Below are 144,179 nucleotides of genomic sequence, written 5' to 3' on the forward strand. Positions count from 1 at the left end.
ACACGCAAGCAGCTCTGCAGCGGCAGTGTCTACAGCCACGAGTGTGGCGGAGCGACACGCAAGCAGCTCTGCAGCGGCAGTGTCTACAGCCACGAGTGTGGCGGAGCGACACGCAAGCAGCTCTGCAGCGGCAGTGTCTACAGCCACGAGTGTGGCGGAGCAACACGCAAGCAGCGGCAGTGTCTACAGCCACGAGTGTGGCGGAGCGACACGCAAGCAGCTCTGCAGCGGCAGTGTGTACAGCCACGAGTGTGGCGGAGCGACACGCAAGCAGCTCTGCAGCGGCAGTGTCTACAGCCACGAGTGTGGCGGAGCAACACGCAAGCAGCGGCAGTGTCTACAGCCACGAGTGTGGCGGAGCGACATGCAAATGCGGAGGGCGTTGGAGTGAAGCATGGGGCGGGTTTCTGACCACGTGGGGTGAGCAGGCGCCACCCCCACCAGACAGTTTGCCACAAGGATGTAATACTGGTTGTTTAAGCAGATGAATATTAAACGCAATGTTATAAGGAGCCGGGTGTAAGTCTGGGGGCGGGCACACATGCGGTGCTCTGGGAGGGTGAGGGAGGGTGGATATGCCCTGGAGACGCGGGTACGAGCGCGCCTCGCACAGTGCAGATGGCATCCCCGGGGAATTGCAAGGGTCGCGTTAGTAGACCCCAGGGATGGAGAAACGAACGCATTGGCTCGTGAAATTGGGTTTGGGACTCTGTGATGTGGTATGAGCTGTGGGGGAGGGGAGAGGCGCGGAGGGCGCTTGGAAGCTGCCGGCTCAGACAAAAAAAAAATGACAAAGAAACTTTAAGAGAGTTGCTTCTAAACGGAAGAGTGCGCTTAGGCAAAAATTTTCGGACTTTTAATTAATAACATATTTCACCGCAAAGAGAATCTCTGTTCGTAAACAGGTTTTTAAACCCATATTTAATGCGACAAATGTGATTTTGTTCTAAACAACACCGGAAGAAAATATTCATATTTTTATGATGCATTTACAAACACGTCGTTGTTGAAATAAAAACGTATTTTTATGTAAGAGCCATTCGTGCAAATGTATCCGTGCTTGTCAAATTTTTATTAGCTAAGCGGACTCTGTGAGCAAGTGATTACAAAGTAGAATTCCTTCCCGGATATTTAACTGTTGTAAATAATATTAAGAAAAAAAAGTTAAAAATTATCGGGGTATATTCGTAACATTCTACGGAAACAAATTCTATGATCTTTGTGTATTAATAAAACCTGGTAAAACTTGAAAACATTAAAACTTGATTACCCTGATGAAAGCAAAACATAATACTTGGAAGTCGGAATAAAGCGTTTTCTACGGATATTTATTTATCTGGATCAACAAAAAAGTTAATGTTTACTGTGATGCATTGTTTGTTGATGTATCCGTACATTTAAAGTTATCTCTTAACGGCCACTCCGGCCGTTCTTTGGTTCTTTGGGCGATGGAGTTCCGCAACGGAGTTCCGCGCGATGTGCCATGAGGAGTGCGGCCCAGTGAGGAGTGCGGCCCAGTGAGGAGTGCGGCCCAGTGACGAGTGCGGCCCAGTGACGAGTGCGGCCCAGTGAGGAGTGCGGCCCAGTGACGAGTGCGGCCCAGTGACGAGTGCGGCCCAGTGACGAGTGCGGCCCAGTGACGAGTGCGGCCCAGTGAGGAGTGCGGCCCAGTGACGAGTGCGGCCCAGTGACGAGTGCGGCCCAGTGACGAGTGCGGCCCAGTGATGAGTGCGGCCCAGTGACGAGTGCGGCCCAGTGACGAGTGCGGCCCAGTGACGAGTGCGGCCCAGTGACGAGTGCGGCCCAGTGAGGAGTGCGGCCCAGTGAGGAGTGCGGCCCAGTGAGGAGTGCGGCCCAGTGACGAGTGCGGCCCAGTGACGAGTGCGGCCCAGTGACGAGTGCGGCCCAGTGACGAGTGCGGCCCAGTGATGAGTGCGGCCCAGTGATGAGTGCGGCCCAGTCAGGAGTGCGGCCCAGTGACGAGTGCGGCCCAGTGACGAGTGCGGCCCAGTGAGGAGTGCGGCCCAGTGAGGAGTGCGGCCCAGTGAGGAGTGCGGCCCAGTGACGAGTGCGGCCCAGTGACGAGTGCGGCCCAGTGACGAGTGCGGCCCAGTGACGAGTGCGGCCCAGTGACGAGTGCGGCCCAGTGACGAGTGCGGCCCAGTGAGGAGTGCGGCCCAGTGAGGAGTGCGGCCCAGTGAGGAGTGCGGCCCAGTGACGAGTGCGGCCCAGTGACGAGTGCGGCCCAGTGAGGAGTGCGGCCCAGTGACGAGTGCGGCCCAGTGACGAGTGCGGCCCAGTGAGGAGTGCGGCCCAGTGACGAGTGCGGCCCAGTGACGAGTGCGGCCCAGTGACGAGTGCGGCCCAGTGACGAGTGCGGCCCAGTGAGGAGTGCGGCCCAGTGAGGAGTGCGGCCCAGTGAGGAGTGCGGCCCAGTGAGGAGTGCGGCCCAGTGAGGAGTGCGGCCCAGTGAGGAGTGCGGCCCAGTGACGAGTGCGGCCCAGTGAGGAGTGCGGCCCAGTGACGAGTGCGGCCCAGTGAGGAGTGCGGCCCAGTGACGAGTGCGGCCCAGTGACGAGTGCGGCCCAGTGACGAGTGCGGCCCAGTGAGGAGTGCGGCCCAGTGACGAGTGCGGCCCAGTGAGGAGTGCGGCCCAGTGACGAGTGCGGCCCAGTGAGGAGTGCGGCCCAGTGACGAGTGCGGCCCAGTGAGGAGTGCGGCCCAGTGACGAGTGCGGCCCAGTGAGGAGTGCGGCCCAGTGACGAGTGCGGCCCATCGAGGAGTGCGGCCCAGTGACGAGTGCGGCCCAGTGAGGAGTGCGGCCCAGTGACGAGTGCGGCCCAGTGAGGAGTGCGGCCCAGTGAGGAGTGCGGCCCAGTGAGGAGTGCGGCCCAGTGAGGAGTGCGGCCCAGTGAGGAGTGCGGCCCAGTGACGAGTGCGGCCCAGTGACGAGTGCGGCCCAGTGACGAGTGCGGCCCAGTGAGGAGTGCGGCCCAGTGAGGAGTGCGGCCCAGTGAGGAGTGCGGCCCAGTGAGGAGTGCGGCCCAGTGACGAGTGCGGCCCAGTGAGGAGTGCGGCCCAGTGAGGAGTGCGGCCCAGTGACGAGTGCGGCCCAGTGAGGAGTGCGGCCCAGTGAGGAGTGCGGCCCAGTGATGAGTGCGGCCCAGTGAGGAGTGCGGCCCAGTGAGGAGTGCGGCCCAGTGACGAGTGCGGCCCAGTGAGGAGTGCGGCCCAGTGAGGAGTGCGGCCCAGTGACGAGTGCGGCCCAGTGAGGAGTGCGGCCCAGTGATGAGTGCGGCCCAGTGAGGAGTGCGGCCCAGTGAGGAGTGCGGGCCAGTGAGGAGTGCGGCCCAGCGAGAAGTGCGGACTGTTGAACGTGAAATTGGGTGATTTGAGAAAAAATTTTTTTGGGTGCGAGTAATTGGTGATTAGGAATTTTTTTAAGATAAATTATATTTTGGTGATGTAAATATATGTAATCATAAAACTGTACTAAAACTTAATTGCTGTATCCATTACCTACTCAGTTCTCCCCACATTATTAATCGTAACAATATTTTGCATTTATGTTATTATTTAATTCATTGCCGAATTTGGACATAAAAATATAAATCAAAGAATTGTAAAATCTCATTCAAAATAGGATTACTAGGTATTAAGCAGTATATCATAGGCATAAATAATATCTCCGAAACTAATCAAGCATAAGAAATTTTAAGTAGCTTATCAATATAATCATACCAAAATTACCATCACATTTTTTTTTACTCTTCGGCAAAATCCTCCTCATTTATTGGGTAAAAGGAAGGAGTGTCTTAAACAACAAAAAAAAATGCATACTGCTGAATCTACTATAAAAAGGGGTAAGAAACTAACCCTGACTAATATTCATGCGTGTGTGTGTTTATGTATATATATTTATATATAAGATAATTAAGAATTTTTTTTTCGTTAGTCGACATTTAAACATTGTAGGCGGTAAAATTGGATAAGTTTTGTTTTATTAAAACCAAGTTGAAGTTAATAAACTGAGTACGAATTGTGTGTGGTAAGTTACCTTGCATGATTTTATATTCTCTCGAGGTTCAACTGCAATTGATGTGAAGAAGTAATACTTCGGTTTTACATTGAAAATTTTTATCTCCATAGAAAACGAAGAAAGGGTTAAGAAACTAAGCATGCATAATATTTGAGGTAAGAGACCTGTTTTATATTTTCTCGATATTCGATTTCGAATGGTAAAATAAAGGTTTTTTAGGTTTAACAGTTAAAAATCATACCTCCAAAAAAACTGTCTTGGAGCATGTTTGATAATTTTTTTCGAAATTGTACTACAAAGGATGATGATTAATTTTTTCATGTAGGGAAAAAAAATTATAATCTTTGAAGAAAAACAAATGGAGGTAAAATAAAATGAGCACGAGGATTATACATAATGCGTGACGTAGTGTGTTTTTAATTTTTTTAAACTCGACTAAAAGGAAGGTTTAAAGTGTGTAGGTAAAGCTTCACGTTAAAAAAAAATCACGTATTTGAAACAGAACCAGTCGTGGGTGAGAAGCCGAGCACGACTGGCATAATTAATAACGAAGCGTATTTTTACCTTTTGTTATGGAAATTCGACTGAAAAGGAAGTGGAAATGTTATAAATAAGATTTTAGAGTAAGAAAAAAGTATCTTCAATCATATCAAGCAGGCGATATCAAACTGAGAAAGAATAACCTTGATTATGAGTTGCCTATAGTGCTCTTTAAACGTTTTGTGCAGTTGTAATGCAAAGTGTCCCTAAATTAAGTATGCGATATGAAACTGAGCGAGAATAACCTTGATTATGAGTTGCCTATAGTGATTTTTAAACGTTTTGTGCAATTGTAATGCAAAGTATACCTAAATCAAGTATGCGATATGAAACTGAGCGAGAATAAATTACAGTTAAAGTTTCATAGCATGTTTTTACTATGATTGGTTATTTTACCACAATGGGGTTGAAGAGTAGTGAGGTTTGTTATACTTAAAAATCATATAAACATATCCAATCAAGCGGGATGTTTTTTTGAAGTTTTTTTTCCATTAGTACTTATAATTATGTATCTAATAACAAGTACGTTATAAATTATGATACCTGTTTTATAAATTTTAAGTAAAATTGCGATTGTTTCAAAAATCTAAAATTTATGTATTTATCTGTAATAAAGTGAGGCAGGAGGACGTTTCATTTTAATAATTCTGTGTATACCACTAAATTAAATCAAAAAGGAAATGTAAAACATTAAAAATTCTTTACAAAATTATTTAGTTAAGTGTTCCACAAAATTAAAATTATGCTTCTTTATAAAATGTAAATATGTAATTGTGATTCCGTTATGGCATAATATATATTTCTAAATATACTAAAACAGGAGTTTTAAAATCGGCGTACTTATTCGGTATTAAAAATTAAACAGACTTTCTCAGTACAACATTCCAAAATTTCAATCTTATCTGGGGGTTTTTTATGAAAGAAATCTTATGCATTTTTGATATTAAATTTGGCCTTTCATTTATTAAACATTTGAAATTATTTGCATAAATTTACTACAATGGTAGTACTCTATCGGCAATATCCTGAAGTTGCCAGAAGCTAAGCCACGTGTTATGAGCTATTAAGTAAAATGGAGACGAAACATTGGCAAATATAAAAAATATCAACAATCGTTGTCAAAGCTTTTGAAAAAAAAATACCAACTGGTAAACTGCACAAAGTAAAACGTAAACACAAAATACGTATAAATGGTAAGCAAAGAACTGAAAAAAATTGAGAAAACCACACAAGACCTTACAATATGTAGTGCCTCTTCTTCTAGTAAGTATAACTCGCTGCTACGTCTATGACTGCTTCTTTCTATAAAAGCAGAAAACCAAACATTTTACTGTTGTGTCAACTTAATGTTGGTTTAGGATACGATTTCAATATTATTTAATCCATTTTTTATAACTAGTGATATTAAATATTATGGTCAACGTTTATTTATTAATAATATTTTGGCCCACATCAGTTTGTTTACTATATGATATTCGCATTAAAGTCACGTGTCTTGCCGGAATTACAAGACTGTGTTTCTCGAGTGACCAAAGCTACTAATTACTTTCTATTGAGAAAATTCTCAACCTAAAGCGGCATTTCAAAATTAATTCCCAATGCTAGGCTAACACATCACTCGTTGCCGTTTAGTTTTAAAATCACTGCTGATTTTTATGATATATTAACACACGAAACCATAAAATTAGACATTACTTGACACAGATGAAAAAATTGGTTGTCTGTAAAGTCGGTTTACGGACGATAGTTTAACGTGACAACGTCATAACAAAACATTGATGAAATTATTTCATACTTTTATGAATAAAATTGAATAATTTTTATTGAATTATCACTATTTTGTATGGATACAAAGAAGGAGTGAAATAAAAACTACAATTTAATTGATAAATTTACTTTTATTTGCACTCATTAATTCAAATATGTTTATTACTTTAACGAACAGATTATTTTAACTATAACTGTTATACATATTTGCTATTTAACTTCTTCCAATCTGAGTTATTCTGTTAAGGATAGGACGCTGATAGGAAAAGTAGGAAACGAATGGGAGTGTTTCAAGTTTAATGTGCCTCGAAAAAGTCAAATCGATGGTTGGTCCAATCGAGTGGAAGAGAGATAGATGCGGCGCAAGCGTACAATGAGCGTAACGGGACACAGCGTAACGGGACAATGTGCGTAACGGGACACTTTTTCGTGCGTACAGCCGGCGTTCATCGATTTATTAGACGTTGTCACGTCAAAAATAATTATAAAAAACCAAAATTACTTTTCCGAAATTGTGCGTGTTATAATTGTTTAGCTAACGAAGAAAAAAAAATACACATTTGCTTTATTTTTAAATTAAATAAATACTTTGTTCATACTTTGGCGCGAGTTCGTGTTGCAATGCAATGAGCACGGCAGGACATGAGCAGTTGTGCAGTTGTTTCGCAATGAGCCAGTGCCGGCCCTCCGCATGTGGAAAACAACTGCTCACTATCTCATCATTAATCACCAGGAAGGTCCACTCGAGACGCAAGCCGCAGCTGAGGCCGACCCTCGCCGGAGCTGGAAGCACTCACACCCGTCTGGCGCCGGACCCGACACCAACACAATAACATCCCCCCACCCCCTCTCGCTTTGTCTTTCCCCGCCCGGTACCAGTCTATTCCTCTGCATTCCATTAATAACGGAGCCGCATTCTCCTCCGGGCCAATCAGTAGCAGCTCCGACAAATAAAAACACGCAATTTGTGTATTGTGTGCAACTAATCTAAAATATCAAACAGGGATGGACATGCCGATTCCTCGATGCTTCGATTCCACGGATTCTACCTGGAGTCTGAACCGTGCCTTGCAAGAAATAACTTGGGTATAAAATGGATTCACATAAATTATGTGATTCTTGCCACAATTCCTGTATTTTTCCGTCCAGTAAGCTAACAATGTTTTCACAACCTTCCTAGCACTAATATTCTAAAGACGTGCTACATTATTCGAAGGTTGCATCACAACCGCAATCATCTATAATCTGTTAAACAAACTACTAAAAGAAGTTATATTGCTGTACGTGTGAAGAAAACGCTGTAAACTTATTACAAAATGATAACTTTATTTCATAAATACAACATTAACGTATAACTTTTCTGTTCAATCGTAAACAGAATATCTTTCGCTTCCAACGTTGGCAAGCAATCATGACGCCATTTTGAAGTAAACAATTGAAAGCAGGCTGGCCAAACGTATTGTTCATAAACATTTTGGTTTTATTTTTTCTAGTCTTTCGTATACTAAAGCTAATTTCTCGTTATATTTTCGATACATTTGCATAAATATTTTTCGCTTAAAAGAAGTTGTTTTAAAATTGGATTCATGCGTACCTAAACACATTAAATTATATGCCTAAGATTTATTGTTTGTCCATAACATGTTGTTCCTGTGTGTAAACATTTTTGTAAAAATGCACTGTTTTCACGTTGGAGTTTGTTCATTTGCCACTACCCCGATAGCTTACGTGAATTGTGAATCTGACGCACAATGAACAGAAAATATCTCATGATCACTGTTTCAATCTCACTGCAAACGTTCACGGACGTAAATCAAGTGGAACACAACAAACATGACTTTAAAAGCAAGGAAGGAGAGAGGAATTTCACAAGAACACAAAATCATGGATTGGTAAAATTGGTAACTAGAATCGGAATAGAACCTGGAATAAGGAAAATTGTAGAATATGTATCGTAATCCAAGTAATCTTTATTAGACTCATCACTTATAGAAAAAATTATTAAAAAGCGATTGTTTCTTTGCTTCTAATCCTCCAAATATTGAAAAGTGTCGTAACGCTAAATCCCCAGATTGATAATATTGTTTTTACAATCAGAATAGAGTTTTCTACTTTTTTTATTTATAAATGGTCAAAAACTGCCAATGTGTTTGGAAGCAGAGAAACATGAATTATTATAATTTTACTAGCGAATGAATAGCAGCTTCTCTCGCGCAGTTTCAGGGTATTGCTTACATTTTACTATTGTAAGAAAATTATGTGATTAATTCAAAACATTTTTTTAAAGAAATAGAAACAATAAATTTTCAGGTGTATAAAAGATTTAATTAAAAAAGTAAATTATCACATTTTCCAAATAAGTAATATGTAAGCTTTTTTTTATTCCTGGTATCGATCCAGTATCTGATTTTATAACTCCCGTTTTAGTGTGTTAGATGGTTTATTTTACCTTAACAAAAATTCACTTATTTGCTTTTCATTCTACGAGGTAGCAAATTCAAGAATTTTTAAAACATGCGCCTATTTTATTTTAATAACGAATATGACATCGTTTACACTAACACTTTCATTTAGTTTTCACTATATTTATGCTTAGAATAGTTAAATAGTCCTATTATACGATAACTACATTATATTAAGATTTTTAAACCATCGCATACTTATTTGAAATTTATTCGTTGACTCTTAGTTATACTTCGCATTTCTTAAATAAAATACCAAATTATTTTACCCCTCTTCACTTTTCCTACAAGGATGCCTATGTAAAAATTCAGAAATACAGACTTACTAAATATGGCAATATCCGTAAACCAAATAAAACCAAACACTTGCCATATTTACTGAAGATGTGATATCTAAAATATTAATAAAAAAACATTTATTATTTCATTTAATGTTATCTTTCTGATAGTTATTCAGTGGATTTAATGATTTTTTTAAAAAAAATATTCACCCGTTTTACAACTTAGGTGATATTACGAAGAACTTTGTTTAAGAGAAGGTAGTTTAAGGTATGTTTATTAATCATTGTCAATATCTTAAATGGAATTTTATTTGATCAGAAAATAGCATTTTTTAATGTTAACATATTTTCAACCTTTTACAACTTAAGAAATAGAATTTCAGCAAGAACCAAAAAATAATTGTTAAATTTTGCATGATTATATTCATACCACATAACATATACCCGTTTGATAAGATTCATATTTAAACTTTTATAATAAAATCAAACACTTTGAATTTACTCCACTTTTGCAGTTGAATATAGAAAATATTTAAGTTAAACATTATGCTATGAAATCATATAATAATGTACGTTATCATGTTCTGTTTCTTACATCCAGCTTCATTTGCTTGTTTTCATTATTCATTACTTTCAAACTTAACGTACTCTGTTTCACTGCGTGTGAGGTCGAATTACGAAAAATGATAAAAGCACCGTACATAAATATTGATAAGGTTATTTTGTTCATTTCCCTACACTTAGCTTTATTTGCTATGGAAATAAGTCCTTTTATGATTATAAAAAACTTTTTCACTTTCACTTTCTTTAAAGTCGACACCATAAAATTTATAAAATATTATTTGTAACTCCATATGCATCATGTTTATTCTTGATTTATTACCTTTAAATCTAGTAGATTTGAAAGTATCACTGGAATTAACAATAAATAAAGGTTTTTAATTATATATGTAGATTAAGCATATTTTTAATTTATTATTTGTAATCATAATATCTATTAATCGTTAAAATATAAAATACACATTCTTATTTAAATATTCAATGCACATTTACCAAAATCGATTCACAATTCAATGCATATTCACTATCATCGACTAATGTCTGGATTCACAGTTACCATCATTGACTAATAACTCTGCAACATTATTTCACCAACACACCATTCGACACACATTCATCATCCCTGATTCAACATGAAACAAAAAATACAAATATTAACGCAAATTCACAATCTTAGACTTATAATTCACCACACATTGACCACATCATCGATGCACGAGGCCTGGGATATAGGGCACCCGCAGCCCTCTCTAGGCCTGGGATATAGGGCACCCGCAGCACTCTCTAGGCCTGGGATATATGGCACCCGCAGCCCTCTCTAGGCCTGGGAGATAGGCCACCCGCAGCACTCTCTAGGCCTGGGAGATATGCCACCCGCAGCACTCTCTAGGCCTGGGAGATAGGCCACCCGCAGCACTCTCTAGGCCTGGGAGATAGGCCACCCGCAGCACTATCTAGGCCTGGGATATAGGGCACCCGCAGCACTCTCTAGGCCTGGAATATAGGGCACCCGCAGCCCTCTCTAAGCCTGGGAGATAGGCCACCCGCAGCACTCTCTAGGCCTGGGATATAGGGCACCCGCAGCACTCTCTAGGCCTGGGATATATGGCACCCGCAGCCCTCTCTAGGCCTGGGAGATAGGCCACCCGCAGCACTCTCTAGGCCTGGGAGATATGCCACCCGCAGCACTCTCTAGGCCTGGGAGATAGGCCACCCGCAGCACTCTCTAGGCCTGGGAGATAGGCCACCCGCAGCACTCTCTAGGCCTGGTATATAGGGCACCCGCAGCACTCTCTAGGCCTGGAATATAGGGCACCCGCAGCCCTCTCTAAGCCTGGGAGATAGGCCACCCGCAGCACTCTCTAGGCCTGGGAGATAGGCCACCCGCAGCACTCTCTAGGCCTGGGATATATGGCACCCGCAGCCCTCTCTAGGCCTGGGAGATAGGCCACCCGCAGCACTCTCTAGGCCTGGGAGATATGCCACCCGCAGCACTCTCTAGGCCTGGGAGATAGGCCACCCGCAGCACTCTCTAGGCCTGGGAGATAGGCCACCCGCAGCACTCTCTAGGCCTGGGATATAGGGCACCCGCAGCACTCTCTAGGCCTGGAATATAGGGCACCCGCAGCCCTCTCTAAGCCTGGGAGATAGGCCACCCGCAGCACTCTCTAGGCCTGGGAGATAGGCCACCCGCAGCACTCTCTAGGCCTGGGAGATAGGCCACCCGCAGCACTCTCTAGGCCTGGGAGATATGCCACCCGCAGCACTCTCTAGGCCTGGGAGATAGGCCACCCGCAGCACTCTCTAGGCCTGGGAGATAGGCCACCCGCAGCACTCTCTAGGCCTGGGAGATATGCCACCCGCAGCACTCTCTAGGCCTGGGATATAGGCCACCCTCAGCACTCTCTAGGCCTGGGAGATAGGCCACCCGCAGCACTCTCTAGGCCTGGGAGATATGCCACCCGCAGCACTCTCTAGGCCTGGGAGATAGGCCACCCGCAGCCCTCTCTAGGCCTGGGAGATAGGCCACCCGCAGCACTCTCTAGGCCTGGGATATAGGGCACCCGCAGCACTCTCTAGGCCTGGGATATAGGGCACCCGCAGCACTCTCTAGGCCTGGGATATAGGGCACCCGCAGCACTCTCTAGGCCTGGGAGATAGGCCACCCGCAGCACTCTCTAGGCCTGGGATATAGGGCACCCGCAGCACTCTCTAGGCCTGGGATATAGGGCACCCGCAGCACTCTCTAGGCCTTGGAGATAGGCCACCCGCAGCACTCTCTAGGCCTGGGATATAGGGCACCCGCAGCACTCTCTAGGCCTGGGATATAGGGCACCCGCAGCACTCTCTAGGCCTGGGATATAGGGCACCCGCAGCACTCTCTAGGCCTGGGATATAGGGCACCCGCAGCACTCTCTAGGCCTGGGATATAGGGCACCCGCAGCACTCTCTAGGCCTGGGAGATAGGCCACCCGCAGCACTCTCTAGGCCTGGGATATAGGGCACCCGCAGCACTTTCTAGGCCTGGGATATAGGGCACCCGCAGCACTCTCTAGGCCTGGGAGATAGGCCACCCGCAGCACTCTCTAGGCCTGGGATATAGGGCACCCGCAGCACTCTCTAGGCCTGGGATATAGGCCACCCGCAGCCCTCTCTAGGCCTGGGATATAGGGCACCCGCAGCCCTCTCTAGGCCTGGGAGATAGGCCACCCGCAGCACTCTCTAGGCCTGGGATATAGGGCACCCGCAGCCCTCTCTAGGCCTGGGAGATAGGCCACCCGCAGCCCTCTCTAGGCCTGGGATATAGGGCACCCGCAGCCCTCTCTAGGCCTGGGAAATAGGCCACCCACGATGCTCCGAAGAAAGACGTGGCCTAGTGTGAAAATAAAACCTTTCAATATCAACAACCGGGCGTGACGCAGTAGGCTGAGGACCACGGAAGATTGTTCCAGGCTTACGACGGCCGTAATGACGGCCGCACTCAGCCTTCGACGCTCCGACTCAGCACTCCGTTATGTCACCAGAACAGTCTCCGTATCGTGTGACGTTCATATTTAAACTTTAGTTTGGTGATAATAATATTACCCGAGAGGTTCAGTTGGTGACACATATATATGTATATTTGCTGTAGAGCTACAAGAAGTGATTGAAATATTTCCATGTTCAGTAGGGACTTTTATGTTTTTACGTGGGACGTAACATAAACGAATGGACGTATTGACATGTTTGACGCAACTACGGAGACAGTGGTTGTAGTTGAGCTTGTAGGTTAAGTCATAGACCGGCGTTGGTAACACGAATATATTTCACCAACACCTAACAGTACTAGCTACGGTAGTCTTACGTTGGCATACGTAAGAAATCTTACGCTTTTGTTAACTGACCATTCACTACCTGGATTTGAGTTTAGCACCCAGAGGCGTAACACAGGGCGATGGTTATAGTTTAAAGCCAAATGACTATGGTCCCCATTTAAACCTCTTTGTACGAGAGTGGTTGAACGTCGAATTCCCTAACTGTTGGATTGGTCGTAATGGTCGAGACGACAGAGCTCTTTATCGCTTGGCCTTTACGTTCATCTGATATAACGCCGTGCGATTTTTTCCTCAGGGACTTTACAAAAGATATTGTCTACGTACCGGCGCTTTAACCAAAGTGTCGGAAGAATTTGACTTCATGTTGGATGGGTGCCGTTTAACTAAAGGTGCACATTTCGAACATTTGTAAGAAAAACTAGGTTAGTTTACATTTAATTTGATGTATTATGTGTCGCAAATAGTCTAAATTAAACTGTTATGATATGCCACTGAAACTCGGACATTATTTTGCGGAGACCATGTGCTGGGGTTAAATCGCCGGTCTACCCTTGTGTGCGCCGCTAGACAAAGGAAGGAGTGCGGGAAAACATGTCGGCCACGTGTGGTAGAGTTGAAGAAAATGGTTTATGAAATTTACAAACTAAAATATTGAGATTGACACAATGGTATTACTTTCCTAACCGACTAATGAATTTTAAGAACCACAAAAAAAAGCAAGTCCAAAAGTTAACCAAGAGACTTCACTCATGTGGTTTTTGAAATGAGACGAAATTCATTTTGCTGTTTTCAAGACCACAAAACTTGTCTTCTCGGCGAGCGGTCCAATCACCTCCACTTCACTTAAAGCTCGTGGTTTTGATTTCAGATGGAGATTTAAAGAAACCATGCATTTGTGGCCACATAAGATTTAAATATTACGGGACACGGTGATACTTTTGGTATTGGATTTTTAAGTGTTTTATGTTAAACATTATTCTTTAATCAAAGAAACGTGTTTCTTATACACATTTTTATACTGTAAAATTGACCATAGTTAACAAAAACTACTGTTTCAGGTCTTAATAGCCTTTTATCATATAGTCATAAACATTGACGCCTCGTAAAAAATAAACGTTAAGTTTTATAAGAATGATTAGAAAAAGGAGGTTAACATTAAAAGTAATATTATTACCTAAAAAATTATGTTGAAACACTAAAACTCATTTCAATTTTGTTACACATAATTTAACAAAAATATTTTTAAAAATATAAACGGAAAATTTTATAAATTTTGACCTTTAAGATATTAATATTTCATATTTTCGTTACATTGTAAAATGTTTAATTATAATAAAAATAAATATTTATGAATATAAAAATATTAGATAATATTTTTCTTTTCGTCCCAGCATAAATAATGTATACCCATATAAGAGAAACTGTTAAAACAAAACATTACTTTATTTGTCAAACAATTAACAGCCATTTTACTTTATATTTTGCAATTTTACATGCCAAACAAGTCACACAAGTAAAGTTTAATCAATCATAGTCGTAAGAATAATTTATCTCTTAACACTTAAAATGCAATAACAATACTAAAATATTAAAAATCATTTCTTCAAATTAAGTATTTAATCGAAATAAAATTTTATATTGAACGTTTCTTAAAAATTATATTTTTTTATTTTAATGGGTAATGTATTTATTGAGTTATTTATTTTACTTTATAATTTTTCCTACGATCTCTTTCTTACAAAAAGCAATACAAAAGAAAATTTGTGTACAATTTTAAGAATTTTAAATACATTTATCTTTAATAATGTACATCAATCATAAAGTAGTAATTATAGTAATCAAAATAACATAAGAAAAATAAAATAAGTATAAATTTGTTTAAAATGGATAAGAAAATAAACTAATACTTTTTACATTCTTAAAATTAATATTCTCTAATGAAAAATAATGCTTGACAGATATTTATACAATTTTTACCTATGTTAAATTAAAGGAGGATTTATTTTGTATATTATCCGAAAGTAAATTTAGCTGTGTTTTTATATTTGTTTGACTACATGTATACATACATTTGTGTTATCCTAAAAAATGGTTGCTTCAACTTTCACGTTTATTTACAACGATTTTATTTTTACCCTTTTTTGTGTTATGAATTTTACTTTATTATATGACTTAATATTGGTCTGTAAATACTAAAGCACAAAGAAAGATAGCGCACTTCACCAAAGATTGCCAATCTTGGGTCCCAATAAATTCTCGAGACCACAAACTCAGCAAACGTCTGTATGTCAATTTCTGTGAAAGTTACACTTATGTTATCCAATTTCGAAGAAAAAAAATGTTTTGATAAACTTCATTCTTAGTGTACTGATACCAAAAATGTACTGGTACAGTGCTCAGTATAAGTGTTTAGTAACATGTACTTACAGTGTGGATAAATAATAAAGATATTATATTTATTTATTGCCTTATTTTAAGTGGCGAAGTTAAGGCGTTCCACCTTGTCTTACTTACACTCACCAGACGCAGCAGACCCACAAACCAAACATAAACAAACAAATACGAATGCTATGAAATAACTGTTTTCCAAGCCAAAAAAAATATTTGCCAATGTTACTGTCTCTTATAAACAGTTCATTTTTAAGATCACTATAGTTCATTGACTCTAATAGGGGGCTGGACAATTGGCTTGCAACAGAAGAACTGTAGCCATAGAGTCTGCGTAGGTCCATAGATGAGTATGCTTTATCACGTATAACAATTGTGTAGAAAATAGTTATTACAAAAAAGTGTCGATACGTATTTTAACATAAAATTTTGAATGATACAACTGTGCATGAGTCGACACATTATGGGTAGACAAATTTATATGATGTCTCTGAGACCACAATTTCTGATTTAACTTAGATACATAGTGAACTGGGTATACGTGCTATAAATTGTATAGCAATTTGTAGGTGAAATTAGTGTATTTATATAGTACAACAAGTAATAGTACTATTATTCTGTTAGAAGATCTCTATGTAAATAATTGAGACAATTATTTATCCTTCTTATATTGTTAACGAATTGGTGCCAAAAAATTTTTTTTCAATACTTTGAGTAAAGCAGATTATATGTTAAAGACCATAAATAAAGAAAAAAAAACACAGTTTTTAAATGTCACGAGAAAAAATCTAAGTAATTATAATGAAAACTTTTAAGTCAGTAAAATCTATTGTAATTTTAATAATTTTATATTAAGTTACCAAATTTCAAAGTAGTCAAAATATAAATGGAAATACTTTACTTCAGCTCTGCCATACGCTAATTATATCTGACTTTTAAGAATAAGAAATTAAAACAACACGTGTTTCCTTTGGGTGTTTAAAATTAAATATAAGCAACAAAAATGTCATCGTACACTTTTATTTCGTAAAAAAGTGCAGATATTATCCATCGTAATAATTAGACGTCACAATTGACACATTACACTTTAAATTATTAGACTCAAACTTCAAGTTTATGAAGCAACAGTAAATTACTCTATGGTTTTTCTAACTTTCAAGTATAGAGCATGCGCGTTGCGCTGGAGTAGAAACTTTACGACATCAAACAAAAATGTCAATTACAATTACCTTAAAGCAATTTATAAGTATAGCAAAGCTGCCCCCCACCCCGAAAGAGGAAACAAGAAGAAGGGTTGATTAGAGCGAACACTAAAACAGTGTTGTGAGAAACACACGAAATGTTTATTGAGAATTTTACAAACACAAACAAACAACACTCATATAGGCTTGAGGATATTCACAGCATCGCACGTTTACAGGGAGTACTCCATACATCGGAACTAAAAACAAAGAAATGTCCAAGTTAACAAAAGAAAACATTAACACAAAAAGTTATCAAAGATGTATTCATGAACATGAACAATCATTAGGCAACAGCAAAGAGAACTTATTTTAATAACAATACTATTTACAAATTACAAATGACCACTGATGGTCTTACTTGAGCCTTAAGTGCCACTGGCTCTTCTGAAACAACAACGTATTTTACTATAAGAATATTCACAAATAATTACAACTATGGTGACTCTAAAACAGAAAGCTTTGAGAAACATTAAAAATATTGCAAATCGTGACATTTCGTGTCCATTCCTTATCAGACTGACTAATGAGCAAACTGTCGTATTAGGCGCGTCTGTGAAACTGAAGCTCAGCTAAGTGGTTGGTAGCGAGGGTCCACTCAAGGCCCGCTGCTCCCAGCGGCACTCAGCGCGGACTTGGCTGGCGACCACCGGGTGTAGAGCAACATCTGGTGCCGAAGACGACTTCAACAGCTGGGCGATAGAGCAGCCACACCTCGCTCTACAGACGGGAAGCCTTCTTTTCACTGACGAGAGAGCCAAACGCCCGATCGTGCATCTTCGGTTTTTTTTGTTCATTGTAAATAAATATGGTGGTGTTGATTAAATGATACTAATGGTCAATTAGGTTAGGTTAGCTACATTATAAATACTTTAAAACATTGTGGACGGTTGATTTGGTTAGGACAGCTACATTAAAGATACGGGAAAAAAAGCATGAACTTCGGGGAACTTGGGGTTTTGGCTCTCTCGTCTGTGAGAAGAAGGCTTCCCCTCTTCAGACTCGTCGGCTCCGTCCACCTGTCACACTCGTCGAGGAGAATTACTAACAAGCCAACTTCTCCACGACGTTCCCGTTGCTGACCTCGGCCAGTGACCTTGACTCGTCCCACTTCAGTGTTTCGTCCAATGTTTGTAAGTCAAAGCAGGGTTGCTGTTGTTCTGTCTTTACATGTCACCCACTGGACTAGTCACATTCACTAAGTCCTCTTTTAAGCCTCCGACGACATGTGCCCTTCTAGCAGCGATACTCTCTTCCACTCGTCCACTCGCACTCGCTCGACGAGTAAACAAAACAAAGTCGTCGTCGAGTATTTTTACACCTTGGTGGCGACTTGCCCTTACCCAAAGGTCGTAAATCAGCTGAGTTGTTTGTCCCAATTTTCTCGCTCGGCGAGTAGCCACTCGCTTCGTGAGAGGCGCTGGCGAGTAGCTGAGCGAGTTGACTCTTCTGCGGCTCTACCTCGGCGCTGATCGGCCAGGTCGTGGTGACGTGACGGCAGGGTGACGGCAGGGTGACGGCAGGGTGACGGCAGGGTGACGGCAGGGTGACGGCAGGGTGACGGCAGGGTGACGGCAGGGTGACGGCAGGGTGACGGAGACGATGGTGAAAGTCTCCTCCTCAGCTCTCCGAGAACTCTGACTCGCATGGAGGTACTTCCCCTCTCCAGGGTATGTCAGGTGACTAGTCACGTGGATCTCCCTCCACTTCCGCGCTCGGGAGCGCTTTGAAGTATGCTTGATGGGTAGGCAACCAGAAGTGCCTCACTGTTGTACCGGTGGTGTCCCTTCCAGGGGCTATCTCACAACACATGGTTACAATCGGTATGACGTTCCGGGGGGGGGGGGGGGGGGGGGAACCACCCGCAACAGCATAAATTATTTCAATGAATTAAAAAAATAACGTATCTTTAATTCTATCTGGGCATTTATACAGAGGATCTCTACATAGGAATTAAATAGTACAACACATACACTTAATTTGACTCAGCTACATACACAGGACATCATTAATACTCTCAAATATGATTTTTCCTTACGTTGGTCCTGGGATCAATCCAAATACTCCAAAAATCGTTTGAGATAACGGTATCAATATGGAGTTCCAGCCAGCAGTACACGCTGCAGGAAATTCTTCTTGAGTTAAGGGCGACTCTTGCCACCTCAACAGTTTGATTTGAAGTTTCGGTGCATAATTCCGAGCTCTTCTTGGTGACGTGTTGTTGCATTCTGCTAGACGCCAGCGAGAAGCTGACTATAGTTGCAACGCTGCAGTCGTGAAAGTTCAGTCGGAGATAAATCGCTTCAAAGTGCCAAATATTAATTATTAAAATAATTAATCTCGTGAAGACTTGTTAGAGCTTACCAAATATCAATTAATTCCTTAAGCGTCTCTGAATATGAGCAATAAACTTATAAATTGAGTTTATTTCAGACACATCCTTCTCCTGTGATGGTGGTTGACTGACTCATCTTCCAAATATATTTGCAGTTCATATTCGAGTTTACTCCTGAGATCCCGTCGACCATTCACAGCGAGGCTTTTATCACTCATTTCCGCTACCAAATGTTTATATTACATTAACAGTCTTACCTTTTTGATACAGACTAACTTTATAAGTGATTACTTTACAAGTAAATTATAATCATCAAAATTACAATCCCAAAATTATATTGGTTACCACGCCTAACTTTGAAACCATAGACAAAGCTTACAAAGCTTTATGTTTATACCCGTAAATGGAGGATTTAAACATAAATAAATATATAATATGGCCGTGTATTTGATGTAATACTGTTGATAAAAGATTCTCGCTTGTTCAGTAGCGAAACTACGTGGAGACTGGTTGTAACAGAACAATAACAATTGGCACTGACTGGCGAGCCAGTGCTAGGAGATGAGACTAGTTGGAGCGTCGTGGCAGGGCACTCGCGGATCAATAGTCGCGCCACGGGGTGAGATGCGTCGCTGCGTGTGATTGGTCAGCACTGACCCGTCTCTCAGCGCGACCGTACCACGGCCAGCAGCAGTACTCCTTGCTGCCGTGAAAACAATATAAACAAACTAGGCTAATATACATATTCTCTTCAGTAGTAAAAATGGTCAAAATTCAATTACCTTTCAAACGAATCTTTCAAACTATTTACACAATTTTTTTGGTTATTTAAATATAAAATATAAATATAATCCTATTAGTTACACGTACAATTATTTTTTAAAATTACACTGTAAGATCATATCCAAATATATAATATTTTTTCCGTCTGCAAACTTTATTTCACCAAAGTACTGAGAGCAACATATAATTAGACTAGTTAAATGAATGACTCCTAGTCTTCCGCCAAAACCCACGACTGCTCGACCAAAAGTGACGAATGTGGCACAGCAGTAAAATTTTGAACAGGTATTTTTGAAGTCCCGCGTTCGAATATCTGTCCATCCCAACTTATTCAAGTTTTCCGCACATTCAGGTGTCAGTTTAGGCAGATACTGGGATCGTTATTTATTATATATAAGCCTTAACCCATTTTTTGCCAAATTTCTTTCATATTTTCACTATATGTGTCTGTCTTGAGTGCCTTTTATGTTAAACAGACTTATTCTGTAATTATTTTATTTACTTTATTTTTTAAATATATTTACAAAAAATTTTAACTTTGTTTACACGGTTTGAGCGCTACAGGAAAATTTTCTTATTAGATTTGTCAAATATTTTTAACATGGCTGATATCTCACACATCCGTAATATAAAATTCGCAAAGCAACAATTAACAATTGAATGATCAACGCAAAGCCTAGAAGTCATCTATTCGGGTCGTTTAAAATCATGCAGCTAACTGAAACATACTCCTACTGGTGATGATTACACCATAGTTCCACGGACACAGCGCTATGTGGTTTTCTGTTTCGTTCCAAACAACCAAGATGGTGCTATTGAAACATGTTGGCTCCAATGATAGCCGTGGGCTAAAGTAACCAAATAAAATTAGTAAGCTTTGTATTACCTAATGGAGGCACTGAAAATAAATACCGTACCAACATTTTACTAAAAAAAATTAACGCAACATATTAAATTATTAAAAAAATCTGTAGTATAAATAACTAAAATTGGAACAAGTACTTTTTAAATTTAATTTTGTTTGTATGAAAAAGTTTGTATGTAAACAAAACTTTCATTTTAGCTTATGAAAACCTCATAGAAAAGTTTTAGGGAAACCAGAGATTTAATCCATTTAACTTTGAATTGTAAGAAAATGTAGAACAAACATTGCCACTAATAATTTATGTTGAAATATTAATAACAAGGGTAATATTTTTATTTAAATGTAAGTGGGTTCTTTTGTAATGCATCAACAGACGGGAGAAAAGGTATGTTAATTGGCGGGAAAAACGAACAGTACTCCTCTTCGCCAAAATTAAAATAAACACGTAAAACTTCAAAACATGTTTTCACGTGGCAAAAACTGTCAGTGGCAGTTTTAAATAACGTTATGTAAAATATCTGTCGATTATTTTCTGTATATGTAAACGTTCATAAAAAAATTCTGAACACACATTTTAAAAAAATGTAATTGCTTTCCACGTAATTTTAAGCAAAACATAGAGAACTAAATGGGATGAAAGGATTTCGGTACTACACTTTGGTGTTTAAGTAGTAGGCTGTTTAACAAATAAAATGCGTTTGTTTAAGTGTAATGATTTATTTTTAATAAAATTGTATTGCTCTCATACCTGTCATTAACATTATTTTCTTTGAGTGGGCCCTGCTTTGATTATTCTGAGAGAAAAAAGATTAAGTCAGACAAACGTATTTTAAAAAATTGGTTGTCTGTAAAGTCGGTTTACGGACGATAGTTTAACGTGACAACGTCATAACAAAACATTGATGAAATGATTGCATACTTTATGAATAAAATTGAATCATTTTTATTTTAATAATAAAAGAATAAATACTTGAAATTATACTAGTAATCAGATTTTTAAAATGCAAGAATAATTGACCTTTATTGCCGAAATTGTTGTAATAAGCAATGAAAACCACATTAACTTTTCACTTCACCTTATAAACAGTCGACGAAACAGTTCACGTGTAGATGACTTGTAATTAATGTTAAAAACTGGCGTTTAGCTATAAAGTTTAAATATAATTATGAACAAGTTTTCATATAAATAAACTGTAATCAAATATCTATCATCAATTATATGAATCACCATAATTTTTTAGTCAATTGTAACATAACCTATTATCACTGCATTCGCCGACAGCGTAACGGAACACATGAGCGTAACGGGACACAGCGTAACGGAACAATGAGCGTAACGGGACACGGCGTAACGGAACAATGTGCGTAACGGGACACTTTTTCGTGCGTGCATCCGGCGTTCATCGATTTATTAGACGTTGTCACGTCAAAAAATTCAAACGATTGACAGTTAAGGTAACCTAATATTTTGTTAAACTGAAGTAAATCTGACTAATAGTAAAAACCTCAATTGTTTTGGTATTATTCACATTTAGTACTGTCGACAAAATATTTGGCTATCTGAACGTACTTTCGTTTCACACTTTTTTAATGCATTTGTTTAACTTAAACAATAATTTTTCTCCGATTACGCAAGCCAGATACCACTCAGAGAAAATAATTTTTAAGGACTGGGAAAAGTGTAATAAAGAGAGCGTTAAATCAATGATAGAAAATGTAAAATTAATATTTACAATATTTATGGGGTTCTACCAACATTTTTCGGCAAAACAAATTATATTTTATTTAATATTTGTCGTTACATTTTTCTTTAGATACATAGACTTAAGAGACATATTGGATCCAGTTTCTTCCTCTTTAATTCAGCCTATAAAAATATTAAAGCAAAGTATGGCAGCCATATTTTGCTGAAACTTCAAAAGAAAAACTAGAAATATATGAATTCGTTTTTATAAATATTAAAATATTAATTACAGAATTTTTGGTTACGCTAAAAATGTGGAGTCTAATACACTAACACACTAAAACTATGCCACGCATTTTTATGAATTTATATTTAACACTACACTATTAGTTACGCTACTAATATTACACATTATTATCTACTCTATAATTATACCACGCATTTTGTAAATATTTATTTAACACTAAACTTTTGTACAAATTAAATTTACGATTTTGCCAAATAATGAATCATTAATGTTCAACAATTTTGCAGCCTACAGAAACTTGAAACTTGAATCTTAGACGGAACGCAATCGAGTTTTAAACATTTTAAATAAGTGAAAATCAACCAGTTCAATAATAACTGTTTACTCTATAATGACAAAATGTTCTTCAGGATTTGTCATACTCTTCATACTGTAGGTTCATTTCTATTTCCAACAATATTTGGAACTAAATATAGATCTTCTTTATATATTTAAAGAGTTAATAGTAAAAAGAAGGAAATATGCTTTCTGTTCAGTTTAAATTCTTATTGTGGGTTAGCTAGCTAATAATATTATTTTATTATGTTAAAAGTATTTAGTTAAACATGCATGTACTAAAAGTATGCGAAAATTTTCCATTTAGGGGCTTCAGGTTTGAATGTTGAGGTTACATTCATCTTACGAAAATGATTCAGATTCATTTTCAAATGGGTTCATACGTCAAACTGGGAATTGTTGTAAGTGGAAAACGTAGCAGACGTTGCTGCATAAAGGTGAGACGTAACATGCCTAAATGAAAACATTTTTATATCGCTTGGATAGTTGAAAACTTAAATGAATTTAAGTTATCAGATTAAAAAGCAAGTAATATATTTTAATTGAAAGCAATGGGGTCGGTTCCTGGCCACAGCTGACGAAGGCGCTCAGACAGAAGGTGATGTGTGATTGCACGCAGACGCCAGGAGTCGCGGAAAGCTAGAGCCACCGGCAGGCGAGGCGGGCTGCTATTGGCTGGCCACGGCGAGGGCATGCCAGTGCCTCCAGGTAATTGGAATTCTTTAATGACCGTCGAGGCGGGCCCGGTGCTCCATTCTTGTCAAGGCGAACTGTACCGCGGCGCTGTTTCAATCTCCCCAGCATCCACAGGTGTGGAGTCTCCCTGCCCGGGTCCTGTTTTCTTTTTTTCTGGGCGGGGAGGGTTGCGGCACAAGGAGCGGTGTGACTCCCTGCAGACAGTCTTTTGTTTTCGGCGTGTGTACAGCAGAGCGGCAAAAAATTATTACAAAAAATAAAGCAGCGGGAACAAGTTAGAAGAAATATATAACCATCGGAAACGTGAAAACGCGCACGGGGGAGGGGGCGCCCTGCGCTGCAGCCCCCCTGTGGAGAATCCTTCGCCGCAGCCAATATATTTACAGCACGGCTAGCTGGGTGGCGCAACAAGCGGCTAAGCGCCTGCAGACTTGGAGGCTGCAGCGCAGGCTGGCCGTCGCGTAGCTCGCTCTGCCCCCACTCCGGCCCGGACGCACTCGCTATTTATGTAGGAGGCGTCGCTGAAAGCCCGTTCTTCATTACCGCCGCGGCTGCACGCATCGTGCGACTAATTAGCTGTTTCTTCCCTAGAAATGGAATCTTCCTTCGATCAAGGTGTCAAAACATATACGTATCAGTACGCGCAAATAGCAGCAATGAACATTTTCGGACTAAAGGAAAACATTTTAATTATTGCAGTAGGCCTACTGTCGATTATTTTTATGGGAATATATCTAGGCTTTAGCAAAAAGAGCCAGTTGATAATAAAGGTATTTTAAAGATTTTTTTGCCAATATCAGTTTCATAAAAATTAATTATCGCTTGAACTTAGCAATACATTAATTAGTCAATTAGGAAAATGTTTAGTTTTATTTTAAAACAAAATTTTAAGACGACGTTAAACCATTCCAAACATTCCATTAATATCAAAGTTGTTTTAATAAATATTTCTTTTTATAAAGTGAAAATTCAAGGAATCAATAAATACAAATTTGGTCGTTATTTACGTTTCCTTAAAATAAGCGGTGAAATCTTCAAATTGTTTGTTTGTAAGTGTTTGTGAATTTTTTACGGTGATATAACTTAGGTAGTCTTCAGTTTTAGAAAGAAAAGTTTGTTATGATTTTAAGTTTATATTTTAAATGTAATATTTTTTTAGTAGGTAATTAAAATTACTTCATGAAAATATGATGTCAAATTATATTTGCTTAGAGAGTATTTACATTTTATGTAGCTCTAATTCACCAAAAAATTGACCATCGAAGCAAAAATAAACTATATATATATATATATATATATATATATATATATATATATATATATATATATAGTGTTATTCGTATAAATTCCAACTCCCTGCCAACGCAACATTTTGGTAAAGCCTATGTTGTTTTGACAGACGTAACCAAACTATTTTGTATAGAGTTTTTGTGTGTGTAAATTGAATTTCCGGCTATAACTAGTTATCTCAAGCACGTTATACTAACTAGAGAAATACATGTTTACAAAAGCCATGGTTGACTTTTTAACCACTCTTATTGCAAATAAAAATAATTTGCACTTCTAAGTAACCATTTTAATAATAAAATCAACAATATTTACTTGATTTTCGATGAAATTCATCAACTGCTACTAACGGCACTTGTAACATGTTAGATGCAAGGTGATTCTGAAGCTCGTGGCCGGGGCAGAATCCACGTGGACTCCGGAGACTGACGGGAACTATGCAAGAAAGGAAACACGTGCTTTAAAACTTCTGCGGGCTGAAGTTTCGCTGCAAGCACACACCAAAATTCAATTTGGTTCTCAGTTTGCTTAGTATTGTGTAAATAAAAACCCCAAATTTTTTACCCTTCTCCACTTTTCACACTCGGATGCCCATGTAAAAGTGTAGTTCTAAGTAAATATGGCAATATCCGATAACCAAACAAGAAACCAAACTCATCCCTTATTTTATTTTCTACCGCAGATGTGAATTCCAAAATATTTATAATAAACTTATATATTGATTTCAAATTTATCTTACCAATAATTATTTAATGGTTTCCATAACTTTTTATTATTTAAATAATATAAACCCCTGAATTGATGCAAGCTTTTGGACATACGCCATTGCTAAAGCTCGTGTATGTCTGTAAAAGAAAACTACAAGAAACACAAAAGACAAAAACACAAATTAAGCAAACAATTGCTGTTGGCAACAGGATATAAACACCACATAATATTCCATAACAGGAATATGGTCAACAAACAAAGAAAAATAAAGAAAAATGGACTAAAAGAACGAAAACACCCCCACAAATGATGACAGCACAAAAATATTGAACCCAAAAATATTCAGCACAACAGTTGAAACGAGACAAAAACACGACAAAACGAAAAGACGAAACAAACACAATAGTTTTCTAAAACAGAAACAAGCGACGTTTCGGGAACTGCTGTCTGCTCCCGTCCTCAGATATACATGTGCTTTATCAATGGCGTATGTCCAAAAGCTTACATCAAGTCATGCACTCCCATTGCACAAATCTTTCAAAGAAAATATTAACCCCTGCTACAACTTAAGAAGTTGAATAATGAAGGTAGCTGAAGCTATGTTTATCTATCATTTCCAATATCTTAAATTAAGTTTGATTTGATCAGATAATATGTTTTTAATGGTTAAAACCACAGTTTAAATATTTCACATTTAAAAAGTAGAACTTTAGCAAATTAACTTTCTCCGTTTTCACACCCTTAAAAGAAAAAATAATGAAAACTTAAAAAATTCATTTTACAACTATATATGCTTAATATTCAGTATTAATTTCTAACCTTTATTTATTTATTTATTTATTTATCGTCTTTAGATCTAGTATGAAGATTCAGACATATGCATTTTTTTCTTTAAACGAAACTTAACTCATTTACCACATTTAGTGGCAGAGTCTTAAAATTAAGTTAAATAATAACTTAATAATTTATTATTTTACTATTAATTTATAACTTAATTTGTTTCAGAGATCAGTTTTTTTTAATTAATGTTTATATACCCCGGTTGCACCCCTATTAAAATAATAATTTTAATAAACGCAATAAGTAAGCAATAAGTAACTCTATATGCAAGTTTTTATTTTAATTGATTATGAAGGATTAGTAATTTTTTATAACTCATAAAACCCGTTACGGTTTGAATTTTGCAAACTGGCAAAATTGTGGTTGGTACTTTTTGTATGTTTATTATTGCTACCCAAAATAATTTATTATGCTTATTTATTTCAAAGATATAATTAATAAACTTAAAACCATAGTTACATGTTTTCACAACTTAGGGGTTGCATTTAACAAAAGAAAAAATTGTGGTTGGTAGTTTCTATACTTTTATTATATTTACCCAATTATTTTGATTATGCTTGATTAAATACGAAGAAAAGTCTTTTTTAACTTACAACCCTTACTCGCCCCTTTTTCATCCCTTGGGGTTGGAATTTTACAAACTGGTAAAATTGTGTTTGGTAGTTTTTTGTGTTTTCATTGAACCATTGTATCTTTTGTTATGCTTGGTTAGCTTGGCAGATACAGTTAATTATTTTAAAACAATATTTACCAAGTGGATAAATTTCACAAAATTATAAAATGTTTTTTTTTGTTTCATTAAGTTTATTATTTGTACCTAAAATATTTATTATTCTCAGTTTTATTCGTAAATATATTTATTATTATTAAAACCATATTATTCTTTTTCACACCTTGAAGTTAAATTTCACAAATAATAAAAACTATGATAGGTAATTATCATATGTTTATTATTGCTACCCAATATAATTTATTATTTTGTATTTATTACAGAGACATAATTAATAATCTTAAAATTTTATTAATCCCTCTTTCACGTCTTGGGGTTAGAAATTCGGAAAATATAAATATTTTCATTTTTTTTTTCGTGTGTTTGCTGCGTTAAAGGGGCTCTAATGTCAGAAGTGGCAGTCACAGTTGACAAAACCAAAATATTCGCAAATGAACTAATATAATATAATCTATGTAAGGAAAGACTTGAAATATGATAGACCAAAATTTAATTACTGTGAGGCGAATTGATTCACAAATAACATCACCAGCATGTATTTAACTTGGGCCACTAAAGCTAAAAATTACAAAGTGCTGCAGCACATATACCACAATACAAATTAAAGAACAAACTGGTAAGCTAGGCTGATTAAAGCCGTACACTTTATGATATAAAGCGTTAGGCGCATACTAGGCAAACATAAAAATTAAAATTTACATGCAAGGCTAAAAGGCCCCAAAAAAAAGTAAATACAAATAAAAACTATGATAAAAGGCAAAGATAAACCAATGAAATGAAAGTCATTGATATCCCCATTACAAAGCAACTGTCCTTGCGTATATAAATTTAACCTTCACGTATAAGCAACAAGTTCTAAGATTTCTAAAAAATTAGAAAAATTAAAAAAAAGTTTTCTTCAGAGCTGAAAGACTCGTGAACAAGGAATAAGTTATTCGTGACGGGCGTCGATAATAATGACGAAGAGTTTTAAGTAATACTTAAGCCACAAGACTAATACTCGTAAAAGTAAGTCCATAGTCATTCACTTTTGACGTGCAATTAAAACACACTAACATTCATTTAGCACACCGATATATCCAATTGGAACTCGAGCGAACACCACCACACTCGTGTATTAATCCGTCACAGAACACAACTATTACGCGACCCAAATCTCTAACCCAGACCCAAAGTCAAATTAATGTTCTTAGAATGTTAGCAAACATAGCTGCTTAAAGCAAACTATATTAAATGCTATACTTTTCAAAACTTTAAAGAGTCGATATAAAGTTAAGGCAAAAAAAACTAGCTGATATGCAAAGAGATTCATGTGCAGGACGAGCTGGTGTGTGGAGGGAAGGTGAAGAGTACTACTGGTTCCACCCACATTCACCTGTGGATTCCGTCAACCATATTTACTCTACAAGACAATGTACATATTAAATGTAATTGTGTGTTTTATTTTTAAGTAATATCCCTGAAATGAAAAAAATATAGTGCAGTCTGTAAAACACATGAATGCATGTTTACTGAGAAAAGTTTAAAGATAAATTATTAAAAGAAAGTAAAATAGCCAATTTAAAATAGACATGGATAATAAATAACCAATAGTTAATACGGAGTGTGTAAACTGCTGACGCTAGCCAGTGAACTGGCGCGAACTGAAGATCCTAGGACCACAAATACGTTGTAATATTGCTTAATATGTGGAGAGGGGCGAGAACAACCAAGGAGAATTCAGCGATAAAAAAATAATCGAGTGGGACGGAGACATAGTTCAGAAAGATAGGGGAAGGGGGTAAAGCCAATAAACGAGCAGAGAGGGTGTTCGTAAATGGGGGTAACGGAAAGTGTGATATAAACAATTAAACTAGGAGAGAGGGAAGGGAGGGCGAAAGTGTTAATTGTTGCCATAAAGAAAAATTATAATTACTTGAATTGACCTTGCCAGGGTACGCCCTCAGCACCTCAAAAATAATTACTTTTGCTTTTATTAAATTTTAATTTCAATATTTTATTTTTGAACAACTAAGCCCTTTAAATTTTAAATATGTTTTATTAATATTGTTTCGTCTTGATCAAATCTCGATGCCATAAGAGCTTTAAAAAATCTTTTATTTTTTAATAAATGCTCTAATCTAAATTTGCGGCCTCAAAAGTCAAATAAGAGAGCAAAAGAAACTTAAATCTCAGTTTGAGAAATATTGAATTTTCCAGAATTCGAGATGGTTAAATTTTCTAGAATCCAAATGGCGATCTCTGTAATTTCAGAGAGTTTAATATGGCATTCAGTAATTTGTTTTGTTAGCTTTTTAGGTAAAAAAAAGTATTCAGGTAGCCAATTTTCACTTGAAGTAAGGTATTTCATATTAGGTTTCAAATTTCAAGGTCTTACGTGAGTCAAGTTCACATCCAATAGTGCGGCCGGCATCGACAATCCATCAGCACCGGCCACCGTACATACCAATGTACACTATCTACTAATACTCCTAGTGCTGCTACTACAACTATTATTACTCATGCTACTAATGCTGCTACTATGTCTGCTATACTACTATTACTGCTGCTACTGTTACTACAGACAGCCCTGCGTGTAAATACTGCCCAGCAAACACCGATATGCCTGCCACACCTTCTTCCACTGCGGCAGATGGGAGACAGAAAGAAACAATCGGAGCCAAATGGAGCCCAGGAAACATAAGCCCCTTATGAGCAGCTCTCCGCGGAACTGGGAGACAGTAATGAGCTACGCCGAAGCAGTGCTGAGAGCAAAGAAGCTTGAGAACTGACCAAGAAGAGCTCCTAGTCGCGTAACCTGGGCCAGGCTGACGGTTTCCGGTCTGGCCCCCTTCCTAAAAGAAGGGCAGAAAGAGAGGACTGTTTTTAGTCAGTAAAAATCTGACACTACCAACAATCCCACCTGTTGGTGTCTTTTGAAGATTTTTAAACCACCTCTCTCCCAAGAAAAAAAATCTGTTACTACTACTGCTGCTACTACTATTACTACTACTGTTGATACTACTACTAATAAAAGTATAATTTCTCACTATCCGATAAGACTGTCACTGTAACTGTAACAGTAAAACCAAATAGAATGGGAAATACTTAAGGTTACGCAGAATAAAGAATGGGGATTGTATGAGTCATAAATTAAGGAAAGCACTGGAAGTTCAACAGTTCTTTGGAGTTGGCTTTTTATATAGGGCATAGAGTGCAACTCATTCATACTGATAATCTCTTTAACCTCAAAGAAAATAAAACATTTAATTGAACCACCGGTATTCTGTTAACAAGTGTAGTTAGTTTATAGGAAGAGCTAACTTGCTTGATAACAACATTTACAAATACCGCATTTGCATTCGTGGGAATAAATTTTATAAGCCGTTTCTTTTTGGTTGTTTGAAATGTGTACGATTAATGCATAGATCCTTTACATAGCCAATGGTTGGATCAGCTTGTCTTTTGGTGGCATTGTGTTCAGGCCTTTTTGGGAATGTGTGGGTTGGCTGCTTTATTGTAGAGATCAACACGGCACTGTAACAGAGCATGTAGAACAGTACCAACATCCAGCGATGGTCCTACCGCTTTCACTGACAATCGTTACTGTATATGCGTAAACTGCAATAAAAAATACCATGGCATGCAAAATAGTATTGTACAATTTAGTAAACACTGTCTTCTAGATACATAAAATTTATATAAATAAATTTTGGGCAATTTTTGTGAAATTTTTTATGTTTCATGAATATAGAATAATCAGTTAATGTGACTATAATATTCAATTTTTAAACGTCTGAAAAAAACTACAGAATAACATTTGTCTTATAAAGCGTTATTATATATTTTTTGAATGAAATGCGCAAACGATTAATTAAAAAGGAAAATTTTGCAAATTTTCTTACCGCACTTTGTAAGTGCAAAGTTGGGATTTCAAATTATTTTTCAATCACTAATTATCCGAAAAAGCTTCAATATAGGTTTTTAAATCGAAATAAGAACATTCATTTTCAGACTTATGACTACTTCAGTCCCAAATGCCTACCTATTATTTAATAAACCTAAAATCATTTTACAAATATGACTTAAATTTGTGATTCTTTTTTTTGACGTGACGACGTCTAATAAATCGATGAACGCCGGCTGCACGCGCGAAAAAGTGTCCCGTTACGCACATAGTCCCGTTACGCTCATTGTACGCTTGCGCCGCATCTATCTCTCTTCCACTCGATTGGAACAACCATCGATTTGACTTTTTCGAGGCACATTAAACTTGAAACACTCCCATTCGTTTCCTACTTTTCCTATCATCGTCCTATCCTTAACGGAATAACACAGATTGTAAGAAGTTAAATAGCAAACATATATAAACGTTCTAGTTAAAATAATCTGTTCGTTCAAGTAATAAAGATATTTTAATTAATGAGTGCAAATAAAAGTAAATGTATAAATTAAATTGTAGATTTCATTTCACTCCTTCTTTGTATCCATACAAAATAGTGATAATTCAATAAAATGATCCAATTTTATTTATAAAAGTATGCAATCATTTCATCAATGTTTTGTTATGACATTGTCACGTTAAACTATCGTCCGTAAACCGACTTTACAGACAACCAATTTTCTTTTGTTAACATTGACACAAATTTTGTTAAAAAAAAGATTTTTAAAGTGTTAAATTTTATTGTATTTTTAGTTGTTTAAGTGATCCATGGAAAATTTCATGGGTTTTAATAGGTTACAAATGGTCAAGACTCCTAGTTTACATTAAATTACTAAATTTAATTCAATTCTTAAATATGACAGTGCAAAATTCTTTTGTCAGAATTCTGGAGAACGCAAAGTACATTAATTGAACAAGATTTTGTATAAATTAAAAATAATATTTTTACTAAACCAAATATTGAACCTATAAAAATGGCTTTTTATTGCAATACTTTATACCTTTTTGTTAATAAACATTGCATTTTATTTGCGCGGATATGACTGTTAAACAATAACAACTTACAACAAAAGAATTTTCGTGTTAAATATGTGCAGTCAGTAATTTAATATAGTTTTGTTAAAAATTGGGGGCTGGAAGAGGTTGTTTCGAGCTGAACCACCGGCATGATTTAACTAAAAAGCATCACGTAAGCTCTTTATTTGTTTGGAGCCCTTATAGGTTTATATATATATATATATATCATAAACCCCTATCATGACCGTGTAAAAGGTCCTAAAAAAATTATCTGGATTCGATTCCACAACTCCGAATATCCGAAAGTAGTAACGCAGTGGACTTTGCCATGAGTGCGTTGTTTTTTCCATGTTCTCCCATTTTCCTAACCAATGCATTCCGTCTCTAATCCATCCCATTGTTTCAAACCTTTTCCATGTATAATGCCATTTATTTAGACAATGTTTTCAAATTAATTCATTATTATGACCGGGTGGCATGCGACATTTCCGTGTCTCATTGTGAGTTTGAGAAAAAATTGTTTTTAATACGTAATAAAAAAAAAGCCTCCGATTGAAATGCACCTAAACCTTTGAATATATATACTGTATAGAAGTCGCCAGCCCAGGTTAAAATTTCTAATACGGTTTTGAGGTAGTTGGTTAATTCACCGCCGCAATCGCCACCATCTCTAGGGCATCGACTTGTGGTGGTCCCTAGCGGACAAGTGTCGAACTCTTCAAACACCCCTTCCCCCTCCCGTTGAACGAACTCACTCTAACGTGTAAATAACAACTAAGACGATACAGGGCGTTACGGCAGCGCACTGCAGCGGTGAAGTTCCCAAGCTGCTCATCATACGCTTTTGAAAAACGTAGAGTAAATCCTATCCACTCGCGACTTTTATACAGTATATATATTCAAAGCCTAAACTAAAAATTTAAACTAAAAAAAAATTCAAAGAAGTTTAACTTGTTCTTACGTGATATGAATCTCTCACACACACACACACACACACACACACACACATATATATATATATATATTCTTTGAATTATTTTTTAGTTTAAATTTTTAGTTTAGGTGCATTTCACTTGGAGGCTTTTTTATTACGTATTAAAAACAATACTCACAGTGAGACACGGAAATGTCGCATGCCACCCGGTCATAATAATGAATTAATTTGAAAACATTATCTAAATAACTGGAATTATACATGGAAAAGGTTTGAAACAATGGGATGGATTAGAGACGGAATGCATTGGTTAGGAAAATGGGAGAACATGGAAAAAACAACGCACTCATGGCAAAGTCCACTGCGTTACTACTTTCGGATATTCGGAGTTGTGGAATCGAATCCAGATAATTTTTTTAGGACCTTTTACACGGTCATGATAGGAGTTTATGATATATATATATATATATATAAACCTATAAGGGCTCCAAACAAATAAAGAGCTTACGCGATGCTTTATATATATATTTTATATATATATATATATATATATATATATATATATATATATTTTATATATATATATATATATATATATATATATATGGCATTTCAGAGCGTGAGTTTATTTTCTAGTGTTCAGTTGTTTTGTTTAATCACTATAACATCCATATATGTTACTTAACTAAAATTTATTTGGTATTTACTTAGTGTTTTAAAAATAATATTTATTTATTCAGGTTTTTGAAATTAATAACATGTTTATAATCTTAATTCGAACTAGATCTCCATTTATTGACCTTAAATTTTTTTAATGTTGCAAATCGTTTGTAGTTCAGAAAGGAGCATTTAATATCGTAAACCTAACCATTTATTACTTTTGCTGTACTAAGCAATTTTAGGTGCTTAGTATGAAAGTCAACAACACAACTTGTATGAGACTTTTGCTTTTGGATACATGCAAATTTCATGTACGCCCTGTTTTTAAAAACAAAACATAGGAAACGCGTAACTGAACTACCATCATCCAATTTACAGATGATATGGCATCACGCCTATTATACGAGCAATCAGTGTATGAACTTCTCTATCCGATAACCAAATTAAAACCCGGTCCACAATAGCGGATATGTTCAGAAAGTTGTAATTTATTTACTATGGTATTCACGTTGAAATATATTGTATATTATTTTTATTTTATTTTAAACTATATTTATTAACAAACACAAGGAATTTTTGCAATAAAAATCGAGACACAGTCTTTACCGAAATCGACTATCAAACGTCTCTGTAATATATTTCATTTTATTTTAGGGTAGTTCTGTTAGTAATGCCTTGCATTTACAATATATTCTTGGATACCACGTGTATCATGACATATTTAACATTCTGTATGTTCTTAACTGTCACGGTTGTTTTAAGGTGCAAAGAATATTTATATAAAACTTTTGTTCCGTCATAAGTACTATATACAGGATATAAGACAGAACATTATAACCATAATTTCACAAAAAAATTTAAGGATGTATAAAAACATAGAAATAATTAATACAGTATTACGTATAAAATAAAATAGTTATTTTATTTGTAATATTTTACGTTTTTTAAATATAAATTTCTTTTTTTAATCCCTCAGTTACTTCCGTGAAGTATTCATTATTAAGAACAAAGAGATATTGCATTCAAAGAACAGGACATGATTTAAAATTTTCAGAAATACTGTTTAGACTATTTGATTTTTTAATAAACAATCAATGTATATAAAAGAAAAGTTAAATTAAAACTATTTTTAAAATATCATGCATAAATGTATCTAATACTTTATCAAAATATTGATAAATATATAAGAGATCTGACTGTTGTACGATCATTGAAATGCCCAAAGTTTTAAATGTTTTCTAGTGTTACATATACACTACTTCTTAAATTTATTTTAAAAGTCATATATAATGAGTAACAAATAATCAAATTGAGAAAGCTAAGGTTAGTTGCACGTTGCGAGCCGCGAGAGGCGGAACGCAGTGGCCGAGCAGATCGGGATGCTGGGTCCAGCGAGGGCGGACACACCTGGGTTCCACCGCTCCCTCGCACACAGGCGCTAAGCCCCGGGATTACCGCGTCTTTCAGCGGCGGCGAGCGGCGTGATTTACCAGCGTCCCATCGCCTCACTGCGAGTAAGACCGCGCCTCGCATTAGTCTACACTACACGCGCTCGCTTGTCTCCTGACCACGCCTCGCATTCTTCTACACTACACGCGCTCGCTTGTCTCCTGACCGCGCCTCGCATTCGTCTACACTACACGCGCTCGCTTGTCTCCTGACCACGCCTCGCATTCTTCTACACTACACGCGCTCGCTTGTCTCCTGACCACGCCTCGCATTCTTCTACACTACACGCGCTCGCTTGTCTCCTGACCACGCCTCGCATTCTTCTACACTACACACGTTCGCTGGTCTTGTGGCCGCGCCTCGCATTCTTCTACACTACACACGTTCGCTGGTCTCCTGACCGCACCTCGCATTCTTATACACTACACGCGCTCGCATGTCACCTGACCGCGCCTCGCATTCGTCTACACTACACGCGCTCGCTTGTCTCCTGACCACGCCTCGCATTCTTCTACACTACACATGCTCGCTTGTCTCCTGACCGTGCCTCGCATTCTTCTACACTACACACGCTCGCTTGTCTCGTGGCCGCGCCTCGCATTCTTCTACACTACACACGTTCGCTGGTCTCCTGACCGCACCTCGCATTCTTATACACTACACGCGCTCGCATGTCTCCTGACCGCGCCTCGCATTCGTCTACACTACACGCGCTCGCTTGTCTCCTGACCACGCCTCGCATTCTTCTACACTACACGCGCTCGCATGTCTCCTGACCGCGCCTCGCATTCGTCTACACTACACGCGCTCGCTTGTCTCCTGACCACGCCTCGCATTCTTCTACACTACACGCGCTCGCATGTCTCCAGACCGCGCCTCGCATTCGTCTACACTACACGCGCTCGCTTGTCTCCTGACCACGCCTCGCATTCTTCTACACTACACGCGCACGCATGTCTCCTGACCGCGCCTCGCATTCGTCTACACTACACGCGCTCGCTTGTCTCCTGACCACGCCTCGCATTCTTCTACACTACACGCGCTCGCATGTCTCCTGACCGCGCCTCGCATTCGTCTACACTACACGCGCTCGCTTGTCTCCTGACCACGCCTCGCATTCTTCTACACTACACGCGCTCGCATGTCTCCTGACCGCGCCTCGCATTCGTCTACACTACACGCGCTCGCTTGTCTCCTGACCACGCCTCGCATTCTTTTACACTACACGCGCTCGCATGTCTCCTGACCGCGCCTCGCATTCGTCTACACTACACGCGCTCGCTTGTCTCCTGACCACGCCTCGCATTCTTCTACACTACACACGTTCGCTGGTCTCGTGGCCGCGCCTCGCATTCTTCTACACTACACGCGTTCGCTTGTCACGTGGCCGCGCCTCGCATTCTTCTACACTACACGCGCTCGCTTGTCTCCTGACCGCGCCTCGCATTCTTCTACACTACACGCGCTCGCTTGTCACCTGACCGCACCTCGCATTCGTCTACACTACACGCGCTCGCTTGTCTACTGACGACGCCTCGCATTCTTCTACACTACACACGTTCACTGGTCTCGTGGCCGCGCCTCGCATTCTTCTACACTACACGCGCTCGCTTGTCTCGTGGCCGCGCCTCGCATTCTCTACAATACACGCGCTCGCTTGTCTCATGACCGCGCCTCGCATTCTTCTACACTACACGCGCTCGCTTGTCTCCTGAACGCGCCTCGCATTCGTCTACACTACACGCGCTCGCTTGTCTCCTGACCACGCCTCGCATTCTTCTACACTACACACGTTCGCTGGTCTCCTGACCGCGCCTCGCATTCTTCCACACTACACGCGCTCGCTGGTCTCCTGACAGCGCCTCGCTTTCTTCTACACTACACACGTTCGCTGGTCTCGTAGCCGCACCTCGCATTCTTCTACACTACACGCGCTCGCTTGTCTCGTGGCCGCGCCTCGCATTCTTCTACACTACACGCGCTCGCTTGTCTCCTGGCCGCGCCTCGCATTCTTCTACACTACACGCGCTCGCTTGTCTCCTGACCGCGCCTCGCATTCAACCAACACTACACACGTTCGCTGGTCTCCTGACCACGCCTCGCATTCTTCTACACTAAACACGTTCGCTGGTCTCGTGGCCGCGCCTCGCATTCTTCTACACTACACGCGCTCGCTTGTCTCGTGGCCGCGCCTCGCATTGTTCTACACTACACGCGCTCGCTTGTCTCCTGACCGCGCCTCGCATTCTTCCACACTACACGCGCACGCTGGTCTCCTGACCGCGCCTCGCATTCTTCTACACTACACACGTTCGCTGGTCTCGTAGCCGCACCACGCATTCTTCTACACTACACACGCTCACAGGTATCCTGAACGCGCCTCGCATTCGTCTACAATACACACGCGCTCGCTTGTCTCCTGACCACGCCTAGCATTCTTCTACACTACACACGTTCGCTGGTCTCGTGGCCGCGCCTCGCATTCTTCTACACTACACGCGCTCGCTTGTCTCCTGAACGCGCCTCGCATTGTTCTACACTACACGCGCTCGTTTGTCTCGTGGCCGCGCCTCGCATTGTTCTACACTACACGCGCTCGCTTGTCTCCTGACCGCGCCTTGCATTCTTCCACACTACACGCGCTCGCTGGTCTCCAGACCGCGCCTCGCATTCTTCTACACTACACACGTTCGCTGGTCTCGTAGCCGCACCACGCATTCTTCTACACTACACACGCTCACAGGTCTCCTGAACGCGCTTCGCATTCGTCTACACTACACGCGCTCGCTTGTCTCCTGACCACGCCTCGCATTCTTCTACTCTACACATGTCCTGACCACGCCTCGCATTCTTCTACACTACACACGTTCGCTGGTCTCCTGACCGCGCCTCGCATTCTTCCACACTATACGCGCTCGCTGGTCTTCTGACCGCGCCTCGCATTCTTCTACACTACACACGTTCGCTGGTCTCGTAGCCGCGCCTCGCATTCTTCTACACTACACGCGCTCGCTTGTCACGTGGCCGCGCCTCGCATTCTTCCACACTACACGCGCTCGCTGGTCTCCTGACCGCGCTTCGCATTGTTCTACACTACACACGTTCGCTAGTCTCCTGACCATGCCTCGCATTCTTCTACACTACACACGTTCGCTAGTCACCTGACCGCGCCTCGCATTCTTCCACACTACACGCGCTCGCTGGTCTCCTGACCGCGCTTCGCATTGTTCTACACTACACACGTTCGCTGGTCTCATGGCCGCGCCTCGCATTCTTCTACACTACACGCGCTCGCTTGTCTCCTGAACGCGCCTCGCATTCTTCCACACTACACGCGCTCGCTTGTCTCCTGACCGCGCCTGGCATTCTTCTACACTACACATGCTCGCTTGTCTCGTGGCCGCGCCTCGCATTCTTCTACAATACACGCACTCACTGGTCTCTTGACCGCACCTCGCATTCTTCTACACTACAAGCGCTCGCTTGTCTCGTGGCCGCGCCTCGCTTTCTTCTACACTCCACGCGCACGCTAGTCTCCTGAAAGCGCCTCGCATTCTTCTACACTACACGCGCTCGCTTGTCTCCTGACCGCCCTTCGCATTCTTCTACACTACACGCACTAACTGGTCTCCTGACCGCGCCTCGCATTCTTCTACACTATACGCACTCACTGGTCTCCTGACCGCGCCTCGCATTCTTCCACACTACACGCACTCACTGGTCTCTTTTCCGCGCCTCGCATTCTTCTACACTACACGCACTCGCTTGTCTCGTGGCCGCGCCTCGCATTCTTCTACACTCCACGCGCTCGCTAGTCTCCTGACCGCGCCTCGCATTCTTCTACACTACACGCGCTCGCTTGTCTCGTGGCCGCGCCTCGCATTCTTCTACACTACACGCACTCACTGGTCTCCTTTCCGCGCCTCGCATTCTTCTACACTACACGCGCTCGCTTGTCTCGTGGCCGCGCCTCGCATTCTTCTACACTCCACGTGCTCGCTAGTCTCCTGACCGCGCCTCGCATTCTTCTACACTACACGCGCTCGCTTGTTTCGTGGCCGCGCCTCGCATTCTTCTACACTACACGCACTCACTGGTCTCCTGACCGCACCTCGCATTCTTCCACACTACACGCGCTCGCTTGTCTCCTGACCGCGCCTCGCATTCTTCCACACTACACGCGCTCGCTTGTCTCTTGGCCGCGCCTCGCATTCTTCTACACTCCACGCGCTCGCTAGTCTCCTGACCGCGCCTCGCATTCTTCTACACTACACGCGCTCGCTTGTCTCGTGGCCGCGCCTCGCATTCTTCTACACTACACACGCTCGCTTGTCTCGTGGCCGCGCCTCGCATTCTTCTACACTACACGCACTCACTGGTCTCCTGACCGCGCCTCGCATTTTTCTACACTACAAGCGCTCGCTTGCCTCGTGGCCGCGCCTCGCTTTCTTCTACACTCCACGCGCTCGCTAGTCTCCTGAAAGCGCCTCGCATTCTTCTACACTACACGCGCTCGTTTGTCTCCTGACCGCGCCTCGCATTCTTCTACACTACACGCACTCACTGGTCTCCTGACCGTGCCTCGCATTCTTATACACTTTACGCGCTCGGTTGTCTCGTGGCCGCGCCTCGCATTCTTATACACTACACGCGCTCGCTTGTCTCCTTTCCGCGCCCCGCATTATTCTACACTACACGCGCTCTCTGGTCTCGTGGCCGCGCCTTGCATTATTCTACACTACACGCGCTCGCTTGTCTCCTGACCGCGCCTCGCATTCTTCTACACTACACACGCTCGCTTGTCTCCTGACCGCGCCTCGCATTCTTCTACACTACACACGCTCGCTTGTCTCATGACCGCGCCTCGAATTATTCTACACTACACGCGCTCGCTTGTCTCCTGACCGCGCCTCGCATTCTTCTACACTACACGCGCTCGCTTGTCTCGTGGCCGCGCCTCGCATTGTTCTACACTACACGCGCTCGCTTGTCTCCTGACCGCGCCTCGTATTCTTCTACACTACACGCGCTCGCTTGTCTCCTGACCGCGCCTCGCATTCATCTACACTACACGCGCTCGCTTGTCTCCTGACCACGCCTCGCATTCTTCTACACTACACACGTTCGCTGTTCTCCTGACCGCGTCTGGCATTCTTCCACACTACACGTGCTCGCTGGTCTCCTGACCGCGCCTCGCATTCTTCTACACTACACACGCTCACTGGTCTCCTGAACGCGCATCGCATTCGTCTACACTACACGCGCTCGCTTGTCTCCTGACCACGCCTCGCATTCTTCTACACAACACATATCCTGACCACGCATCGCATTCTTCTACACTACACACGTTCGCTTGTCTCCTGACCGCACCTCGCATTCTTCTACACTACAGGCGCTCGGTTGTCTCGTGGCCGCGCCTCACATTCTTCTACACTACACACGTTTGCTGGTCTCGTGGCCGCGCCTCGCATTCTTCTACACTACACGCGCTCGCTTGTCTCGTGGCCGCGCCTCGTATTGTTCTACACTACACGCGCTCGCTTGTCTCCTGACCGCGCCTCGCATTCTTCCACACTACACGCGCTCGCTGGTCTCCTGACCGCGCCTCGCATTCTTCTACACTACACACGTTCGCTGGTCTCGTAGCCGCACCACGCATTCTTCTACACTACACACGCTCACAGGTCCCCTGAACGCGCCTCGCATTCGTCTACACTACACGCGCTCGCTTGTCTCCTGACCACGCCTCGCATTCTTCTACACTACACACGTTCGCTGGTCTCGTGGCCACGCCTCGCATTCTCCTACACTACACGCGCTCGCTTGTCTCCTGAACGCGCCTCGCATTCTTCTACACTACACGCGCTCGCTTGTCTCGTGGCCGCGCCTCGCATTGTTCTACACTACACGCGCTCGCTTGTCTCCTGACCGCGCCTCGCATTCTTCCACACTACACGCGCTCGCTGGTCTCCTGACCGCGCCTCGCATTCTTCTACACTACACACGTTCGCTGGTCTCGTAGCCGCACCACGCATTCTTCTACACTACACACGCTCACAGGTCTCCTGAACGCGCCTCGCTTTCGTCTACACTACACGCGCTCGCTTGTCTCCTGACCACGCCTCGCATTCTTCTACACTACACATGTCCTGACCACGCCTCGCATTCTTCTACACTACACACGTTCGCTGGTCTCCTTACCGCGCCTCGCATTCTTCCACACTATACGCGCTCGCTGGTCTCCTGACCGCGCCTCGCATTCTTCTACACTACACACGTTCGCTGGTCTCGTAGCCGCGCCTCGCATTCTTCTACACTACACGCGCTCGCTTGTCACGTGGCCTCGCCTCGCATTCTTCTACACTAGACACGCTCACTGGTCTCCTGAACGCGCCTCGCATTCTTCTACACTACACGCGCTCGCTTGTCTCCTGACCACGCCTCGCATTCTTCTACACAACACATGTCCTGACCACGCATCGCATTCTTCTACACTACACACGTTCGCTTGTCTCCTGACCGCACCTCGCATTCTTCTACACTACAGGCGCTCGCTTGTCACGTGGCCTCGCCTCGCATTCTTCTACACTAGACACGCTCACTGGTCTCCTGAACGCGCCTCGCATTCGTCTACACTACACGCGCTCGCTTGTCTCCTGACCACGCCTCGCATTCTTCTACACTACACACGTTCGCTAGTCTCCTGACCGCGCCTCGCATTCTTCCACACTACACGCGCTCGCTGGTCTCCTGACCGCGCTTCGCATTGTTCTACACTACACACTTTCGCTGGTCTCGTGGCCGCGCCTCGCATTCTTCTACACTACATGCGCTCGCTTGTCTCCTGACCGCGCCTCGCATTCTTCTACACTACACACGCTCGCTTGTCTCGTGGCCGCGCCTCGCATTCTTCTACACTAGACACGCTCACTGGTCTCCTGAACGCGCCTCGCATTCGTCTACACTACACGCGCTCGCTTGTCTCCTGACCACGCCTCGCATTCTTCTACACTACACGCGCTCGCTTGTCTCCGGACCACGCCTCGCAATCTTCTACACTACACGCACTCACTGGTCTCCTGACCGCGCCTCGCATTCTTCTACACTACACGCGCTCGCTTGTCTCCTGAACGCGCCTCGCATTCTTCCACACTACACGCGCTCGCTTGTCTCCTGACCGCGCCTCGCATTCTTCTACACTACACACGCTCGCTTGTCTCGTGGCCGCGCCTCGCATATTCTACAATACACGCACTCACTGGTCTCCTGACCGCGCCTCGCATTCTTCTACACTACAAGCGCTCGCTTGTCTCGTGGCCGCGCCTCGCTTTCTTCTACACTCCACGCGCACGCTAGTCTCCTGAAAGCGCCTCGCATTCTTCTACACTACACGCGCTCGCTTGTCTCCTGACCGCGCCTCGCATTCTTCTACACTACACGCACTCACTGGTCTCCTGACCGCGCCTCGCATTCTTCTACACTACACGCACTCACTGGTCTCCTTTCCGCGCCTCGCATTCTTCTACACTACACGCGCTTACTTGTCTCGTGGCCGCGCCTCGCATTCTTCTACACTCCACGCGCTCGCTAGTCTCCTGACCGCGCCTCGCATTCTTCTACACTACACGCGCTCGCTTGTGTTGTTACGCAGGTTGGTCTGCGTAACGAGGAAACTCGCCCCTGCGGGGTAGTGGGATAGCACCCGCCATACACTGCACGGACTCGGCGCGCGAATTTCAATTGATGCGCGTTGGATAGCAGATCCTCGGGTCCACTCGTGCCGAATCGCCTTTGATCGGAGCACGTGGACGTGGTCGGAAGTTTTCGAGCCGCGTTTCCGATTCAGGATGTCCAGAATATTCCTCGCTGTTTTAGTATGGAGCGCAGCGAGTATATAAGCAGGCTGCTAGCACGAGTTCCACAGAGTCTTCTCTTAACCGGCTGCGTGAATAATGCGGTGACCACGACCCGCACCTTCGATCATCGACGCCGAAAGGCTGCCCGCTGAGGTCTTCAAGCTGCGCACGGATCCCGAAAAAGGCGGTAAGAGAGGCCGCAAAGTATACAAGTCAGTTACGGACTTGGTAATAATTCAGTGGTAGCCCAGTAACAATTTGCAAGTTGGCACGGGACTTTGGAAGTAAAAAGTATGTGTCGGACTTTGCAGTAAAATGACCAAGGGGAACATAGAAAATTACGCCGAGGGTCATGAAGTGGTTTGCGACTAGGAGCATAACAGAGTTCTGCTCAGCAATACTTAAAAAAAAAATATATATATATATTTTCTCGTTCTATTAATACGGTGAAAATAAAAGGTGCTACTACTTGATTAAAACGTTAAGGGCATAGTGCAGTGGCATTAGCGGGACTATCAGTCGTGGCGTATAAGACTACCTATGAACATAAACAAGGAGGTAAATTTTTAATGAAAAACTGTTTTAAAATAATTTCAAGCAACAGCATGTTAGGTGATTTGTCTCCAATTCTTTGCACTAGTATAGTGTTCGTTTTATTACCAAATAGTGTGAGTTAAGAGCCGGCGAAAATGTGCAAGTATCAGGGAATCAGCACGGCGGCAGAGGTAGAATAAAGAAATTCGCTCCGTCGATGTTTCCGGTCCGACTGGGGTAATCAGGTCAAGGATCAACGGAAATAAAAAAAAACACTCGCCGCTATCACTTAAACGACACTGAAGATTTTAGCCAATTTTATTTGGGGAGAAGTGTTGAAATTTAAATTGTGTTAGAAATATCTCGTTCCTAAGTCTCTGGTACTGTTAAAACAATGTATAATTTTGATCTGTAAGTGAAGGTTTAAGTATTTTGTATTAAAAAGAATTTGTAATTATAACTAAAAGAAAAGGGTCCAGTTAGAATTATTTATTGAGGAATAATTCGTGTGGTTATGAGAAAATGTTTAAAAAGTAGTGAATGATACGTGATTTTTGTATAAGTTTATTTCAGGTGTTTTGTTGGTAATCGCTGGAACATGAATTGTAGCAGTAATGTGTAACAGCCAACATAATAAGAAAATTTATATTAATGTATGAGGATTATAGGTGTTTGTATAATGTGTGAATAAATCTCTGTACATGCCGTACTAAATATGTGTTATACATTGCTCTGTGTTTCCTTAAGCTCTTGTTGCCATTCTAATTTCCAACGACTAGGTAACAGTCTCGTGGCCGCGCCTCGCATTCTTCTACACTACACGCACTCACTGGTCTCCTGACCGCGCCTCGCATTCTTCTACACTACACACGCTCGCTTGTCTCGTGGCCGCGCCTCGCATATTCTACAATACACGCACTCACTGGTCTCCTGACCGCGCCTCGCATTCTTCTACACTACACATGCTCGCTTGTCTCCTGACCGCGCCTCGCATTCTTCGACACTACACACGCTCGCTTGTCTCATGACCGCGCCTCGCATTCTACTACACTACACACGCTCACTGGTCTCCTGACCACGCCTCGCATTTTTCTACACTACACGCGCTCGCTTGTCTCGTTGCCGCGCCTCGCATTATTCTACACTACACACGCTCGCTTGTCTCGTGGCCGCGCCTCGCATTCTTCTACACTACACATGCTCGCTTGTCTCGTGGCCGCGCCTCGCCTTCTTCTACACTACACATGCTCGCTTGTCTCGTGGCCGCGCCTCGCCTTCTTCTACACTACACACGCTCACTAGTACGTCTCTGCCTAAGGACGGGAGCAGATAGCAGTTCCCGAAACGTCGCTGGTTTCTGTTTTGGAAAAATATTGTTTTTTTTTTTTTTTTCGTCTTCTCGTTTTTGTTATGTTTTTGTCTCGTTTCAAGTGTTGTGCTGAATTTTTTTGGGGTACAATACATCATTTGTGGGTTGTTTTTTTTCGTTCTCTTAGTCCATTTTTCTTTGTTTTTCCTTTTTTTGTTGACCATATTCCTGTCATGAAATATTATGTGGTACATATATCCTGTTGACAACAGCAATTTTTGCTTAATTTGTTTTTTTTTTGTTTTTTGGTTTTTTTAGTTTTCTTTTACAGTCAGACATTTGCTTAGCAATGGCGTATGTACCTACAAAAGCTTACATAAGTCATGCATTCCTATTGCACAAATATTTCAAAGATAATATTATGGTTTTTTATTGTACCCCTGTGTGGCCGATACCGTTTTGTTGAGAGTGATGTTTTGAATTGCGATACATTTGAAGATATCGCAAACTACAAAACTTTTATATTTTCGTGTAAGAATAAATAATTGTATGAAAAACGTTATACTAAACTAGGTGCAGTGCCCGGCGTTGCCCGGGATGAACACAGAGATATATTGTCTGGGAGTTGAAGCAAATTGGACAAAGAGAAATTGCACACAACAGATGTTTGTATGTCTATGACCTTTGATTTTTTGTTTATCAAACGCAATTGGTTGAACTTTTTAGAAGTTGATGCGCTTCAGTACCATCTAGCGAGGAGTTACAAAAAATGGCTAGCATATAAACCTTCTCCATGAAAAAAACCCTTTAATGTGCCAATTATTATGACGATTGGTCAAACGGTGTCTGAGTTTATCAACGTCATACATACCAACATCAATTATATATATTTATATTTATATATATATAGTGTTTATTACAACGCCCACTGGTGAGTTAACACATATCTAAGAACCATGGACGATTAATCACAAAGCTTTTACAGAAATCCGTACTTAAATCGGTCAAACAGTTTTGGAGATAAATAACATTCGTTTTGTGCGCACACAACCTCTCTCCCTAAACGCATACACCTTTTTTTGTTCCGCCTGGGTAAAAAGATTGTTAGTAATATATAAATTCAATCAATAAAAGTTGAAATAACTACTCAGTATTCGATAGTATCATAAATGTATACAAATTGTAAGTAATATTGAAAATTTTAAAAATATGTACCGAATGTTTATCATAATTTATTAATTTAAATTATGTATTAAATAATATTGTAATAATTAATAATGCAAATGAATTATACGAACGGGAACATAACCTCACATGCATTCCCATGAAAAGGTCCAGGTGACTACTAAACCTTCCACAGACACTCCCTACCTGTGATAATGGCAGCTTACATCGTTATACATGCGGGAACATAACTCAATTATTATATAAATACACTTTAAAACTTTATAAACCCAATTTATATCAATAAAATTCACAATAAATAAATGTATTTAATTATATGAACCAGTATTCAAAATCAATCACTAAAGTATAAGATTTAAAACCACGTATATAATTATTATTTGTAAGTAGTCTTTTTCATGCTGTAATTTTTTTATTTTTAACATCTTAGCTCTCGGCATACGGAATTTAATAGTGTTTGAACGGAAATGTGACATCTGTAGCAGATGGCCAGGGTAAGTTTATAGGATTAACTGTTTAAGTTAATAAATTAATTTTAATAAAACTCATTGTCGATAGTCAGTTTCATAGCCGGGGTATATTCGATGTTGCTCCGGCAGCGAATCCTAGCGGCGGGTGTGGAAACTGCATGTTATTCGCGTTCAGAAATTTAGTTGAAAACACATTTTGCGTATGTATATCACACTCGGCATTATTTTAAAGAATTCTACGTTAAATTTTGTGTCCGAGTTTCGTATTATTAGTATATTTGCAACATGAGAACTTATGAATTTTCTGTTTACCGAAGTTTGATGTTACACATCACTGGCGAGTAATAAAACACGTGTTTTTTATATGTACATAGGCACATATTTACTTCCCAAATCAACTGCCAGAAATAAACACGTGTTGATATATAAATACGCTCCTGGAATAACATCACGTCAGTGTTAAGAAGACAGCAGGTCGCCGCTCTACCCTCTGGCTCTAGGGTAGTAGAGCGCCTGCCTTGTGACGTGTAGGACCCGGGTTCGCGCCCCGGCTCCTCCAAGGCGGATTGTCTCAGGCAGATGGCGACATTTGTCTGACAGGAACACAATCCCTTGCAACAAGTCAGGCTGCCAAAGAGACGGTGGGTGGCTTCCAAATGGGGAGCCCGTTTCTTCTCTAGGCTCCCCATGCGGAGGCCATCCGGGGTTTCTCCGGGGTCGCCGAGTTTTGCACAAATTCAACCATGTATACTTCCTTTTTTATTCCAGACACTTAACTAGATTTATTTTAACAAAACTGTTTTAATCAATAAATATGAGTGTTTATTTATTCATTAATTGATAAACTTTCTAATTGTAAACAAAAATATTCATATGAGAACCTCACTTACATAAATACGCTTTCATTATATTATAAACACTATTTCTATTATTATTATTATTTACAATAAATACACAATAGAACGATTAAGACTTGAAAATAATACATATATATTTTATATGTTATAGGAAGTATTAAAGAATAGTTGTACTTAAAGGACACTTTGTACGTTCCAGTAATCTGCAATGAAGTATACAGCTTACACACACCTGAGTTCAAACGGTTGTATTTTAGTTTACAGACAAAAATAAAAGAATTAAATTTATACACATTTTTGTTACAACGCCATATATTTTATACACGATTTTTATGGGTTATATTTATGTTTAAACATCCAAGAATCCAAAAATAATTGTGGCAATTGTAGCTCATTCAGATAAATTAACAATCAGGGTAGGCCTGCTGGTTTCTTGTCTCACTCCTATGCACTGACATGAACTATGACATAGTCCACTGGCGTAAATCGTCTGTCCAAGTTTTACAAACCTGATCCTGATCACCAAGCTTAACAGTCTTTCTGTTAACTTTTAATGTGTATTCTCTGCATGTGTAGCAAAATACATCAGGATAATTTACACAACTTCTTCTACTGGAACTCATATTTTATTAACTTCGAGCTATCCTTCATGGCTAAAACTCACAAACTAGCTTCAAATTTAGTTGAGGCGTTGAAATGAAGGAGGGTATTCCCATCCTGGGGTATCCCTGTGACGAAGTGGTGATTACCTGCCTGGGGTATCCCTGTGACGAAGTAGGGAGATCCTGCCTGGGGTATCCCTGTGACGAAGTAGGGAGATCCTGCCTGGGGTATCCCTGTGACGAAGTAGGGAGATCCTGCCTGGGGTATCCCTGTGACGAAGTAGGGAGATCCTGCCTGGGGTATCCCTGTGACGAAGTAGGGATTACCTGCCTGGGGTATCCCTGTGACGAAGTGGGGATTACCTGCCTGGGGTATCCCTGTGACGAAGTGGGGATTACCTGCCTGGGGTATCCCTGTGACGTAGTAGGGAGATACTGCCTGGGGTATCCCTGTGACGAAGTAGGGATTACCTGCCTGGGGTATCCCTGTGACGAAGTGGGGATTACCTGCCTGGGGTATCCCTGTGACGAAGTGGGGATTACCTGCCTGGGGTATCCCTGTGACGAAGTGGGAATTACCTGCCTGGGGTATCCCTGTGACGAAGTGGGGATTATCTGCCTGGGGTATCCCTGTGACGAAGTGGGGATTACCTGCCTGGGGAATCCCTGTGACGAAGTGGGGATTACCTGCCTGGGGTATCCCTGTGACGAAGTGGGGATTACCTGCCTGGGGTATCCCTGTGACGAAGTGGGGATTACCTGCCTGGGGTATCCCTGTGACGAAGTGGGAATTACCTGCCTGGGGTATCCCTGTGACGAAGTGGGAATTACCTGCCTGGGGAATCCCTGTGACGAAGTGGGGATTACCTGCCTGGGGTATCCCTGTGACGAAGTGGGGATTACCTGCCGGGGGTATCCCTGTGACGAAGTGGGGATTACCTGCCTGGGGTATCCCTGTGACGAAGTGGGGATTACCTGCCTGGGGTATCCCTGTGACGAAGTGGGAATTACCTGCCTGGGGTATCCCTGTGACGAAGTGGGGATTATCTGCCTGGGGTATCCCTGTGACGAAGTGGGGATTACCTGCCTGGGGTATCCCTGTGACGAAGTGGGGATTACCTGCCTGGGGTATCCCTGTGACGAAGTGGGGATTACCTGCCTGGGGTATCCCTGTGACGAAGTGGGGATTACCTGCCTGGGGTATCCCTGTGACGAAGTGGGGATTACCTGCCTGGGGTATCCCTGTGACGAAGTGAGGATTACCTGCCTGGGGTATCCCTGTGACGAAGTAGAGATTACCTGCCTGGGGTATCCCTGTGACGAAGTAGGGAGATCCTGCCTGGGGTATCCCTGTGACGAAGTAGGGATTACCTGCCTGGGGTATCCCTGTGACGAAGTAGGGATTACCTGCCTGGGGTATCCCTGTGACGAAGTAGGGATTACCTGCCTGGGGTATCCCTGTGACGAAGTAGGGATTACCTGCCTGGGGTATCCCTGTGACGAAGTAGGGATTACCTGCCTGGGGTATCCCTGTGACGAAGTAGGGGTTACCTGCCTGGGGTATCCCTGTGACGAAGTAGGGGTTACCTGCCTGGGGTATCCCTGTGACGAAGTAGGGATTACCTGCCTGGGGTATCCCTGTGACGAAGTAGGGATTACCTGCCTGGGGTATCCCTGTGACGAAGTAGGGATTACCTGCCTGGGGTATCCCTGTGACGAAGTAGGGATTACCTGCCTGGGGTATCCCTGTGACGAAGTAGGGATTACCTGCCTGGGGTATCCCTGTGACGAAGTAGGGATTACCTGCCTGGGGTATCCCTGTGACGAAGTAGGGATTACCTGCCTGGGGTATCCCTGTGACGAAGTAGGGATTACCTGCCTGGGGTATCCCTGTGACGAAGTAGGGATTACCTGCCTGGGGTATCCCTGTGACGAAGTGGCTTGAGTCAAGCAGGCGGTTTTACTTCTTTTTTCACACTTATATCAAAATGTAATTTCATATTTAGATTCAGCGTCACAAATATAGCTAAAATCAGTTCCAAAATCCTAGGCATCAAAAACGTAACTGTAGTCCTGTGTAATCAAAAAATTTAGAGCAGCACAATTTTATACAAACAAAATGTCTGTTGTTTTTTTTTACTACGTTACACATACGTGCTATGCATAGTAATATAGACTATGTATGTGAAATTTAGATTTTAATTAATAAAATTACTTTCCCAAACAGTGTAAAATTACACTTATATTGCATACGTGATTATTAATGCTAAATTTTTGAATTACCTGTAATCGATGAGTAAATGTACTCTTACTGTGTTGGTATTATTTTACAAACAAAACTATGTCTTTATACATACCCGTGTAGTTAAAAATACACTTACACATTTGGGGTAAAAACACGCCTACATCGGTGTAAAATGACACTTTTCGACAGTGTAGTTGGGGAGGGGAAGCAAGGGAAGTTATCACGCGGGAAGTAGAAGGGAGCGAACCAATTTCCCGATGTCGCGCCAGTCCTCGAGCAAGAACGACTCGCAGCTAGCGACCAGCTCACGGCGTAGCCTACTTCATTCCATTTTAAATTGCTATCTGTTTATTTTTCTTCGAAGCATATTCGTATTATTCAGGAAAAAAATAAAAAAATGGTAATAATAAAATATAAAAATATTGCTGGGGAAATAACAAAAACAAAAAATTCACCTATAGATACTAATAAAAAAAATAATTAAAAACAAATCATGTAATAAATGTGTTATTGTTTGATTATGTAACTTTATAAACAAAATAAAAGTAGAACAATTAATAAAAAATATCATTGGTATTAACTGATACTAAGAAATGTGAGCAAAAACTGTCTCCACTAAAGTAATTTGCAAGTTAATTGTCATTGTGTTTGCCATACTTATATCAATTGAGACCGTCTGGAGTATTAGTTTCTCCAGTTGTACATAATGTCTGCAAAATGGACCCACAACGGTAATTTAGAGGATTTACAATTAAATAATGTTCTGGCACAAATATTTTCTGACCTGAATGAAGTGTTTTTTATTGCTGAGTAAAAAACAATAAATAAACATTTGATCATAGTTCATGAAATATGAAAAAGAACTTCATAAGTATTTTAATGCATAATATAATGATTTTAATAAAATAATTTTCAATCAAATATTTATTCCATAAAAAAAATTTTGTACTATAACATTGAACAATTTCAGGCAAGAACCAATTATTTATCGTACGATATAAAACAATTTACTTGGGCTAGGTGGAAGCGGAATAAACGGTGAAATATTAGTATAAATATCAGCTAAGTATGTATTTTCCCGTTGGTATATGACATTATAGAAAAATAAACCAAATACAGAAACATACATCATAAATTTAGAAAAGAAATTACGGAAAAAATGGAATGTGAAGTGTAGAAGCGTATATCCAAGCAATCATACTCATGTATTGTTACGAGGCTGCTCGAGACGAGGTCTGGCCAACCAGGTGGCGCGCGAGCACAGTGATTCTTGGGCGGGTGCGACACAGTGTGCAACTACAGGGTCCTCCCATTAGTGGCCGCCCTCTGACAACCACAAACACCCACCACTCTCCCCCAGCGCCTTCATGTGGAGTCGGGGTACATCTCCGTCTCTCTGAAGGCTTCAGGAGGTTCCCAGAGCTCCGTCGTATAAAGGAACGTAACTAGGACGCCAGTGTTCTTGCTGCTTAGAGTGTTAGTAGGGTGGATTATATGACGCGATAGTTTGGAGGGCTACGAGACTTTTCTTTGGCGAGGCCTCAGAGGCGTAAAAGGCAGGACCAACCTGCGAGGGGGTGAAGTGACGAGGGTGAGTGACTTCCGTGGCAAGCGATAGTAGACGACTTAGTGCGCGAAGATAGGAGTATCTGAGACGGTGTTGTGGCACGGCGGACGAGTGAGAAGTGCCAAACTGTGTCTTGGGACCGAAGTGCGTGGCAAGAACGAACAGCAGAGAGAGACACTTCCAAGCCGAGCGCCAGTGGGGAAGTAAACAGTTGACTCATTAAAGTGTGCTCAGTTTGTAGACTTTTATTAAGATAGTTGCAATTTAGGAAATAGTCCATTAATTAGTTTTCCACTTGTGTATATATTTTAATATTTACCTAACAAACAATTATATTTGATTTTTATCTAATTTTCAGTTAAATTTGTAAACATCTGTTGGTCTAGCACCCACAGAACTTTTATGTAAACAGTGAATTCATCTGATTTCCACCCACAAAACCAATCATATTTTCTATTAGTTTTTCTGTAAATATTTATGTTGCTCATTTATGATAATTCAAATATCGTAGCAATCTAATTAGTTATAAAAATTAATCTCCTCTCATATACGATAGAAGGAATTAGGTTTTTAAGAAAATAAAATAATTTATTTCGGAGAAATATTGTTAGCTTATCAAGAGCTTACATCTTAACACTAAACAAAATACTTTGAAATCATGTGAACGATTGGTTGTGTTAGTAAAGGTAACCTTTAATATAGATAATTTAAAATAGATTGAACAATTATTTTGGTTATGTTAATATATATTCTCTAGAAATATAGTTAATTATTAAGAACTTCTCGTAAGTTCAGATAAGCAACATAAAAAATATTATTACTCAGAGTATATACCATTTATCAAATAATATATTAACAAAGTATGATATCTTTAGTACAACGTCACCCAAAATCTCTGGCTGGTTAAAGAAAATGTGGTTCTCAACAAAAACCAGTGGTTTTGTCACCTACATGTTTACTACTTTCTGTCTTAATATATGGAATATTAATATTGGTGGACTTTACATGGCTGTCTATTAAAATAATTTTAATAATGTAAAATAAACTGCCTCACTTTGTTAATTTAAGCGTAATTTTACAAAAGATTACATTTCTAAATAACTAAAAAATGCAAGCATAAGAATTTTATGGCCAAAGTTAAACTTATTCACAGACTCGTGGTACACAATAGCGACGGATAGTAGCGAAATGTTGCATAATTTTGTTGAGTGGTGCCTGTCTAACTTTATTTATTTATTGTCAACAATGTATTGTGTTATGGCGAATGTCAATGCGCATGTTATAAATACGATCACCCGACAGCCTATATTCCAACGTGGAACTAGACTCACCATCCAAGCACCGGCCTTTATTGTAGCATGCCACCATCCAAGCACCGGCCTTTATTGTAGCATGCCACCATCCAAGCACCGGCCTTTATTGTAGCATGCCACCATCCAAGCACCGGCCTTTATTGTAGCATGCCACCATCCAAGCACCGGCCATTATTGTAGCATGCCACCATCCAAGCACCGGCCTTTATTGTAGCATGCCACCATACAAGCACCTGCCTTTATTGTAGCATGCCACCATCCAAGCACCGGCCTTTATTGTAGCATGCCACCATCCAAGCACCGGCCTTTATTGTAGCATGCCACCATCCAAGCACCGGCCTTTATTGTAGCATGCCACCATCCAAGCACCGGCCTTTATTGAAGCATGCCACCATCCAAGCACCGGCCTTTATTGTAGCATGCCACCATCCAAGCTCCGGCCTTTATTGTAGCATGCCACCATCCAAGCACCGGCCTTTATTGTAGCATGCCACCATCCAAGCACCGGCCTTTATTGAAGCATGCCACCATCCAAGCACCGGCCTTTATTGTAGCATGCCACCATCCAAGCACCGGCCTTTATTGTAGCATGCCACCATCCAAGCACCGGCCTTTATTGTAGCATGCCACCATCCAAGCACCGGCCTTTATTGTAGCATGCCACCATCCAAGCACCGGCCTTTATTGTAGCATGCCACCATCCAAGCACCGGCCTTTATTGTAGCATGCCACCATCCAAGCACCGGCCTTTATTGTAGCATGCCACCATCCAAGCACCGGCCTTTATTGTAGCATGCCACCATCCAAGCACCGGCCTTTATTGTAGCATGCCACCATACAAGCACCGGCCTTTATTGTAGCATGCCACCATACAAGCACCGGCCTTTATTGTAGCATGCCACCATACAAGCACCGGCCTTTATTGTAGCATGCCACCATCCAAGCACCGGCCTTTATTGTAGCATGACACCATCCAAGCACCGGCCTTTATTGTAGCATGCCACCATCCAAGCACCGGCCTTTATTGTAGCATGCCACCATCCAAGCACCGGCCTTTATTGTAGCATGCCACCATCCAAGCACCGGCCCTTATTGAAGCATGCCACCATCCAAGCACCGGCCCTTATTGTAGCATGCCACCATCCAAGCACCGGCCCTTATTGTAGCATGCCACCATCCAAGCACCGGCCCTTATTGTAGCATGCCACCATCCAAGCACCGGCCTTTATTGTAGCATGCCACCATCCAAGCACCGGCCTTTATTGTAGCATGCCACCATCCAAGCACCGGCCTTTATTGTAGCATGCCACCATCCAAGCACCGGCCTTTACTGTAGCATGCCACCATCCAAGCACCGGCCTTTACTGTAGCATGCCACCATCCAAGCACCGGCCTTTACTGTAGCATGCCACCATCCAAGCACCGGCCTTTACTGTAGCATGCCACCATCCAAGCACCGGCCTTTATTGTAGCATGCCACCATCCAAGCACCGGCCTTTATTGTAGCATGCCACCATACAAGCACCTGCCTTTATTGTAGCATGCCACCATCCAAGCACCGGCCTTTATTGTAGCATGCCACCATCCAAGCACCGGCCTTTATTGTAGCATGCCACCATCCAAGCACCGGCCTTTATTGTAGCATGCCACCATCCAAGCACCGGCCTTTATTGTAGCATGCCACCATCCAAGCACCGGCCTTTACTGTAGCATGCCACCATCCAAGCACCGGCCTTTACTGTAGCATGCCACCATCCAAGCACCGGCCTTTACTGTAGCATGCCACCATCCAAGCACCGGCCTTTACTGTAGCATGCCACCATCCAAGCACCGGCCTTTACTGTAGCATGCCACCATCCAAGCACCGGCCTTTATTGTAGCATGCCACCATCCAAGCACCGGCCTTTATTGTAGCATGCCACCATCCAAGCACCGGCCTTTATTGTAGCATGCCACCATCCAAGCACCGGCCTTTATTGTAGCATGCCACCATCCAAGCACCGGCCTTTATTGTAGCATGCCACCATCCAAGCACCGGCCTTTATTGTAGCATGCCACCATCCAAGCACCGGCCTTTATTGTAGCATGCCACCATCCAAGCACCGGCCTTTATTGTAGCATGCCACCATCCAAGCACCGGCCTTTATTGTAGCATGCCACCATCCAAGCACCGGCCTTTATTGTAGCATGCCACCATCCAAGCACCGGCCTTTATTGTAGCATGCCACCATCCAAGCACCGGCCTTTATTGTAGCATGCCACCATCCAAGCACCGGCCTTTATTGTAGCATGCCACCATCCAAGCACCGGCCTTTATTGTAGCATGCCACCATCCAAGCACCGGCCTTTATTGTAGCATGCCACCATCCAAGCACCGGCCTTTATTGTAGCATGCCACCATCCAAGCACCGGCCTTTATTGTAGCATGCCACCATCCAAGCACCGGCCTTTATTGTAGCATGCCACCATCCAAGCACCGGCCTTTATTGAAGCATGCCACCATCCAAGCACCGGCCCTTATTGAAGCATGCCACCATCCAAGCACCGGCCCTTATTGTAGCATGCCACCATCCAAGCACCGGCCCTTATTGTAGCATGCCACCATCCAAGCACCGGCCCTTATTGTAGCATGCCACCATCCAAGCACCGGCCCTTATTGTAGCATGCCACCATCCAAGCACCGGCCTTTATTGTAGCATGCCACCATCCAAGCACCGGCCTTTACTGTAGCATGCCACCATCCAAGCACCGGCCTTTACTGTAGCATGCCACCATCCAAGCACCGGCCTTTACTGTAGCATGCCACCATCCAAGCACCGGCCTTTACTGTAGCATGCCACCATCCAAGCACCGGCCTTTACTGTAGCATGCCACCATACAAGCACCTGCCTTTATTGTAGCATGCCACCATCCAAGCACCTGCCTTTATTGTAGCATGCCACCATCCAAGCACCGGCCTTTATTGTAGCATGCCACCATCCAAGCACCGGCCTTTATTGAAGCATGCCACCATCCAAGCACCGGCCTTTATTGTAGCATGCCACCATCCAAGCACCGGCCTTTATTGTAGCATGCCACCATCCAAGCACCGGCCTTTATTGTAGCATGCCACCATCCAAGCACCGGCCTTTATTGTAGCATGCCACCATCCAAGCACCGGCCTTTATTGTAGCATGCCACCATCCAAGCACCGGCCTTTATTGTAGCATGCCACCATCCAAGCACCGGCCTTTATTGTAGCATGCCACCATCCAAGCACCGGCCTTTATTGTAGCATGCCACCATCCAAGCACCGGCCTTTATTGAAGCATGCCACCATCCAAGCACCGGCCTTTATTGTAGCATGCCACCATCCAAGCATCGGCCTTTATTGTAGCATGCCACCATCCAAGCACCGGCCTTTATTGTAGCATGCCACCATCCAAGCACCGGCCTTTATTGTAGCATGCACACTTGTAGACCAGCACCGCACCGGCCGTGCCAGGGGCTTATACGCTGTCACCGTTCTATTGTAGCAGAGCGTTTACTCTCTGCAATTAAGGTCAATTAGGCCTAAACCACTTATGTGAAAATAGTTTCCACCACGGCAATAAATAATTTATTTCAATGACCAAAACCTTTATGCAACATTAAGTTTAACAAGTATATGAAATACAGCGCCGCATTCGTAATTGTAACGAGAACTAATCAATTGTTGAATGTATTTGACCCCGTGTTTATTCCATCACAAATATCTTGGCTTATAAATTAAAGGGTTTGTAAAGTTTCGATTATGTTCTTGTTATGACTTTATAACATTTAAATGGGTATTCCAGAATAGTTTTAATATAATAAAGTTTCATGTGGCACTCTAATACGCTTCGTGCGTCCCTCGGTGTTCACGAAAGCGTATATATATACGGGTGAATGCCATAAGGGCCCTCTCTGTTAAGGACTTTGGCTCGTGGGTATATGCGTATTGGTTTGCAACCTGTTAAAAAAGTCGCATTATTCACTTACATTTTTGTGAACTTGCGTTGCATACTACTAAAATTCACCGTCACACGCCTAAATAAGTATAAATTTAAAACCTTAAGAGTATTCATTGAAATTAGTCTGGGAAAAACCACAATTATTTAACCATGATTTAACTCAGCTGAATGACGTTTTGATGTATCCAATATTTATCCTGTGCTCAGGGAAGAAAACATCACTAATAAACATAGCACACAATAATTAATAGAGCTACAATTAAATCACCTATAACTTGAAGTGCTTGGAAGGCTTTCTTAATTCCGCTTTTCATATATCTTGCTACGTGTAAATATTTATATTGCTGTGAGCCCAGTGTAAACACGTAAATTTACACATTTGATGTTAATGTATTTTTACACATTTTATTGTGAAATTCAGAAAAAACACATAGTGTTTAAGTATTTTCACATATTCATTTTGTAATATTATTAATAAATTGTGTACGTTTATACCAAATGTAGGCGAATATTCTTAAAACACAAAATTAGTGTAAAATATACAATTGACACGTAAATGAACTATTTTTATTGTATTTTTCCACAAATTAAATAAAAAATATCATTGTAAAATTACACTCACATGAAGTAAAATAACCGGCTGTGTTGTGATAATAAACAAACAGTATGCATTTTTTAACACTATTAGAAGTGTAAGTCAACTCAATTGTTTCATTTTGTGCCCTTAAGGCAACATTCCTTGTGTAAAACTACCATCGTGCCTTTTAATTTATAACAAATATAGGTAAATATTCTTAAAACTCATCATTCTCGGAAAAATACACAATAACTGTGTAAATCAAAATGTCTTTTGTTACTATTCCATCAATGATATCTTTGTGAATTTTCACCAACTTGAAGCATTGTGTTGTGATAATAATACAACAACGCGGTGTGTGTCATTTTACTCCAACAGAATGAATTTCAAACATAATAATAATTGTAAATTTACTGACGTATATTACTGTGTGCCTGTAATGCCACATTCTCCGTATAAAACAACCATTTTTTCATGTAATTTTACAACAAATATAGGTAAATTTTCTTAAAACTCAACAAGATTGTGGAAATATCTAGTTATCATGCAAATTAACAATTATTCTAGCAGTTTTTCACCAGCGACTTCCTGGTTAAAGTACATCAATGTGAAGTTAAATAACTTGTGGCGTTCTGTGTGTAATTTAACACAAACACTATGAATTTTGAAATCTTATTAGAAGTATTAATTATCTCATTCATATCCCTGTGTGCCTATCGGGCAACGTTCCTTAAGCAAAATAACCACTACGTCGTTTAAGTTTACATAAAATGAAGTTTGAGATTCTAATAATTCGTCATGGAACTGTATCGCCTATGAATGTAAGGCTATGGACTGGCGGGCAGTAATATCCTCGTTCATAAGGCATAAGGCGAATGTGAGACTGAAAGTTTCACAGAAAATGAATTTGTAATTGGATCTAAGAATTTTTTTATAGTTCAAATATTTGTAAAGTTGCCAAAAATTTTTTTCCAATCGGCTTCTTCTATTCAATTACAAGAAAAGTAACAGTAATATGACATAATTAATTGGTTTTAACACAAAACCTCTATAATGTTTGGTTTACCGCAGGATTTTGTCAAACTGCCGATAGATGGCCGTCGTAGTTATCAGCCTCGCAAATATTACTTTATAACACAGAGATTAAAAGATAAATGCAATAAATAATAGTGAGGGTTTATATTTTTGCAGCCTGTGTGTGTCATTGGAATAAGTAAAATTTTAAGGGTCATTTGCAACCCTGATATAAAAAGTATTACAAATAACTGTATCTGTTGAATTTTAAAGGCTATATAGTCTTTTAGTAAATTACTCTACCATAGCAGCCAAATTTACACACAGTTTGAGCTAAAACACAAAAAAGGAACACTGACAGTAATGTTGCAACTTTACACACAATGTTTTAAGATACATAAATGGAAGTTGATTTTACATACAATGCGTATTAAAACACAAAAACGGAAGATTTTCTACATAGAATGTGTGAACACACACATGGAATGTGTGTGTAGTTTTATATTAATAATTTTCAAAATAAGAGACGTAAAGCTATATTTACATCAAAAGGAATGGTGTAAACTTATACTACGTCGCGTCGGTATAATATTACACAGAATGTGTGTCAACATACACAGGCACATGTAAATGTAAAATAAAACTCAATTTAAGGAGATTTGTGCTGCCACCAACAGTCAGTGTAAAATTACACAGCTGTTTTTACACTGTAGTCCTCGTAGGTTGCGATCACGCTTTTTAAAAACGTTAGGAGCCTAAATATGTCCAATACGTGTAAAATGTTATTTCATACTATATGAAGATTCAAGCAATATATGTATTCACATTATTGTTTATCAGACATCAAATCATAAAAAAGAGCGTCCTGGTTATGATTTCATACCATATGTTTGTGTGCGATACAATATGTTTAATTAACATTACGTACAATCACGAAGACTCACACACATGTATGTACTAAAATTAATTTTAAAATTTAATTTAATTTTCTAAGTATTTACGCAGGTGTCAACTATTATTACAGTCTTGTGTTTGTTTACATTTTGTAGAAGCAAAGTTGGTCGGCGCTTGCAGCTGCCAGCGATGCTGTGGACTAGGAATGCGAGCCGCTGGAAATGTCCAGCCCTGCTGCGAGGTTGCCATGGCAACGAGACGAACACCCTCTCTGCCCTGAGAGTGACATCATCGAGGTTGCCTAGCAACTTCAACATCAAGACCTCCTTCCATCTTATTGGTGCCATCGATTCCGCGTGCACCTCTTCCTGCACGTTTTTTTATTTTTCAGGTTGCCATGTTTATCATAAGAAATTTAACTTTCTCTTTATACTGCAAACCCGAGTGAATCTCTTGGGACATGAAGTATAGTGCAATAAATAAAAATGAAATAATAACCAAAGTATAAATTATACTACTAACCATTTTAACATTATTTTTCCTTTAAAAGTATTTTTGATGCATTCCTACACATTAAGTACACAGTGTTCGTAACAATCTTAAAAATTCTTGCGTTTTTATTTCTTCATGGCCGACATATACAGGTTGAGTAAGAAATCGACCAACAGTTTTTGGCTGCATCTTCTCCACTTAAAAATAAAGTGAAAATACTAAATGTCATGAGGTCCAAAAAGCTTCCCAAGATTGGCGCATGATTTTTAATTTGCAGCTTAACCGGGAGTATTCTTAAATAATAAAGAAACTTTGTGTGATGAAACACCAAGCCTCTGGGTAATGTATTATTAATCAAAATTTTTCAAACACCGCAAATCTTGTTGAAGTAAAATTATTTAATGGAGAAATTTGGAGTAAACCTTCATTTCCCAAAACTTTTTGTAACGCAGAAAAATTATGTGGTTTTTAAAGGCTGTTTTGTTATATAAATGTCATTATTAACGAAAAATTATATTTTTTGTACCACTCTATACCCCACCGTTTTCACAAAAATCTAGTATAGAATTTAGAATGAAATACTTTGACGCCTGGTAGATGTGCAACACTTACAACACTCAGTTCGAAACAGCTGCCTGAAATCAGGGGCACAGTTTATTAAGTGATGTGCATGCAAATGAATATATTACGAAGAAAACATTGACCTAATAACTAAACAAAACAACTGCAGACGCAACTTTAAAAACGATAATGCTGAAAACCATACGTGTCATCAAATACCACAAGAGAAAAAAATGTGGTCGCACGTTTATTTGTGAGGAAATGTCTTGTTATTAAATATAACTTGTTAATTAAAGTATGTTTTACTTTAGGTACCACAGTTCAAAACTTTAAGCATCTAAAATCTGAAAATTACATTTTATAAATGGAAGTTTAGCAACACGTTTAACATCTGCCACACTTCCACAAACATAACAACTACTTAGTGGCCGACAATGCTATGTACATCGAATTCTCTCTTGTGGCGTAGTGACTTACACAATTGGAGTGAATTCGTTACGATTTACGTGCTTAATTGTGTGAACAGCGGTATACTAAGCAAAATTAATTTAATTAACTAGTTAGGTTTTATGATAAGATGTTTCCTTACAAATATGAATGCGACCTAATTTTCTTTCTCTTGTGGTGTTTGATGACGCGTATGGTTTGACCACCATTCACGTTTATGTGCTTCAATTTACGTCTGCAGTTGATTTAGTTTAATTTTTCCTGTTGTTTTAGTTTAATTATTAGTTCAATGTTTTATATGTAATATACTCATTTGCGCGTACATCACTCAACAATGAGCGCCCCTGTCAGGCAGCTGTTTCAAACCGAGAGTTGTGAGTGTTCACACCGGCCAGGTGCCGGACTACTTCGCTCTAAAGTTTATACTAGACTAGCTGTCCGACCCGGCTTCGCACGGCTATACTAATGGAAAACAATTAAGCCACATCTCCCATTTACAGTAATAGTAAATAAAAAAAAATCATTGAAAATTTATTACAATGCTGTATAATGTACCGGAGAGAAAATGAATAGCACCGATGGTTTCCCGACTCGTGCACGCAACGTACAACTGATGTACCCGTACTTCGCTACGGCAGTCTACAGGCAGATCACTCTTGCGCCGCTCATTATACATGCCCCTCCTTGTGGGTACGCCACTGCTGCGCGATGCCCGTTGCCATGGAGACGCAGAAGGCATGAACAATGCAAAATCCTGTTCTCATGCAGTCAAAGTACCCACTGTTGCCTGATTTTAACCACCCATGGGATCTAATTTTTGGAAAATGTCATCATGCGTAACATAAGGAACATTACTGTGAAGTTTCAAGTCTGTAAAATATATATACTTGAAAAAAGGGCAATTTTTTATATTTACAGTACCCGCAAAATTTCAACGGTGATGAGGACTGCACTAACAATGAAATAGTCGTTGCCATAGAGACGAATGAAGTATCAACAAAGCAACAGCCGTTTCCATGGTGATTTCCTACCAAAAACTGGACATTTTGATATATTACGCCCCCGAAACTCCCCTTGGGATCGTATTTCCGCAGAATCCGTTCTTAGTGAGCGTCTACATCACTAAATGAGTAACTATGCTAAATTTCAAGTCAATCGGGTGTATAGTTTTAGAGATCTCGTGATGAGTGAGTCAGTGAGTGGTATTTCGCTTATATATATAAGACTTCTAGCGCCTGCGGCATTGTCAACACACACTTCGTACGTGTACTGCATGTTGTATCTAACCCCCTCCAACGCATTTGATTCTAAATTGGACTTTTAGTAAGGATCCCTAATGTTATTGATAATATAATATAGCCTATAGCCTTCCTCGATAAATGTACTATCCAACACTGAAAGAATTTTTCAAATCGGACTAGTGGTTCCTGAGATTAAAGCGTTCAAACAAACAATAAAACAAACTCTTCAGCTTTATAATATTAGTATAGATGTATACTAGAGTTTATACTGCAGGGTATAGGGTAGAACAAAAAGGAGAAGTTTTGAGTTACTTTTGAAAGTTAGTTATATAAATAATTATGTTTTAAACATTATTCCTAAACGTCACAAAATGTATGGGAATTAATGGTGTCACTTTACATTATTTCCATTTTTTTTTTACTTCAGTGACATGATTTGCAGTGTTTGAAGGACTTTATTCAATTAGACATTACGCAGACGCTTGGAGTTTCATCGTAAATAGTTTCTTTATTATTTGAAAAAGGACAGGGTCAGCTGCAACTTCAAAGGCTTAATCCAGTCTTGGGATGTAATTCAGACCACAAGTCATTTATAAGTTTTTTGGTCGAATTCAGAATCATCCTGTATAGGTACATGTCTTCGTTGTTTCAATATTATCACCTGTTTCTAGATTTTGTAGACATCACTATAAAGGGACATTTGAAACAGCTATTGAACAAAAATCTACTCATTACATACATAATTCTTATATAAATAATTTTCTACTCTTGACACTCGAGCAATAGATGCTCTTTCTGTAGACAATATTCTTTAGTCAAGGTATATTCTTATTAATACGATTTATAAATTTTAAGGTTGATGCCGTCACTGACAATAAACTGATTGTTGACAATTTTTCAGATTTTTTAAAACTGATTCACATACATAATAACCGAGATGATTTGTTCCCAAATATTATATTAAATATGTAATTTTTGAGACAGCGTAAAATCTCCAACAAGTTATTCTAAAAATTCTTTTTCTTTTCAACTTGATTAGAAAGTACGTTCAATCGAGGCTTAAAAAAATATGCTATAAATATGCACTCCAATTGAAACTCAGGGATTTAAATTAGTGAAATATTATTAGTGGAAATTATCCCTTTCAAATAATTAATGACAGGTAAACCGGTTAGATTTAAAATAAATCTGTGTTCTAATAGTTTGAGTTACTGTAAAATTAGTCAAAGCCGTTAACTAATAGGATCAATGTTTGTACGAAGTGAACAGAACAGATCTACTGGTTCCAGTGGAGTAGTTTTAACACATTTCCGATCAAATATCCGCAACACAAAAATAAATTTTAAATTCTTATTGACCAAGATAATGTTATTATAATAAATGTGTAATAAATATATATACATCACTATTTATTACTGATTAACTTAATAAAAACAAAATTCCTGGAAGTAAAAATAAAGCGTTTTAGAGCGCATTAGAATTGTGTTAGAAGGTTTGTTCTAGAGTATTGAAAACTCTTCTATTTATCTGCATAAAATAATTTAAAAACTAAAATATAACTTTTTTAATACTTGTCATTCTCTTGTAAACCGATAAGCTTGTCTTGTTAAAAAGTAAAAAGTGACGTAATAATCAAAAATTACAGTAAATATTTTAATGACTATTTACTAGCGTACTACTTAGCCTTATTGGAATTGTTAGCTCAAACATTTGATTTGTGAAAAAAATTATGCACATTAAAGTGTTTTATTTATAACAAAAAACTATTCAAAATGTGGACAATTTATTTTTGTATTTTAGTAGGAACTAATTTTGGGATGGGAAAATAATAGAATCTAAAATTTTTACAATGTCGACATACATCGTGCAAGATAATACTATCACGCTGCAATTTAATATATATATATATATAGTTACATTTTGAGGGTTTTTTATATGAACTTAAACACATTTATTCATTATCAAATATATTCTCGCAAGGGATTGAAATAAACGTTTTCTTTCTCGCGAGGGCATTCAAAACTCTCTCAGCTGTCTACATCTGTAAACTACCAATGTATTAACTGAAAGTTACAAAACCTATCTTCGGAAGAGACAATTCAACTCTGGAAACCTGCGAACTCTTAGAAATAATTCAAGTTTTCTGAAAGTTGTAAGTTTGTTTTTAATGTGAATCATTTAAGTAGGCAAAAATAATGGTTTAAAATTGCTTTGCTATGAATGACACGTATATTTGTAAGAAAACTAAATTTTGGTTTACATAACCATTTTTATGTGGTGATGAACCGAAAATTCTTACAATTCCCACCTTGTTTTGTAACTATCCTATAACCCGCGGCTTCGCTCGCGCAATCTCAGAGTATTACTGAAACATTACCATTAATTTAAAGAAAAGTATGAGACTTATTCCAAATACTTTACTAAATGGATAGACACAATAAATTGTCAGATAAATGAAATACTTATTTTATAACCAAATCGTTTAAGTATGATATTATTTAATAGTTATTTTTATGGCCTTTTTAATTTTTAGTATACATCAAGTATCAAATTATAAAACTTCTGGTTTAGAGTGTTCGATATTATACATTACCTTGATGAAATCACACTTACTTCCTTTTCATTTCATTGGGTTGACAGTAAAAATAATTTAATCTCGCGCCTACTTCATTTTAAATAAGGTTATGCCATCGTTTACACTACCACTTTTATTTACCATGATTAAAGCTATGCTTATAATAATCAAATAATTTCACCTTCTTACGAGTACCTCCCAGGCGAGAGGCAGGAGAACTTATAATAACCTCAGTACGTAACTCTACCCTGAAGATGGCGACTGCAACATCGACCGAAACGTCGGAGATATATTTGCCCTGGACGTGTTTTCTGGGTTATTTTTTTTTTTGTTCAGATTATTGGTTTGGTATCATGTTTGGGTTTATCGGTTTGCCTTTGAGTTGTTCAAGGTCGGGATTTGTCTTTATTCACTGTTCTTCACTGTTCTTCACTGTTCTTGTTGCAAATCTCTCATCGCTGTCAGCCCACTTTTTGTAATTTCTGTGGTGTTATTTAACACTACTTCCTTCCACGAAATTCATCGTGTGGCTTATGCATTTAACGTTTGACCTCGGCTGCTTTTTGCTAGTTTTCTATGTGTTTGTTTGTTAATTTTTTTTACATTATTGATAGCAATATGATATTATGTTTAATTGCAATAAAACCAAAACAACACCGAAAAGAATGTCCTAACAAAGAAATGCCAGTAATACACCATACAGCACAGAAATAGAAGTTATAAGTGGTATTTAAACAAAACTTTAATCAAATCATAAAAAAGTAATCTTTAAAATGTTTGAAATTTCAGGAATGTTATTGCCGGACAAAAGTAACACTGTACCTAAGTGCAGGGATCAGAAAATTTTGTTTATTTTTTTTACTGTGCATCTCTAATTTAATGACTTTCAAACCACAAATACTTCATTTTTTTATTGTTTTGTTTTAGACCAATTTATTACAAAATATTTTGTCTAAAAAAATTCTGCATATAAAATTTACCACTATTTTGGTGCAGTAAGTATTACAAACCCACATTTATAAATAAAATAAACAATAATAACACCGCACTGTTGTGAATGAAAAAGGAACTAGACTGTAAAGTAATACTGTACAGTAGTCGCCGAGGTTTCTGCACGACAGGTCAAGTATACATGAAGGAAGCGGCGAGGAAGCGGCTCCGAGCAGCGCGTGCGAGCGACATGTTTGCGAGGGCGTCGCGTGGCGTCTCGGCGCCTGCTCGTGACGTCTGCCTGCTGGCGCCGCCCCCTGCCGCCCCCTGCCGCCCCCTGCCGCCCCCAGCCGCCCCCGGCCAGCCCGCCGCGTCTGGTGCTACGGGACAGCTATCAACAAATACACAAACAAGCTTCATTTGAGACTTCCAATGGCACACCCGCCTCCTGCCTAACACTCAGGGGTACAGCACTGAAAAAGTTATTTAACACCCAAACACAAAAAAAAATCAATAAATATCAAAAAATAACAGAGGGCAAGGTCAAACCCATTCAGATAAATGATGAACATGACTTCTTTCTGCATGTTATTAACGTAATTTTTTTAAGTACTGAAAAATCATGCACAGGAGTGTACACGCACATTAGATTTATCAATAAATAAAATTTAAAAAAAATCTCAAGTAAAGTTTAAATCCTGTACCAGAGTTTATGATCATACTCAGGTGTGCCACCGATTTCGCTATTATAACTTGCACGGAAAACACATCTCGCAGCGACTCGTAATAAAAAAAAATTAATCTTGTTAATGACGACTGCACACACGTAGTTTATTTTGTAGAAATAGTTTGAGGGATAAGGCAGAAGCAAAGTTCGTAGTTTCACTTATTAATTACAAAAATCTGAACGTCGCCAACTATTCTGGCATTGCGCGGCCAGTGTAGCGCTCCTGTCGGCGCCTCCTTCACACTTCACGCCAGCAGGTGTCCGCAGGAGGAATTACACTGCGCGAGGCTCGTCGCTGGGCTGTTGCCTCCCGCAGCAAGGGAGCGCTTACCTTGCGCGGCCAGTGTAGCGCTCCTGTCGGCGCCTCCTTCACACTTCACGCCACTAGGTGTCCGCAGGAGTAATTACACTGCGCGCGGCCAGCACAGTTGAATGCGCGGGGCTCGTCGCTGGGCTGTTGCCTCGCGCAGCAAGGGAGCGCTTACCTTGCGCGGCCAGTGTAGCGCTCCTGTCGGCGCCTCCTTCACACTTCACGCCACCAGGTGTCCGCAGGAGGAATTACACTGCGCGCGGCCAGCACAGTTGAATGCGCGGGGCTCGTCGCTGGGCTGTTGCCTCGCGCAGCAAGGGAGCGCTTACCTTGCGCGGCCAGTGTAGCGCTCCTGTCGGCGCCTCCTTCACACTTCACGCCACCAGGTGTCCGCAGGAGGAATTACACTGCGCGCGGCCAGCACAGTTGAATGCGCGGGGCTCGTCGCTGGGCTGTTGCCTCGCGCAGCAAGGGTGCGCTTACCTTGCGCGGCCAGTGTAGCGCTCCTGTCGGCGCCTCCTTCACACTTCACGCCACCAGGTGTCCGCAGGAGGAATTACACTGCGCGCGGCCAGCACAGTTGAATGCGCGGGGCTCGTCGCTGGGCTGTTGCCTCGCGCAGCAAGGGTGCGCTTACCTTGCGCGGCCAGTGTAGCGCTCCTGTCGGCGCCTCCTTCACACTTCACGCCACCAGGTGTCCGCAGGAGGAATTACACTGCGCGCGGCCAGCACAGTTGAATGCGCGGGGCTCGTCGCTGGGCTGTTGCCTCGAGCAGCAAGGGAGCGCTTACCTTGCGCGGCCAGTGTAGCGCTCCTGTCGGCGCCTCCTTCACACTTCACGCCACCAGGTGTCCGCAGGAGGAATTACACTGCGCGCGGCCAGCACAGTTGAATGCGCGGGGCTCGTCGCTGGGCTGTTGCCTCGAGCAGCAAGGGAGCGCTTACCTTGCGCGGCCAGTGTAGCGCTCCTGTCGGCGCCTCCTTCACACTTCACGCCACCAGGTGTCCGCAGGAGGAATTACACTGCGCGCGGCCAGCACAGTTGAATGCGCGGGGCTCGTCGCTGGGCTGTTGCCTCGCGCAGCAAGGGAGCGCTTACCTTGCGCGGCCAGTGTAGCGCTCCTGTCGGCGCCTCCTTCACACTTCACGCCACCAGGTGTCCGCAGGAGGAATTACACTGCGCGCGGCCAGCACAGTTGAATGCGCGGGGCTCGTCGCTGGGCTGTTGCCTCGCGCAGCAAGGGTGCGCTTACCTTGCGCGGCCAGTGTAGCGCTCCTGTCGGCGCCTCCTTCACACTTCACGCCACCAGGTGTCCGCAGGAGGAATTACACTGCGCGCGGCCAGCACAGTTGAATGCGCGGGGCTCGTCGCTGGGCTGTTGCCTCGAGCAGCAAGGGAGCGCTTACCTTGCGCGGCCAGTGTAGCGCTCCTGTCGGCGCCTCCTTCACACTTCACGCCACCAGGTGTCCGCAGGAGGAATTACACTGCGCGCGGCCAGCACAGTTGAATGCGCGGGGCTCGTCGCTGGGCTGTTGCCTCGCGCAGCAAGGGAGCGCTTACCTTGCGCGGCCAGTGTAGCGCTCCTGTCGGCGCCTCCTTCACACTTCACGCCACCAGGTGTCCGCAGGAGGAATTACACTGCGCGCGGCCAGCACAGTTGAATGCGCGGGGCTCGTCGCTGGGCTGTTGCCTCGAGCAGCAAGGGAGCGCTTACCTTGCGCGGCCAGTGTAGCGCTCCTGTCGGCGCCTCCTTCACACTTCACACCAGCAGGTGTCCGCAGGAGGAATTACACTGCGCGCGGCCAGCACAGTTGAATGCGCGGGGCTCGTCGCTGGGCTGTTGCCTCGCGCAGCAATGGAGCGCTTACCTTGCGCGGCCAGTGTAGCGCTGCTGTCGGCGCCTCCTTCACACTTCACGCCAGCAGGTGTCCGCAGGAGGAATTACACTGCGCGCGGCCAGCACAGTTGAATGCGCGGGGCTCGTCGCTGGGCTGTTGCCTCGAGCAGCAAGGGAGCGCTTACCTTGCGCGGCCAGTGTAGCGCTCCTGTCGGCGCCTCCTTCACACTTCACGCCACCAGGTGTCCGCAGGAGGAATTACACTGCGCGCGGCCAGCACAGTTGAATGCGCGGGGCTCGTCGCTGGGCTGTTGCCTCGAGCAGCAAGGGAGCGCTTACCTTGCGCGGCCAGTGTAGCGCTCCTGTCGGCGCCTCCTTCACACTTCACACCAGCAGGTGTCCGCAGGAGGAATTACACTGCGCGAGGCTCGTCGCTGGGCTGTTGCCTCGAGCAGCAAGGGAGCGCTTACCTTGCGCGGCCAGTGTAGCGCTCCTGTCGGCGCCTCCTTCACACTTCACGCCACCAGGTGTCCGCAGGAGGAATTACACTGCGCGCGGCCAGCACAGTTGAATGCGCGGGGCTCGTCGCTGGGCTGTTGCCTCGAGCAGCAAGGGAGCGCTTACCTTGCGCGGCCAGTGTAGCGCTCCTGTCGGCGCCTCCTTCACACTTCACGCCACCAGGTGTCCGCAGGAGGAATTACACTGCGCGCGGCCAGCACAGTTGAATGCGCGGGGCTCGTCGCTGGGCTGTTGCCTCGCGCAGCAAGGGAGCGCTTACCTTGCGCGGCCAGTGTAGCGCTCCTGTCGGCGCCTCCTTCACACTTCACGCCACCAGGTGTCCGCAGGAGGAATTACACTGCGCGCGGCCAGCACAGTTGAATGCGCGGGGCTCGTCGCTGGGCTGTTGCCTCGCGCAGCAAGGGAGCGCTTACCTTGCGCGGCCAGTGTAGCGCTCCTGTCGGCGCCTCCTTCACACTTCACGCCACCAGGTGTCCGCAGGAGGAATTACACTGCGCGCGGCCAGCACAGTTGAATGCGCGGGGCTCGTCGCTGGGCTGTTGCCTCGCGCAGCAAGGGAGCGCTTACCTTGCGCGGCCAGTGTAGCGCTCCTGTCGGCGCCTCCTTCACACTTCACGCCACCAGGTGTCCGCAGGAGGAATTACACTGCGCGCGGCCAGCACAGTTGAATGCGCGGGGCTCGTCGCTGGGCTGTTGCCTCGCGCAGCAAGGGAGCGCTTACCTTGCGCGGCCAGTGTAGCGCTCCTGTCGGCGCCTCCTTCACACTTCACGCCACCAGGTGTCCGCAGGAGGAATTACACTGCGCGCGGCCAGCACAGTTGAATGCGCGGGGCTCGTCGCTGGGCTGTTGCCTCGCGCAGCAAGGGAGCGCTTACCTTGCGCGGCCAGTGTAGCGCTCCTGTCGGCGCCTCCTTCACACTTCACGCCACCAGGTGTCCGCAGGAGGAATTACACTGCGCGCGGCCAGCACAGTTGAATGCGCGGGGCTCGTCGCTGGGCTGTTGCCTCGCGCAGCAAGGGAGCGCTTACCTTGCGCGGCCAGTGTAGCGCTCCTGTCGGCGCCTCCTTCACACTTCACACCAGCAGGTGTCCGCAGGAGGAATTACACTGCGCGCGGCCAGCACAGTTGAATGCGCGGGGCTCGTCGCTGGGCTGTTGCCTCGCGCAGCAAGGGAGCGCTTACCTTGCGCGCACAATCTCGAGCAACGATAGCCACAAATTGTGACGTGGTGGAGGCACGAAGAAAACTAAGAAAAGTAAATTAAATTGGCAAGGTCTCATAAAACAATCATTGAATAAATGCTGATGTGCAAAGCTACAAAGAAATATAAAAAACTTTTTTTTTTAAACGTTCGGAAAAGATTCAAAAGTAATGTTAGTAGTATATATTGGCCGGTCCTGCGCCAGGAGTCGGAGTGTGGTGCCTGGTCCTGGTCCGCCATGTTGTATTTTGACGTCACGGGGGACATCTTGGATGACCTTGATCTTGACTATCAAAATTTGCTAAAATCCGTAAAATTTCCAGTTTTTTGTCGTGGGGGGGGGAGAAATACACCTGAATTCCTCAAATTTTGAAAAATTAAAAATTTCGCTGTTTCGAGGGAAAAATTCCCGTTTTGAGGGGAAGATTTCACGTGTTTGTTATTCTGAGTGACGTGTGGCGTCTCGATTCTCGGTGACCGCCATCTTGAGAGTCCGACTGCTTCTTGGCTCTCGGAACTCGCTTTCAAACATGGCGGCCTGGAAGCTTGGTGGCAACTGTTACGAATAAGCTGGATATCCACTCAGTCACTGTTTAGGCACTACTTGCATTATGATTAAAGTAAATGTAATTACATTTACGAATTTCTGTTCAACTACCTATTATTCCAAAATAAATTACGTTTATATTACCTACAGTTTTCTCGTACTTTCACCTAACGAAGAAGAGGCAGTGTGGGTTAGGTCATGGCATCGTTACCTTAAAAAAAATTTAGTTGAGTTGAAATCTCCCCTTAAACATTTTTTTGTTTCGAAATGAAGTAGATTTCATTTGTTTTTAAACAATTAAAAACTCCAACATTTTTCAGGTGCCTAGAATATTAAGTTTTAATTTATTTTGCCTAGCCTTATCAGACTTGATGTAGCCTTATCAGCATACTCAGGAATTGATTTAGTGCTATTATTTTCGTATTTAATATTTTAATTAATATTTTGAAGATTTACAATTTTTTATATTTTATATATTATATCTTGTTTTAAAATATGCTCAAAATACTTCATATTTGTTAACACAATTAAGTTAAAACGGTTTATTATTCATGCGAGATTACCGGAAATTTCACTGATAAAGTATGGCTAGAGTCGAATATAATGAAAAGCCGCCTATTTTTTTCTGGTGTTTATTTTTGTGAATGAAAATGAATACTAAAGCATATTTAAAAATAAACAAAAAATTTATTTCTTGGAGAACCAAACCAAAAACAGCCTTACGAGCAGTTTTAACATGCGAAGCAGTCACGCAAGCAACTCAGCTAAATCAGTCTATCTTTTCGTAACTGCTATAATATATAATTATATTAAATGCAGAGTAGGCTTGAGAATATGTGTGTATTTATTTTTGATTAAACAGTATTCTTTTTATTATATTTTTTGTATCGAAAACAAAAATAGCCACCCGTAACATAAAATATAAACTTAGAAACGTATCTCCAGTCCAACATGTGTAGCATTAAACACCTCAAAAGTTTATAAAAAATTTAAAAAATTTAAAAATATATATTTGCTACTCTGGTAAAACGTATTTCCTACTCGCAGCATAGTATCCCTAAAGGGCGTACCATAACTTTTATCATCGTGTTTCCTATAATGTAAAATGTTCTGGGGTATGGCCTACCTTACACACTTGTAGCATAGTTTTCTCCTCAGTCATACTGTAATTTTAACATTCTATTTCCTAAGGTGTATCATAATTTTTGGTATTGCATACCTTAATTTGTATTCCTATAGCTATAGACGAATTGGACGAGGAAAAAATATATATTTAATATATTTCTCCTTATAGAATGCATAGATAACTATCAGTTATTTTAAATATAAAACTTAACATTAAAAGGGCACAATCACTTTAGGTTTTTCTTATCACAATATATTCCACAATAAAGAACTGTATTTATTTAGAAGATTAAATTTTTTGTTTACCACAATATCATTATGTATTAATTATTATACACCCCTATACATTATAGCTAACTTTAATTCGTTTATTACTTTATATTATACATAGTTTAGTTTATTTACCACTATATGTACTTCATATATTATCAATTTAACAAAATTATATTACTACAACAGAAGAGGTAACACAGTGAAATTTCATTAACATATTAAATACTTGTTTTACTAAAAAAAAAATTAAAATATGTATTTACTACAGAAGGAAAGCAAAAACTAGAACTACAACAAATAGCTAGCACTACACAAAAGTGTGAGCATTGTAACTAAACTCTATTACTATTACAGCGAGCTACTACTATAGTGTCTTCTTATTTAAGAAACCACACTCTGAATATATCTCTATAATTTTATAACTGAAAAGTATAGAAACCACTATAAGAGTGATTTTATTATAATTTAAAGAAACATTTATAATACCCTTATGCATCTTTTGCGCGGATTTGATGACCGATATGGAATTCTTGTATTGTGTGCAATTTGCTTACAGCTATTTAAAAATGTGGCCTTTTCCTGAAACTAATATGGCAGGTGTAGCACATTAAAAGGCTTTTTAAGGTGACAAATATATTTTACAGGAAGGTATTCCTTATGTATACTGTGTCTGCAGCTATTCAACATGGTGCCTTTTCCTAAATCCAATATGGCAGGTTAAATAGGGTGCTTTAAAAGATTTCCTTGTGCACTATATTCATGACACGGAACGATTCCTTGTGTGTACTGTGCCTACTCATTTGAAATACATGGTGGCGCCTTATTCCTTGTGCATACCGTGCAAGCATAGTAAGGACAGTAGGAAACCCCTCACAGCATTTGACTCTTGCATAAAAGATGGTAAAACTATTGTGAGTAATATCCAAGTGATTCACTGCACCTGATAATTTTTGAAATTTTTAATTTAGCCACCTCAAGCAGTAAAACCAAAAGTTTAAAATAGCTCACCATAACAAACTATACTAGTACTATAGACTGGCGCACTCTAACAGCGTCAGCTACTGCTAAAGATGGGTTAAAGTGGCACACTCTGCCAATCATTACTGTAATTAAATATGGTGGCATCCTATAAGACGACACAATACCTATCATAACTACTTTGAAAAAAATTGGTTGTCTGTAAAGTCGTTTTACGGACAATAGTTTAACGTGAAACATCATAACAAAACATTGATGAAATGATTGCATACTTTTATGAATAAAATTGAATCATTTTTATTGAATTATCACTATGTATACAAAAAAGGAGTGAAATGAAATATAAAATTTAATTGATAAATTTACTTTTATTTGCACTCATTAATTCATATATGTTTATTACTTTAACGAAGAGATTATTTTAACTATATCTTTTATACATGTTTGCTATTTAACTTCTTCCACTCTGTGTTATTCTGTTAAGGATAGGACGATGATAGGAAAAGTAGGAAACGAATGGAAGTGTTTCAAGTTTAATGTGCCTCGAAAAAGTCAAATCGATGGTTGTTCCAATCGAGTGGAAGAGAGATAGATGCGGCGCAAGCGTAGAATGAGCGTAACGGGACACAGCGAAACGGGACAATGTGCGTAACGGGACACTTTTTCGTGCGTGCAGCCGGCGTTCATCGATTTATTAGTTTGATGTTCAAAGCCTCTTCACCAATTTGTCAGTACCAGAAACACTTACAGTGATATAAACAGAATTGGAATGTGGCAATATGCTGAAACAAAGAACAGAAATACCTATTCTATTACTCATGGAACTTTTCACTTTCGGTGTTAACAAATTTTTAGTTTAAAAATGAATTTTATGAGCAAACAGATTGACTGGCAATAGGTACTTCACCCTCTCATTTCATGGCCGATATTTTTATGGAAGGTTTCGAGCAGGAAGCCTTTAACATTTATAACACCTCACCCAAAATCTGGCTTCGCTATATTGACGACATTTACCTTGTATGGCAACAAGGACTTGAAAATATTGAGGAGTTTTAAATTTCCCTTAATTCGCTCAGTCCTTACATACAGTTCACATGTGAAACGGAAACCTATAGGAGCCTTCAATTCCTATATTTTCTTGTACAAAACAGTAAAATGGCCACTAAATTACACAGGAAATCGACACATAAAGGACAATACCTGCTTGTCAATTGGAACCATCCATCAAGTTTCAAAACAGGCATTATTCACACTCTTATTAACTGAGCTGAACTAATATATGCTCGTACAAGAAACATGTTACTGAAGAACAAAATGACTTTAAAGATGAAATCATGGCAATTGGATACCCACCTGGCATCATAAAACAGCAGATGACAACATATAAGTCCCCCTTCATTCAACATAAAACTGCCGAAAATATAAATGATAAAATGGTTATTTACTATGTATGTGGCCTTTCTCAAAAAGAAGACGATTGGGAAACAAACCAGGTCTGAAAATAGTTTTCAAGTCAAATTCCACAGTTAAAAACATTGTGTTTCCATCAGTGTAAAGTATACATCAGCATAAACTAAAACCGGAGTTATAAAATCGGCATACGAAATGCATACTAAAAATTAAGCAGGCTTAATAATAATAACTCCTATTTTTAATTTTTTGTTATTAATGTAATCCTATATGCAGCTGAGTTTTATTGTTTATTATTTTTTAGAAAAAATTGAAATAATCAACACACATTTTTACAGTGGCAAAATATCAGCGAAATCAAGCCACAGGCAATTAGCTGGTTGTATGTTTAAAGTTATGAGTTTGAAAATTCTCCCTAAAGAGATAAAATTTAAAAAATCATCCAGAAACGATTTTCGTAAAACAGTAAAACCAAACATTTATATTTAAAAGAATATTACCATGTATACATGAATGAGATGATTTCATTTATAATTAACCTATGATGTACATATTAACAAATGCATTTTTTTTTTCATTAAATACTGATACAATTCATTACGAAAAATTTTCAACCTGTTTTATTTTTTACGTTTGTAAGTTCTTATTAGTTTTAACTCGTAGGTATTATTCAAACACGTACGGGATTTAACATGTTATTCCCTTAAAGGTGCAATTTTCTCAAACATTTATACTAAAATAAAAGCTTTTAATATTTTATACTAATGTACATAATTATATTTAACGAGCGTATGTTCTGTCAGTCATCATGCTGCATAGGTCTGGCATGAGTGCCTTCAACTCTACTATATTCCAAAAAAGAGATTTGCTTTTGTAGAAGTAATGAAGAAGTACGAAAAAGTAAATAAAAGTCACTAGCTAAGCAATTGTATAACTTTTAAAAATCTGCACTCATATTTTAAAGTTTTACAAAAATGTCACCAATACCACATTATTGCCTTGAAAATCTCCATAAAATAATATCTCAAAAGTAAGAAGCTAACACCTCGTTTTTGCCAAGATTTCTACTTCAATTTAAGTGCATGACATTTTGCTAGAGTAAAAGCAGTATTTTCGATAAATATTTACAATAAAATATAAATTCATACATTTGTACTAACTTTATTGTAACATTATAGCAACGGAAATAGAAGGGAGCTTCTTTATTACGTGAACAAACGTCTTGGTTTGGAAACTTTAATCCAAACTAACCTGTTTGTGGGCTTAAGCGGCTACGTAAACTTATACAATATTCTATAATAAAACCTTGTAACTTTCAAACAGATGCTGGTTGTATATTCAACCATCTAAACTACATTCGTTTATAAAAAAATATATAGTTTTACAAAGCTAATCGTGTTTATTTGTATTCAATTATTTAAAAAAAAAACGCACTTTTGCGAAGGTCTGTGCTTTACTAGTTCATAAACGCGATGTTCTGTGAAGGGACCTAACAAATAATTATATTTTGAAGTAAATTTATTACTTGGGCCTAGAAACGACTTGACCAGTGTTCGCATTGTGAAATCCCTCCCTGCTTTCCCCCTTAACAATCCTTTAACCGCGTGAACTGGAAACGTCAACTACAGATGAGGAAGGGCGCGGGCAAAAGTGTTGCAAGCGACACAACACAGAGCGCGGTTAGCTCCACAAAAAAAAAAGACAAAAGAAAGTTGTTTCTAATCGGCTCTTTACTGGGAAAAATTTATAAAAACCTGTTAAATTAGGAATTATATATACACTCACACACATACACGCACGCACACATATGCACGCAAACACAAACATACACTCACACACATACACGCACATACACACATACACTCAAACACACATATGCACGCAAACACAGATCATCCGCCTCCCAGCAAAGCGGTCCGGGTTCGATTCTCGGCGTTGTTGAACCCGACTACTTTGATGAGAGGGAACCATGACGAACTTCCTGTTGAGTCGCGGTGTTTTTTTCCTCCCATCTAACCTGGAAAAAAAATTTAAAAATCCAAACCATCATAATATAATCAATTTCTGGTTGATTTTGTTGTTAAATCATTTTTAATTGTCATAATTTAGATTGGACGTAAAAAAAATTAAAAATCTGGCCGTTATGAACTTTTTTCACATCTGTGTGTCTGTCTGTTTATTGTGTTTTCACGTCTATTGTCACTTTATATATATATATATATATATATATATATATATATATATATATATGAAATTGTATGTTATTTTTAAGTTTTTTGTGCAATTTGTCTGTTTTTGCTTGTTAATGTATCTTTTTATGTTTGTTTTTGTGTCATCCTGTAAATGGTCTCCAGCTGTAGGATGGCACATAAAACCAAAATAAATAAATAAAAATTACCTCTCTCTGTCTCAAAGACCTGGATACTCGAGACGTTGCGTCCTATGATAATCACAACTAACTAATAACTGGCTTCACAGCTTTCAAACACGGGCTGCCACTCCCTTGCTGGCCGAAACTCTGAAGCGGTTCTTTCAAACTGCGACTTTCCTTTCTTCTGCGTGGTTGAATCATTTTTTTAAATTATTTTTTATCATAAATAAACATTATTTTACATCACTTTGTAGGAAAATATTATAACTTACGATTAAAATAATTTTCAAGCTACCAGCAACCCGAATCCACATATTTTTTCAAACTATGATACACATAACAGCGTTTACTATTTCTGCTACAAAGTGTAGAGGTGGGTTTTAAGTCACTCCGTTATTACAGAAGCTTATGAATAAATTACTTTCAAGATTCTAGTGTCGGTTCCGTAACACTTAGGTACCAACTTGGTGTTCACGGTCATTGTTGGAGGGGAGGGGGTGTGGTTTGTCGTGCAGGAGCGCACTCGACTGGCACTTGATTGGTTCGCATTAAGGTTACGCAGGCCGAGAACCCCTGTGTGTTACATATTTAGATGAACTCCGTAACGTGGCATTTTATCCATTTGCTCATACGCAAATTTATTCTGAAATAATAATTGAACATTCCAACATTCATTGGGGTTTTAGTTTTACCTTGCATTGCTATGTTTTTAATCATTTTTTCTTATACGACAATTGTAATGTAATATATACAATTTTTTAAAAAAGTGATAATATTTTCAAAATATATTTTTCGTTCAATAATTAATTTCATTTGTATCTACGTATACTTTAGAAACAAATATGACGTTAAAGCCACAAAGGGGAAAATACAATTGGTTAAACCGTAGATAAGATTCTCAGATCGATGATATTTTGTTTAAAAGCCGACTGTAGACTTCGCATTAATACTTTGTGGTACGTGTTTACAAATGTTTCGGTTTAAAAATTTGTGGATTAAACCGAACAAAAAAATAGCATATAAATTAACAATTGCTGCAAAAAAAGTAATTAATTCTTGCATTTTAAGAATTTGATTAGCGATATAATCTCATATATTTGTTCTTTGATTATTAAAAAAAAGTAGCATCGGTCGGCGAGTGCAGTAATAATAGGTTATGTTACAATTTTGACTAAAAAATTATTATCTCTTATAACCGATCGTATAAAAAGTGAACTGCTTTTATTCAGTATTCAATGAAAAAAAAATTGTAATTTTCAATTAACTTCTTCGTATTATACAAAATAATGATAATTCAGTGATAATAATTCAATTCAATAAATAAAAGTATGGAATTTTTCATGGATGTTTTCTTATGACGTTATCACGTAAAATTATCGTCCGTAAACCGACTTCACAGACAGTGTTTTCCAGCCACAAAGGTGTGGACGAGTGGCGCACAGACCGCACCGCAAGCGACACGATTCGGAACGCGGTTGCCGCGAGCTGTGTTCCGCGCCTTAGGTCGCTCTCGCGCGCAGCTGGTGGCCGCTCTCGGCGTAGAGGAGGGGGTATGGGGGGGGGGAGGGCATCGCCGCCGGCAGGGTTTTGACGCAGCAAGGGGCAATGGGGTGGAAACCAAAATTGTGTATGTCGGAGGGTTGGGGCGTGTATGTGCGCGTGTGTTTTTGTAGGCAGCTATGTTCTGAGAAGAATAGCGAGTGCCCACCCCACGCACAAACACCCTTCGCTTCGCCCTCGCTCCAAGCAACAAGTCTCCTCCATCAACTATTACGTCATACGCAACAGATAACTACTCGATGAACACTTGCTTCATGAGGAGTCTATGGGGCACTTAGTTCTGCTGGCGTCGCGCGCTGTTGTGCGCTGTTAGCCTCCTGGGCTATAATAGCATCGTGCTACTACTAATTAACCTACATTAACGAAAACACATTTGTTTCTCCTAAAAAATCATCAACATTTTACTATAGACTTTAGCCGTAACGCTAGGTTAGATAGATGTTTATCACTGAAAATTCTGTTAAATTGTTTTCATTTTTTTTAAATGAAAATATAGAATTTGTGTATGTATGAAACAAAAACTAAATTGTTTAAGTATTGATAACTGTAAACGATATGTATAAATCGATAAGATTAATTTGGCGAAGTAAATCTTTTTGTTGCAGCACTGAGAGAGGCTTTATAAAATATTGTATAAAATTTAAATTTAAGAAGCAAAAAATTTTGAATTTTAAACAAAAAAATTCAATTAAAAAAAAAACATTGGTATAAAATGATGCAAGTTCAAGTTTCACGCTTTGAATATTTCACACTGATGAAATTTGATCCTATTAATGTAAGTTTAAGAAGATAAGGCGGTGACTTTTTTTCTAACAGCAGAATAAATAAATGTGATTTTTGAAATTATACTTATTCAGGCGCGTTATGGAAAATTTATGAGAGTGAATTTTGACGATGCGCACGCACCCTGCAACGACATTTTCGCAGGAAGATTGTGGACCCACGTGTATGAACACAAACACACACATGGTCACTTCCATAAAAATCACGGGACATACCAAACGCATTGGTGTGTCAAATGAAATTTTATGATAGTGAAACAACTTTGGAATATATTTGGTATACTAAAATAGTTATAGTAAAGAGTAATTTTTTTAAGTTAAAAAAATTATACAGGTATCACACCAATATTAATCCATATTCTCCATAAATTGTTTCGTTATGCTTCGTAACGCAGTGGTTATAGTGTGCTGGTACTAAACTTTAGAATAGTAGTTCAGAAACTCGTGAGTGAACATTTTTATACTTTTTTTAAATCGCAGATAACAACTACACAAATTTTGCTTTAAACAAATATGTATGAATACATTTTATTTGTTTATCGTATTGCTATAATTTTATTAAATGCATAGCTCAGTCAATTGCATTTATCATTTCATAGCCTACTATGTAGGCCTATAAACTTTATTTTTACTTTAAAAATAATATTAAATTAATTACGCTTGATGCGATAGTTGACGCAGCTGCTCCAGTAGCGAGTTCTACCGGCGAGTGCGGAACTACGTGGTAGTCGCGTTCAGAAACTAAGTACGTAGTTCATATTGAATACTGGTCCATATTATTACAAACATTTATTTACTGTAGATATTAGTGATATAAATTGTATTTATAAACGTTTTCAATTGTATTTATATAAGTTATGTTATATTCTCGTGTTAGTTTATTTGTATTTTAAATAATAATTATATTATTATTTAATAAATAATTTAAATTATTAAATTAGAGTAAACATTCTGCATGTTTCTTAATTTTCATTATTTTATATATTTATGACATCAAACATAATGAAAATGAATTTTAGAAAACAAATGTTGCAACAATCAATACATGTATATTTTGTAGTTTTTGCTTGAAGACTAACTAAGCTTTAAGCTAGAAAATAGAGAAATATTTTAAAATTTATAAAGAATATAATAATAAAATTTTAATAAAAATTAACTTGCTTCATGGAGTCCATGGTTCGAATAGAGTGAGTTCATTCGATAAAAATTGCGACGGATCCTTTTTCTGTGGTGGCAGCCACCATACTGACTTCCCACCACTAATGCCAAGGCACTTATTACGCCAAACAGTATGATTCACGTCAGCCATATTGTATCCGCCATCTTGATTTTGTCTGCTAACGTTTACATTCAACATAATAATTTAAATTTTACTCGCTGGAATGCAGTAATTATTTATTGCCAGGGCACCCGCCATCTTATCTGCCATATTGGCCACCATCTTGAAAATTCCTAATTATTTAGCTAGAAATACGGGAAAAAATGCACCAATAATTAAAAAAATTACTCATTAATTTACTGATTGATTCTGTTCATTTCGGTTCTTGGTTCGATCATTGGTAAGTGTAAAAATGTAATTCAAAAATGGGGAAAATGGCAGAACATTTTTCTATTAAAATTTTAAATCGAGTATCAATAATAAAAATTCAAAACCTACCAACCACAATTTTTACATTTTGCGAAATGCAACCCCTAAGAGGTTAAAAAGTGTATGTATGATTTATATAGGTCTAAACTAAGTAGGTACAGTAAAATAAATTATTTGGGTGCCAATAATAAACATACGAAATCTACCAACTCTAATTTTAATATTTTGTAAAATGCAACAACTTAGGAGTGAAAACGGGTAAGTATGGTTTTAAGAATAATAATTCTGTCTTTGAAAAAACTAAGCTTTATAAATTATTTTGGGTACCAATAATAAACGTACGAATATTACCAACCACAATTTTATCAGTTAAAAGGGGTAGGTGTGTTTTTAAAACATAAAACCAACAATCCTAATTCAATTATCAGAAGCTAGAAAATAAAAATAAAAACTTACATCAAGAGTAACATGTTATTTTTTTTTTCGTTTGTTAAAATTTGTCCTTTAATGGGGTTAAAAACGGAATAGGTCATAATTTATTTTTTAAAAAAAAAGCATATCCTCGAATTTTATAAAGTAAGACGTTAATTTGTGGTAAAAATAATAAACTATTAAATAATATTTTAACTTATTTGAAAGATTCCCCCATAAGAGAGGTTAAGGGGTTAGGTTCGGTTTTAAGAAAAAACATGCATATTTGTGAATCAACTAGACCTAAGGGTTAGAAATTAAAAATGAACATTAATCATATAGAATCCGGGATAGTATTTTTAAAATTTTCCGGATTTCATTTTTTAAGGGTGCGAAAAGGGAGTAAGATTGGTTTTATGATAAAAAATTATCTCCATTGCAAACAAAGATGGATGAAGGAATCTTACCATAAATAACGTAAATAATGAATTACGTAGAGTAGGCCTACTTTTACAATTTTTCGTTATTCGACCCCAAAATCAATTAAACGGAGCCACGTTTATTTATTATAGTAAAAAATAATATATCCAAGCAAATTAAGGCGAATGTAAGAAACTGAGCAAGAATAACGTACAAACTTATGATTTAATATCATTATTTTACATTTACCATTTTTTATAGGTATTCGTACGCAATAGGGGTTAAAAGGTAGTCAATTTTTTTTATTATAAAAGTCGTATCACTGAAGCTAATAAACCAGGGTGTAAGTTATGTGGTATGATTTATGAACATGCAAAATATAAAAACTATTTTTTTTTAATTTGCTGACGTTCAACTTTTTAAAATGTGAAATATTGTAAATATGGTTTTAACATTACAAGATAATATCTTCTGGTAAAATCAAACTTAATTCAAGAAATTGTAAATAACAAATAAACATACTTCAGCTGCCTTCTCCCATTCAATTTTCTCCTCCAAAATATAATCTATTAAGTTGTAATAAGGGATAATAATTTTAAAAAAATTATAAAATTTACGAAATACATGAAATCTGTGTTGGCAAGATAAATTTCAACTTAATGTAATTAAAAGTTTATTATAACATTTTTGGAATTCACGTCTGCGGTGAAAGGAATCAAAACTGTTTGAGTATGATTTATTGTTTGGTCAATAGATATAGGCATATTAACTTAGTTCTGAATTTTTAACTGGGCATGTATCTGTGTGGGAAAGCAGGAGAGGGTTTCAATAATTAAGGAATTGGTTTAAGAATAATTATTGTATTTTCTTAGAGAATAGGAGAACGGAGAGAGATCGAAATGGAAGAGACGAAAAAGAAAGGAAAATGGCAACAACCAAGTATAAAAATTGCATTTTATAAGGTTTTGTCGAAAAAAAATGAGTTTGAGAGAATCTTCGTCGTGCTATAACAGCCCAAAAAGGACTCTACATGATAGGATACAGGCATTGAACCATGGAGAAGAAGTGAAGTTACAACCAATGATTGGTAGATTCACAAACGTTTTAGTGGACAACGTAAAAGATTTGCCCAATATATGTCTGCCGCTGATGAAAAAGCTAAGGAGGAAAAGAAAATAATGAGATCTAAGTTGAAAACAGAAATAGAAGGGAAAGGGAAACAAACCAAAGGCGTGAAATCCAAAGGAAGTAGTGAAGATAAAGCTAAGGAAAAGGAATTGTTAACTCAAGCATATGACATAGGAAGAACTACCAGAGGACCACGAAGCAGACTGGAGAAACTGCTACAGCTGCTTTGGGCGGGCTCATGAAGCACGTGCAGGCATTCATGCCCACATATGCGATCCATGCAGGATGTTTAGAAAATGTCCGGCACTTGGAGTTTTGAGTTCAGTCCGTGCGGTACTAGGTGCCACTTGCAATGATTGCATTCTTTTTTTATCAAAGTGTGATTATATTTTATAATATGTTTATGCATAGGTTGCATTTTTGTTCATTTATTTTGATTTTAAACTTCGTTGACTTAACTTATTCCTAAATTAAGTTACATTTCTCGAAGTAATTTTTATTTCATTTCCTGAAAACCTTATATGTCCGCCACTAGGGGACTTTAACAAGTATTAAAGAAACTGAAGCTCAACTAAGTGTGTGAAATATTTCTCAAACGTGAAAGCAGAACATTCAGAAGATGTTTCAAGTACTGACTGCCATCCAAAGCTCTGCGCGTCTCTTAGTACTGCGGGTCGCTAAGTCGGAGCGCGGCAGGCGATTTGTCTCACCAGAAGTCAGTCTCACATTAGCAAGGGAGCAACTCGACTCGCGTGCATCAGGAGAAAAAACTTAAAGCAGGCAGGGCTTAACTGTAGTCGACGTGACGAGGCCGGCTCCATTGTGCGCCCCCTCGCCTGGCGACGCGAACAGAAGCCTCGGCCGCGATAGCGCGGCATTGTGTTCGGCATGGGCGGGGCACGGCTGCTCGCCCCAGATAACCCGAGCCGCTTCCAAGGCACTCGTGTCTTCACGCGGACACATGAGTCAGCCCTGCGCCACTCGCCGGGGAAACATCAATACTGTAGCCTATCATGTTGTTGCTGCAGTGAAAACTTCAACCATGTTGTGAACACATTTTTAATCAAATACAGAACAATTATTGAAACATTTTAATAGTATGGTTTTACAAAGAACCATTTAAGTAGTTTATCATAGTATGTACGGGGACTGGTTTTGGTTCATGGTGCCGGCGCCGATACCTATATGCCATCTAGGATTATGACGTTACGGTGGCCATCTTTGCTGACCTTGGATTTTATCATTGACCTCGATCTAGGCATTTGACTTCAGTCGCCATCTTGAATCTTTAAATCCGCCATCTTTAAATCGAAATTCCCACACCCCGAATGTTGCAATTTTCGCTACGGCCGCCGTCTTGACATCGTGCTCCTCAATCCCCGAATGTTGCACGTTTCGTTACTGTCGCCATTTTTGATTCTGATGTCAATTCCACCATCTTGAATCTCACATCACAGCCATTTTTTTCAATTCTGACAGCAAGTCCACCATCTTGCTGTCGTATGCTGGAGGCCGCCATCTTCGATGTTTTCACGACCACCATATTTTTTCTCTGTTTTTCTGGAGTCCGCCATCTTGGATACTGTCAGATCTGTTTCTGCTGTTTGTTCCTAGAGAGCACCAGCACCGCTCTGTATCGTGCATGTAAGGTCAATGTTCCATTACCTGCCAATGTTGTTGTGGACCTTATCGAAACTTTACATTAATTTTTATATTATCTTTGAAAGATTTGTGCAATGGGTGTGCATGACTTGGTGTAAGCTTTTGGACATACGCCATTGCTATGCACACGTAGGCCTATGTCTGTAGAGTTTTTTGTGTTTTTTGTAGTTTTCTCTACAGACATGCATGTGCATAGCAATGGCGTATGTCCAAAAGCTTACATCAAGTCATTAATTTTTATACAAAATACATCTGAACCGCGGTGATTCGAACCATGACAGCTCGGACCTCTGGGTTGCCAAACATTTGCCTTCGACCGCACGGCCATAGAGACATTTACCAGACCGAGAATTAAATAAGGTATATATACCTATACATATAGCACACATATTCGGACATGTACTATTTTTTAATTTGAAGGAATAATAGCATCATCTCTTAGAAGGCGTTGCCGCCATATATATTTTCAATACTTGCTACTAGGAGCGCAAGTTAACATATGTCGTCTGCTAGAGGACGCCACCACCATCATGGTTTCAGTGATCGACACAAGGAATTCTAGTCAGCTAGAGGGCGCCATATTGGATCGTGATGTCACGGCGGCTGTATTGGATGACCTTGACCTTTGACCTCGGCTGCACGTGGCTGCAGTCGCGTGCAGCGCTATCGCACATCGCAGCTACAGTTGCACCGACAATGCATCGTTACTGCGGCCGTGGCGCGTATCGCGCATCGCGGCCACGCCCCCCGCCCGACGCAACAATGGGCGTATCAGCCGGCTTATCCGCGCATCTGTTTACTTCTCCAGCCTCCCTCTGAGCGCAGTTCCGGGGGTGGCGCTGGAAACCACCCTCCAGCAGGGCTGGCGCGCCGGGTTGCGCTGGAAACCACCCTCCAGCAGGGCTGGCGCGCCTTCCTCAGACACTGCGCTGTCCAGCGGGAGGTCAACCAGTCACTGCATCTGCGCGCGCAACATTGCATACACACATAGCAGGTACTTTCCACGTCCCAAACAACCGTCACAGCAGCATCTCAGCTGTTGAGTTTTTCGACGCTAAATACTGTCGCGATTTTCACTAAAGGTGAAATTGGTTGTATCATTAGGCATCCGAAGTGATGGAAACGATGTGATAAATTTCGTAAAATCTTTTGAAGAAACCTTTAAATAAATACATTTGATTTTATTTTTATAACAATTTTTCGATGTGAACAACAATTTTGAATAATTCGTGATGCACGCATTAATAGGGCAGCCTTCAACGGAAAGATACCGTTAAGAGTTTAATCAACTTTTTCCACTATGTAGAGAAGTGTATGTTGTTGACTTTATCTTTCATTTTCTCCTCGTTGGATCCATCTTTCACAATGGTTGCACTGTAAAACGTTTTTAAATAGCTGCGTGTCTTGTTCAAAACAATTTATACAATTTATCATATTATTGCGAATTTTACAGGAATAAAAAGTTTCCTATATGTTTTTAATCCATTTCCATTAATGGATGCCTATAAAGAAAATTAAAAATAACTCAGTTTAGCTGTTTTGACATGGCGTTGCACTTCTGATTTGCATAGACACACGTATAAATTTAATCACATTAAATGACGTAATGTTGGCACGATAAAGAAAACATATTCACCATGGTAAAAAAAATACACGAAGCTTATTTAAAAAAGGAAATTTTTTAGAAATCCGTTCACGTGTACTATTACTTACTGAAACACTAATCAGAATGTAATAATCTACTCTTCTCTAAACAGCTAATTATGTTTCCCCAGCAGTGACCAAAAACAGACGCATTTGCTTATTAATATTTTGAAATTTTTAAATGTATGTTTAGCTAATATTTTGTTTTGTTTCAGGTAGAGGATTATTTTGTGTAAAAGTGTATGCATAGTTTTGTTAAGCTGTATTTCGTTTTATTTTCGGAGGCAAAAAATGAGCTTAGCTAATAAATCTGCAATTTTTTGAAAGTAATATATTTGCAAATTAAAGGAAAAATGACGTTGCTGAACTATTCTTAGTTCATCTTCCACCAACAACTTAACAAATGTGGCGTTACAAGGTTATTATTGCGAGAGATCTTGTTATGGAAAAGAACACTATGACACAACAGCATAACCGTACTTTAATTGGCGCGCATGTCCTGCGACGTACAATGTAAAACAATAATTGTGTAACTTTACACAAAATGTACGCGGCAGCAGTCTTCACTGGCGTTACTGCAATGTTAAACCTGCATGTGTATGTGCACTTTCACCTCTTGTGCTCACGTAAAAATACTGACAAAGAATACAAATTATATTATTATAGTTTGGTGAATATGTAATAACTGTGATATATAAATTTACATAAGCATGTGTATTTTACATAGGCATGTGTATTTTCACCACAAATTTCAGTTACAAAAAGGTAGGGAGATTTTCCAACCTTCTCCCTGGGTTAAGGACTGCGTGATTGTGGTGACCCTTTGGAGGCGCGGAAAAGTGTCATCATGGAAATTGTACATTTCCCCTTCGCCTCCTCGAAAGAGAGGAAAAACTACCAGATTGGAAAACTACGAGCAGGGAAAAATACCAGTTGAATTCTACCAGTATTCCTTACCCAATCGAAAAGAATGAGCTATACAGTTTCACTATCAGAGGTTTGAGGAAATAGTCTATGTCTATCGAATACGTTGGAAGATAGTGCTGTCAACCCCAGCAGTTACCTGTGTTTAGGAAAAAGGCCACAGACAGCATTCCTGGCGGTGGCTAGATGTGGTTGTAACTCAGAAATTAACTTAATATTTTGCGCACGTGAAAAAAAAAAGTTTCCAAAATCTCAATATAGACAGCACTTTAAGCTTATAACTATTGAATCTTTACCTTGAATCCCGAATCTTTTTCCTCGCATCCCGAATCTTTCGAATACTGGAGATTTGGTGGGATTCGAGTATTCGAGGATTCTACCGGCCCATCCCTAAAATAGACCAAACGATGTACCTAAACAGGTATCATGGACAATACGACAGCACAGACGAACACAGTGAGGTAACAACGACGAGACAGTTTCAACAAAAACAGTAAATACAGGTGGACAACGAATCCTGGACCACGCAGCAAATATACGAACACAACGATATTATGGACGACACAGTGACAAAAACACCGACGAACAAAGTGGGTTTCCTATGAATAAACAGTTGCGACGTAGTTTCACCTTTCTTTGTGTTGTTATTGTGTTCTTTGATGCATGTTGAAAAGACCCTGTCTGTTTCTCCAATGTACGTGCAACCACATTCACAGGGGATCTGATAAACACCGTTCTGACTTAGCAACTTATCTATGGCTGGTTTTACTCTGGTAATCATGCTTTTGATGGTAGACTTTGACTTGAAAACTGTTCATAGTCTGTGTTTGTTTTTCTACCGTCTTTTTTTTCCGGGAGGCCACGAACATAGGTGCCATTTGGTTTATCTGCAGTTTATTGTTCACAGATTTGGCTTTTGCTTGTGGCGATGTGCTGTTTTATGATGAAAGGTGGGTAGCCATTTGCAAGAAGTTTATATTTTAATTAATGTTGTTCATCAGCAACTGATCTCTTGTCGGACAAATAATTTTAGCTCAGTTAATTATGGTGTGAATTATGCCAGTTTTGGTATTTTTCGGATGGTTGGCTTTGAAATGTATTTGTTGGTTTCAGCAATTCAAACAAGTGGTAGATGGGTGATAAAAGTAGGTTTTTTTTCTATATCACATGTAGATAGTAATTAACGCCCTATTTTCAATATAAAGTGAGCAAAATTTGATCAAGACGTACAAAAATTCTTATTTGAGGGGTGAGAATGTGGGATGAGGTGGTTTTTAAAAATACTATTTAGACAGTAAACTTTACTATCAGTTTTTTTTTTTCAGAATTAAATATAGACAGTAATTTTGGGGCAATTGTGTAAAACTTCATCCATAAGAACAAAAATTCTCCATTATTGGGCGGAGATTGGAGTACCAAGGGTGGTTCACTTAAATCTAATGTAGACATTGACATTCGTCATGTTTTGTACGTCAAATGTGCAAAATTTATCAACCTAAAACAAACGTAAACACTTCAATAATATATATATATATATATAGTGTGTGTGTGTGTGTGTACAATAACTTCGATTCTGTTCATACAATTAATTTTTATTATAGGTAAAACAATAAAATATTCAATGTCTACCTAGTGTAAAACAACAACAAATTGGGCTGAGGGTTTTGACCTCGGGAACCTTAAATAGCAATACCACGAATTAAAATACATTTTTTAAAATAAAATAAATTATTGACACTATGGTAATTTTTTTCATCACAAACGAGCCAACAATTTTACTTTTGATGACTAATATGTGCATTTGTTTATTTACATTTTGACAATTTTAGTGATAGTCACAAAGGTTGTAAGTTATCAGGACACTTACAATGTACTTTAAAGTTACGAATATTTATTTTTCGTGACTGTTTTTGTTTATGGAATGTCTTCCACGGTAGTTTTCACATCTCACGGATTTATTTGGCACACGGATGCCTTTGGTTCGTGCCGCGATGTTCACGAAAGCAAATATACACAACACGCTCTCGGCCTGTGGGTGTAGCAGACACGCGGGTGCGCACAAGACTTGAACGTGTTGCACGCACGCAGAGCGTCGCATTTCCGCGCGTTCCGAAACGTCACCCTCAACGCTCCGGAACAATTATAACTTAAAATATTTGGTGCAAACCAATCATTAGCAGCGGCAGTAAAATTTTACACGAATGATTGTAAGGAAAATCCACATGTCGTAAAATTACGCACTTCCGGCTCGATGTGGCCAGCCTTATCGCCACTTTGCTTAGCTGACTGAAACTCTAACAAACCTCTCGAATCAGCTGGAATATCACTTGTGATTATCTCTCATGCCAGTTGAAAGTTTGAAGGTGATGCTGTACCAGGGTTCAGGGTCAGGTGGTCGTGGGTAAGCGGTGAGCGGTGAGTGGTGAGCGGTGAGCGGCGAGCGGTGGGCGGTGAGCGGTGAGTGGTGAGCGGTGAGCGGTGAGAGGTGAGCGGTGAGCGGTGAGCGGTGGGCGGTGAGCGGTGAGTGGTGAGTGGTGAGCGGCGAGTGGTGAGCGGTGAGCGGTGAGTGGTGAGCGGTGAGCGGTGAGCGGTGGGCGGTGAGCGGTGAGTGGTGAGCGGCGAGTGGTGAGCGGTGAGCGGTGAGCGGCGAGCGGTGGGCGGTGAGCGGTGAGTGGTGGGCGGTGAGCGGTGAGTGGTGAGCGGCGAGTGGTGAGCGGTGAGCGGTGAGCGGCGAGCGGTGGGCGGTGAGTGGTGGGCGGTGAGCGGTGAGTGGTGAGCGGCGAGTGGTGAGCGGCGAGCGGTGAGCGGTGAGCGGCGAGTGGTGAGCGGTGAGCGGTGAGCGGTGAGCGGCGAGCGGTGGGCGGTGGGCGGTGAGCGGTGAGTGGTGGGCGGTGGGCGGTGAGCGGTGAGCGGTGAGCGGTGGGCGGTGAGCGGTGAGTGGTGGGCGGTGGGCGGTGAGCGGTGAGCGGTGAGCGGCGAGCGGTGAGCGGTGGGCGGTGAGCGGTGAGTGGTGAGCGGCGAGTGGTGAGCGGTGAGCGGTGAGCGGCGAGCGGCGAGCGGTGGGCGGTGGGCGGTGAGCGGTGAGTGGTGGGCGGTGGGCGGTGAGCGGTGAGTGGTGGGTGGTGAGCGGTGAGCGGTGAGCGGCGAGTGGTGGGCGGTGAGCGGTGAGCGGTGAGCGGTGGGCGGTGAGCGGTGAGCGGTGGGCGGTGAGCGGTGAGTGGTGGGCGGTGAGCGGTGAGTGGTGAGCGGCGAGTGGTGAACGGTGAGCAGTGGGCGGTGAGCGGTGAGTGGTGGGCGGTGAGCGGTGAGTGGTGAGCGGCGAGTGGTGAGCGGTGAGCGGTGGGCGGTGAGCGGTGAGTGGTGAGCGGCGAGTGGTGAGCGGTGAGCGGTGAGCGGCGAGCGGTGGGCGGTGAGCGGTGAGTGGTGAGCGGTGAGCGGTGAGTGGTGAGCGGTGAGCGGTGAGCGGCGAGCGGCGAGTGGTGAGCAGTGGGCGGTGAGCGGTGAGTGGTGGGCGGTGAGCGGTGAGCGGTGAGCGGCAGTCGGATGGGCACTGACTCAGCCTCGTGCGTGATATGTTAGAAGCCGTGTGAGTGATCAGGTGGGTGCGTGCGCCCGTTGACTCACCCATCACCCGGACAGGCCGTCAAGACGCCCCAGGCACACCCCTGCCACCGGGGCGCGACCCTCCTGCGGCTGACCTTCTCCCCCTTCCAGCCCTTCCACCCCTGCCACCCCTTCCATCCCCCTTCCGCCCCCCAGGCTCCAGTCGTACACGACCGCACTCGTAGTTGGGCGCGCGGCGGGGGAAATGAAGAGATGCGCGCGCTTCATGCAACGAAATTTTCACATGAAGATGGCGGACCCACGTGAATGAAGATAAACCCATAAACAATCACTTTCAAGAAAAATTACGTATTGGTGTGCCAAATGAAACTTTTTGATAGTGAAACTACCCTGGAACATATCTGGTAAACTAAAACGGTCATAGTAAAGAATAATTTCAAGTTATTAAAAAAACTTAGGACATCGGTATTATAACAATTATAATACAAATTCTACTAGCATTTTCTTGCCAGGCTTCGTAGCGCAGTGGTTGTACTACGAGCTGTTAATAAATAAAATAACGCGGTTCGAAACTAGGCAATGGAATATATTTTTTTTTAATTTCCGAATTACTGGATTATTGAAATTGTGCTTTAAACAAATATTTATGAATATTTTGTTTGCTTAAGTATTATTAAAAACATATCTCAGTCCGTTGGATTGATTAGTTCATTCTAGGTAGGCCTATATATTTATTTTTATTTAAAGTAATATTAAATTGATTACGTATTAAAGGTAATGAATTTTCATGAATTCGCAAAGGTAATAAAAAAAATTGGTTATCTGTAAAGTCGGTTTACGGATGATAGTTTAACGTGACAACGCCATAACAAAACATTAATGAAATGATTGCATAATTTTATGAATAAAATTGAATAATTTTTATTGAATTATCACTATTTTGTATGGATACAAAGGAGTGAAGTGAAATCGACAATTTAATTGATGAATTTACTTTTATTTACACTCATTAATTCAAATATGTTTATTACTTTAACGAACAGATTATTTTAACTATAACTTTTATACAAAGAAGGAGTGAAATGAATCTACAATTTAATTGATAAATTTACTTTTATTTGCACTCATTAATTCAAATGTGTTTATTACTTTAACGAACAGATTATTTTAACTATAACGTTTATATATGTTTGCTATTTAACTTCTTCCAACCTGTGTTATTCCGTTAAGGATAGGACGATGATAGGAAAAGTAGGAAACGAATGGGAGTGTTTCAAGTTTAATGTGCCTCGAAAAAGTCAAATCGATGGTTGTTCCAATCGAGTGGAAGAGTAATAGATGCGGCGCAAGCGTACAATGAGCGTAACAGGACTATGTGCGTAACGGGACAATGAGTCATCCTTTTTCGTGCGTGCAGCTGGCGTTCATTGCTTTATTAGACGTTGTCACGTCAAAAATAAAACTTTATAATAATACAACTAACCTTTATACTTAGTTATTTATAGTCGTCTAACTTGTGCGGAAAATATATATTATTAACCTTTCAATTCATTTTAACAAAGTGCGTAGTATATTAATAAAACTTCCTTGTCGAAAATCAGGTCCAAGCTGAGTTTTAGATAGTTTCAAGTCATTTTCGCTTTTATCGGAGTCGTTTCATTTAAATAGTTCAACATTTCGCTCTGCAAATCGAATGATTCGATAGTCGACGTATTTGTTCCGGTAGCGAATTCTAAGGCGAGTGCAGAACTACGTGTGAATAGCGTTCAGAAATTTTTTGATTGATATTGAATATTAGTCCATGTACTTAAAAAAACTTTATTTATTGGAATATTAGTATTAGAAATTGTCATTATAAACATTATTTAATGTTGTTTCAAGTGTATTTATATGAGTGAGATAATGTTCCCGTATGTATTATTTATTCACATTATAAATTATAAATTATTACATTATTACTTAAATAATTAAAAGTAATAAATTTGAATAAACATTCAGCGTATTTATTGATTTTCGTTATTAATTACAATTTATCTCAATTACTTTACTAAATCAAATATTTAATTTTATATACATGTTTATATTAATATTGAATGCTGAGTATTTATTTAATTTTTGTTACAGTAAATTTCAAAAATATTTTAGTGTCTTAATTCAAAAATAAACATAACTAAGCGTACATAAGTAAACACACATTTTTTTTCATACAATCTCCTAGGTCGAAATGTCAATAGTTTGTGAAGTGGATATAAGAATTGCTCAACTACTTTGACTGAGTGTACGTTTATAACTAAAAACCAATAAAATAACCTCACCTTAAAATTGATTTAATGAAAACGTCGCAAGGTAATAATATGCATCAAATGAATCTGTTATGTTTGTTAATTTCTTAATCAAAAACAATTAAAATTATTATTTTTATAGTCTTTTTAATTCATTTCTGTAACCTTAGTATATAAAATATTGTAAAAATAAAGATTTGTTTTGACGGAAAAACGGAATATCTTTAAGTGATTATTTTTTTAACGAGGCAATGGAAGGGATATTTATGTGGATAGTTTTATCGAAATCGAAAATAATTTATCTCTATCTAGACCTGAGAAGCAAGATGTTTCACTTCTGTTTTGCATCGACTCCAAGCGCACAATATTTTTTGTCTGTTTCATTTTACGGTCGTTGACCTGCTGAAAAGATAGCAGCCTCAACGGCTATTAGTTACATGTCATATCTGCTGTTGTTTTTCATTCTTGGCCTTCCTTTGTTTCCAAGGTCGTTCTCACCAGCTCATGATTGGCGGGATAATCCTCTCTGAACGCTGATAATCCGCTGCACTCATGCGGCGTGCTGCGATTCCATTAATGTCTCTCCAACGTTACGCCCTTCGCTTGTTCCGGCCGCTACTGGTGCTTCACAGCGCTACCAATTGTGTAACTGTCATAGGCGTGCCCAGACATTTCCATTAGGGGGGGCCCTGCTAAAATTTTAAATCAGAAGCTGAATTTAGAATGTTAAATAGCCTAAATACTTTCACTCATTGACTTGTTTATATTTTTGTGCAGTATTAACGATATATGTTTACTAGTTAATATTTATATCCGTATAATTTTAACAATCTTGAAAATATGTTTTTTTTTTTCATAGACAATGTTTAAAGGGTACTTACACATTTTCACCCTTCGAATTTTCCAATAGCTTGGTCCAGATCTACCTTGAAATGAACTTCTTTTTAGTGAATGCAAACACAGCAATTCAGACAACAGAACTTTAACAAACCTCTTAAAATATTTTTTTTTGCTTTGAAATACATACATAATTGTAAAAAAAAATTAAATCATAATTCTAGATGACACAGACGACACTCAACTCAAGAATAAATTTCTGATATCTTTAAATTAGTACTACTGAAAGTTGGGAGTTTAAGATTAATTGGAGAGTATGTAGGGCATTCAATTGATTACAAACACTGACAGTTAATTTTTTTCTATGTACGTTCATTAAGGAGATTCGTTCAAGAGATCAAATGAATGTTACCATATTGTGTAAGTAAATACTAAATGTTTACTCTCAATATATATTGTAATCTATATTATAATGTTAAGGGCACCGTCTGTAGGAGGATTATGCTCGTTTGAGCCACATAAGTCGGGGAGCGATAAGGGTCAACACACACGCTTCAAGTGCCCCGGCGGCGCCTCTACACACAAGGCACCTAACTTGCGTGCAGCGTTTTCGTCCCACGCTTTTGCCATGGGACTTTAAGTGGTGCGCATGTCGCTCTGGTGGTTTCACTGGTTTTTACATATAAAATTTCAAGATAAAGTAGTCTGAAAAAAGCCATTTTTGACAATTTTGAAGGCCTTTGGAAGAGTGTTTGCAAAAAACGCGGGAGCTTGAAAGCACAATAGTCCGACATAGCCTGATGTGTGATTTCTTTTCGTACGACGTGGACGCACGTGAATTAAATTTTGTAACAAACAAGTACGACAAACACTCTGCAACACCGTTTGCGCGCGAGGCAGACGGCGCCCTTAAGTAAAATACTACCGTGCAAGTTATGCATTAATGTTACATGCAAAGTGGCTTAATCATTAATTTCCGTTATTTGAACAAGGGCTCATTGCATAGAATTCGGACACAGCTAGTAGCCAGCTTGACTTCGCCTCTCATGGCCATGAAAATGTGCACATATAATCATATTTAGTCTGCTTTGTAGATCAGGCTGGCGCAGACCTACAATTGAATTAGCACAAAAATAGCACACACGCAGTCATTGGACACACAGTCAGCACGTAACTACAGACTGCATTAAAATATCAAAATTATGTACAGTCATATCGAACGTTTGTATGATGTTATAATAAATACCGCGCCTCAAGTTTACACCCAGCCATAAGGAAAAGTTGTGGCTAGCCTTCCCTTAGCATAATATCTTGGAAATCGAAAATCAGATAATTGTGTGACTGTAGGGTTTTATTAGACGTAACGAAAGCCAAAATAAAGAATTACAGATTCCAGGATGTACATTTCTCCTTTAAATTAATTGTGTATTTTGTATCGAGGGTTTAGTTGAGAGTGTTTTACGGCCCTCTAACAGCAACATCTTAAGAGCCGATAAGTGTGATATTAAGTGAAGGACACTATGTCCAAGCTAGGATTTGAAGCCCGGACCCCTCACACCGCAGACCAGTGCCTAAACGATTACACTATGGGGGCCGGTTACAGATAAGCAGGTATAGGCTACAGGCGAACACTGATTTACAGAAATATATTATTAGGAATGTCCCTTACGTGATTGCAAAATAATTAGGGGGGATTTAAGTCATGGTGTACCTATTGTTATGTACTATGTAATAACAAAACGACGCACAAAAATCAAACTGTTTCCATTTTCAACGAAGTCTGATTCATCTTAGTTTTAAGTTTTGACAACTATTCAATTTTTGCTATTAAAATAAATAATTTTTGAGAGGGATAGGAGAACCCCGAGAAAACACGCCAACTTGTGGCATCACCCTAGCGCGATTCCTATCACGTGCGAAAAGCTGGGAGTGATTCCGCCGGAAATCGAACTCGGAGCATCTTGGTAGAAGGCTTATTCTCTTACCACTTACAAAAAATGTTTATGATATGTACCTGGTTGGTAGAAAATTACATAATTTTCTAACATTATTTCGTACTTTTGAAAATGATCCTCACACGACACAAGAATGAAACTAATTGTACTTTTTTATAATTGATTTTCTTGGGTACATATTTGTTTAATCTAAACTAAAAAATTCAAACATACATACCTATCCATCGCTAAAATAACGGACCACTGCAAATGAAGCACTCATTCATATGAACATTTTAAAGGCACACCATACAAGCTTTTTCTACTGTGCTTGACCTGATCTGGCGAAGTTGGAGAAGTCACTGTTTTAAACGAAACAACAATCGTGACAGGTTGGATGAGTTTTATCGCGGATATCGGGTAGAAATCCTGCAGATAGTTTTCAAATCCAGGAAGAAAAAAGATTTAAAAAAGAGAGAAGAAAGATTATCTTGTGTTTACTGGCTACAATCGCATTCTAACTTTTCATAGGCTGCAGTCTGCACGTATTTATGACAGCGATATTGGAGGCTATTTATTCATGTTGATAACTTCCCCCATTTGTGTCACAGATGCAAGAGAGCAATAAACATTCCCGCGTGTAAACTGTCTGACCGAATTCAAGTATAAGCTATAGGCCATTTTAAGGGACCTCATGTTTTAAATAAACTTAGGCGGCTGTATTTCCAGAACGATAAAATGTTTAAAAATATGGTTAATTAGCACGCTGCAACACTGAAACACAGTTTGAGTGTCACAGTGCCAGGAATATACGAATACTAACGAACGCATTAGAGAAAATGCCGATCTGAGTGAATACATTAGGGAGGGGGGGGGGGCATGGCCCACCTGGCCCCCCCTGTAGGCACGCCTATGGTAACTGTTGCTGTAAATGCCCGGGGGTAAGCGGTTGTTTTACAATTGTGATCCACATTGTTAGACCTGTCTCAGCGCCTTCTTCATTGCACAAAGCTACACATCATGTGTGTTCACGTGTGTGATGCAAGCGAGCGTGTGACAATGTGCTCATTATTGGCTTTTTCTTCGCAATAAAGCTTTTAGAGAACCGTTTCCCAACTGGCGGAACCGTCCCTTAAATCCTGGACGTACGATAGATATTTATTTAGATAATTTTTATAAACTGTTGAATACTTTTATATAATTTTTAGTAATTTATTAAAGTGCCTTTTTCAGGTTTTCACTGAGAACCCTAGATTTGCAGGCGTATTAAATATTTAGGTAATATATATATATATATATATATATATATATATATATATATATATATATATATATAATTGTATTGTTTTTGTTTTTTCAATTTGTTAGGTAAAAAATGAATCAAGGTGTCGAATTTAACTCTAATTATTATATTTCAGTCGATGTATCATATTTAAAGGTCAAGGTCAAAGGTCAAGATTATTAAAGTTGGAGGCCGTGACGTCACATTATATCTTTGTGGACCCCAATATATAACTCACCTCCTAACTCCTGGCACCTGACTGCCATAAACCTTACTTCTTGTATCTATACTAATATTATAAAGCTGAAGAGTTTGTTTGTTTGTTTGTTTGTTGAACGCGCTAATCTCAGGAACCACTGGTCCGATTTGAAAAATTCTTTCAGTGTTGGATAGTACATTTATCTAGGAAGGCTTTAGGCTATATTATATTATATTATCAATAACATTAGGGATCCTTACTAAAAGTCAAATTTAGAATCAAATGCGTTGGAGGGGGTTCGATACAACATGCAGTACACGTACGAAGTGTGTGTTGACAATGCTGCAGGCGCTAGAAGTTTATTTTCTATTGCCTATTAACATTGTTGCCACGCACTAGATGCCTTATCATTCTTTATTTTCCCATACAAGTAAAAAACACCCGTGTGATATTAACAACGAAGCAATCAGTACCCTCATAAGAGTTCAATTAGTATTTAAATACTTTTTATCACTTTAAATCGCAAACCTAAACTATTGTTTTTTTTTTCCTCTCTCTGTGTTTGATTTGTTTTTTATTGCCTTTTTTTTAAGTATATATATTTTACAGACTTGAAACTTCACAGTAATGTTCCTTATGTTACGCAGGATGACATTTTCCGAAAATTAGATCCCATGGGTGGTTAAAACCAGGCAACAGTGGGTACTTTGTCTGCATGAGAACAGGATTTTGCATTGTTCATGCCTTCTGCGTTTCCATGGCAACGGGCATCGCGCGGCAGTGGCGTACCCACAAGGAGGGGCATGTATAATGAGCGGCGCAAGAGTGATCTGTCTGTAGACTGCCGTAGCGAAGTACGGGTACATCAGTTGTACGTTGCGTGCACGAGTCGGGAAACCATCGGTGCTATTCATTTTCTCTCCGGTACATTATACAGCATTGTAATAAATTTTCACTGAATTTTTTTTATTTACCATTACTGTAAATGGGATATGTGGCTTATTTTTTTCCATTAGTATAGCCGTGCGAAGCCGGGTTGGGCAGCTAGTCATTGATAATTATCTCCATGTGTATGTTTGACTACATTAAAAAGCATAATATATTCCTCAATATATTCATACACTTAATCTCAAGCTTGATGAAAATGTAGTTTTTTTTTTTTTTTTTTGCAATTTAACATATCGTGTCTGAGGAATTGTTTTCATTTATTAATCAGTGAAACCCTTAGAAGAATTACAAACTCTTTTGGCATACCTTAAACGCAATTCACTAATGTGCGTGTTTAATTTACCAGGAGTCCTAGGGCTTATCTAGCTCAAAATGGAACGAAAGGCCATTTTTGTAAATGAAATTTTTTTAGTGTGCTGGATCTATAGTGCAATTAAATAACATTACAATAACTAAAGGAAACAAATTCATTGAATATATTTATTTATTTATTTTTTACTAAAACTCTTTTTTAATTATTTTAATACTTCGTAAAGTTAAAATACCCAACCCCATTCCCTTGCACTCATTGGATGTGCCTTGAAGCAATAATTAATTCTGTAGCAGCGCCGCTATGCAGCCCCATCTGACCTGAGTTAAACGCGACACATTAGAGTGAACAGGCTTCACTGCCGAGTGGATTGTTTCCCTTAACATAAATATGATTGTTTTGTTTTAGCTAGGTCCGGGTTAGGAAGACTAGGTACGTCACTAGCTAGGTCCGGGTTAGGAAAAATAGGTGCGTCTCTAGCTAGGTCCGGGTTAGGAAGACTAGGTGTGTCTCGAGCTAGGTCCGGGTTAGGAAGACTAGGTGCGTCTCTAGCTAGGTCCGGGTTAGGAAGACTAGGTGCGTCTCTAGCTAGGTCTGGGTTAGGAAGACTAGGTGCGTCTCTAGCTAGGTCCGGGTTAGGAAGACTAGGTGTGTCTCGAGCTAGGTCCGGGTTAGGAAGACTAGGTGCGTCTCTAGCTAGGTCCGGGTTAGGAAGACTAGGTGTGTCTCGAGCTAGGTCCGGGTTCGGAAGACTAGGTGCGGCTCGGGCGATGCAGGAAGTATCCATCGAGTGGCCAACCATGGCTGCGTTTGATGTCACGAATTTTTCCGCTATATTAATATAGACTATATCATTTTAATTTGTGTCCATATAAAATCTTCTTTGATAGAGTGAAAACCCTGGGTTGATTCATGTGAAATGCGATAGGTCACGTATTAAGCAAGCAGATTCAGTACAGTAGCGAGTTGGGCTGGGTAGAAAATGTTCTTCCTTGCAAAGCTTGGGATCTTGGACATTTCAACCTGCTTTGGCTTGTAGAGCACTGGTGCATGAATCAGCTGTAACTTAGTTACTGGCCCAAAAAGAGGAAGCAAGTGATATTCTTTCTTGGGATGTCTCTTCTAGGCTATCCTTGACATTAATATTTACAGCTTTTCCTACAGATTTATACATATTCACCAATTACATGTTACACAACAGACATGACTTTAATAGCCGGTAGAAATTGTCAGCAAACCAAATGCAACATCAAAAATATATGTTCCAGGCAAAAGTATTGATATAAAAGCCCAATTCAATTAATGATATCCCATCTGATTTACTAAATCAGGAATAAAAATAAATATATGCGTTGGCTTCACAATCATTCGAAAAACTTTTTTTCCTTTTTTCTTTCCCTTCTAGTGAAAGCAGATAACCGAAACAAGCTCGGGTGTGCCACAGCTCCTACACTCAGTGACCTCTCTCGTCAAGGACAGGAACCACAGCTGTTGTCGGAATGAAGTTTTGGAGAAGCCTAAGATGTACCTACATCAAGCTCTGTCCCTGCCCGAACACGCCCGAATATTCACCTTCGGCCAACCTCGTGATTTGTTTTATTTTTGCGCAGGAAAAATGAATTCAAATATTAAAAGTGGTCGGTTAGGTTAGCTACATTAAAACACTTATGGACGGTTAGTTAGGTTAGTATAGCTACATTAAAATAAACAGAGAAACATAAATACATATAAATAAAGCCGAGGTTGGCCGAAGGTGGATATTCGGGCGTGTTCGGGCAGGGACAGAGCTTGATGTACATCTTGGGCTTCCCGGAGTTTTGTCGGAATGGTTTGGCATGTGTTTGGCCTGAAGCATGACCAGCGAGCACACGGAGCGCAGGTGGAGGCTCGCCGCTGAGCGACAGAAGCCGTATTCGCCCTCCCGCTGTGGAATCAGTGCGGTGGACAATTCGTGTGACTCAGAGAGAGTCCCCTCGCGCAACACCCTCCGCACTTGCTGCGGGAGAAGATAAGGGTTATCTATGCAAACACGGGTCGCTCGCCCCGCGCCGCCGAATGCTGGTGCTGAAAGGACGAGAGCGCGATGTTCAAATCCCATTATTTGACAGCGAGCGCGTCGGCGCAAGAGCGCGCTAAGTCGCCGGCGCACTGGCGCCGTGGTCTTTGACGGGTTTGTGCCCGCGGACTGGCAGGAGGGGGAGGAGGAGAATTTAAATGCCAAGAGTTTAAAAAAAAAATGTTTCGCCTCAGGGCAAGTTGAATTTAGAGATACGAAACTAACGACAGAGTCAAGTGTCTCAGTTGTAAAACACTTGGTTTTTATTTGGGAATCCCGGATTAGAATTTGGATACACCCATCCTTAATTTGGCTTTACAAGGATTCTAGAAATCAGGACTTCCGGGTAACAATGGTAATATTGATCTCTTTAATGCGAAACCCATTTTTTTTATATTCCCCAGAGATTCGTGTTCCCTCACCGAGGGATTGGCTTATGACTTCGACCCAGCAGTTAAATGTGTAGGGTGAAATGAGCTACGTGTAGCATGAGCGTGATGCATTGTTTGGAAAAATTGGAGACCCCCGAGAGAAGACAACTATTTCCACCATTTTCAAATATTCCGGTTGCGTCCACCTGGTGTAAGACATTTCGTCCTACCTAAAGCTAGCTGAAATATTTGCGAAACGAGCTGTTGTAATAGCTAGTGGCATACTCGCCTTGAATAGTGTTGCAATATGACATGTGCAGTCCAATTGAATTGCGTTCACTCTATATGGAATTCCTTAAGCCTTCACGAACGCAGCCTCTGGTTTGTTTTGGGAAGTTACAGTTCTCATAGTTACTTTCAACTTAATTTTTTTTAAATAAAGTCTGAATATTCTTGTTTTTACGTTAAACTTTGTCTTGCACAGATACAGATAACATTGGAGCTATAAAATAATGATGCTTCTTTTTATTTTATTGAGAGTTTTATCAATATGTATAAAAAAAATTGAATTTCTTCCTAGTTAGTACGTTTTAAGTTTAAAAAAAAGATAACATTAAAAAATATTTACCTAATATCAAATCATATTGGCTTGTAGGTAATATCTTTGCTTATATGTTACAAATGATTAGTTTCCAATGTCATGTGGTGTTGCGATCGTAATTAATTCTTTAAGTTTTTCTATCTTAATATATCTCTTCTCATGTTACATTTATATTTCACACATCAATTAATTTATATGTTTTATCTTATTATCCACTGTAATTCCAGCGTAAATGTTTTAATATTATTTTCATTGTAATCAAGCACACTGTCAAAAAAACAACTAAACTTTTTTTTTTTAATAATTACAATCCGTTATATTCACGTCGTTTGATGTTAAATTACAAGTTGATTCTGCAAAACGTTAGAAAATATGTAATTAATGTTTTCAGTCTATTATATCATTTCAATGAATCACGTATTGTGGATCTGAAGTTTCGGTACAAGTTTTATTTACTGCAGCCACGCTGTCCTGAATAGATTTCGAACTAACAAATGGAGGATATTTTACAAAATAATTTTCTTGCACATACAGAATGAATAAAAAGTAAATATTCAACTAACTTGTATATTTTTACGCTTTATTGAAATGCAATGTTTGTTCTGTAGGATTATTATAAATCGCAAATACAGTTGGGGCAAGAACAGACGATGGATGAATAAGTGTCGCGTGTATCATAGAACGCGAGGAGGGCCTAGACACGAGGATGGAACACGAATGACGCGGATGAGAGATAAGTGACAAGAGGGAGACGGAAGACCCGCCAGTTCGCGGCTGTCACAAGCGCAGAGAAGCTCACTGAATCTTCTCAGCGGGAGACAGCCGCCGGCGGCACTGTTTTGGCGGTACCTTTACATAATTGTGTTCACGAACATTTTCCAGCTTCAAGAGACCGACGTATGCAAACTTAGTATTCAACACATAATTAAAATATGCGCAATATATACAAATACGACTCTGTGGTGGGCATCCAAAAGTATAAGTGTACAGTGACGTAACCATAAGGGGAAAAAGGGGGGGGGGGGGGGGCTGAACTAGCAGCGTAGCTTCTACAATAGATATTTACTTGGATGTCGTAGTGTTAGAACAAAAAAATAAACGTTGGAGGGCAGATGAACTTAAATATTTGAATTGAAAGATTAATACATATAGTCAAATAATTAAAAACTGTTATTTCGAGAATACTATTCAACTTGAGATACATTTAAATGAAATGACTGCATTAAATATCAAGCATATTTGTAACAGTGTAATAGCTACGTGATGTTGAAGGAAAGAGGAGGAGGGGGGGACAGAGCACGCTAGGTGCGAGGAGAGTGCACGCGCGCACTTGTGCCGGTGGTGCCTGCACGCGCGCACTTGTGCCGGTGGACAAGAGTCTAGCGGCAGCAATGCTACCGTCCTGCAACTGCCTATCCTCTCCGAAGTTGGCCGATCGGGAGCGCCTACCCCCTGGATGTTTTTTATTTTTACGCGCGCGTTTTTTCTCTCCAGTATAAAAATGCCACATAGACTGTTTAGTGGATGGTTGGTTATATTAGGTAAGTATAGCTACATTAAAAATACTGTAAAATCATTTTATGGTTGCTTAGCAAATAACTTTTTAATATGTAGCTATCCAGCGCTAGGAAACCGTTTACATGATTTCCAAGTATCTTTAATGTAACTATCCTAACCAAATCAACCGTCCACAAAGTTTTAAAGTATTTATAATGTAGCTAACCTAACCTAATTGACCATTAGTTATCATGTCCTTATCTGAAAATTACAATTTAATTAATAAATTTACTTTTATTTGCATTCATTATTCAAATATATTTATTACTTTTGAAATTATACGTGCTCGTATTTATTTTTACAAGTACAAAAAAATCCGCGCCTGCCGGGATTCGAACCGTCAACCTTACGATTACATGATAGCGCCGCTTAGAGCTCAGCATCGAGGCCACGTTAAAAAATTCGAAGTTTCAGATGACATATATGACGTGCCGCCGGCCCCGGAACGAGCCTGAGCGGTGCGGCAGCCGGCCCCGGAACGAGCCAGTTGCTAGTTGCCAGTTGCAGGAAGGTAGCATTGCTGCCGCTAGACTCTTCTGCAGGTGGTACCTGCACGCGCGCACTGGTACCGGTGGTGCCTGCACGCGCGCACTGGTGCCGGTGGTGCCTGCACGCGCGCACTGGTGCCGGTGGTGCCTGCACGCGCGCACTGGTGCCGGTGGTGCCTGCACGCGCGCACTGGTGTCGGTGGTGCCTGCACGCGCGCACTGGTGTCGGTGGTGCCTGCACGCGCGCACTGGTGTCGGTGGTGCCTGCACGCGCGCACTGGTGTCGGTGGTGCCTGCACGCGCGCACTGGTGCCGGTGGTGCCTGCACGCGCGCACTGGTGCCGGTGGTGCCTGCACGCGCGCACTGGTGCCGGTGGTGCCTGCACGCGCGCACTGGTGCCGGTGGTGCCTGAACGCGCGCACTGGTGCCGGTGGTGCCTGAACGCGCGCACTGGTGCCGGTGGTGCCTGCACGCGCGCACTGGTGCCGGTGGTGCCTGCACGCGCGCACTGGTGCCGGTGGTGCCTGCACGCGCGCACTGGTGTCGGTGGTGCCTGCACGCGCGCGTAGGTGCCGGTGGTGCCTGCACGCGCGCACTGGTGCCGGTGGTGCCTGCACGCGCGCTCTTGTGCCGGTGGTGCCTGCACGCGCGCACTGGTGCCGGTGGTGCCTGCACGCGCGCTCTTGTGCCGGTGGTGCCTGCACGCGCGCACTGGTGCCGGTGGTGCCTGCACGCGCGCACTGGTGCCGGTGGTGCCTGCACGCGCGCACTGGTGCCGGTGGTGCCTGCACGCGCGCTCTTGTGCCGGTGGTGCCTGCACGCGCGCTCTTGTGCCGGTGGTGCCTGCACGCGCGCTCTGGTGTCGGTGGTGCCTGCACGCGCGCACTGGTGCCGGTGGTGCCTGCACGCGCGCACTGGTGCCGGTGGTGCCTGCACGCGCGCACTGGTGCCGGTGGTGCCTGCACGCGCGCACTGGTGCCGGTGGTGCCTGCACGCGCGCTCTTGTGCCGGTGGTGCCTGCACGCGCGCACTGGTGCCGGTGGTGCCTGCACGCGCGCACTGGTGCCGGTGGTGCCTGCACGCGCGCACTGGTGCCGGTGGTGCCTGCACGCGCGCACTGGTGCCGGTGGTGCCTGCACGCGCGCACTTGTGCCGGTGGTGCCTGCACGCGCGCTCTTGTGCCGGTGGTGCCTGCACGCGCGCTCTTGTGCCGGTGGTGCCTGCACGCGCGCACTGTTGCCGGTGGTGCCTGCACGCGCGCACTGGTGCCGGTGGTGCCTGCACGCGCGCACTGGTGCCGGTGGTGCCTGCACGCGCGCACTGGTGCCGGTGGTGCCTGCACGCGCGCACTGGTGCCGGTGGTGCCTGCACGCGCGCACTGGTGCCGGTGGTGCCTGCACGCGCGCACTGGTGCCGGTGGTGCCTGCACGCGCGCACTGGTGCCGGTGGGGCCTGCACGCGCGCACTGGTGCCGGTGGTGCCTGCACGCGCGCACTGGTGCCGGTGGTGCCTGCACGCGCGCACTGGTGCCGGTGGTGCCTGCACGCGCGCACTGGTGCCGGTGGTGCCTGCACGCGCGCACTGGTGCCGGTGGTGCCTGCACGCGCGCACTGGTGCCGGTGGTGCCTGCACGCGCGCACTGGTGCCGGTGGTGCCTGCACGCGCGCACTGGTGCCGGTGGTGCCTGCACGCGCGCACTGGTGCCGGTGGTGCCTGCACGCGCGCACTGGTGCCGGTGGTGCCTGCACGCGCGCACTGGTGCCGGTGGTGCCTGCACGCGCGCACTGGTGCCGGTGGTGCCTGCACGCGCGCACTGGTGCCGGTGGTGCCTGCACGCGCGCACTGTTGCCGGTGGTGCCTGCACGCGCGCTCTTGTGCCGGTGGTGCCTGCACGCGCGCTCTTGTGCCGGTGGTGCCTGCACGCGCGCTCTTGTGCCGGTGGTGCCTGCACGCGCGCACTGGTGCCGGTGGTGCCTGCACGCGCGCACTGGTGTCGGTGGTGCCTGCACGCGCGCACTGGTGCCGGTGGTGCCTGCACGCGCGCACTGGTGCCGGTGGTGCCTGCACGCGCGCACTGGTGCCGGTGGTGCCTGCACGCGCGCACTGGTGCCGGTGGTGCCTGCACGCGCGCACTGGTGCCGGTGGTGCCTGCACGCGCGCTCTTGTGCCGGTGGTGCCTGCACGCGCGCACTGGTGCCGGTGGTGCCTGCACGCGAGCTCTTGTGCCGGTGGTGCCTGCACGCGAGCTCTTGTGCCGGTGGTGCCTGCACGCGCGCACTGGTGCCGGTGGTGCCTGCACGCGCGCTCTTGTGCCGGTGGTGCCTGCACGCGCGCACTGGTGCCGGTGGTGCCTGCAAACGCGCACTGGTGCCGGTGGTGCCTGCAAACGCGCACTGGTGCCGGTGGTGCCTGCACGCGCGCACTGGTGCCGGTGGTGCCTGCACGCGCGCACTGGTGCCGGTGGTGCCTGCACGCGCGCACTGGTGCCGGTGGTGCCTGCACGCGCGCACTGGTGCCGGTGGTGCCTGCACGCGCGCTCTTGTGCCGGTGGTGCCTGCACGCGCGCACTGGTGCCGGTGGTGCCTGCATGCGCGCTCTTGTGCCGGTGGTGCCTGCACGCGCGCTCTTGTGCCGGTGGTGCCTGCACGCGAGCACTTGTGCCGGTGGTGCCTGCACGCGCGCACTGTTGCCGGTGGTGCCTGCACGCGCGCACTGGTGCCGGTGGTGCCTGCACGCGCGCACTGGTGCCGGTGGTGCCTGCACGCGCGCTCATGTGCCGGTGGTGCCGGCAAGCGCGCACTGGTGCCGGGGGTGCCTGCACGCGCGCTCTTGTGCCGGTGGTGCCTGCACGCGCGCACTGGTGCCGGGAGTGCCTGCACGCGCGCACTTGTGCCGGTGGTGCCTGCACGCGCGCTCTTGTGCCTGTGGTGCCTGCACGCGCGCACTGGTGCCGGTGGTGCCTGCACGCGCGCTCTTGTGCCGGTGGTGCCTGCACGCGCGCTCTTGTGCCGGTGGTGCCAGCACGCGCGCTCTTGTGCCGGTGGTGCCTGCACGCGCGCACTGTTGCTGGTGGTGCCTGCACGCGCGCACTGGTGCCGGTGGTGCCTGCACGCGCGCACTGGTGCCGGTGGTGCCTGCACGCGCGCTCTTGTGCCGGTGGTGCCTGCACGCGCGCACTTGTGCCGGTGGTGCCTGCACGCGCGCACTGGTGCCGGTGGTGCCTGCACGCGCGCACTGGTGCCGGTGGTGCCTGCACGCGCGCACTGGTGCCGGTGGTGCCTGCACGCGCGCTCTTGTGCCGGTGGTGCCTGCACGCGCGCACTGTGCCGGTGGTGCCTGCACGCGCGCTCTTGTGCCGGTGGTGCCGGCACGCGCGCACTCTTGCCGGTGGTGCCTGCACGCGTGCTCTTGTGCCGGTGGTGCCTGTACGCGGGCACTGTTCTGGTGGTGCCTGCACGCGCGCTCTTGTGCCGGTGGTGCCTGCACGCGCGCTCTTTTGCCGGTGGTGCCTGCACGCGCGCACTGGTGCCGGTGGTGCCTGCACGCGCGCTCTTGTGCCGGTGGTGCCTGCACGCGCGCTCTTGTGCCGGTGGTGCCTGCACGCGCGCACTTGTGCCGGAGGTGCCTGCACGCGCGCACTGGTGCCGGTGGTGCCTGCACGCGCGCACTGGTGCCGGTGGTGCCTGCACGCGCGCACTGGTGCCGGTGGTGCCTGCACGCGCGCTCTTGTGCCGGTGGTGCCTGCACGCGCGCACTTGTGCCGTTGGTGCCTGCACGCGCGCACTGGTGCCGGTGGTGCCTGCACGCGCGCACTGGTGCCGGTGGTGCCTGCACGCGCGCTCTTGTGCCGGTGGTGCCTGCACGCGCGCACTGGTGCCGGTGGTGTCTGTACGCGCGCTCCTTTGCCGGTGGTGCCTGCAAACGCGCACTGGTGCCGGTGGTGCCTGCACGCGCGCTCTTGTGCCGGTGGTGCCTGCACGCGCGCACTTGTGCCGGTGGTGCCTGCACGCGCGCACTGGTGCCGGTGGTGCCTGCACGCGCGCACTGGTGCCGGTGGTGCCTGCATGCGCGCACTGGTGCCGGTGGTGCCTGTACGCGCCCACTGGTGCCGGTGGTGCCTGCAAACGCGCACTTGTGCCGGTGGTGCCTGCACGTGCGCTCTTGTGCCGGTGGTGCCTGCACGAGCGCTCTTGTGCCGGTGGTGACTGCACGCGCGCTCTTGTGCCGGTGGTGCCTGCACGCGCGCACTGGTGCCTGTGGTGCCTGCACGTGCGCTCTTGTGCCGGTGGTGCCTGCACGCGCGCACTGGTGCCGGTGGTGCCTGCACGCGCGCTCTTGTGCCGGTGGTGCCTGCACGCGCGCACAGTGCCGGTGGTGCCTGCACGCGCGCTCTTGTGCCGGTGGTGCCTGCACGCGCGCTCTTGTGCCGGAGGTGCCTGCACGCGCGCACTGGTGCCGGTGGTGCCTGCACGCGCGCTCTTGTGCCGGTGGTGCCTGCACGCGCGCACTGTGCCGGTGGTGCCTGCACGCGCGCACTGTGCCGGTGGTGCCTGCACGCGCGCTCTTGTGCCGGTGGTGCCTGCACGCGCGCACTGGTGCCGGTGGTGCCTGCACGCGCGCTCTTGTGCCGGTGGTGCCTGCACGCGCGCTCTTGTGCCGGTGGTGCCTGCACGCGCGCTCTTGTGCCGGTGGTGCCTGCACGCGCGCTCTTGTGCCGGTGGTGCCTGCACGCGCGCACTGGTTCCGGTGGTGCCTGCACGCGCGCTCTTGTGCCGGTGGTGCCTGCACGCGCGCTCTTGTGCCGGTGGTGCCTGCACGCGCGCTCATGTGCCGGTGGTGCCTGCACGCGCGCACTGGTGCCGGTGGTGCCTGCACGCGCGCTCTTGTGCCGGTGGTGCCTGCACGCGCGCACTGGTGCCGGTGGTGCCTGCACGCGCTTTCTTGTGCCGGTGGTGCCTGCACGCGCGCACTGGTGCCGGTGGTGCCTGCACGCGCGCTCTTGTGCCGGTGGTGCCTGCACGCGCACTCTTGTGCCGGTGGTGCCTGCACGCGCGCACTGTGCCGGTGGTGCCTGCACGCGCGCACTGTGCCGGTGGTGCCTGCACGCGCGCTCTTGTGCCGGTGGTGCCTGCACGCGCGCTCTTGTGCCGGTGGTGCCTGCACGCGCGCACTGGTGCCGGTGGTGCCTGCACGCGCGCTCTTGTGCCGGTGGTGCCTGCACGCGCGCACTGGTGCCGGTGGTGCCTGCACGCGCGCTCTTGTGCCGGTGGTGCCTGCACGCGCGCACTGGTGCCGGTGGTGCCTGCACGCGCGCTCTTGTGCCGGTGGTGCCTGCAAACGCGCACTGGTGCCGGTGGTGCCTGCACGCGCGCTCTTGTGCCGGTGGTGCCTGCACGCGCGCACTGTGCCGGTGGTGCCTGCACGCGCGCTCTTGTGCCGGTGGTGCCTGCACGCGCGCACTGGTGCCGGTGGTGTCTGCACGCGCGCTCTTGTGCCGGTGGTGCCGGCACGCGCGAACTGGTGCCGGTGGTGCCTGCACGCGTGCTCTTGTGCCGGTGGTGCCTGCACGCGCGCACTGTGCCGGTGGTGCCTGCACGTGCGCTCTTGTGCCGGTGGTGCCTGTACGCGCGCACTGGTGCCGGTGGTGCCTGCACGCGCGCACTGGTGCCGGTGGTGCGTGCACGTGCGCACTGATGCCGGTGGTGCCTGCACGCGCGCTCTTGTGCCGGTGGTGCCGGCACGCGCGCACTGGTGCCGGTGGTGCCTGCACGCGTGCTCTTGTGCCGGTGGTGCCTGCACGCGCGCTCTTGTGCCGGTGGTGCCTGCACGTGCGCACTGTGCCGGTGGTGCCTGCACGCGCGCTCTTGTGCCGGTGGTGCCTGCACGCGCGCTCTTGTATCGGTGGTGCCTGCACGCGCGCACTGGTGCCGGTGGTGCCTGCACGCGCGCACTGGTGCCGGTGGTGCCTGCACGCGCGCTCTTGTGCCGGTGGTGCCTGCACGCGCGCACTGGTGCCGGTGGTGCCTGCACGCGCGCTCTTGTGCCGGTGGTGCCTGCAAACGCGCACTGGTGCCGGTGGTGCCTGCAAACGCGCACTGGTGCCGGTGGTGCCTGCAAACGCGCACTGGTGCCGGTGGTGCCTGCTCGCGCGCTCTTGTGCCGGTGGTGCCTGCACGCGCGCACTGTGCCGGTGGTGCCTGCACGCGCGCTCTTGTGCCGGTGGTGCCTGCACGCGCGCACTGGTACTGGTGGTGCCTGCATGCGCGTTCTTGTGCCGGTGGTGCCGGCACGCGCGCACTGGTGCCTGTGGTGCCTGCACGCGTGCTCTTGTGCCGGTGGTGCCTGCACGCGCGCACTGTTGCCGGTGGTGCCTGCACGTGCGCTCTTGTGCCGGTGGTGCCTGTGCGCGCGCACTGGTGCTGGTGGTGCCTGCACGCGCGCACTGGTGCCGGTGGTGCGTGCACGTGCGCACTGATGCCGGTGGTGCCTGCACGCGCGCTCTTGTGCCGGTGGTGCCGGCACGCGCGCACTGGTGCCGGTGGTGCCTGCACGCGTGCTCTTGTGCCGGTGGTGCATCTCCGCGCTCTTGTGCCGGTGGTGCCTGCACGCGCGCTCTTGTGCCGGTGGTGCCTGCACGCGCGCACTGGTGCCGGTGGTGCGTGCACGCGCGCACTGGTGCCGGTGGTGCCTGCACGCGCGCACTGGTGCCGGTGGTGCGTGCACGCGCGCTCTTGTGCCGGTGGTGCCTGCACGCGCGCACTGGTGCCGGTGGTGCCTGCACGCGCGCTCTTGTGCCGGTGGTGCCTGCACGCGCGCACTGGTGCCGGTGGTGCCTGCATGCGCGCTCTTGTGCCGGTGGTGCATGCACGCGCGCTCTTGTGCCGGTGGTGCCTGCACGCGTCCTCTAGGCCGGTGGTGCGTGCACGCGCGCACTGGTGCTGGTGGTGCGTGCACGCGCGCACTGGTGCCGGTGGTGCGTGCACGCGCGCACTGGTGCCGGTGGTGCCTGCACGCGCGCTTGTGCCGGTGATGCGCGCGCGCGCTGCAACAACCGACGGGCGGGAAAGTGGGGCCCCTCGAAGCCTCTTGATCGCCGACCGCCAGCGCAGAGCAAACACGGCGACATGATAGGGACGCATCGCATGGCCGCGCAACAATGGCAGAGCTGCAGCGGGGAAACACGCCACTCAGTGTGGCATGAGTGGCCCGCGTGGCTTTACCAGGAAACTCACTGAGACTTCACAGAAACTGCTCGGTCTCATTGTTTTAAGGACTCGTTTCAGGTTATTATATTGTTACTATGTTCGAAACTCTTAAAAAAAGTTCCGGTACGCATAAAATATGTAACAGAAAAATATGTACTATGCATACGTTGTTCATTATTAATTGCCAAAAATACACATTTAACATTTTTAGATTACTATTCAGTAAAAATGTAATAATTTTAACGTTTAAGGACATTTTTTTTTGTTAGCAGAAGTGCAACTGGCTACCTTATATACGTAATTGCTACGAGGCTGCTTGCGACGACGCCCGGCCAGGCGGACTGGCGCACCAGTCTCTGGGTTCCACCCGTCCCTCCCTGGATCCCACATTCGCATCCCTTCATCTGTGTAGCGGAGTCCGGGGCTCCGTGCTGTCCTTCTGGAGGGTTCTACCGTCGCGTATAGTGGCGTAACTGGGACGCCAATGTTCTAGCAGATGTACCTTATATACGTAAATAAAAACATTGTGCGTGTTCATATGTGCACGCGCTAGAAGTTACACATCATTTCTGCATAATACACTTAAGAATTTCGAAATTAATAGCTTAAAAAACCACCACACTTTTGAAACTAAGGAAGAAAAACAAGCATTTAGAGTAGTTTCGTATTTTTAAATTTTATTTATAGAAATTCATCTCTTCAGGGGACGAAAATATGGTGAGTTTATATTTATTAAAAAATAGCTTTTCCCAAACTAAAAAAGTATTATGTAAATTATGACGAAACATAATTGAAAGTAAACTTTTTTTATTTTACCACAATACGAGATACCAGGGATGTAAAAATGGTATATTTGGTGTTACAAATAAAGTTCATGAATCGGAATCTCCTAGATCTAAGTGTGAGGAACAAAGAGTGTTACTAAAGATTTTTTGTCAATTGTCCGAATTTGAACTTTAAAGGGGGTGACAAATGCGTAAAATTTGTTTCTTTGTTTAAAAAAAAATCTTCATAGCAAACAAACGTGTATATAAGAAACTGAGGAGGATTAGCTTAGATAGTTATGTAGGGTGTTTTTACAGTTTTCCGAAATTTGACCTCAAGGGCAGTGAAACTGGGTAAGTTTATTTTTAGTGTAATTAGTCATATTTTAAGCAAATTTAGCTTGACATGCACCATCTACAAATATTTTATAACACTTGCTAAAATTCTACTTCTAAAGGGTGAAAGATTTTAAACATTTGTAACCCTTCTTCCTCCTTAATTGGAAGAGGGGTTGCGTCCCCGACTCACTCTGGGCGCGAAGGGAAAAAATAAATATTAAAACCAGGCATAAAAAGCTAAACAATATAAATTCCCCACACCACTGCCCAGGGGTCAGGCCAAAAAATTTAAAGGATATAATAGCAGAGTAACCATTAAACAAACAAGAGGCAAGACTTTGGACGTATGTTATTAAAAAATAGAAATTTGCAAAAATAATTTTTACTATACATAACCATACAAGCTTAGTTACAAAAGCTGACGTTAATAATGGCAGCATCTTATCCCCATTTGCGATACTAACAATAACCTTTAAAAAATCGTAAAAAATATAAATACTGATAACAACAAGTATAAAAATATATAAGGGCGTGAGGCGTGGCCACTATAAAATATCAAAATTTACTGACTGCCCTAATACCAAAAATCAAACAAGACAATCAATACAAATATATAAAAAATTCTACAATAATAAAACTGAAGTACAAAAAATTTATTTAAATAAAGTTCTTAAACTCTCAATCAACGGTTTAGTCTTTCTTCAGATGTTCGTTGCTAAAGACTTGCCAAAAAAAACAAAGTTAATATCCTAGGCGTGCGCTGGCTTCCTGACCTTCCTCACCAACTCCAGAGTCTAATGCCACGCCGGGCCATAGGTACGAATTCACAAAGGCGTGAACGATGATCAAAAAAAAATTATCTTATTTTTTTAAGGGAAATGTATCAAAAACTCTTCACGTAACATAACTATGTTACCACAGAAGTATTTATCATATACTTCAAACAAAGTCTTACTTCTTTATTAACTTGCCAATGATTTCATAAAAACGTAGAATGGCCGCACCAACCAACATCAGGCTGCGCATGTAGTCCAATACCGATCGCATACTTTTAATAATACTGCACAAGCTGATATATTAGCTAAATGCCAACTTTACGTATGCAAATTCCGATGACAAAGTCTCAAAAACAAGTTGCAAAATGTTCGTTTCTTCCAAACTTATACTTTTATTGCAACTACAGGCAAACGGGCGACCTTTTTTAAAAAAATCCCACACTGGAACAACGTGTGAAAACAAATGGGCCTCTTCACCAAACTGGCTAATAAAAGTTCCGTCCAAATAAAATTTAGTATGGGAAAATACACAGTTCACTAGGTTTGCCAAAAACCACTGCAGCACCACGAGGGTATAAATCAAAATTGCGGCCTCTCTTTACCTTGATAGGTACAGTATCACAGGGCAATCCATTGCCCTGTCACCCAGCGTGGAGCCTCCAACCCAATACTCTTCGTCGCCCGTTGCCGTCCGGCACACCAGTCCGCGCCGTCACATGGCTCTCTCTTCGACGGTCGCTCGCCACGAACTCCCGCGGCCCCAGCTGATTTTTTCTTCCCGGCAAGCCGAATGTCTGACGTCATCAGCCAACCCCCGGGCGCTCGCCAAGTGGTATTTACGTGAAACACAATCGATGTTCTTAAACTCATAATCGATAGCTACCAAACGGCATATAACTAATTAACAGAAACAAATATAATTTAAAAAAATTTACAGATAAATTAACATTAATTAAAAAAGCGTAAAAATACGTGAAATAAAAAATTCATATAAAACTAGAGACCAGCAACAAAAATAAATTACAAGTAAAAATGTGGCCCTGCCGGCCACAACCTCCGCCTTGAACAAAAAAAAATTTAAACAGCAAAGAAAATTTTAAAAATAACCACAACTACAAATTATAAAAATAAACATACCAGAGTAAGTTCCAAATAAAATAAAAATAAAAATATTTAGCCATATTCACCCTAAAAGGGTCATCCACATTCATTTTAGGAACTCCGCCTTACAAACATTTTCAAATGACTAACATGGGCCTTTTTTACCTTATTATTTCTTTCAACTTCTTCCAACAAGACAGTAACCGGCCCTAAAATCTTTACAATCTTATACGGTCCATCATACTTATTCTCTAACTTAGAGCTCTGATACCCTACTTTGTCACTCAAAACAAATTGTCTGCATAGCACTTCATCACCAATTTTAAATACATTATCCACTCGCCCCTTATTATAAAACTTACTCATTTTCTTTCTAACCTTTTGCAGATTTTCGGCTGCTTCTTCCCACATTTTTTCCAACAAACGGGGGCTTCGGGTTTCCAAAAGGGCTGGACGCAAACCCCAACAATTTAGTAAAGGATGGGGTACATTTCTTCCCAAAAAAATTTCCGATGGTGTGAATTTAGTACCACTGTGTATGGTCATGTTAAAAGCTAAATTTAATACGTGGATAACACTGTCCCACTTCCGTTGGTTACGTTGATGAAAAATCGTGAGGGCCACTTTGACATTTTTATTCACCCTTTCAACCAAATTAGGGTTGGGATAATAGGGGCTGGTAGTAATATGTTTTATACCCCAATCTAAACACATCACTTCAAAACACTTACTCTTAAAATATGTAGCATTATCTGATACTACTTGCTCCGGGCTACCAAACAAACCCCACACTTTAGTTTCTAAAGCCTTAATAATATTCTCGCTTTTCATATTACGCAAAGGCAAAAAAAACAAAATTTAGAAAAACCATCTACCGCTATAAGTAAGCAATTATTCCCCCCTAATGATCTAGGTAGGGGCCCAAAAATGTCCAAATAAACCCTTTCCCAAGGTCTAGTCAGAGCTTCAACAGAGTATTTACCTATCTTACTATGTCTAGATTGCTTAGCGCGCTGGCAATCTTCACAGCTTAAAACATGATCTTTTACGTCTTTTTTCAAACCTGGCCAAAAAAATTCTTTAGAGATTTTATCTATAGTTTTTTCGATTCCGCCATGCGCGCCTATATTAGAATCATGGTAATACCGCATTATCATTTTCCTTACCCCCTTAGGAACAAAAACTTTATGTTCTCCATCTTTCATCCAACACAAAAGCCCGTCTTTCATTCCTAAGTCTATAGTAGTATCCTGTCCCAAACGCGTTATTAAATCTTTAGTCTCAGGATCCTCTTTTTGTATTTCGCGCAAATCAATAAATCCTTGAGGGAATTCCCTCAGGATGTTACATTCTTCCTTGTCTTCAGTTCTCATTTCGTCTTTACACTGAAACTCATGTTCATCAAACATGCGCGATAAGGCATCGGCCACTACATTATCCTGTCCTTTCATATGTTTGAGGTCAAAACGAAAACGCGTCAACCGCATGATCCACCGCCCTATTTTCCCTAGTTGCCGCGGGTGGGAAAAAAGCCATGTCAAAGCCTGGTTGTCAGTCCATAATTCAAATTTCTCATGTTCAAGAAAACTCTCAAATCTCTCCAACGCAAATATGCACGCTAATGCTTCCTTCTCATATACACTGTATTTTAACTCGTGCTTATTTAGGGATTTACTAGCATACATAACAGGTTTTAAACCTCCCTCACGTTCTTGCAACAAAACCGCCCCCAGACCTACTCCCGAAGCGTCCACTTGCACAATAAATTTTTGCTCAAAATCCGGAAGTATTAAAATGGGGGGTTGAGCTATGGCTTTCTTTAAATTCCTAAAGGCCTGTTCTTCCTCTTCCCCCCATACAAACTTAACATCTTTCCTTTTCAAATTATTTAAAGGCGCGCATAGGTTAGCGTAATTCGGTATAAAACGGGAAAAATAACCAAGCATTCCTAAAAAGCGCATCACTCCCTTAACATTACGGGGGGCCGGGAAATTAACTATGGGGTTTATCTTATCTTGGTCCATGACCAATTCACCTTCTCGGATTATGTATCCTAAAAATTTTATCTCGCTACGGGCCCAAACTATTTTTTCCGGATTTACGGTAAAGCCGGCTCCCTTTAGTTTCTCAAGTACTTTTCTTATATGTTCTATATGTTCTTCAAAACTATTTGAAAAAACACAAATATCATCCAAGAAACTTATTACAAATTTATACTGATATTCTTGTAATATGTGCCCTAAAATTCGTGACAAACATTGGGCCCCAAAATTCACCCCAAAAGGCACTCTAGTCCATTCAAAGTGCCCCCAAGGAGTGACAAACCCGGTAAATTTCTGACTACTTGCTTCTAATTCACATTGATGAAACGCCGAGTTCAAATCAAGCACCGTAAAAAACTTGGCTTTTCCCAAATATTGCAAAACAATTTCAACTTTAGGCATGGGAAACGGATCTAGTTTTACCCTGTCATTAAGGAGGCGATAGTCAAGGACCAAACGATATTTGCCCTTATTTTTCTTATCTACTAAAAAGGCCGGTGAGGCAAAATTGGATTTAGAAGGGACTATTACCTTATTATCAAGTAAATCATTAATAATTTCTCGAAAGGCTTTCATTTTAGGCGGTGCACATTGATACGGCACACATTTAATAGGGGTTTCATCTACCAGCACGATCTTGTATGGCATTAGCGTACATTTGCCAATTTTAGTAGTGATAACATCCTTATATTCCTCGCTTAATTGCTGTATCTGCAATTTTTCCTTCTCACCCAACCTTTGCTCTAACCCTTCGATACCACCACAAACCACCTTTCTTTTTTTTTTATTCTCCCACAATTTTATCTTAATTTTATCATTAAAATCGAACCTCATTACTTTCTCGCCGCACACTATTATAGCCTTACTATCATTTAAAAAATCCATTCCCAAAACTACTTCATGGATCAAATCGGGCATTACCCAGAATTCACGTGTCCAAGATAAATGTTCCAATTTAAAATGTAAAAATACTTTCACCTTTACCTGAACCTTTTGCCCGTCCGCCATGGCCACATTAATGCCTTGACTACTTACGATCTTAGTTTTCAAAAATTTATGATCGCGCACCAAATTACTCAAAAATTTCTGCTGGATGAAACTACAACTAGCCCCCGTATCAAGTAAAGCTTCTATCTCACGATCATACAACCAAACTTTGACACATAAACCTCTTTTTGCCTGAATGACCGCCAAACTATGCTTATTGTTAAATCGATATTTCTTAACTTCCTTACGGAAATTACATTTCCCGCTATTATGACCATCTTTATTACAAAAACCACAAACTAATTTTTTCTTGCGATTACATTTTTTTATCAAATGGTCCATGCTGCCACACCTAAAACATGTCTTGTGTCTTTCCTGCTCCGGTTTCTTTTTAAAGCAAAATTTTTCTAAATGACCATATTTGCCACAAAAACCACAAACAAATTTATTAACCTCCGAAACCGAGCAATCCTTAGCAAAATGCCCTACCTTATTACACTTAAAACAAGTCTTATCAATTTTTTCATTACCCGGCGTTTTAAAACAAACCGGTTTAAAATTGATTTTGCCTTTACACTTATCGAATTCACATTTAGCGTAAAAAATATTATCAACCTGGATAGCCCAAGTGTTGAGTTCCTCCACACTATTAGGTCTGCCAATAAATGCGCATTCGTGTCTGATGGCAGGATTTAGATTTTCCAAAATAATAGCTACAAAACGGTGATCATCTAACTGCAGACCAAATACATTAACGTGATTTCTAATATCCTGTATAAATTCTAAGGTGCTTTCTTTTTCCCGTTGAAAACGGAAAATCAATTCCTTAATTAGATCGTCCTTCACCCTCTTAGGGCACAAATATTCCCACAAATTCTCTTTCACTACCGACCATCCAACAGACTTATTTATACCTGACGTAATCACGTCTCTAGCGATCCCGCTACATTTAGTCGAAATACACCTTAACAATTCTTGCTCATTTTGTAAACAACAATTAGTTTTCAAACTATCTACCCCCAAGCAAAACTTTATTAAATCTCTTGGCCCACCGGAGCATAAAGATGGCAACCTATCCAGTTCCTTAAAAAGCAATTTACTTTGCATAGCAGTATTCAATGAATTTACTTGGCTGATCTCCGAATTCTCCACATTTTCCTCAACAGGTTTTTTCCTCCCTTCTTTAATGTGGGTACTTAATTTCCTGCGTAAGGTATCAATGTCATCCTCCAGACCACTCTCTACTCCCGCTGCTTGCAAATTAGCGTAAACCTGTTCTTTGGGAAGTTTATAAATCCAAGAAACTGCCATTATTAAAAAAATCAAAAAAGTCAGCAAAATCGCAAAAGTCCAAAGTCTCTGCCAAGCAGAGTGGCGCAGGTTGTAACCCTTCTTCCTCCTTAATTGGAAGAGGGGTTGCGTCCCCGACTCACTCTGGGCGCGAAGGGAAAAAATAAATATTAAAACCAGGCATAAAAAGCTAAACAATATAAATTCCCCACACCACTGCCCAGGGGTCAGGCCAAAAAATTTAAAGGATATAATAGCAGAGTAACCATTAAACAAACAAGAGGCAAGACTTTGGACGTATGTTATTAAAAAATAGAAATTTGCAAAAATAATTTTTACTATACATAACCATACAAGCTTAGTTACAAAAGCTGACGTTAATAATGGCAGCATCTTATCCCCATTTGCGATACTAACAATAACCTTTAAAAAATCGTAAAAAATATAAATACTGATAACAACAAGTATAAAAATATATAAGGGCGTGAGGCGTGGCCACTATAAAATATCAAAATTTACTGACTGCCCTAATACCAAAAATCAAACAAGACAATCAATACAAATATATAAAAAATTCTACAATAATAAAACTGAAGTACAAAAAATTTATTTAAATAAAGTTCTTAAACTCTCAATCAACGGTTTAGTCTTTCTTCAGATGTTCGTTGCTAAAGACTTGCCAAAAAAAACAAAGTTAATATCCTAGGCGTGCGCTGGCTTCCTGACCTTCCTCACCAACTCCAGAGTCTAATGCCACGCCGGGCCATAGGTACGAATTCACAAAGGCGTGAACGATGATCAAAAAAAAATTATCTTATTTTTTTAAGGGAAATGTAGCAAAAACTCTTCACGTAACATAACTATGTTACCACAGAAGTATTTATCATATACTTCAAACAAAGTCTTACTTCTTTATTAACTTGCCAATGATTTCATAAAAACGTAGAATGGCCGCACCAACCAACATCAGGCTGCGCATGTAGTCCAATACCGATCGCATACTTTTAATAATACTGCACAAGCTGATATATTAGCTAAATGCCAACTTTACGTATGCAAATTCCGATGACAAAGTCTCAAAAACAAGTTGCAAAATGTTCGTTTCTTCCAAACTTATACTTTTATTGCAACTACAGGCAAACGGGCGACCTTTTTTAAAAAAATCCCACACTGGAACAACGTGTGAAAACAAATGGGCCTCTTCACCAAACTGGCTAATAAAAGTTCCGTCCAAATAAAATTTAGTATGGGAAAATACACAGTTCACTAGGTTTGCCAAAAACCACTGCAGCACCACGAGGGTAAAAATCAAAATTGCGGCCTCTCTTTACCTTGATAGGTACAGTATCACAGGGCAATCCATTGCCCTGTCACCCAGCGTGGAGCCTCCAACCCAATACTCTTCGTCGCCCGTTGCCGTCCGGCACACCAGTCCGCGCCGTCACATGGCTCTCTCTTCGACGGTCGCTCGCCACGAACTCCCGCGGCCCCAGCTGATTTTTTCTTCCCGGCAAGCCGAATGTCTGACGTCATCAGCCAACCCCCGGGCGCTCGCCAAGTGGTATTTACGTGAAACACAATCGATGTTCTTAAACTCATAATCGATAGCTACCAAACGGCATATAACTAATTAACAGAAACAAATATAATTAAAAAAATTTACAGATAAATTAACATTAATTAAAAAAGCGTAAAAATACGTGAAATAAAAAAACCATATAAAACTAGAGACCAGCAACAAAAATAAATTACAAGTAAAAATGTGGCCCTGCCGGCCACACATTGTAAATACAAATTTTTAATATATTCTTATCCAAACAACCTTAATTTCAGATATTGGCAATGACAAATAAACATAGTGTAATCCACCGCTTTTATTTCCCGATTTCCGAAATTATACCTCTTACGTGTAACAGGGGTGAATGGGGAAGATGCCACAGTTAAGGGATTTTAAACTCACAAATTTCGAATTACACATGAAATAAAATTTAGCATTAGGATACCATTTTCGTTGTACATTTGTGTATGTCAGAAATGGATGAAAAGTCTCGTAAAAAAATTAATGGAAATAAAATTTAACCAAATGTTAAGGCTTGTATGAGTGGCATGTTCCCCCAATAGTAAGGGTAAGATGCCACTTGATATGGGGGAAAATGCCACCATCTGTAAACTAAACAGTGGTATTAAAAATATGATGAGTGTGTTAAGAAAAAGTAGTTATATTGGTTTTTATAGTAAATATAACATACAGATTTACACAAAAAATCACTTTGTTTACAAAACTCTGTTGAAGAACATCATGGCATACCTCACACGTATCACAATGTAAATTTCTGAACTACAATCTTCATGAAACCATTTTCTACATGCAACACATTGGATCCAGTCACATTTGGGACCTTTTTTAGCATAGAAGTACCCATTACATACTGCACAAAAATCATCACTACCATTGATATCATCTAGTTCACTGTCACTCTTACTATCTTGGCAAGTTTCGCCACTACACGAAGTCGACGAGCTCACTTTCCTCTTTCTTTTTCTTTGGGGAGCACGTTTGATCGTTTTCTCTTTGGCTTGTTGTTTCATCTTGTTTTTCATCTTGATATCCTTTTGAAGTTGTGATTTTCGCATGTCCATTAGTCTTGCTGGTGAATTCAGGACCACTGCTGTTTGCTTCTTACGACCAGTTGGCTTAGGCATAGTAAGAACAGGAACAGGCGATATTTCTTCGAAGGAACTCATGCTGCTATCTTTATTTGTCGAATGTATTGACACATCATTGGCCGAATCAGTTGCCTCGTTTTCAGGAGCATAGGAGCAAGAAGCAATTGTCGATGCAATAGGCATCGTGACATTTTCTGCAAGAGTAGAAGAATTTTCACTTGTAACAACTTTATCAGCATATGCTGCTGTATTTAGGTTGTTACCAGAAGCATTGTCTGATAGAGCGAAAGCGTGTGCAGGAATTTTTTGCGGGTTGTAAGGATAGATGCCACAAGCAGAAAATCCTGCACTACCATTGCCCATTGTTGCGGTTGGACTCCAAGGTGAATTCAACAATGTTTCAAATTGGAGACGTGTCAGTTTTCTGCCGGGGTTGCTGTAAATCCAAGTGTTTACAGCTTGCTGCCAAAATTTCTTCAAAGATTTGAAAAACGACCAGTCTAAGGGTTGCAGATACTGGGTTGTGTGGCTTGGAAGGCAGATTAGTATTATGTCGTTGTCTGCAGCGAAGTTCAGTACATCAACATCTGAGCTGTGGGAACTATGACCATCCAAAACAAGCAAACACTTTCCTGCTTCCTTTCGAGGCAAAAAATGTCTTTTTAACCAGTCAAAAAATATCTCAGTATTTACGCAAGCAGACATTTAATTCATTTTGACGTGTGAGCCAGGTGGCAGGCCGTCTTCAAATTCTGGCTTCTTTCTTTTTCCTTTAAAAATGCTGTATGGGGGCAAGAAGATCCCTTATGCATTGCAACAAGCAATTACGCTGATCGTCTAACCTTTCTCTCCAGATATAACATGGTGAACATCTCTATTACCTTTGGTAGTTATCACTCAACCTGTTGATTTGAAGACTACACTCGCCCATGTTGTAAATCTTCCTTGGGGCACTGAGAAAGTAATTTTCTTCACAAACATGCAAAAGCACTTGAAAATAGTTGTCAACTTATTTACGGGACATTCCAGTCCACGTGCGATGGAGATACCCTGTGTCTTCCTAAGTGTTACTTCAGGTTGACGTTTCAAAAACAGTTGTAGCCAGTCGTATCCAGCTAATTTCGTTTCAGTTTGCTCCTTTAGTAACATTTCCAGCATCAATTCGTCTTTTCAATGTTTTGTAGGGTATGTGGTAAAACTGGGACGCATCCCATACTTTCATTTTCCCGTTTTTCACATCTTCAGAAGCAAGAAGTAAGTTTTCTTCCGACCAGGACGCAAGATCTGTTTTCCTCTCGTACCTGCGGGGAATAACCTGTTTGGGAAAAGGTGTAGAATTAACAGCTTTGCTAAAAAGTAGTTAATGCACACAAATAATATTGCTATCAAAATGGAATTATAATACATTATCATGGGGGAAGATGCCACTTGACGTGGCATTTTACCCCACGTATTGGGGTAACACGCCACTTACATTTTTTTTACTCCAATATTCTCAGCGGGAATCGCCACACTTCACTTCAAAGGCGTTAAAGAGTGTTGAATCTTCGTATACCACTAGTTTTATGCATAAGTATAAATTAAATTTCTTACGTCTTACGAAATGGTAGTAAAATATTATAAGATACATACTCACATTTCAATATCTTCATATATTTAACCATAAAACGATGAAAAAGGGTCCTACACGCCGTGACTCCTCGTGGCTTCTTGTACATGTTCAGCGCTGTCTCGCTACGCGGCTGGAGCTGCTATCTGTGTTTTTGTTCGGAAATACGTCCGCCTCAGGCATCTTCCCCCGACAGGCATCTTCCCCCCGGTTACCTTATAATAAAAATTAAAGGTAAAAGTCTCTAAAATTGAACTATTGAACATTGCTATTTACATGATTGAAAACTCAAAATTATAATATTTTTATATTTATTTTTGTATGTTTACCTGTTTGTTCCATAATCAATCAAAAATTACTGACATGGAAGTTCAGATCACATCCGACCCTTCGAGATCCCTGATGATCCTGCCAAAGATCCTCATCTTCGGTGGGCACACCTCACCAGTCGATCATCAGGAGCTCAAGTTCAAATGGCATCAGTGCATATAGTCCCACTCTGGATGTGGTAACAGCCCTCACGTCTTCCACAAACTGCTTGATTCTCTGTCTTTCTGCAGTGCTCACTGCCTTACGTAATACCTTCATTCTTACCATGCTTTACGAAGGAAAAAAAAACTCACAAGTGCCATATAAATTAAATTATGTCCCAGGGCGTAAGTCAAAAACGTTAGGTTCTGCTGTGGGGGAAAGTAGATGTAAAACAGCTACGTCCAACTTCCGTCCCGCTGCGCTGCTCTCTAGGTGACATGAACTTAGTTTTGTGTGCACACAACTCTGGGATTTCTTCATAGCTTAAACCCGTGTGTCTGCATGAGTGTAGAAGTTTTTGAGAGCCCGCTTAAGATTGGACCTTGGTTATTGTATTCACTGGAGTGACATATGACTGCCGGAAGGGTGGGAGGCGACGGTTGAGCGATGTAGCGCTGCCCGCAGCCTCACTGACTCTCCAGACGCGCCATCACTAGCCGGGGCAAGGGTGGGAGGCGACGGTTGAGCGATGTAGCGCTGCCCGCAGCCTCACTGACTCTCCAGACGCGCCATCACTAGCCGGGGCAAGGGTGGGAGGCGACGGTTGAGCGATGTAGCGCTGCCCGCAGCCTCACTGACTCTCCAGACGCGCCATCACTAGCCGGGGCAAGGGTGGGAGGCGACGGTTGAGCGATGTAGCGCTGCCCGCAGCCTCACTGGCTCTCCAGACGCGCCATCACTAGCCGGGGCAAGGGTGGGAGGCGACGGTTGAGCGATGTAGCGCTGCCCGCAGCCTCACTGGCTCTCCAGACGCGCCATCACTAGCCGGGGCAAGGGTGGGAGGCGACGGTTGAGCGATGTAGCGCTGCCCGCAGCCTCACTGACTCTCCAGACGCGCCATCACTAGCCGGGGCAAGGGTGGGAGGCGACGGTTGAGCGATGTAGCGCTGCCCGCAGCCTCACTGGCTCTCCAGACGCGCCATCACTAGCCGGGGCAAGGGTGGGAGGCGACGGTTGAGCGATGTAGCGCTGCCCGCAGCCTCACTGACTCTCCAGACGCGCCATCACTAGCCGGGGCAAGGGTGGGAGGCGACGGTTGAGCGATGAAGCGCTGCCCGCAGCCTCACTGACTCTCCAGACGCGCCATCACTAGCCGGGGCAAGGGTGGGAGGCGACGGTTGAGCGATGTAGTGCTGCCCGCAGCCTCACTGACTCTCCAGACGCGCCATCACTAGCCGGGGCAAGGGTGGGAGGCGACGGTTGAGCGATGTAGTGCTGCCCGCAGCCTCACTGACTCTCCAGACGCGCCATCACTAGCCGGGGCAAGGGTGGGAGGCGACGGTTGAGCGATGTAGTGCTGCCCGCAGCCTCACTGACTCTCCAGACGCGCCATCACTAGCCGGGGCAAGGGTGGGAGGCGACGGTTGAGCGATGTAGTGCTGCCCGCAGCCTCACTGACTCTCCAGACGCGCCATCACTAGCCGGGGCAAGGGTGGGAGGCGACGGTTGAGCGATGTAGTGCTGCCCGCAGCCTCACTGACTCTCCAGACGCGCCATCACTAGCCGGGGCAAGGGTGGGAGGCGACGGTTGAGCGATGTAGTGCTGCCCGCAGCCTCACTGACTCTCCAGACGCGCCATCACTAGCCGGGGCAAGGGTGGGAGGCGACGGTTGAGCGATGTAGTGCTGCCCGCAGCCTCACTGACTCTCCAGACGCGCCATCACTAGCCGGGGCAAGGGTGGGAGGCGACGGTTGAGCGATATAGTGCTGCCCGCAGCCTCACTGACTCTCCAGACGCGCCATCACTAGCCGGGGCAAGGGTGGGAGGCGACGGTTGAGCGATGTAGTGCTGCCCGCAGCCTCACTGACTCTCCAGACGCGCCATCACTAGCCGGGGCAAGGGTGGGAGGCGACGGTTGAGCGATGTAGTGCTGCCCGCAGCCTCACTGACTCTCCAGACGCGCCATCACTAGCCGGGGCAAGGGTGGGAGGCGACGGTTGAGCGATGTAGCGCTGCCCGCAGCCTCACTGACTCTCCAGACGCGCCATCACTAGCCGGGGCAAGGGTGGGAGGCGACGGTTGAGCGATGTAGTGCTGCCCGCAGCCTCACTGGCTCTCCAGACGCGCCATCACTAGCCGGGGCAAGGGTGGGAGGCGACGGTTGAGCGATGTAGCGCTGCCCGCAGCCTCACTGACTCTCCAGACGCGCCATCACTAGCCGGGGCAAGGGTGGGAGGCGACGGTTGAGCGATGTAGCGCTGCCCGCAGCCTCACTGACTCTCCAGACGCGCCATCACTAGCCGGGGCAAGGGTGGGAGGCGACGGTTGAGCGATGTAGCGCTGCCCGCAGCCTCACTGACTCTCCAGACGCGCCATCACTAGCCGGGGCAAGGGTGGGAGGCGACGGTTGAGAGATGTAGCGCTGCCCGCAGCCTCACTGACTCTCCAGACGCGCCATCACTAGCCGGGGCAAGGGTGGGAGGCGACGGTTGAGCGATGTAGTGCTGCCCGCAGCCTCACTGACTCTCCAGACGCGCCATCACTAGCCGGGGCAAGGGTGGGAGGCGACGGTTGAGCGATGTAGTGCTGCCCGCAGCCTCACTGACTCTCCAGACGCGCCATCACTAGCCGGGGCAAGGGTGGGAGGCGACGGTTGAGCGATGTAGCGCTGCCCGCAGCCTCACTGACTCTCCAGACGCGCCATCACTAGCCGGGGCAAGGGTGGGAGGCGACGGTTGAGCGATGTAGCGCTGCCCGCAGCCTCACTGACTCTCCAGACGCGCCATCACTAGCCGGGGCAAGGGTGGGAGGCGACGGTTGAGCGATGTAGCGCTGCCCGCAGCCTCACTGACTCTCCAGACGCGCCATCACTAGCCGGGGCAAGGGTGGGAGGCGACGGTTGAGCGATGTAGCGCTGCCCGCAGCCTCACTGACTCTCCAGACGCGCCATCACTAGCCGGGGCAAGGGTGGGAGGCGACGGTTGAGCGATGTAGTGCTGCCCGCAGCCTCACTGACTCTCCAGACGCGCCATCACTAGCCGGGGCAAGGGTGGGAGGCGACGGTTGAGCGATGTAGCGCTGCCCGCAGCCTCACTGACTCTCCAGACGCGCCATCACTAGCCGGGGCAAGGGTGGGAGGCGACGGTTGAGCGATGTAGCGCTGCCCGCAGCCTCACTGACTCTCCAGACGCGCCATCACTAGCCGGGGCAAGGGTGGGAGGCGACGGTTGAGCGATGTAGCGCTGCCCGCAGCCTCACTGACTCTCCAGACGCGCCATCACTAGCCGGGGCAAGGGTGGGAGGCGACGGTTGAGCGATGTAGCGCTGCCCGCAGCCTCACTGACTCTCCAGACGCGCCATCACTAGCCGGGGCAAGGGTGGGAGGCGACGGTTGAGCGATGTAGCGCTGCCCGCAGCCTCACTGACTCTCCAGACGCGCCATCACTAGCCGGGGCAAGGGTGGGAGGCGACGGTTGAGCGATGTAGCGCTGCCCGCAGCCTCACTGACTCTCCAGACGCGCCATCACTAGCCGGGGCAAGGGTGGGAGGCGACGGTTGAGCGATGTAGCGCTGCCCGCAGCCTCACTGGCTCTCCAGACGCGCCATCACTAGCCGGGGCAAGGGTGGGAGGCGACGGTTGAGCGATGTAGCGCTGCCCGCAGCCTCACTGGCTCTCCAGACGCGCCATCACTAGCCGGGGCAAGGGTGGGAGGCGACGGTTGAGCGATGTAGCGCTGCCCGCAGCCTCACTGGCTCTCCAGACGCGCCATCACTAGCCGGGGCAAGGGTGGGAGGCGACGGTTGAGAGATGTAGCGCTGCCCGCAGCCGAGACGCGTGTGTCGTGGTGCTGTCAACTACACGCGAGGGGGGAGGACAGTGGGTGGCGGTCTCCTTGCCCCAGGGGGGAGGGGCGCAGCCCTCGGCCACGCTGGGAGGGTGTAGGAGGGCTGTTGCGCCTCTGTGCATCCACCCGTGCTGGCTAATCTCCAGCCACGTGGTTAAGATTAGTCACACTTACCCCCCGCCCACCCGCGCACCCAGTCGCGACCCGCTGGTGCAGAAACACACGTCCGCAGATAAAAACACGCAACAGTCCACCCGATATCAGCTTCCCTCGCATCTGAGTCACTCGCCATCATCTTTGCGTGCGTGATCGATACCGAGCTATGTAATACTTCAGCGGCGCTCTCTCACGCACTGCGTTTGTTTCTTCTTCATTAGGAGATATGTCTTCATATACTTACCAGCTAATGCCCGCATGCACTGCATTTCCTCAATCAACATTTTTTTGTTATTTTTTTAAAGTAGCTACACATATACAAAGCAACTCTCTATCTGTAGGTTATTATTAATCTATGTATTTCTCTATATCTCATTATCTATATCTATAAATTAATCATTACCTCTATATCTCTATATCTATATCTATATATACACGTATATATCCACATATATATATATATATATATATATATATATACGTTATTCCATCTCTCTCTATCTTGTTTCTCTATATAGCGATAGCTCTTATATGTCATTCTTTATATCAATTAAAAAATTAAATTTGTTTATTTTATTCATCTTTTTATCTGTCACAGGTGTTACATAGTTATATAAAAACAAATTCAAATGCAATGTTGTTTTACAATTTCAAAGCAATCAGTGAAAAACTTTCTGTATTTAAGATTTTAAACGAACAATTACATTTTTATTTGCATAGAAGATATAGATTTTCCTGTCAAGTAGTGAACTAAAGATTGACGCTAATTTCTAGAAAGTGCTTCTTTTCAAGCAAGGTGATGGGTAAGTTTCAACCAGGAGTTAGTGGTTTAAAACAAATTTTGAATATATGTAGTTGCTTGTGTGTGATAACTTATGTGTTCTTGCGGGCTTGTAGTCGTTCACGCGGTTATGGTTTGAAGAATCAATTCATGTGTGATTTCGGATTAGTAGATGAGTCACTTTAAAATACTTTACATTTAAACACACAAAATAGTAGTATTTTGGGACTTCAATGTGTAATATCTACTTGCAATCGCGTGAAAGAATTTTATTGAAAACAATTATTGTTACGGGAATTAAATTTAAATTACTTAAAATTTTGGGTTGAATATCGAAATTATTCATTACTTCATTTCATTGATGAAATTAAAATAATACTTTTACAGTGCTATCCAATAAAAGGGTTTGATAAAATGACGTTTGCGCATGATTATCACGTGATTCACTTTTCTGCTGTGAATAAAAGCTGTTTATTCTTTGTAGAGGTATTCATTTGTTCACAAAATGTCTTATGATTAGGTATAATTTATTTTTGTTAATGTTTTTAATTATTTCAGATTATTTAATTTATTAACATAGTAAATCAGCTAAAAGTGTTTTTTTTAACCTCTTTTTACTTGTTGGTTAGCTTTTATTTATATTTACGTAATTTCTTTTATAGTATTTTCTTCTGGTTCTTTGTCTGAAAGAATAGTGATCATGCAATGTGACGGTACGTTGAAAATAGACAGAAACGGTAGTTCCCTGCCGAACGTGGAAACTCAAGGAAAAATTTATCATCGGAATTGGAAAGAGACAGCGATGGGAAAGTACTTTTATACATGTATGCAGAGTTTTTTTGACGTGACAACGTCTAATAAATCGATGAACGCCGGCTGCACGCACAAAAAAGAATGACTCATTGTCCCGTTACGCTCATTGTACGCTTGCGCCGCATCTATCTCTCTTCCACTCGATTGGAACAACTAGCGATTTGACTTTTTCGAGACACATTAAACTTGAAACACTCCCATTCGTTTCCTACTTTTCCTATCATCGTCCTATCCTTAACAGAATAACACAGATTGGAAGAATTTAAATAGTAGACATGTATACAAGTTATAGTTAAAATAATCTCTTCGTTAAAGTAATAAACATATTTGAATTAATGAGTGCAAATAAAAGTAAATTTATCAATTAAATTGTAGATTTCATTTCACTCCTTCTTTGTATCCATACAAAATAGTGATAATTCAATAAAAATGATTCAATTTTATTCATAAAAGTATGCAATCATTTCATCAATGTTTTGTTATGACGTCACGTTAAACTACCGTTCGTAAACCGACTTTACAGACAACCAATTTTGTTTAAACAGATAATTTATGTTTGAGTTAAATTTGTCTTTTTCATAGCAATAGTTTTTTTTTGTTATTCACAGTGACTTGTGCCAGGTTATAGAATGTGGATGCATATCGCCAGGTCGTCCAGTAGGCAAGTGTTCGGTCGAGGTACGAGAGGTCGCGTGTCAGGCGATGGGTCAAGAACCTACATGCATGAAGTAGAGCACAGAATATAACAGCCGTGGTCTGAGCTACGCCGAGTGTTATAAATCTTTTTAGTTGTAAAAATGTTTGGAATAAATCACTTGAGTAGTATACAATAGCCGGTCCTGAAACAGGCCTCAGGCGGTGGTGCCGGTGCCGGTGTCCGCCATCTTGGATTCTGACGTCACGACGGCCATCTTGGATGGTTGTGACCTTGACCTTTGACCTTGACCTTGAATTTGATCCTCAAAAATCGCCAAAATCCGCCAAAATTGGGCAAAATTTGCCCAAAATTCCTCAAAAATCGCCAAAATTTCCATTTCTGTGGAAAAAAGTTCCGCCAAAAAATCTCAAAAAATTCCACAAATTAAAAATTTCTCATTTCGAGGGAAAAATTTCCCGTTTCGAGGGAAAAATTCCCGTTTTTAGTCCTTAAAAATCCCAGCGGCTGAAAATTCCTAAAACTGGCTTAAGCATCCTTAACTCAAGCCTCAGTTAAGCCATTTCTAGGAATAAGGATACCATGACCGCCATCTTGAATTATTACGTCATCGTTGCAATTTCCGTTACGGCCGCCATCTTTAAATTTATTATCCGATTTTAAAGAAAAAAAAATTTAAAATTCATAAAACAAATTAAATAATAAAATTTTTAATAAAATATTTAAAAAACAAACATTTACGACACGGAGCTCGGAGTCCTCGGTTCGAACCCGACGAGTGCAAAAAAAATAAAAATGGCGACCGATCCTTCCCCCGAGGTGGCTGCAGGCATACTGACTCCCACCACTTTTTATCATCATCTAGTATGACGTCATGGCCGCCATCTTGTCTTCGATGCTGGAAGCCATCATCATTGTATCGTCGGCTAGAGTGCGCCGATGACATGTTAGTTTAATTCGTATCCGCAAGAGTGCAGTAATCATTTATTACTGTGACATCCGCCATCTTGTCATTTGGCCGCCATCTTGAAAATCCGTAATTATTTAGCTAGAAATTCGGGAAAAGTTCCAAAATTCATTAAATAAATCACTCATTAATTTACATATTGATTCGATCGATTCCCGTCCTCGGTTCGATACCCGATCGTTGCAATAATGTTTAATCTTATGTAAAAAAAATAATTTAAATAAACCATGTTCAACATTCTTAAAGAGACTTTAAATCCTCTACTACCACCATCCTATCAGACATCAAGACCACCATATTGGAAATGTGTAATTTTAATGCTAGAGATCCGGGAAAAAGTTCAGAAATCATTAAATAAATTTCCGATCAATATACTGATTAATTAGATCGACTAAGATCCTTGGTACGATCTAGGATGATGCAAAAAAAATTAAATATATCATCAATTTAACATAATAGTAACAGGTTCGAGGAATTAAACACCGCAAGTTCTTTTACAAACATAATATTTATTACATAATTTTTATTCTACTACAGGATCACTTACGAAAGCCAACAATCTTATAATCATTTAGTTCCGCAGCGGTGTGAAATGACTAATTCTTAGCTCCAATCGGTTTATACTAGACAGAGTCCAGCCAGAACCTTTACAGACATAGTCCACCTCTTCTTGACAGAGTTTCTGGATACCGTTTTTAACAGTTTGCTTCACATCGTTAGAACTGTAAATTACTGCAGCAGATGTCTTGAATGCACACTTCTTCACTTCGTCATCGAACGGATATGGCTTTCCATATATACAGTCCAACCACAAGTTATATTTCAAAGGTCCGTTTGTTGCTACATCATCAGTAAGCTGATTGATTATCTTCTGTCTGATATCGTCAAGAAAATTACAAATGTCCTTCGACTCACCGAACGTATTTAGATAATAGTAGTCTTTCAACGTTCCACGAAATGCAGACTGCGCCAAGTAGAAGCCATTATCGTTCACTTGTAATGCTACGAACACAGTCTTAGGTTTAGTTCCATGTTCAGACGTCATAACAATCGGTTGCTGGGCATCTGTTTTTTTGGTTGTACGCTTTCGTGTCTCCAATCTAAAGCGAGGAGTCGAAATGTCGGCAGGTAGTTCAGCAGTAGGAGCACAGACTCCACCTTTACATTTTTTCGCATGATGTCGCAAACTGTCAATTCGAGTAAACCATTTAAGGCACTCATCACATCGAAACTTCATGCGAGAAGGATTCTTCGCGCATTTGCTCCGCTCATGTCTTCGTGCATCATGGTAAAATGCGAACGACGTATCACAGTAGCTGCAAGGATACCGTGGTGATGAAGACGATCCTTTCAGACCCGATCCAGATACAGGCGTTGCAACAGTAGTACCATTTCCAGGCATTCTCTTATGCACATCGATGCATCGTTGTTGCGCCGTAACCTTTACTTTCTGCCGCACAGCAGGACCTTTGCATGCCTTCATGTGCGTTTTCATATTATCTTTTCTAGCAAACTGCTTATGACATTTCTCACAAACAAACATTTTACGATATAGGTTCTTGGCACATTCGCTCCTCTCGTGTCGCCGAGCATTGCTGTTGTTTGAGAAAATCTTGTCACAGTAACAGCACCGATGTTCGCTAGTTGTCAAATCAGCATCCATTGAAGTCTCCATCGAGGTCGTATCGTCGATCGTCGTGGTTTCCTGCACATCCAGCTCAGTAGTCATTAAGCTATCTTCTGCTGGTGGTATCACATCTGTTGAAATCTCCTCCAATGTTGACATCGTCGTCGTTGCCAACGGGATCTGCTCCACCATTGTCGTCGCTGTCGTCAAGGTTCCCGTAGACGATGATACAACGTCCATCGAGTACGACGTTAAAGTCGGTAAATATGCCATCGAGTTCTCAAGAACAGGTAATTACGCGACTTATTCACCAGATGAAATAATCTAGGTGATCCTTACACCGTCGACGACAGTAACAAACTGAGCGACCTGCTGTCTAGGACTCGCTTATATACATGCACCGGATGGAATAATACGCAAGTCAAATCAAGAACCACTTACTATAATACCAGAGTCAAAACAACATTAAAAATAGAAGGACCATCAACGAAAAGGCAGCACATTTGGAAGCACCGACAACGAAAAGGCAGCACCGACAACGAAAAGGCAGCACATTTGGAAGCACCGACAACGAAAAGGCAGCACCGACAACGAAAAGGCAGCACCGACAACGAAAAGGCAGCACATTTGGAAGCACCGACAACGAAAAGGCAGCAGCGACAACGAAAAGGCAGCACATTTGGAAGCACCGACAACGAAAAGGCAGCACCGACAACGAAAAGGCAGCACATTTGGAAGCACCGACAACGAAAAGGCAGCACCGACAACGAAAAGGCAGCACATTTGGAAGCACCGACAAAGAAAAGGCAGCACCGCCAACGAAAAGGAAGCACATTTGGAAGCACCGACAAAGAAAAGGCAGCACCGCCAACGAAAAGGAAGCACATTTGGAAGCACCGACAACGAAAAGGCAGCACCGCCAAAGAAAAGACAGCACATTTGGAAGCACCGACAACGAAAAGGAAGCACCATCAACGAAAAGGCCGCACCGCCAACGAAAAGGAAGCACATTTGGAAGCACCGGCAAAGAAAAGGCAGCACCGCCCACGAAAAGGAAGCACATTTGGAAGCACCGACAAAGAAAAGGCAGCACCGCCAACGAAAAGGAAGCACATTTGGAAGCACCGACAACGAAAAGGCAGCACCATCGACGAAAAGGAAGCACATTAATTTGTCATTGACTGCAATATTCATTGGTTCCAATATTCATTGGCTCCAATATTCATTGGCTCCAATATTCAATGGCTCCAATATTCATTGACTCCAATATTCATTGGCTCCATCAGTCATTGACACCTACAGTCTTTTGGTTCCAAAAGTCTTTTGGCCCCAAATATATTAGGCTAGAATTCTTCGAGTCTAAGAGACTATGAGACCACATGGCTACGAGTCTAAAATGATCTAGCTGGTTACGAGTTATACATGGCTTGCGAGGCTACAGAGCTACGAAGTTTCTAGTACACAGGTTTACATGACTGCGAGGATACAGGACTACAAGTCTGCAAGAGTACTTGACTACGAAGGTACTCGTCTACATGACTCCAGTTACCGCATCTGTCTTCGACAGAATTTTCTCTTTTGCTCCAACTGCTCCATCAGCATTATGTTATAAGATTACAAGGCCTCTTGCTTACGTAGCTTCAAGTCTACGAGCCTCCAATGCATCATGACTACGAGACTACGAGCCATGAGGTTACGAGTCTATGCGATTGCGAGTCTTCTAGGTTACGTGATCGCGAGGCTATAGGACTACGAAGCTTCCAGAACGCATGGTTACGAGACTGCGAGGCTACAATTCTACGAGGTCCCAAGACATCCTGGCTACGCGACCACGAGACATGAGGTTACGAGACTACGTGACTACGAATCTTCAAGTTTACGAGACTGCGAGGCTACAGAGCTACGAAGCCTCTAGTACACAGGTTTACGTGACTGTGAGGATACAGGACTACCAGTCTGCATGAGTACTTGACTACGAAGCTACTCGTCTACAAGGCTACAATTACAGCATCTGTTTTCGTCAGAATTTTCTCTTTTGCTCCAACTGCACCACCAGCATTATGTTATAAGATTACAAGGCCGCTTGCTTATGTAGCTTCAAGTCTACGAGGATACTTGGATACATAGCTTCAATTCTACGAGGTCCTAAGACTTCATGACTACGCGACTTCGAGCCATGAGGTTACGAGATTACGTGACTACGAATCTTCATGTTTACGAGACTGTGAGGCTACAGAGCTACGAAGCCTCTAGAAAACGAGTTTACGTGACTGCGTGGATACAGGAATACAAGTTTGCATGAGTTCTTGACTACGAAGCTACTCGTCTACAAGGCTCCAATTGACACATCTGTCTTCGATGGAATTTTCTCTTTTGCTACATCTACGCCATCAGCATTATGTTATAAGATTACAAAGCTACTTGCTTACGTAGCTTCAAGTCTACGAGGCTCCAATACATCATGACTAAGAGACTACGAGCCATGAGGTTACGAGACTATGCGATTGCAAGTCTTCAAGGTTACGTCATCGCGAGGCCATAGGACTACGAAGCTTCCAGAACGCATGGTTACGAGAATGCATGACTAATTGGCCGCATGGCTACGAAACTTTATGTCTCTAACTGACTACAATAGCACTATTCAGTGGTGAGAGTTAATTTATTTCATGCAAAGGTACTTGCTGCAAGCAGTTCCGCTTTTCAACATCAGATGACGTCACGTTTTGCTTGCAGGTAAAATAATATTTATTTATTTTATGCGGGATGCGGGTTGTTCACTATCGATCGCATAAGAAGAATGGCATCGATAGTCTTCAAGGAGAAGGAAGTTCGTCCTTCCTGCTAGTGCTTCTCAGATTTCTCACGGTCCGCCATATTGGATTGCGACGTCACGGCTGCCATCTTGGATGGGTGTGACTTTGACCTTTGACCGAAACCGCAGGAATGATCGCAAGCACTCGGATTAATCATCAAAATATTGATAAGAATAATCAGGAGTACACGGAGAAAACCATCATAATATTGGCAAGAATAATCAGGAGCACACAGAGAAAAACGACACACGTTTTCTTTGATATCATAAAATTACAGAAAAAAATATTTAAAAATAAAAATAAATTAATAAAAAATTTAAAATAAAAACAAAAAATACATAAACAGATTCTGCTAGCTTGTAAACTTATCATTGTTGAGCAAAGATAGAGTTCTAGTACAAGCCAGAATTTTATGTATTTTTTGTTTTTATTTTAAATTTTTTATTAATTTATTTTTATTTTTAAATATTTTTTTCTGTAATTTTATTATATCAAAGAAAACGTGTGTCGTTTTTCTCTGTGTGCTCCTGATTATTCTTGCCAATATTATGATGGTTTTCTCCGTGTACTCCTGATTATTCTTATCAATATTTTGATGATTAATCCGAGTGCTTGCGATCATTCCTGCGGTTTCGGTCAAAGGTCAAAGTCACACCCATCCAAGATGGCAGCCGTGACGTCGCAATCCAATATGGCGGACCGTGAGAAATCTGAGAAGCACTAGCAGGAAGGACGAACTTCCTTCTCCTTGAAGACTATCGATGCCATTCTTCTTATGCGATCGATAGTGAACAACCCGCATCCCGCATAAAATAAATAAATATTATTTTACCTGCAAGCAAAACGTGACGTCATCTGATGTTGAAAAGCGGAACTGCTTGCAGCAAGTACCTTTGCATGAAATAAATTAACTCTCACCACTGAATAGTGCTATTGTAGTCAGTTAGAGACATAAAGTTTCGTAGCCATGCGGCCAATTAGTCATGCATTCTCGTAACCATGCGTTCTGGAAGCTTCGTAGTCCTATAGCCTCGCGATGACGTAACCTTGAAGACTTGCAATCGCATAGTCTCGTAACCTCATGGCTCGTAGTCTCTTAGTCATGATGTATTGGAGCCTCGTAGACTTGAAGCTACGTAAGCAAGTAGCTTTGTAATCTTATAACATAATGCTGATGGCGTAGATGTAGCAAAAGAGAAAATTCCATCGAAGACAGATGTGTCAATTGGAGCCTTGTAGACGAGTAGCTTCGTAGTCAAGAACTCATGCAAACTTGTATTCCTGTATCCACGCAGTCACGTAAACTCGTTTTCTAGAGGCTTCGTAGCTCTGTAGCCTCACAGTCTCGTAAACATGAAGATTCGTAGTCACGTAATCTCGTAACCACATGGCTCGAAGTCGCGTAGTCATGAAGTCTTAGGACCTCGTAGAATTGAAGCTATGTATCCAAGTATCCTCGTAGACTTGAAGCTACATAAGCAAGCGGCCTTGTAATCTTATAACATAATGCTGGTGGTGCAGTTGGAGCAAAAGAGAAAATTCTGACGAAAACAGATGCTGTAATTGTAGCCTTGTAGACGAGTAGCTTCGTAGTCAAGTACTCATGCAGACTGGTAGACCTGTATCCTCACAGTCACGTAAACCTGTGTACTAGAGGCTTCGTAGCTCTGTAGCCTCGCAGTCTCGTAAACTTGAAGATTCGTAGTCACGTAGTCTCGTAACCTCATGTCTCGTAGTCGCGTAGCCAGGATGTCTTGGGACCTCGTAGAATTGTAGCCTCGCAGCCTCGTAACCATGCGTTCTGGAAGCTTCGTAGTCCTATAGCCTCGCGATCACGTAACCTAGAAGACTCGCAATCGCATAGACTCGTAACCTCATGGCTCGTAGTCTCGTAGTCATGATGCATTGGAGGCTCGTAGACTTGAAGCTACGTAAGCAAGAGGCCTTGTAATCTTATAACATAATGCTGATGGAGCAGTTGGAGCAAAAGAGAAAATTCTGTCGAAGACAGATGCGGTAACTGGAGTCATGTAGACGAGTACCTTCGTAGTCAAGTACTCTTGCAGACTTGTAGTCCTGTATCCTCGCAGTCATGTAAACCTGTGTACTAGAAACTTCGTAGCTCTGTAGCCTCGCAAGCCATGTATAACTCGTAACCAGCTAGATCATTTTAGACTCGTAGCCATGTGGTCTCATAGTCTCTTAGACTCGAAGAATTCTAGCCTAATATATTTGGGGCCAAAAGACTTTTGGAACCAAAAGACTGTAGGTGTCAATGACTGATGGAGCCAATGAATATTGGAGTCAATGAATATTGGAGCCATTGAATATTGGAGCCAATGAATATTGGAGCCAATGAATATTGGAACCAATGAATATTGCAGTCAATGACAAATTAATGTGCTTCCTTTTCGTCGATGGTGCTGCCTTTTCGTTGTCGGTGCTTCCAAATGTGCTTCCTTTTCGTTGGCGGTGCTGCCTTTTCTTTGTCGGTGCTTCCAAATGTGCTTCCTTTTCGTGGGCGGTGCTGCCTTTTCTTTGCCGGTGCTTCCAAATGTGCTTCCTTTTCGTTGGCGGTGCGGCCTTTTCGTTGATGGTGCTTCCTTTTCGTTGTCGGTGCTTCCAAATGTGCTGTCTTTTCTTTGGCGGTGCTGCCTTTTCGTTGTCGGTGCTTCCAAATGTGCTTCCTTTTCGTTGGCGGTGCTGCCTTTTCTTTGTCGGTGCTTCCAAATGTGCTTCCTTTTCGTTGGCGGTGCTGCCTTTTCTTTGTCGGTGCTTCCAAATGTGCTGCCTTTTCGTTGTCGGTGCTGCCTTTTCGTTGTCGGTGCTTCCAAATGTGCTGCCTTTTCGTTGTCGGTGCTGCCTTTTCGTTGTCGGTGCTTCCAAATGTGCTGCCTTTTCGTTGTCGCTGCTGCCTTTTCGTTGTCGGTGCTTCCAAATGTGCTGCCTTTTCGTTGTCGGTGCTGCCTTTTCGTTGTCGGTGCTGCCTTTTCGTTGTCGGTGCTTCCAAATGTGCTGCCTTTTCGTTGTCGGTGCTGCCTTTTCGTTGTCGGTGCTGCCTTTTCGTTGTCGGTGCTTCCAAATGTGCTGCCTTTTCGTTGTCGGTGCTGCCTTTTCGTTGTCGGTGCTTCCAAATGTGCTGCCTTTTCGTTGATGGTCCTTCTATTTTTAATGTTGTTTTGACTCTGGTATTATAGTAAGTGGTTCTTGATTTGACTTGCGTATTATTCCATCCGGTGCATGTATATAAGCGAGTCCTAGACAGCAGGTCGCTCAGTTTGTTACTGTCGTCGACGGTGTAAGGATCACCTAGATTATTTCATCTGGTGAATAAGTCGCGTAATTACCTGTTCTTGAGAACTCGATGGCATATTTACCGACTTTAACGTCGTACTCGATGGACGTTGTATCATCGTCTACGGGAACCTTGACGACAGCGACGACAATGGTGGAGCAGATCCCGTTGGCAACGACGACGATGTCAACATTGGAGGAGATTTCAACAGATGTGATACCACCAGCAGAAGATAGCTTAATGACTACTGAGCTGGATGTGCAGGAAACCACGACGATCGACGATACGACCTCGATGGAGACTTCAATGGATGCTGATTTGACAACTAGCGAACATCGGTGCTGTTACTGTGACAAGATTTTCTCAAACAACAGCAATGCTCGGCGACACGAGAGGAGCGAATGTGCCAAGAACCTATATCGTAAAATGTTTGTTTGTGAGAAATGTCATAAGCAGTTTGCTAGAAAAGATAATATGAAAACGCACATGAAGGCATGCAAAGGTCCTGCTGTGCGGCAGAAAGTAAAGGTTACGGCGCAACAACGATGCATCGATGTGCATAAGAGAATGCCTGGAAATGGTACTACTGTTGCAACGCCTGTATCTGGATCGGGTCTGAAAGGATCGTCTTCATCACCACGGTATCCTTGCAGCTACTGTGATACGTCGTTCGCATTTTACCATGATGCACGAAGACATGAGCGGAGCAAATGCGCGAAGAATCCTTCTCGCATGAAGTTTCGATGTGATGAGTGCCTTAAATGGTTTACTCGAATTGACAGTTTGCGACATCATGCGAAAAAATGTAAAGGTGGAGTCTGTGCTCCTACTGCTGAACTACCTGCCGACATTTCGACTCCTCGCTTTAGATTGGAGACACGAAAGCGTACAACCAAAAAAACAGATGCCCAGCAACCGATTGTTATGACGTCTGAACATGGAACTAAACCTAAGACTGTGTTCGTAGCATTACAAGTGAACGATAATGGCTTCTACTTGGCGCAGTCTGCATTTCGTGGAACGTTGAAAGACTACTATTATCTAAATACGTTCGGTGAGTCGAAGGACATTTGTAATTTTCTTGACGATATCAGACAGAAGATAATCAATCAGCTTACTGATGATGTAGCAACAAACGGACCTTTGAAATATAACTTGTGGTTGGACTGTATATATGGAAAGCCATATCCGTTCGATGACGAAGTGAAGAAGTGTGCATTCAAGACATCTGCTGCAGTAATTTACAGTTCTAACGATGTGAAGCAAACTGTTAAAAACGGTATCCAGAAACTCTGTCAAGAAGAGGTGGACTATGTCTGTAAAGGTTCTGGCTGGACTCTGTCTAGTATAAACCGATTGGAGCTAAGAATTAGTCATTTCACACCGCTGCGGAACTAAATGATTATAAGATTGTTGGCTTTCGTAAGTGATCCTGTAGTAGAATAGAAATTATGTAATAAATATTATGTTTGTAAAAGAACTTGCGGTGTTTAATTCCTCGAACCTGTTACTATTATGTTAAATTGATGATATATTTAATTTTTTTTGCATCATCCTAGATCGTACCAAGGATCTTAGTCGATCTAATTAATCAGTATATTGATCGGAAATTTATTTAATGATTTCTGAACTTTTTCCCGGATCTCTAGCATTAAAATTACACATTTCCAATATGGTGGTCTTGATGTCTGATAGGATGGTGGTAGTAGAGGATTTAAAGTCTCTTTAAGAATGTTGAACATGGTTTATTTAAATTATTTTTTTTACATAAGATTAAACATTATTGCAACGATCGGGTATCGAACCGAGGACGGGAATCGATCGAATCAATATGTAAATTAATGAGTGATTTATTTAATGAATTTTGGAACTTTTCCCGAATTTCTAGCTAAATAATTACGGATTTTCAAGATGGCGGCCAAATGACAAGATGGCGGATGTCACAGTAATAAATGATTACTGCACTCTTGCGGATACGAATTAAACTAACATGTCATCGGCGCACTCTAGCCGACGATACAATGATGATGGCTTCCAGCATCGAAGACAAGATGGCGGCCATGACGTCATACTAGATGATGATAAAAAGTGGTGGGAGTCAGTATGCCTGCAGCCACCTCGGGGGAAGGATCGGTCGCCATTTTTATTTTTTTTGCACTCGTCGGGTTCGAACCGAGGACTCCGAGCTCCGTGTCGTAAATGTTTGTTTTTTAAATATTTTATTAAAAATTTTATTATTTAATTTGTTTTATGAATTTTAAATTTTTTTTCATTAAAATCGGATAATAAATTTAAAGATGGCGGCCGTAACGGAAATTGCAACGATTACGTAATAATTCAAGATGGCGGTCATGGTATCCTTATTCCTAGAAATGGCTTAACTGAGGCTTGAGTTAAGGATGCTTAAGCCAGTTTTAGGAATTTTCAGCCGCTGGGATTTTTAAGGACTAAAAACGGGAATTTTTCCCTCGAAACGGGAAATTTTTCCCTCGAAATGAGAAATTTTTAATTTGTGGAATTTTTTGAGATTTTTTGGCGGAACTTTTTTCCACAGAAATGGAAATTTTGGCGATTTTTGAGGAATTTTGGGCAAATTTTGCCCAATTTTGGCGGATTTTGGCGATTTTTGAGGATCAAATTCAAGGTCAAGGTCAAAGGTCAAGGTCACAACCATCCAAGATGGCCGTCGTGACGTCAGAATCCAAGATGGCGGACACCGGCACCGGCACCACCGCCTGAGGCCTGTTTCAGGACCGGCTATTGTATACTACTCACTTGATTTTCTTTCGATGGTAATATTTTAGCAATATTCTGAAACCACGCGAGCGAAGCCGCAGATTATTAGCTAATAATTAATATAATTGAAATATGATGTCAGACTTTCGGTATGCTCCTAGTGCTACTGCTTGTATCGGGCAAAACAATCTCTGCATGTTTTTTTTTTTTTTTTTTTTTTTTTCAAAATGAGATATGCATTTGTCTTCAGAGTTTCGTTTAATTGGTGAATTCCTGTTACCAAATCAGCACTTACAGTATTTTTTATGTGAAATTTAATTAGACGAAATAAGTAGTGTATAAAAGGGTCTACTGACGTCACGGCGGCCATATTGGATAATCTTGACCTTGACCTTTGACCTTCACGTTTATCCCGGCGGCCATTTTCGATCCGCCATTTTGAAATCAAACATCCCACTCTGCGAACACTGCATATTTCGTTACGCCCGCCCTTTTGAAGGTGTATGACATCATCGTGGCACTTTTCTTTACGCTCGCCATCTTGGATTAGAACGTTGTGATTTTCGTTACGGCTGCTATTTGGATCAGATGTCACATTCACTTTGTTTAGATTCTTTCATGTCCGCCATATTTTTGTCTTCTTCTGAAGAGCGCAATCTGGGATGAATTCACGGCCGTCATATTGGTTTTTCCTAGTTCCACTGGAGGCCGCCATATTGGATACCGACATCTTTGTTTCTACTTTTTTTCCTGTCTCAGGCATGTGAGGTTGATGTTCCATTACCTGCCAAATGTTATTGGGGTCCTTATTAACATATTAAATTTAATTTTTTTATACAAAATACATCAGAAGTGCAGTTCGAACCATGACAGCTCGGACCTCTAAGTTGAAAACATACACTTTTAACCACAAGGCCATCGAGATATTTACCAGACTGAGAATTAAATAAGGTATATAAAATTATAACATGCACATTCGGAATTATAATTTTTTTGAAATCGAAGGAATATTAATATCACATGTTCGAGACAGAACCACCATCTTTTATTTTTCAATATTCGCTACCAGAGTGCTACTGCCACGTAATACACATGCCATCTGCCAAAGGGTGCTGTCGCCATATTTGTTTAATTTTTACCCGTTAGAGTGCAGGAATTATTTATTGCCAGGGCGCCCGCCATCTTGTTGGCGTGTTGGCCACCATCTTAAAAATCTGTAATTTTTAAGCTAGAAATTCGGAAAAATATTCTAAAAATTTTTGAAAATATCACCCATTAATATAATGAATGGTTCAATCAATTACAGTGCTTGCTTCGATCCTTGACTGATGCAAAAATGTTTATTCTAAGTAAAAAAAACTTATTTAATAATACATGTTCAAAATCATAAAAGCTGCTTAATTTATTCGTCTACCAGCCTCCAGTAACACGATATGGCCGCCATATTGGAAATTTGTATTTTTTAAGCTAGAAAATTGGAAAATATTTCAAACATCATTAAAAAATAGTTTGTTAAAATAATGATTGATTCGATTGATTCCTGTCAGTTTTTTTTTGTACCAGGCAGTACAGAGTTAATTAAATTTATTAATTAAATATTAAAAAGTGTAATGTCCTGGATACAATAACTAAAAAACATCAAAATCACACGAAAAATCAGGACTGATAAAGAGTTAGCACACACGCCAAGTGCCAGTCACTCATGTGGTAAGGATCATGTGATCGATACCCACCTGCCAACTTCGTATTTTATTTTTGTCTTGCGTAGGAAATAACTTGTATATAGCCTACCAAGTGGCTTCGAACCAAGATATAATTTTTGACGATACTGATGAACATTTTAAATAGGCCATGTCTAATGTCAGGCGTTTATACCAGGTATCACCGAACCACAAGGTCAATCATGACCTGACTACAGTCTAGTCAATGCCAGTTCAATACAAGGAAGAATATTAAAAAAAGGAAGCACTTTAAAAAGAAAGCACATTTGGAATCACATTCGGCAAAAAGGAAGCATAATTGAATGCACATTCGATAAGCAGGAAGCACATTTGGAAGCACATTAAAAAAGGAAGCACATTTCTAAGCACGTTTAAAAAAAGAAGTACATTTAGAAGCACATTCAGCAAAAAGGAAGAACTTTGGAAGCGCAATCGACAAAAAGGAAGAACATTTGAAAACACATTTTAAAAAGGAAGCACATTTGGAAGCATATTAAAAAAAGGAAGCACATTTGGAAAAACATTAAAAAAAGGAAGCACATTTGAGTAGTATAGGAAAGTATGTTTGGCGCCAGTCTACAAGGCATTAAGCCAAAGGAGCTGAACCCCATCTTGGATTCTGACGTAGTGGTGGCCATCTTGGACTCAAAATTACTCAAAAGTGAGTCAAAATGGCTCAAAATTTATCAAAATGTCCCTATTTCTAGGAAAAAAATTCCCATTTTGAGGGAAAATTTCCCGTTTTATTCCTCAAAAATTCAAAAATTCGGAATTCGAAAACCCTCGAAAAAACTTTTGCCTTAGAAAGAACCAAAAGTTCGCAAAGCGGCTTAATAATCCATATCTACAAGCCACCTTCAGCCTCTGACGGTCATCTTGGTTGACCTTGACCATAATATTCAATATCTCTTATTTTTGGCAAAAAAAAATCCAAACAAAATTCTAAAAAATTAATAACAGTTTGCTTACTTCAAATGTTTAGTTTCTTAATTGATTTCGGTCCTTGGTTAGATTCCCGACATAAGTAAACATGTAATTTATAAATAATATATTTAAAAATTCTTAATAAAAATTTAAAAAATTAATAAACATTTCTTACATCTCACCCGACATCCTGAATTATGACGTAATGCTGAAATCATCGTTACGTTCACCATCTAGAAATCTGTATTTTTTATGCTAGTAAATCGGGAAAAAAATTAAAATTTATAAAAGATTAATTAGTTAAATATTGTTTTAAAAACCGTTGCAATTTTTGTTACGGTCGCCACCTTGAAAATCCATAATTATTATCAGATTTTAATGGGAAAAGATTTAAAATTTACAAAAAAAAACAATTAAGTAATATTAATAATTTTTTTATAAAAAAACGCACTTACATCCTCGGTTCAAACCCGATGGAGTCAAAAATAAAAATAAAAACGGCGATGAATCCTTCCTCCACGGAAGCCACCGACAGATTGACCTCCCACCACTAATGCCAGGGTGTGTATATATATATATCGTCAGCTAGTATGTCGTCACGTTCGCCATCTTGTTTCTTCTGCTGGAGGTCACCATCTTGTTTCGTTTGCTAGAGTGCGCTATGTATATGTTAGTTAAATTTTTACCTGCTATGGTGCAGTAATCATTTATTATTACTGTGGCACCCACCATCTTGAAATTAGGATGCAATCTTGGACATCCATAATAATGTCAAGGCAAGACCAGTTCAAGTTCATGCAAGATGGCGGGTGTGACATCACAATCCTATATGGCGGCGGGTCATCGACCTGCACCTCGCAGCTCAGCCCGCAGTCCCTTGTCCCAGACTACTTACTAGCTATTATATATAATAGACCATTTTTAAACTGTTGTAAGAATTTTTGAATTTTTTTCAGCCAAAATATACAGATTTTAATAATTGCGGCCAATACGGCCGACAAGATGGCAGATGTTACGAC

The sequence above is a fragment of the Bacillus rossius genome, chromosome 2 (genome assembly GCF_032445375.1).
Source record: "Bacillus rossius redtenbacheri isolate Brsri chromosome 2, Brsri_v3, whole genome shotgun sequence".
Lineage (NCBI taxonomy): Eukaryota > Metazoa > Arthropoda > Insecta > Phasmatodea > Bacillidae > Bacillus > Bacillus rossius.